A 144,179-nucleotide genomic window follows, 5' to 3' on the forward strand; every position below is an offset into this window, starting at 1 on the left:
AATCAACATTGAACTACCTTGATGTGCAAGTGTCGATTACTGATGGTAAAATCTTCACAGGGGTGTTCTGCAAACCTACAGACAAGAACACTTTGCTTCTTGCTAGTAGCCATCATCCCAAACCCCTTAAAAATGGATTACCCAAATCCCAAATGATGAGGGTAGCCCGCATCACGAGCGATTTGACCCAAACTCTCATACAAGTGAACAAAATTATTAATACATTTCTTGCGAGGGAGTATGACTTGACTTCTCTAAATAAAGCTAGAGATGAAGTTTTGAAAATGTCTAGAGACACATTACTATGTCCCGTGGTTAAAGATAAGAAAAATATTATTCCCTGGAAGATGGAGTTTCAGACCACTAGTCCCGTGGTTCAAAGAGCTACAAAAGCGTTGTGACCAATAATCAAAACAGATAAAGATCTCCCGTGCCTGAAAGATAAAGTCCCTATGGTATGCTTTACCAGGGGCCGAAGTATTCGGGACCTTGTAGTTCGCACTGATATAACTGAAATCACTCAGAAGGTGCCACCAAGATCAACATTTCTGAGCAGGACCCCTGGATATTATAAATGTCTTCACTGTACCACCTGTTCCCATATGATTATAGGAGACTCTTTCAAACATCCCCATAAAGATAAATGTTTTAACATTAATTATGTGCTTAATTGCTTGTCCACCTTCGTTATTTACATCATTATTTGTCCTTGTGGACTCTATTATGTGGGCCAAACCACACGTACAGTAAGAGAAGGTATGGCTGTTCACTGATCTTCAATCAAATCGGCACTATTAAAGAAATGTTCTGACCAGCCGGTGGCCCGACATTTTTTGCAACAGGGCCACACACTAGCTTCACTACGTCACATGGTTATTGACCACATTCCGGCCTCTTTACGTGGTGGAGACCGAGCCGGGAGACTTTTACATCTCGAGACTAGATGGATTTACCAACTTGGCACTATTTCTCCACAGGGTCTAAATTAAAAAATTAACTGGAACTCGTTATAATAATTCAAGAACCTTAGTTCTGGTATTAAGTATCGGTGTGATGTTCATATTCATCTTAATTGATTGCCATATTCACTATAGTGGATATGCTTTCTTTGTTGCATTCTTGCTTATCCAATGTCTCTGTATACTATAGTGATCTATGTGGGGTTTTGGGAAGTTTTTGATATGAAACCAATTTGTCTGCTTTCCTTATCTTATCTACTGTGCATTATGCACCGATGTAGGGTCCCAGTGTGTACTCTACTATTTTCTATTATTTGACGTGCAATAATTTTTTGACACATGTTTGGGTATTATTTTCATTGGTATTGATATTGTGATACACTGTTTAGTAAGTTTTGTGTCCTTGTTCTGCTTCTGCAGACCGGGGAGATCGTTTCTGGCAACTAGCCGGTTGCCTTGACAACCTGGCAGTGCTGTGATGATGTCATCATGGGACGACCAGGAACTCGTGACGTGTCCCCTCTTCCCGGTCTGCAGCACATCAGCGTGATTCACCACCTATTTAAGGTAAGAGTATTTGTGTACTTGTATATGCTATTTGTATGAACCTTGATAAAAAAGTCCGGAGGCTTTGAAACATCGGTTTTCCATATTCAGTTATTCTACCTACTACTTCTACTATGCTGAAGGCAACCAAGCAGTCATTTATGAAGTGCCGATCCACATTGCTAGTGTATATATATATATATATATATATACATACATACATATACTTAATCGCAGGTGTATCCACAATGCGTGCACACATATACACAATTTCTATTGTTAATATAAACACACACACAGCAAATGTTTGCGCTGTACACAACCCCTGCACGCAGCGCACCTTTTACGCTGCGTGTAGACGCATAACGCATACTTACATACTTATATTGGTACTATACTGACACCCTGTTTATTTCCAGATATTCGAGTCTATCAGCGAGGGAGTCGCATCCTGCGTTTGATGGTTATGGATCATAGGAAATTATTGGTTAGAATGTATACTCTATAGTGTCTTAAACCAACTAAAGAAAGACAATGTAAACTCAAGAGACTGAGGAGAATTGGGACATACCCCTAGTGAACTGTCCTATGAACTACAGCGTACTACAAAGACCAAGAGCAAGAACCAATGGAGTTATGTTTGTCTGTCTACATTGTTGTTATCATGATCTGTTAGGGTATATAGCCTGTGTCCCGGTCCCAGTCAACAGCCGTTCTTCTTGGATGACCACAGGCTTCTGGACTGATGACTTTATGCTGGGACCGGTGCGCACGCGTATGTATTGGGCTGTATCGTATATTCTGTATTTAATTGTCTTTGCGCTAATTGTGCTAGATCAAAGCATGTACCTTTCTTTTTTATTGCAATAAGAATTTTTGTGCTTTGGAACCACAATTATTGTCTGGACAGCGATTATTTCTCTCTAGCAATTAAGGGGTATTCATAGAAGTCCCCCGGGGGGGTGCCTAACCCTAATCTCCCCCCCGGGGTTGCCTAACCCTCCCTCCCCCTAGCCTAACCCTAACCTCCCGGGGGGGGGTGCCTAGCCCTAAGTCCCCCCCGGGAGCCCTAAACCTAACCCTCTCCCCCCCGTGGCTGTCCGTGCTCGGCATCACTTCGATCCCGGCATCAGTAAAATGACAGGCGTCTAGATCTAGACGCCTGTCATTTAACCCTCGCCGGGATAAAGCAGTCGGGAAGAGGGGGGATTAGGTTTAGGCACTTGGGGGGGAGGTTAGGGTTAGGCACCCCCTAAGGGAGGTTAGGGTTAGGGGGTTAGGTTAAGTTAGTTTTTACATACCTATGGACGATCAGGATTTCCAGCGCTGTCGGGCTTCCGCTGCCGGGAACTCTGCTTCTGTCGGCCTGCCGCTGCCGGGATTCGAACTGCCGGCAAGAGGGCCGGCGGTATTTCATACCGATCCTGGGAAATCCATAGTAAATGTTTTAGAAAAGTCGGAAAACCATAGTAAATGTATTAGAAAAGCCGGAAATTATAGTAAATGTATTAGAAAAGTCGGAAAACCATAGTAAATGTATTAGAAAAGTCGGAAATTATATTAGAAACTAACCACTATCCCCCAATACCTGGCGCTAATAATAGTAGTTCAATTATTAAAGCAACAATACATTATTAAAGCAGCTTGTGAGAGCTCACATCAACAACAATAAATGAAACAAAAAAATGGTGATGTGCTAATGAAAAGGGTAATGTTCCCAATATGGCAGAAACAGAAATTCAGGACACCATATGTTTAAATCAATACATTTTATATTATAAATACGTATACATCAATATCTAAAAACTAAACATATAAAGCTTCTCATTAAAAATATATAACACTGCTGACAGAATTTTGTAGAGTAAGAACATGATATGGACAGCCTCAAACACGGAAAGAATATTAATTACAATCAGTAACAGACCGTTTCAAAATAATATCAATTTGTTAGTGATCTCTGGCCCTGATTCAGAGCCGGACGCTCAGACAGAGCGCTCGCTCTGAATCAGGGCGTCTTTTTTTTTTTTTATGCAGCGGCCTCCTGGCCGCTCCCATTGCTGTGGGTTGCCACCCACAGCTATAGAGAGCGGCCAGGATGATGGTCGCAATGGTCAAGACCATCGCGACCATCGGGGCTTGCGACGAGACCCTTGTGGTAGGGTCTCATGGCCGCAAGCCCCAGAGAGCTTTCGGCTCAAACAGAGCCGAAAACTCTCCCACTGACATCACTTGTCAGTGGGGCTGCCCCCAGATGGTAGACGTTCTCATGGGAATGCCTCCATCTGGGCAGCCACCCCCCTGGCCCGCCCACCAAAGGGGGCATGCTGTCATTCAACATCAACAGCACGCTCCCTTTGGTGTGAGACCCAAAGCGACGGATTGCCTGTCGCTATCCGGGTCTCACGCATGCACACGATGGAGCCGCCTCCGTCGTGTGCATGCGCTCTGGGCCACCATCGACCCGGTTGAGAGCGCTAAGCACTTGCGACCGGGTCTGAATCAGGCCCTCTGTTACGGCCAGGGTTTCTCAGCATGGTAGTCACCGGGTATTACCTGTGAGGTCGTTATGGCGGGGGGTCTCTGGCAGCGGTGCTGGTGTTTGGTGAGGGGCATTGGCTGCACATGGTTCTGTGCAGGCACATTGTCACTAGGCCTGGTGAGATCTGGCGGTGTTTCCATTCCACTGGCATGGGCGCAGCCATCTTGCCTGCTGCCATGTGATTCCAGCTGTCCAATCCTGGTAGGTCATGTGCTCATTCCAGCCAGTCACAGCGTGGCACTGAGTATTTAGGAAGGTCCAGAGCCTTCCTTCCTTTGCCAGTGCAACGTGTTTCTCTGCTGCTGTTGAGAGAGAGTACCTGTGCCTTACCTGCCTGCTTGTATACGCTCCTAGCCTGAACCTTGCCTGCTCCAACCTGTTGGATTTACCCTGCACCCTCCACATACCTTTTACCTGCCTGGGTACCTGAACCTGCTGTTCCCTGCACCTTGCCTCCCTTCACTCCCAGCTGGACTTCATTACCTCAGCCTGCATTTGTTACAGCTCATCATTCCTGCATTCAGTTACAGCTCATCATTCCTGCATTCAGTTACAGCTCATCATATCTGCATTCAGTTACAGCTCATCATATCTGCATTCAGTTACAGCTCATCATATCTGCATTCTGTTACTGCTCACCATATTTGTTTACTGGACTGTTCCTGCCTGTCACTATCTGGACATTTCCCATTAACCCCCACTACAGTTATCAAGTGCACTTTAGTGCTATACCTGGACTTTTTATTTGCCATTCCCATGTCTTCCAAGTCACTTATTAAAAACTCCACTTTTTCATTTAAGTCTGCTTCTATCACCACCCTGGGTCCACAACAAATTCAGAACCTCACAATCTCACCACACAATATAACATATTACGGAGTCCCGATAATTATGTGCATGATGGATGAATAAGTCCTCCTATTACGCACATCTTGGGTTTTTACTCCTAGTTGTTTGGTGGAAGTATTTGAGCCTTCAGATAATTGGAACCTATATGGATGTTCCTGTTGTTGTATGGAGCGTCTGACATCTACAGCCCCTCAGGCCGGACGTCACTGATGATCCTCTGGGATGCTCCGGGTCTCCGCCTAGACCAAAAGCGGGACCAGCACTGATAAGTGATTACGGCTCCAATCTCCGATTGGCTTTATGATGTCACTCACCACTGGTAAAAGGAGCTTTTGGGCTCTATAACAGCTGTAACAGGAGACCAATAATGTTCTTTCAGGGCTCAATTCTCAGTATAATACAGTCTTTACTGAACAACAGCAACAGATTCCAGAAAACAAGGCAATGTCACTCTGCAGTTTATCTATTTTATAGTAATTTAATGTATTTTTTAATTTCATGTATTTATTTCTTATATTTCTTTTTTTATACTAATTATTCTAATTTCCTTGCAACTGTCCATCCATTTAAATATGTTATTACATACATACATATCAACAATCCTGTTTGATTTAGTTCAATTCAAATATGTATCCACCTTATTCAGTTCTCTATAAGCCGGGTCCCATGTGTGCAATAAGTGGGTCACAACTGTTCTTAATTAGTTAACTAGCATATCCTATTTAAAGTCCCAGACTAAAGAGAAGGGTTATACCTCTGAGGAAACAGCTGGAGATTACAGGCTGAGAAACGCGTTAGATTTTTACCCCCACACGCTGGTGCACCCGGGACCATCATCTACATCCCACTGAATCTTCAGCTGACCGCGACTCCACCATAGGATGAGACTGACAATTTCCTAGCCAGCACGCGGTATGCACTACAGCAGTCTGTGAACTCCACCGCTGCACCACGGTCGGGGTCTCTGGACACATGTCGGGCACTGAGGATTCTTTTGCTGGATGCTTTTAGGAGAGGCCTCTACCAAGATCTACACTGCAAAGCAGCAATACGGTACCAGTTTTATAGGTCACACAGAGACTGTGTTAGTCACGATTTAGTGGATTCAGCAATATATCACCAGACGTGACTTATATTAATGTTCACTCCCACTTCAAATTGATTTTAATTTAGTGGAATAAGCCCATCATTCGGTGGCTGTACACACTGATTTTATTTTTAGTCAAGTCCAACAGACTGATTCATTCCCATACAATCCTGGATAAAGAGACAAGAAGATAAAAAGAAAAAACTCACATATCTATACTAACATTTATTCATTGGGAAATATCCCCCTTTTTTATGCATGACATTTTTTTTGTCTGTTTTTCTGTGGCCACAGTGGTTCCTTTCATATTTTTAGATTTAATTTATTTTTATTTATTATTTATTTCCTTTTGTCATCTATAGATTTGATTTAAGGTCTATTTAATATGTGAATTTTATTATATGTATTTTTGTGATTTCATGACTATATCTGCATACATTAAATTTAGATACTGCTAGTGTCATTCAGCGCTCCCAGTTGTTTTTGTTTTTCTATAAGGCTTCAAAGGGGTTAGCCACTCCTCCCTGGTGAGCTGCTTCTAGATATATCTATTGCCATTTTTGATGCGCCTACCCCATCTTTCCTTCCTTTTTGGTGAAAAGTTTGCACCAAACGGCAGCTTGTCATAGCTAATTGGATATGGCCCTTAATATGATTTCTGGCTTTTTCAATACATTTACTATGGTTTCCGGCTTTTACCCACACCCTGAGTTCACTACTACAGCTGATGCATTACTCCAGCTGCTTCTCCAATTAATTATATTCTCGTTGTCCTAGCTCTGAATATTTCGGTGCCAGAAAGCTAAGCAGGTTTCTCTAATAATGTCTATTTTTTTTCTAAGGGGGATGTGGCCATGGGCGTAACAACCATAGGTGCAAGGCGTGCAGATGCTATGGGTTCCAGGGCTGAGGGAGCCCATCTTGCTTGTCAAAGTTACATGTGTTATATACATTTTTCACCATTGGGTGGCACATAGAGGCCCTTACACACTTTTCCTATGGGGACTTCAAATACCTAGTTACAACCCAGGGTGTGGCCACGCCTCCTGCAATTAGGTCACGCCCCCAAAGAGTATCAGGCCCATCTGTATACCTACCTACCCTATTTATACAGAAGGTAGTTTGTTAAAATACCTGTTCCATGAGGTCTTAGTGCTCCTGTCAGCACTGGGTTCCCGGACCGCTCCACTCCTAGTCAGTGGGGAGTTGCTGGCTTTACCATCCCCTTATCTAAGTACAGCCTAGCCGGGTTGTCCCAAACATCAGGAGAGGCAGCCCCACGCTGTAGCGATAGTGTGGAGGAGGATCCCGGTCCTCAGCTCTTCTCCTCATGCAGCTCCGGTCCCAATCACTGTTCTGATGCAGCAGGAACAGGCGGACAGACACTCAGCACATCTGTTATATCCCAGGTAGGTACCTCAGGAGTTCTCTAATGGCTCTCACTGTGCACTCTGCTATCCTCTTCCCTTGCAATGCTTGTAAATCCCACCTGCAGTGCGTGGAGCTGTACTTGTGCCAGCAAAGCTTCACATAGAAGCGGGTCCTCCAGCTGTTCGCAGCCACAAAGGGAGGAAAGAAGTTAAAAATAATAATATCCCCGGGATACCACAGCACATAGTCTGCGGCTGTCCTGCCGTAGTGCCAAACATAACTTTAAACATACCTGCAGATATGGGCATAGAGCCTGATTCAGAGATAGACAGAAAGCTGATGTATCACACAACCAGCCGATGTAATAAAACTGCGCATGCTCACCTGGGGGAACAAAGAAACAATACACATGTGCGAATGGCTGTGTATGAAAGCAAACGCGAGCCCTGCACACCTGCATGGAGACGGACAGTCCATAGCAAAAAATGGGAGTTCTTGGGCGTGCTTAGGGTGTAGTCTAATTTATTTAGCAAATATGGGGGGCAATGTGGGTGTGTTTGGAGGATGTGCAGGGCGGAATCCCCAGCTAGACTTTGAAAGATTAGGGGCCCCATTTATTAATGATCGCTCTTGCAACATGATCAGGGCATGTCAGTAACACCCATGATCACATTGCAAAATGCAATCATACTGGCCAGATGTATCATCCAGGACATGCAGGGACACGGACTCTGAAAAGAGTCTATCCCTGCGATGTCTCCGGAGAGCTGCCAGCCAGTGCAGGGGGTGCTGGATATGCGCAGTCCAGCAGCCTGAACATGCACTGCCACCATAGCCGGGGAGGGTTCCAGTGGATCCCCCCACTGGCTAATTATGCGCGGTGTAGCCCATAGCTACGATATCCGGAATGGAGGGATTACAGCAGGTATCAGAGATATCTGCTGCAGTCCCTCCTTCATACATCCGGGGGATACTTAATATTTTGGGTAAACCCCCAAAAACGGGTGTTTTCGAGGATTATAGTTCAAATATACAATGATAAATGGGTGCAGTTCCACAAGTGCCAAAGGGCAGGCATGCTGGCACCTGTAGTCCCACTGTAAAATACATTAGTTTACTTACATTTCCCCACTTTATTACTCCCGTACCCAATGCTCCAGGGGTGCGGGGAAGAGCCTGGGGTCAAGAGAGAGGGGGGATCCCTTTTTGGGGGGTCCCCACCTCTCCTGATATCCCCGGCTTGGCCTGACCAGCTTGGGCTGCTAATGCTTTGGACCCGGAGCCCCGGTAAAAGGGTCTCCGGGCTGTGGCATTACAGCCCGGTTGTTTTGGGTCTGGTGCTGGTTTTAAATATAGGGGGGATGCTATGCAATTTTTTCCCCCCTATATTTAAAATCAGGACTGGCCCTGCAGCCTAGTGTTGGTTTCTAAATTACGGGGGAACCCTATACAGTTTGTTCCCCGTAATCTTAGAAACCAGGACAGGTTGGCAAGCCTGGGGCTGGTTAAGCTTTGGGGGAGGGACCCTATTTCATTTTTTTTCTGATATTTAAATTTATTTTCTATATTTACAGGCAGAAACATACATGGATCACAGCGATCTGTGTATGTTTCTGCCAAACTCTCAGGTCACAGGCAGGTGTATTTTTTTCACGAGTTTGTACAGGAGAGTTTTCCCATCTCGTGAGAGTTTCGAAACTCTCTGCTTGGTAAATTCCAGAATCCTATCTTCACCAGTGAAAAGGTTCTCGAGTTTTGCCGATGGTGAATTGAAGAGAATTTGCTAACTCTCCAGTATTTTCCCGTAGCAAAGGAGATCTCTCTCCCGAGTATGACATAGTAAATTTGAGAGTGGGAAAAAATGGGCAAACTCTCCAGAGTTTGCAAACTCTCCCAAACTCTCAGCTTAGTAAATGTACCCCTTATTGTATAGATTTGCAAGTTCTTATTATGTTGGCACTACATGATTGTTTAATGGGAATTATAAGATCATTGCACTAACTTCAGGAGCAATACTTGGAAACACTTGTGTGCACACTTGGCTCACCTTAACAACCAATTGAATTACAACATATGGGAATAATTGTAATCACATTACTGTCAAATTTCTTTTATATAACCCCCAACACTATTTTACTTACATTCCTAATGTCCTGCACTTTACTCCAGCTTTAACTGAGGAAATTTATGGAAAACCAGCTCGTGTTATTATACTCAAGTGCATCTGATTCCTGTTACCTTATAAGTAGAGATGAGCGGACTCGAATTTTAGATATTCTGCAGATCTGAGTCGGATCCAAGCAGGCTCGGGGTTTCCCGCCTGACTCGGATCTCAAAACCGAGGCAAAACCATAGTCGGAAATCTCGCGGTTCGAGAGCTTACGTCTCTATGATTAATGTAGTATATAGGGACCACGCGGTGGATGCCATTTCACTCTGGCTGTGGAGACTGAACAGGGAAAGTGGGTAGTGTAGGGCTGGGAGAGTTGCTGGTGTTGTGCTGTCTGCTGTGTCCTGGGCTGGTGCACTGCTGATCCATTCTGGGCTGGTGCTGTCTGCTGTGTCCTGGGCTGGTGGTGCTGCTGTGCTGTCTGCTGTGTCCATCTGGGCTGTGCAGAATACATCTGGGCTCTGCTGCATCCATCTGGGCCCAAGTTCTGGACTCAAACAAAAAAAATAAAAAAAACAGTAAAAAAAAAAAAACAATAAGTGTCTTTTTGTGTAATATTTTCTGTGTGCGCGTGATTGTTAGGCTTAACCGCACAAGATCCAGCCAGCAACGCAAGTTGCAACCTAGTGCTGCCCGACTCCAGTCGTGATCAATCGGTGCTCTGGGCTCAAGTTCTGGAGCTGAAAAAAAATAAAAATCAATTGTCTTTTTTTGATCTTTTACTGTCTATGTGTGTGATGTGAGTGTTAGGCTTAACCGCACAAGATCCAGCCGGCAATGCAAGTTGCAATCTAGTGCTGCCTGACTCGTCGTGATCAATCTGTGCTCTGGGCCCAAGTTCTGGAGCTGAAAAAAATATATATATTGTCTTTTTTTGTAAAAAAATTTTGTGTGCGTGTCAGCCACACCTGGCTCTCACTGAATATTGCAATGAAAACCTTTTTTTAAGTTATTGGGTTACAAAAAGTTGTTTTTCTTTTCATCTTAAACATAGCATAAATGTTATCCTAACAGCTTATAAAGTTATATGCTCTAAAAAACAAAAGCCTATATTTATTTACAAACCTATATAGAGTAGACCTCCTAAATTCTAAAACTGTTCTATTCAAAAATGTAAACAAAACCAAAGATTATAAGTCTAGTGTGTTATAGTGTGTTATTAGAACAAGCGGAACAGAGCATTAAATGCAACATTTCATTTTAAGTTTTACGTTGTGTCTGGAGATCATTTAGAAAGCAGAAAAAGAGCTCCACCACAAGCAGCAGATGACTAAACTCACACACAAAGGTTTAACAGAAATAGATACAACACCAGATCAGATGTTTACCCTGGAGGATCTGTCTGATTCAACATGGTGCCCCCAAGACCAAGATTGTGCAAATTCTTCCAAAAGAGAGACTGACACCACGGCTAAACATAAGACTCACCTTCTGCATGTGAATTGTCTCATTTGCATGGGGAAAACCCAACCCTCATATGAGATGGATCTCAGCCAGTGGACAACATTTAAATCGCCATTAAAAAGTCACAATGGAAGACTGCAGTGTGGATAATCTTTCTTCACAGTCAGGAGAGGCCTCAGAGAACATGAAAAAAGATGCTCTAGATGCTGAACTTCAAGGGGTTTCTCCATCATGTTCTGCAGTGTGGAAAGGTTTCATTTACATGTTTTCTATAAAGCAGTTCAAAGTTATAGCCTTCAAAGTGTCTGGCTATAACACCCACCTTTGCCAGGAATTACCAAAGATTATTACAAGCAGAGGATTCATCTGTCCGGAATCTGTCTGGGAATTCATGGATCCTATTTGGCCTGAATGCACTAAGACATCCAGTGATTCTGTCACTGTGTTCTGTAGCTGACTTTATTCCTACCTGAATCGCACAATGAAATAAGGAATAGTAAGTACAGACAACATGGAGGCCTTTGTTATTCCGCTACCTGCATGCCAACCAATACCTCCCAGACTACACCCACCGGGGGGACCAGGTCTTGATAATGACCATCCCCATCTTATGCTAGGCCTTCTTCTTCCAAACCATCCATCCTGGACTTCCTGTACAAAAATGGTGAGCATGGTACAGAAATAGGAATTAGATGTCCCCAATGACATTTTTTTTCATCTATAATAGATGATGTGGATAGATCAGAGCTTCAGATGTTGGAACAGGGGCTCCCACCTATTTGGCTTCTCTCCAGAGAACAGAGCTCTGTTCCTCAGGAAGTGTCTATGCCTGAGCTGATAGGTAGTCTCTGTCTGTTGGTAAACACCCTTCAGGAGATGGCAACCCAAAATAACAACAACTATAATAATAATGTGTCCACTGATAATGATAACCAGCCTGATCCCTTAACAGCAACATACCCCATATGGCTAACTCATAACAGGACACCCAGTTTGCAGCCTCCTCTTCCTTATAACACTAATCCAGTTGCCATGGTTGATCAATCAGCCATGTGTGGTCCACCCAATTTTTGGCCTTCTACATTCTAACAAATTCACATATCTAAGAAGTGGACAGTGGGAACAATGGCAATTTGAAGGCCACTAACTAAGGTAGTCTCTGTCTGTTGGTAAACACCCTTCAGGAGATGGCAACCCAAAATAACAACAACTATAATAATAATGTGTCCACTGATAATGATAACCAGCCTGATCCCTTAACAGCAACGTACCCCATATGGCTAACTCATAACAGGACACCCAGTTTGCAGCCTCCTCTTCCTTATAACACTAATCCAGTTGCCATGGTTGATCAATCAGCCATGTGTGGTCCACCCAATTTTTGGCCTTCTACATTCTAACAAATTCACATATCTAAGAAGTGGACAGTGGGAACAATGGCAATTTGAAGGCCACTAACTAACTCTGTTTCTTTGAATGTCCCTGTACAGTTTGGGAAATTCCTTTACAGAACAGAAGGTTTGCAAAGGATTATTTAAGTCAATTGTTTATTTATTTTTGGAAAGCACACTTCCTGGTCCCCTTCTGGGATGAAAAAAATCCACTCCCAGCAAGCAGGCATGGCGCTCAAGACAGAATTTCCAAGAAAGACACAACATAAGACTTAAACCTTAAATCTGAAATGTTGTATTTAATGCTCTGTTCCGCTTGTTCACATATCTCAAATGGTTAAGTGGACAGTGGGAACAATGGCAGTTTGAAGGCCACAAACTAAATCTGTTTTTTTTAATGTCCCTGTACAGGTTGGAAAATGCCTTTACAGCACAGAAGGTTTGCAAAGGATTATTTAAGTCAATTGTTTTTGGAAGCACTCTTCATGGTCCCCTTCTGGGATGAAAATCCACTCCTAGCCACAGAAGCAGGCGCAGGATTCTCAAGAAAGACACAACGTAAGGCCTTAAATCAGGGGTAGCCAACCTCGGTCCTCGAGAGCTCACATTTTAGAGATGACCTAGCTGGTGCACAGGTGTATTCATTACTCACCAAAACATTTAGAAAGATCCACAGGTGGAGTTAATTATTATAGTTTTGATTCTGTGAGGAGACCTGGAAAACATGCACTGTTGGTAGCTCTCGAGGACCAGGGTTGGCTACCCCTACCCTTAAATCATAGATCTTACACTTGTCCACATATCTGTGCTGGTTAAGTGGCACTTTGAGGCCACTAACTATGTTTTTTTTATGTCCCTGTACAGGTTGGGAAATGCCTTTATAGAAGGTTTGCAAAACATTATTTAAGTCAATTGTTTATTGTTTTTGGAAAGCACTCTTCCTGGTCCCCTTCTGGGATGAGAAAATCAACTCCCAGCAGCAGCAGCCATGTTCAAGGATTCTTCTGTGGCAAGGACTGATGTAAATGTACTGAATCACATTTTTTTTTATAAATGCCTCCTCCCCTTCCTTTCTTTTGAATCAAAAAACTAAATAAAATTTGCTACCAATCAGCCCTAACTGTCCCTGCCCTACCTTCAACTACATACATACTCCAACTCCCTTAGGCCTCTCTTGAATAATAAAAGTGTTCCCTGATGTGCCATGTTTGAAGTTGAACTGCCATGTGTTTGTGCCGCCCAGTGCTGCTTAGCTTAGCTTAGCTTAGTCAGCCAGCTGTCTTGGTGCAAATTTTGGGCCTAAACAAGATAAACAAACCAATATTGTGAGCTGTGAGGTAGTCAAAATTGACTGGAAATGAGTGGAAATAAATGTTATTGAGGTTATTAATACTGTAGGAACAAAAAAGGCCCATTTTATGTGGTTTTAGCTGTTTTTTTTTATTTTTTTAAAGAAAAAATCCAGATCCAAAACCAAAACACGAAAACCAAACACGGAGGTGAGGTGTGGACAAAACCAATCCAGATCCAAAAACAGGGGAGATCCAGATCCAAAACCAAACCCAAAACACAGGGGTCTGCACACATCTCTACTTAAATACTGTGGGGACTAGTTCATCTATATATTTTTAAGGACCCTACTCATTAGACATTTGTCTCATAAAATTATTTGGACAATAATACCTTTATTACTACAATTTTTTGAATTGATTATTTTTTATAAGAATACAACATAAAATACCTTAATTGCTGAAAAGTAAAATCTGTTTTAAGATCATGTGTTATTCTAATATATTTCCCAACAACTCAAAAATGATTTTCATTATTTACAAAATACACTCATGGAGGCAACTGGAAAATGTTGTTATGAAAAAAAAACATAATGAGGCATATTCAATTGGGTGCAAGGTTTAGCAAGGAAATAACCTTGTGCCAAATTTTGGATTACCGCGGGTATGTGCGCTCCCTATACCCACGGTATCCGATTACAAAAAAAAGTGGTTGTGGGGTTTTCAGCTCTGAAAACCCCTCGCCGTGTAAATAAAAAAATTCAAAAATTCTTCACTTACCTGCCAGGGGTTCTCTGGTGGTCTCCGCGGCTCCCGGTGGTCTCCGCGGCTCCCAGTGGCCTCCCCTCTATTTTCTTATTGGAGAGGAGGTTGCTGGGAGTACCGGGGGCTGCTGGAAGGCTCCAGGGGCTGGTGGGAGGGGCAAAGGAGGTCTCATAGTTGATGCCGGGAATCTGGATTCAGAGCACATGCGTTTTTGTGCTTTGGAACCACAATCAAAGTCTGGAAAGCAATTATTTCTTGTTTGACTGATAACACTAAATAGCGACATTTACAGTGTTTAGATCGGTAGGAATTCATAGTTGGTGCACGTAGTGAAATCACGCTACCATTCACACGGTAACACATGGTTATCGATCTCTCAGCAAAGGGTGGAGGCACCATACGTAGGAAAGAATGAATTGTGCCTTTGAATACCTGTTACCACTTTGTTGCTGAGAGACCGCTATCCGTTATTGTGTGAGTTCAAGGAGCGCTGATTAGAATCCAGGGCAAGGAAGGAAAAAGTTTGTTTTCCTTCGTTGATAAAATTTTATGTTAAAAGGGGAAGTCGCACAATAGTGTATACGTATTTCCTGTATTGCTGCCACGTGTTTAAACTAGGGGTGTGCACCGGCCACTTTTCGTGTTTTGTGTTTTGGTTTTGGATCTGGATCTTTCTTCGTGTTTTGGATCTGGATTGGTTTTGCCAAAACCACCCTTCCGTGTTTTGGGTTCTGGGTTTTGTGTTTTGGATCTGTATTTTTTTTTTAAAAAGCATAAAAACAGCTAAAATCACAGAATTTGTTGGTTTCTCTGCTCCTATGCTATTATTAACCTCAATAACCTTAATTTCCACTCATTTCCAGTCTATTCTGAACACCTCACACCTCACAATAGTGTTTTCATGTCCAAAAGGTTGCACCGAGGTAGCTGGATGACTATGCTAAGCGACATGAGTGGGCGGCACAAACACGTGACCCATCTAGGAGTGACACTGCAGTGGCAGACAGGATGGCAGCTAGAAAAACTAGGCCCCAAACTGTACATAATGCAAAGAAAAAAAGAAGTGCAAGATGGAATTGTCCTTGGGCCCTCCCACCCACCCTTATGTTGTATAAACAGGACATGCACACTTTAACAAATCAATCATTTCAGCGCCAGGGTCTGCCACACAACTGTGGCTGAAATGATTGGTTCGTTTGGGCCCCCACAAAACAAGCTGGCAATTAATGTGTCCCTGCACAAACTGGCTCTACGGAGGCAAGATGTCATCCTCATCCTCCTCATCCACCGATTCCTCACCCTCTTCAGTGTGTACATCCTCATCCTCACAAAGTATTAACTCGTCCCCACTTGAATCCACCACCACAGGTCCCTCTGTACCTTCTGGAGGCTGGTCTCCCTGGAAGAGCTGATAATTCATTTTGATGAACATCATCTTCTCCACATTCTGTGGAAGCAACCTCCTACGCCTTTCGCTGACAAGGTTCCCGGCTGCACTAAACACTCTTTCGGAGTACACACTGGAGGGGGGGCAACTCAGGTAAAATAGAGCCAGCTTGTACAGGGGCCTCCAAATTGCCTCTTTTTCCTGCCAGTACAGGTATGGACTGTCTGACATGCCTACTTGGATGCTGTCACCGATGTAATCCTCCACCATTCTGTCAATGGTGACAGTATCATATGCAGTGACAGTAGACATGTCAGAAATTGTTGCCAGGTCCTTCAGTCCGGACCAGATGTCCAAACTTGGTCCTGCCTGCCCTGCATCACCACCAGCGGGTTGCTTAGGATACCTAAGTTTTTTCCTGGCAGCCCCAGTTGCGGGAGAAAATGAAGAAGGAGCCGTTGACGTGTCACGTTCCGCTTCAGCTGACAGTGTGTTCACCAGCAGGTCTTTGCACCTCTGCAGGCTTGTGTCGGCCGGAAAGAGAGACACCACATAGGCTTTAAACCTAGGATCAAGCACGGTGGCCAAAATGTAGTGGTCTGATTTCAACAGATTGACCACCCTGGAATCCTGGCAAAGCGAATGAAGGGCTTCATCCACAAGTCCCACATGCCGAGCGGAATCGCTCCGTCTTAGCTCCTCCTTCACTTTCTCCAGCTGCTTCTGCAAAAGCCTGATGAGGGGAATGACCTGACTCAAGCTGGCTGTGTCTGAACTGACTTCACGTGTGGCAAGTTCGAAGGGCTGGAGAACCTTGCACAACACGGAAATCATTCTCCACTGCGCTTGAGTCAGGTGCATACCCCCTCCTTTGCCTATGTCATAGGTGGATGTATAGGCTTGTATGGCCTTTTGCTGCTCCTCCATCCTCTGAAGCATATAGAGGGTTGAGTTCCACCGCGTCACAACCTCTTGCTTCAGGTGATGGCGGGGCAGGTTCAAGAGTGTTTGCTGGCGCTCCAGTCTTCGGCACGCAGTCGCTGAATGGCGAAAGTGGCCAGAAATTTTTCGGGCCACCCAAAGCGTCTCCTGCACGCCCCTGTCGCTTTTCAGAAAATTCTGCACCACCAAGTTTATTGTGTGAGCAAAACATGGGACGTGCTGGAATTTGCCCAGATGTAATGCCCGCACAATATTGGTGGCGTTGTCAGATATCACAAATCCCCAGGAGAGTCTAAGTGGGGTAAGCCACTGGGCGATGATTTCCCTCAGTTTCTCTAAGAGGTTGTCGGCGGTGTGCCTCTTACTGAAACCGGTGATACACAGCGTAGCCTGCCTTGTAACGAGCTGGCGTTTCTGAGATGCTGCTACTGGTGACGCTGCTGCTGTTGCTGCGTAAGGTGATACATCTACCCAGTGGGCTGTCACAGTCATATAGTCCTTAGTCTGCCCTGTTCCACTTGTCCACATGTCCGTGGTTAAGTGGACATTGTGTACAACGGCATTTTTCAGGACACTGAGGACACTTTTTCTGACGTTTCTGTACAGTCTCGGTATCGCCTGCCTAGTGAAGTGGAATCTAGACGGGATTTGGAACCGGGGACACACTACCTCCATCAATTGTCTAAATCCCACTGCACTAATGGCGGATACCGGACGCACGTCTAACACCAACATAGCAGTCAAGGCCTCAGTTATACGTTTTGCTTCAGGATGACTGCTGTCGTACTTCATCCTCCTCGCTAAGGACTGTTGGAGGGTCAATTGTTTAGTAAAAGTAGTGGTGTTCCTACTTCCTCTCTGGGATGATGAACGACTCCCAGCAGCAGCAACAGCAGCAGCGGCAGCAGTAGGCGTAGCAATGCAGGATCCTCCAGAGGAATCCCGGATAGGAGAGTCAGTCATGCCAGTGACATGGCCTGCAGGACTACTTCCGATCCTGACTAAGGAGGAAATTGACGAGGAGGGAGTTGACGGTGTGGTTTGCAGGCGCTTGGATACAACAGGACAACGGGATTTAGGTGTCCCTGGACTGCTTACGGTCTTAGCCAAAGTTTCTGAACTTGACAGTAACTTTTTATGAACGCGCTGCAGGTGCCGTATAAGGGAGGATGTTCCTAGGTGGTTGACGTCCCTACCCCTACTTATTTCACCTTTACATATGGTACATATGGCAAGACAGTTGTTGTCCGGATTTGGATAGAAATATTGCCAGACCAAAGAGGTGGAATGTTTGGTCTTCTGCCCAGGCATGACCGTGATGGGCTTTTTCATCCCACGGACAACAACTGTCTCCCCCGAAGCCTGATTTAAACAAACCACATCACCATCAGAATCCTCCTCGCCAACTTCCTCCTCAGCGCCAGCTACACCAGTATCCTCATCCTGTTGTACTTCAACAGTGACATCTTCAATTTGCATATCAGCAAGTGGACTGTGGGTGCTCCTTTCAGCACTTGCAGGGGGCGTGCAAATGGTGGAAAGAGCCACCTCTTCCCGTCCAGTGCTGGGAAGGTCAGGCATCGCAACCACCACCACACTTGGACTCTCCTTGGGGATTTGTGATATCTTCTTAGAAAGCACAGTTCTTCGCTGTGCTTTTGCCAGCTTAACTCTTTTGATTTTTTTAGTGGGAGGAGGGCTTCCATCGTCATGTGAAGCTGAACCACTAGTCATGAACATACTAGGGATCGACCTTAGCCATTCCTTGCCACTCCGTGTCGTAAATGGCATATTGGCAAGTTTACGTTTCTCTTCAGCTGATTTAAATGTCTTTTTCAAGGTCATTTTCCTGAACTTTGCCATTTGGGATTGTATGTGCCCTCTACTATGACATTGGGCATCGGCCTTGGCAGACGACGTTGATGGCATGTTATCGTCTATGTCATGACTAGTGGCAGCAGCTTCAGCACTAGGAGGAAGTGGTTCTTGATCTTTCTCTATTTTATTTTTATCGGAGAAAGTTTGGTCCTCCATTTATGTTATATCGATTTGATATATACGTGCGGCTAAACACAGAAAATATTTTTTTTTTTGGTTTGGACTGGAGTGTACTTTGGGGGTTACAGCACCCTTTAACGGTCAAGCCAGCCGGCCCTTATGACACAGGCGCACTCTTGGCACTACTTTGTTGATGCACGTGCGGCTACTGCGCACACAATTCACAAACACAGAAAATAATTTTTTTTTGGTTTGGACTGGAGTGTACTTTCGGGGGTTACAGCACCCTTTAACGGTCAAGCCAGCCGGCCCTTTACTTATGACACAGGCGCACGCTTGGCACTACTTTGTTGATGCACGTGCGGCTACTGCGCACACAATTCACAAACACAGAAAATAATTTTTTTTTTGGTTTGGACTGGAGTGTACTTTGGGGGTTACAGCACCCTTTAACGGTCAAGCCAGCCGGCCCTTTACTTATGACACAGGCGCACGCTTGGCACTACTTTGTTGATGCACGTGCGGCTACTGCGCACACAATTCACAAACACAGAAAATAATTTTTTTTTTGGTTTGGACTGGAGTGTACTTTCGGGGGTTACAGCACCCTTAACGGTCAAGCCAGCCGGCCCTTTACTTATGACACAGGCGCACGCTTGGCACTACTTTGTTGATGCACGTGCGGCTACTGCGCACACAATTCACAAACACAGAAAATAATTTTTTTTTTGGTTTGGACTGGAGTGTACTCTCGGGGGTTACAGCACCCTTAACGGTCAAGCCAGCCGGCCCTTTACTTATGACACAGGCGCACGCTTGGCACTACTTTGTTGATGCACGTGCGGCTACTGCGCACACAATTCACAAACACAGAAAATAATTTTTTTTTTGTTTGGACTGGAGTGTACTTTCGGGGGTTACAGCACCCTTTAACGGTCAAGCCAGCCGGCCCTTTACTTATGACACAGGCGCACGCTTGGCACTACTTTGTTGATGCACGTGCGGCTACTGCGCACACAATTCACAAACACAGAAAATATATTATTTTTTTAGCACTTGGGGGGAGCACCCCTGATGGACAGAGCACCCCCTGGACAACACTACAGCACCCCTTTAGGACTGGGACACTGCACAGGACTTTGGAGTGGACACAGCCCCTATGGAGAACTGACTGCACAACACAGTCCAGCCAGCCCCTATGGACTTTGAAGTAGTGGACACAGCCCCTATTAACAACAGCAGCACAGCACAACACAGCCAGCCCCTATGGACTTTGAAGTAGTGGACAACAGCAGCACTACACTACACTACACTACACAGCCCTAACTCCCACCCTCCCTCTTCACTGTCCACAGCCGAGTGAGAAAATGGCGCCGACGCGGGTACCTTATATAGGATCCAAAACCCGCGAGACTCGGAAGGCGGGATGATGACGTTTTGCCTCGATTTCAGATCCGAGTCAGGCGGGAAAAGTCGAGCCTGACTCGGATCGGACTCGGATCGGGGGGGCTCGGGGGGGTTCGGATTTCAGAAATCCGAACCCGCTCACCCCTAGTTTAAACAAAGCCATTGAGATTGCATTGTGATATTGATAGCATGATAGCATTGTTTTAAATATCTTAGTCGGTGCTGCCATATCTGGGAAAACGTTTATTCTTCTGCGCAGGAAAAGGTGTGTAACAGTGAACGTGTGTTGGTAGGGGTAACATGTTCCCTAGCTAGGGGTATCGTAGGACGCTTAGGGGCTAGGCGCCTGGTGTCGGCCTGGTAGTTCGGTAGTAGATACCGGAGTCTATACACACAGCAGGTTTAGTTGTTGTTGTTTGTGTTAAGTATCGGCTCTCAGTCTGATCGCGGCATCCAGTGATCAGTTAGGGTTATTGGGCATTGTGATTGAACCGCACGGTTGTGGCATATCGTGATTGTGAACTTAGGGCCTGATTCAGACCCACTCGCGAGCGGCTGTACGCTCGCAAGTGGGTCGATGGTCTGCACTGAGCATGCGCACGACGGAGGGAGCTCCGTCGTGCGCATGCGCCAGACACGACGAGCGAAGGACTTTCCTTCGCTCGTTGTGTCCGATCAAAGGGGGCGTGCTGTCAATGTTGATTGACAGCACGCCCCCTTTGGTGGGCGTGCCGGGGGCGTGCCTCCCTGACGGGGGCGTTCCCACGGGAACGCCTCCCGTCAGAAGCCGGCCCACTGACATCACTAGTGATGTCAGTGGGAGTGATTTTGGTTCTGATAGAGCCAAAATCACTCCGGAGCTTGCGGTTGAAAACCTCAACCGCAGGCTCCGGCTCGCAATTTCGATGGTCGCGATGGTCACGACCATCGCGGCCATCAAAATGCACGCTCGTATAGCCTGTGGGTGGTGACCCACAGCTATACGAGCGTCCAGGAGGATGCTCCATGAAAAAGGAGCCCAGCCCTCATGCAGAGCGTGCGCTCTGCTCAGAGCGTACGGCTCTGAATGAGGGCCTTAGTTGTGGTGGACGAAATCACTGAAAAGTGTAAGTGTTATTGCAATGCTTAAATTCTAGCAGTGCAAAGTACTCAGAAAGGGCTTAGGTGCGTGGAAGCAACCTGGTTATTCTTCCATAGGTGTGTGGACGCGGCCTGTTAAATCATCCACAGGTAAGTGAAAGTAGCCTTGACATTCTTTCACGGATTTAAATCTCTATTGAAAAGTTTAGTGTTTTTATTTTCCCCAAGATGGGAGCCAAGCAAACGGTAGAGATGTTAGATGATGTGCTGCTTTTGGAAGTGCCAATCAGTTCGGCACGGCATATAATGCATACAAAGTACGGTGCGTATGCAACTATGTACTGTGATGTATGGGTTAAAATGACGAGAATGAGTGTGAAATGTTTTCCCAAGGTTGGCAGCTTTGATAATGAGGTATTGAACAATGTCCAAGATAGCATCTGTATGGTGAACTCTCAAAAGAAAAGGATAAAGTATAACGATTGTTTAAAGTTGTGGTAGCATGAAGGGGGATACGTGGTTTAGGGGTGTGCACGCGACGCAAACCAGTGTCGCGCACATGACGAAGGGGAGTGTGCACACAGCGCTAAACAGCGTTGCGTGCACGCCGCGAAGTTGCGCGCACGCACAGCAAGGTAGCATTGCAGAAGGTAATGTCAGTAGTTCACGTGCACCACCACTGCCCTATGCGGATGGGGGTGAAGGTACAGTCGATGTAAAAACCCATAAAAATGTAACATGTAACCTGTACCCTCTCTTGAGTAATTATAAGGAACATGCTGATGATGTAGATCATGAACCTATTGTGATGTCCGCGCTCTCCCATGTAAATGTACCACCACCGCAAGCACAGGTAGCTGCCTCACTAGTACCAGAAATGGAGGTAGCCCCACCCGTACAGGAAGTATTAACCCCCACTTTAACAGTAGCGGAGATTACTAATACCATACGTAGCAGCAGTAGGCTGAACCCTCAACTAGGTAATTCGGCCAAAGGTAGCATTATGGCAGGCATCCATCACATCCGGACAATAACTGTTCCCAATGGGAATCCGGATGCGAATGGTGTGGTGCCCACAAGGAATGTAAGTGATGCATTGTCCTTGGACAAGAGCTGAGCTAAACTCCATAATGACAGACTTCCCTGACCCTAAGAAGGAGTTAGCAAAATGCCAAAGATTTGTGAAAAACTTGGGTAATGCTCACGAGCCAACCAATAAAGATTAGCGAGTGGTGTAAAGGGCGTGTCTCCCGCACAATACTGATGTGAAAAAGTTTATCACGGATTGAGTATTGGAGGGAGATGATCCCTTAACAGACGGGGATAACCAAAGTAACATTACCCGCATAATAACTCAATTGGGTGTATATTTCCCAATAGTAGTTAACTGGAGTAAAATTTTCACCATAAAACAAAAAGAGAGTGAATCTGCAGAAGATTACTGTACCCGAGCTCTGCAGGCTATCACCCAGTATACTGGGATAGAAGATATTAAAGATAGCACTCATCACAGAGAAATGGTCATCACGGTACTTATGGATGGTCTTAAAGACAATCTAAAGACCCGAGTACAGACCTCTCTGCCTGGCTGGAGGGAGTTATTGTAGACACACTCAGGGAGTCCGCTATTGAGCAATATAAAAACATCCTCAAGAAGAGAGAAATCCAGAGCGAAAAGCTAATGGCTGTTAGCATTCAAGCTCTAGAAAGAATGAATATACCATCACAGCCACCAGACACACATGCACCTGCACAGCTACACGCCCTCACCAATCCTGCAACGCCACAAACACAGCCCTACCCCACTTATCACACACAGCCACAAAACCCATACTACCCGCAGCCACCATATTACCCTCAAAATTCATACCCACACTCACAATCTTTCTCTACCGCCCAATCCACACAACAACCTTTTCCCCCACCCCACTCACGAAGGTGTTTTAACTGCAACCAAGTGGGACATGTAATTAGGAACTGTAAGGTGAAGAGGGTAGGACCCCCTAACCAAGGAGTACCTAAATATCCACATAAGGGATATATGCAGAATGCAGGGAATTTTCCACAGTCACCTGCTCCAATTGTGGCCTTAAATGCTGTATTGGAGAGTAAGAGTCAACGTTAGGGGACAGGTCATACCTGTAGTCTACAGCCAGTCAGGTTAACTGGGGATGTTAGAGAAGAACCTGTAATGTTAATTGACGTAGCTGGTACAAAACATTCTTTTCTTGTAGACACAGGGCGACCAGGTCAGTGATAAAATCTCCATCTAATTTACAGGTGACCAGCAAAACAGTACCAGCAATGGGTGTAACGGGTAAAGTGCAACATTATCCTTTAACCAAATCTGCATAGGTTACTATTGGCCCATTTCATACCAGGCACACCTTTCTCCTGGCAGCAGCTGCCCCTACTAACTTACTGGGAAGGGATTTGTTATGTAAAATGGGATGTCATTTATTGTACCCCTGATGGTATATTTCTAGATATCCCAGAGAGAGTTGCGCATGAGGTGAGGGATATATTGGACACTCCCCAAAGGTTAATGTTTCACTCTACTGTTTCAGATAAAAATCCATCTCAAGTAGAACAAATGTTATCTCAGATACTGGGGTCCCTCTGGACCAAAGATGGACAGGACATTGCATTGATGGCAAACGTAGCTCCCGTAATGGTAAATGTAAAAAGCGGTAGGCAAGCTCCAAAAATTCCCCTGTACCCATTAAAACAGGAGGTAGAGATAGGGGTTTATCCCATAATTGAGTGTTTATTACAACAGGGAATATTAGGGCCTGATTCAGAGGCGCTCGCAAAAAGCGAGCGCTCACTCTGAATCAGGAAGGGTGGAGGTTTTTTTAGTTGCGGCCTCTTAGCCACTCGCATAGCTGTGGGTTACTACCCACAGCTATTGCGAGCGGCTATGATGACCATCGCAACTATCGGGCTTGCGACGAGACCCTTGTGGTAGGGTCTCGTGGCCACAAGCCCCAGAGAGCTTCTGGCTCAAATAACTGGAAGCTCTCTCACTGACATCACTGGTGATGTCAGTGGGGCCGCCCACAAATGGCAAGCGTTTGCATGTGAACGCCTCCATTTGTGAAGCCACCCCCCGCCATGCCAACAAAATGAGGCGAGCTGTCGATCAACATTGACAGCCGCCCCTTTTTGCGCTTGCTCCGGGGCTCGCGCACGTGCAGTGCACATGCCGGGCATGCATACTGGGCCACCATCGACCTGCTTGCGAGCGCAATACGCTTGCGAGCGGGTCTGAATCAGGCCCTTAGTCCGTACAGCGGGTGTAGCTAACAGTCCCATATTTCCTGTTAAAAAAAGTGGTGGGAGGGGTTATAGGCTGGTACAGGACCTTAGAGGGGTTAATAAGGTAGTAGAAAGCCAATTCCCCATAGTGCCGAATCCAGCTGTCATTCTCATGCAGATCCCACCAAATGCAACCCATTTTACTGTCATAGACCTCTGTTCTGCATTATTCTCTGTCCCTCTTCATCCTGACTGTCAGTACCTATTTGCATTTACATACTGGGGGGTACAATTTACATGGACACGATTTCCCCAGGGCTTCATAGACAGTCCCAGTATCTTCTCCCAGGCCTTACACAACTGTTTACAATCTTTTCAACCTACCAATGCATCTGTTCTAATACAATATGTAGATGATTTATTGTTGTGTTCTGATTTATTTATGTCATGTCTAAATTACGCTATACTTTTATTGCTCCATCTCTCGCAAACAGGACACAAGGTTGCTAAGGACAAACTACAGCCATGCCAGTCCAGGGTTAAATACTTGGGACACTGCCTAACCCAGGGGTTACGACATCTGACCACTGACAGGATCCAGGCCATACAGACCATGACACTGCCACGTTACCAACAGCAAATCCATACCTTCTTGGAAATGAGTGGATACTGCAGAATGTGGATCCCAGGTTTTTCTATTTTGGCCTTGCCTTTACAGGACTTAGGCCCTCATTCAGAGGCGGTCGCATGAAGCGACCGCTCGTTCTGAATGAGGGCGACCACTTGTATTTTTAGTGCGGCCTCCTGGTCACTAGCTAAGCTGTGGGTTACCACCGACAGCTTTAGCAACCAACCAGGTTGATGGTCGCGATGGTCAAGACCATCGCAACCATCGGGGATTGTGATGAGACCCTAAGGTTGGGTCTCGGCAACCGCAAACCCCAGGGAGCTTCCTGCTCTGATCAAGCAGGAAGCTTCCCACTGACATCACTGCTGATGTCAGTGCGGCCACCCACAAAATGGCAGGCATTCTTGACGGAATGCTTCCATTTGTGTAGCCACCCCCCTGCCCCACCTACAAAATGGGGCGAGCTGTCGATTACCATCGACAGCCGCCCCTTTTGTAGTGAGCTCTGGAGCGAGAGAATTTCTCTCCCACTCCAGGGCTTGCGCACACACACTGCAGCCGCTGCACATGTGCAGGGCATAAATATCAACCCGGTTGCGAGTGCTTAGTGCTTGCGACTGGGTCTGAATGAGACTCTTAGTCTCTTCCTCAAAGCCTGATCATGTCACACACAGAAGAAACAGAGCAGGCTTTCCTTAATCTTAAGGACAGTCTGACAAGAGCACTTGTATTGGGAACACCTGATTATGAAAAACCTTTTGATTTATACTGTACGGAAGCTGATGGTTGCGCAACAGGTGTCCTCACACAAAAACATGGTGATGCCAGTAGGCCTGTAGCATACAACAGTGCACAATTGGACACTGTGGCAAGATCACCCCAATGTGTTTAAGAAGTGTAGCAGCAACTGTTCTATTGGTCAGTAGAAGTGAGGATGTTGTATTAGGCCATGATATGATTGTCTATACTCTCCATGCTGTATCTGCTTTGCTAAATTCTGCCCAAACCAGACGTGTCTCCTCAGCTAGGTTCACAAAATGGGAACTAGCCCTAATAGCACCTGTAAACATCACCATTAAGCTATGCAGTATGTTAAACCCAGCAATGTATTTACCATATGTGCCACAGGATGCACAAAGGGTGGAGAGAGGTGAGTCGCTGGCGGAAGGTGAGTTCTGCAGGTATATTGATACACATATGGAATATCTGAATCAGACCTTTACTGCAAGACCTGACATATGGGATACACCTTTAGAAAATGTAGATGTGACATTTTACATGGATAGGAGCTGTCATAGACAGACTGACACTGGAGAGTTATGTACAGGTTATGCTGTTGTAAATGATGAAGACATTATAGAAGCCAAACCTCTTGGTCCACCTCACTTGGCCCAAGTGGCGGAGCTGGTGCCACTAAGAAGAGCGTGTGAATTAGCAGAAGGCAAATCTGCTAATATCTACACTGACTCTAGGTATGCCTTTGGGGTGGTACATGATTTCGGTGCTCTATGGCATCTGAGAAATTTTATGACAGCAGTAGGCACACCAGTCACACATTCCAGACATATAAAAGGACTACTGACAGTGATCCAATTGCCTAAGGAGGTGGCCGTAATTAAGTGTAAAGCCCATACATGTGAGGACGATAACTGGGCAACTGGGCAATAACAGGGCAGACGAGGCTGCCAAATGGGCAGCAGGTTTAAAAGTGAACATGCCAATTAACCAAATGATGTTTCAAATGATTGATATGCAGAAATTAATTGAGATGCAAAATTTGTGTTCCATTCAGGAAAAGGCAGTCTGGAGGTCCAAGGAATGTGGGCAAGAGTCCTCTGGACTCTGGAGAGATGGACAAGGTAAGCCAGTGGCACCCAAGGCGTACTACCCAATACTGGCCAAGGCAGCGCACGGTCTGACTCTCTTGGGAAAGCAAGGTATGTGCAAGTTGGTGAGAGCATACTGGTGTGCACCGGGTTTTTCTTCTCAAGCGGAAAAGAGAGCATCCCACATTCCTCCGACCGATGGACCTTTTCAGGTAATACAAATTGATTTAATCCAATTACCACCCTGCAGGAATCTCAAGTATGTATTAGTATGCACTGATGTGTTTTCTAATTGGGTTGAGGCATACCCAGCTGCCACTAATACTGCTGCGTTTACTGCTAAGAAGATTGCTCAGGAGTTTGAATGCAGATATGGTATCCCTAGAATTATTGAAAGTGATAGAGGTACTCATTTCACAGGTGATGTATTCCAAAACATGTGTAAGCTGATGGGTATTAATAATAGACTTCACACCCCCTATTGACCACAAGCCAGCACCAAGGTGGAGCGGATGAACGGTACTATTAAAAATAAATTAAGTAAGATCATGGCAGAAACTGGACTGGGGTGGCCAGAAGCATTACCACTTGTCCTCCACAGTATCAGGACAACTCCTAGACCCCTTCTCAATCTGTCCCCCTTTGAATTACTGTTTGGTAGACAACCTCATTTGATTATAAGTCCGCAGGAAGATTTGAAAAGTAACAACAAGCTAACTGTAAAGTATCTTATAACAATGAGCAAACAGTTAAAGCAGCAACAGCAGAAACTGAAATTGTTGTCACATGATATGCCAGAAACAAACTGTCATGATGTTGAACCTGGAGAATTTGTTATGATCCGAAATTTCTTGCATTCAGGATGTTTGACAGGTCGGTGGGAAGGTCCGTATCAAGTGTTGCTGACGAGTACAACATCCTTGAAAGTGGCAGAGAGAGATACCTGGGTCCATTCCACTCACTGTAAGGAGGTCAACCAACCGGTGGAGAGACAAGGCGGAATCGAGACAGATAACGTAGACCTGTCAATTGCGAGTCTGTTCCGGGAGGATTAAAGGTTACAGTGAGATATCTGAGCTAAAGAAATTTGTAAATCATTTTTTGCAGCAATGGAGTGGTCTACTGTGGTTATCTTTGTGTTTTCTCACAAAGTTTTCATCAACCTGGGTTGTTTCGGGATCTCCAGTTTCTGTGACAGAGGATAGACAGAGAGGGGAGCTGATGGTGATATTGATGGAGTGGAGTTGGGAGAAAGAGCAATACAGCACAAGGGTGGTACCTGACCAAACCCAGTACAGTAATTGTTAACATATCTCTTATTCTGGAAACTCATAGACAGTGTGAAGGTCTATCATCTGAGGATTATTGTATGTGTGAGTTTTGTGGGTCTGTAGTCGATGAGAGTTGCATCCAACGGTGCCAGCCTAAGTATAACCAATATTGGGGTGGGTATCTTTAGAGGATTATCATACTATGGTGGGCAAAGTTTTAAACCAGACTGACTGTTTGGTGTGTTCTCATGTGCCTCAGGGACAGCATAATGTAAGGATAGTGCCGTTCCCATTAAATGTCTCTGAGGTCTTAGAACTGCAAAGAGGGGATGCACTGGATGGAAAATTTCTTAAATCCAAATCACCTCATTTTAAACTCCACCAGTACCAATTAGATAAATCACTTTTATGTTTGAACATCACCAACTTCAATAAACCAGGAAGTTGGGAGGTGACGGGGAATAACCAGACGATGACCTTCTCACTAAGAGCTGATAGGGAACCTATAAATCTTGAACTCTTACGCACAATTAGACTAGGTGGAAGACACTTCCGGTATAAATATAAACTAAGTACCACCAAAGAAATGGTTGGTAGGGTACCAGAAGGGTATTGTGCCAAGGTATTACAACCAGAAACTTGCATGAGTCAAATGGGAGAACCTGAAATAGGATCACTTGCTAAGGAAATGTGTGTGATGATAATGAGGTTTACTATCCCTTATGTTCTCCCCGATTATGTATATTTTATATGTGGTAGAAAAGCATATAAGTGGCTCTCTCCGAGTTCCGAAGGTTTGTGTTATTTGTGAAGAGTACTCCCAGAGGTTATGAACCTTACACATGGTGAAATGCTTGGTATTCATAAAAACACACCATCACCATATCTTTACACACAGTATGAACATAGAGACAAAAGAAATATGATACCTGGTGATGTACATAAAGTCAGACAATTGATTAGTGAAACAACTGGCTTTCAAGTTTTAGTCGCATTGGATCCCACCAGGATTGCTTGGGGTACACTAAATTTTAGATATATCCAAGATCTTGCTAAATTAATAGATAATATCACCGAAATGTTTGATGACACGTTTAGGTATACAGGTAGGGAGTTACAAGCTTATAAGAAAGAACTTGTGCAACATAGGCTAGTGTTAAATTATTTAACATCTTTCACTGGAGGGTATTGTGTAACTTTGGCCACCCAATTTGGTGTAAAGTGTTGCACATATATCACAAATGATACTAGTGACCCCAAGGAGGTGATAGACCGGAAGATGGACGAAATTCTGCAGCTGAAATGGGAATTTTGGAAGAACCATAATGCTTCAGTGGGAGAAGGTAGAAGAATGGGTTTCATGGTTGAACCCAGTGAAATGGTTCTCCGGTCTAGGAGAGTGGGTCCAGGAAATAGTAGCTAGCATAGGTAAACTGATTCTCATATTGGTTGTCATCATAGTAATTGGCTTATGTGTCAAATGTGTTCCTACTGTGTTGAAATATGGAAAATGTAAAGATAAGGTAAATCAAAGGATGGTCAGTAGTAACAGAATGAATACCAAGGTAAATGAAGAACTGCATTACAACCCTGAACTAGAATGTACCATCAGATGATGTATAAATTTAGCCATGCATAAAATGTGCTATTAAAATGTTGTTTTAAAACATTTTAAATAATGTAAGTCCCTATTCCTGTTCAAGACTTCCTTTATAGGTTAGGTGCATCCCCAAATCTTTCCCATGATCTCCCAAGATCCGCGGTGTGCCTATAAGGGTAGTTTTATGTCCCTCCCAGAGACACATTATTGATGGTTTAAGAACCATCTTGTGCCATCCCATAATATAACATTAAATAATATGTAATAGTGTAAGCCTAAATTCATTTTTAAAATCAGGCTGTGATAGCGTGTTGTTTGCTATCAAAGAGTGGACTGTCGAAGCCGGATAATAGGCTGAGACAAAATCTGTTAAAATTAAAATCTGCACAATGCCATTTTGCGAATGGCAACAAGACGCCATTTTGCGAATGGCCGCACAACGCCAATCCCACAATAACATAGCGAATCCCACAATAACAGTACATACGGCGATGCTATTATTTAGCGTCGTGCGATTTCCATACAATAGCACAATGGTAAAAGTCCTCATTATATAAATACATACATTTACTAAAACATATAATATAAACACAATCGACTTATAACGCTAAATAGCGACATTTAGGGTGTTTAGTTAGGTAGGAATTCATAGAGCGAAAAGACCATGCTGAACTTTTCGCTCCACAGCGGAGCTTTTCTGGTGATAAAGTATCGGGCGTGTGCCCGCTTTATCCCCGTATTCAATTTAAAATTAGCAAAAACGGGACCTGGCTAATTGGGATCTACGAAAAAAACGGGAATTTTCGGGAAATAATTCTAGGACCCTCCTAAAGATGTCCAGATATGTGGGATCTCTATGGGTACCCCCGTTTTTGCCTGCAGAAGTCGGGTTTTTAAATAGCTGCATGCAGGTGTTTTTTTCCCGACAAGTGATTCAGAAGAGCACTTAGGTTTTTTTTTTTTCATTTTTTTTAAGTGGTCCCATCAAATTTGGGGTACATGAAAATGGGTACTAGCATATTTTTAAGTCCCTAAAGTCATTTTTAAAAAATGGTACCACCTCCATGTTGCTCTGCAAAGTGTCTGGACACGCTATGTGAGAGATCTTTTCTCCTATGTTCTAAAAATCTCTCACGTAGACTCCTTATCATCCTACCCACATACCTAGTGTCCTTACACCCACATGTAAGTAAATATACCACATATTTGGTATTACAATTGATGACTTGTTTAATAGTGAAAGTTCTATCTACCCCTTCTATAGTGGTCATTCTTTTACTTGTGTATTGGCAGGTGATACATCTATTCATGACACATTTGGGAAAACCAGCAGGTTTTGTTGGGAGCCAATCTGATCCGGACGCTCTTGTCTTTTTCACGGGGGATTTAAGTACGCTAGGTGACAATATGTTTTTCAAAGATATATTTTTTCTATGTATAAAACAGTTGGTTTTTCTGGAAGAATTTGTTTGAGCACAGAGTCATATTTCAGCATTCAGTAGTTTTTCTTTATAATTTGATTAATTCTCCCTGAGGAGTCGTTATAGGTAGAGAAGAAAGCAAAATTCCTCTTAGTATCTCTATCATCATATTCTCTGCTCTTAGGTTGTAACAATTGTTTCCTCTCCATATTAGCCACTTCCTCAAAAGACTTTTTCAATAAGTCAGATGGATACCCCCTCTCTCTCAAAACTTTTGCATAGAGTGCTGGCCTGTTTTGAAAAGTCTGCAAACTGGGAAAAGTTGCGTCTAACGTGCATCAATTGTCCCTTAGGTATGTTTGCTTTCCAGGGACGATAATGGCAGCTTTTGAAAAGTAGATAGTTATTGGAATTAACTTCCTTACAATAATTGGTGGTGACAATTTTGTTATCAACTATTTGGAGTGTCAGATCTAGGAAAGTCACACAGTTCTTGCTATAGGTGTGTGAGAAAGGAAGATTAAAGTGATTAGAGTTAAGGGAGGAAACAAAGGTTTGTGCACTAGTAGAGTTCCCATCCCAAATAATAAAAAGGTCATCTTTGTAACTAGCATAGAAGACCAGGTTCCCCCCAAAGCTTCCCCCCCACACATGGCGGGACTCAAAGTCCCCCATGTATAGGTTCGCGAAACTAGGGGTGAACCAGGCCCCATGGCTGCCCCAAGCACCTGTAAGTACAAAGTGTCAGTAAAAATTAAATAAATGTGAGTGAGATTAAAACGAATAGCTTGAAGAATAACTTCCTGATGTTGTTCTGCAGTAATTGGTCCCTGGAATGGGCCTTCAGCAGAAGATCATCCAGATAAGGAATAATAGTGATCCCCTGTTTCCGAAGGATACTCATCATCACAGCCATGACCTTTGTTAATACCCTGGGGGCTGATGATAAGCCAAAGGGTCAGTGGCGTAACTAGGGTATTTGGAGCCCAGGGTAAATTTGTAAATGGAGCCCCCCCATGTGCGCGTGCAGCAGGCGTGCACGGTGAAAAATGGGCTTGGTCACAAGGGCATGGCCACTGAAAAATGGGGCATGTCAACATGACACACACCCCTTTCTTGTCACTGGGAACATTTCTTTCCATTTACACCTTAATGCAGTGCCCCTTATACAGTCCCCCCTATGCAGTGCCCCTAGTAGTGGTCCCCCTTATGCAGGCCCCCAGTAGTACCCCTTGTATAGTACCCCCAGTATACAAGGCTCCCAGTAGTGATCCCCATATGCAGTGCCCTTTATACAGTGCCCCCAGTAGTAGTCCCCCTTACACAGTGGCCCCTGTAGTAGTCCCCCTTATGCAGTCCACCATTAGTTCCCCTTATACAGTGCCCCCAGTAGTGATCTCCCATATGCAGCCCACCAGTAGTGATCCCCCATGTGCAGTGCCCTTTATACAGTGCCCCCAGGAGTGATCCCCCTTATGCAGGTCCCCAGTAGTTATCCCCCCTATGCAGTGCCCCCTGTAGTGGTTCTCCCTTTTCAGTGCCCCCTGTAGTGGTCCCCCCTATGCAGTGCCCCCAGTAGTAAGCCCCTTATATTGTGACCCAGTAGTAGTCCCCCCCAGTAGTGTCCCCCCAAGTAGTAGTCCCCAGTAGTGCCCCCCCCAGTAGTAGTCCACAGTAGTAGTCCCCCCTATACAGTGACCTTTATATAGTGGACCCAGTAAGAGTCCCCCTTGATGCAGTGCCCCCGTAGTTCCCAGTAGTGGTCCACCCCCCCAATGCAGTGCCCCCAGTAGTATCCCCCTCAGAAGCAGTTCCCCCAGCAGTAGTCCCCTCCTTAGTAACAGTGCCCCCCCAGCAGTTGTCCCCCCCCCCGAAGCAGTGCCTCCAGTAGTAGTCCCCTCCTTAGTAATAGTCTTCCCCCCGAAGCAGTGCCCCCAGTAGTAGTCCCCCCCCGATAAATACACACTGACATTAATCAATAAATAAAAGTAAAATACTTACCTGAATCGACGCTCCGGCTCCCGCCGCCATGCGCATGTCAATCGTCCCGGGCTGGCGCGCTCTGCATTATTGGAGAGACGTCATGATGTCTCTCCCATTACCCACTGCAGGACCCTGAAGGGAGCCAGCTCTTGTAGTGGACCGTGCGGCTGCAGCAGTCAATGAGAGTCTATCTGACTCTCATTGGCTGCTGTTTAACACACACATGGCTGCCAGTGCTGGCAGCAGCCAATGAGAGTCTGTCTGACCTCATTGGCTGCTGATTCACACACATATCACTGCTGCTCGGCTGTGATGTGTGTGCAGTAGCAGCAGCAGCCAATGAGAGTCGTCTGACTCTCATTGGCTACTGGTTAACACACACATCGCCGCCAGCGCTGGTGGTGATGTGTGTGTTAGAACAGCCTGAGTTCGCCCGCCTGCCACCCTGCTCCTGGCGCTATTGAGCAAGTGCTCAGGGGGAGGGAAGGGGCTCAGCTGTGCAGCACAGGACCGGTGCTGGGAAGCCTAGCGCCGGTCCTGTGTAAATGTGTAGCGCTGACCACACACACTGCGGTCGTCGCTACACTGGCTAACTAGGGCAGGCTGGCCCCCCCCCCGTGCCGCCAGACCCACGGCGCCCAGGGCATGTGCCCCGCTCGTCCTGCCCTAGTTATGCCACTGCAAAGTGTAAGGCCTGAAACTGGAAATGTGAGTTCCGAACTGCAAATCTGAGAAACACCTGGTGAGGGGGACAGATAGGAATGTGAAGGTAGGCATCCTTGATATCTAGAGATACCATAAATTCACCTTCCTCTAGGCCCGCAATCACCAACTGAAGGGACTCCATCGTGAACTTGAAAATCCTTAGGTAGGGATTGAGATCCTTCAAGTTCAGAATAGGTCTGACCGAACCATCTGGCTTCAGAACCACAAAGAGACTGGAGTAAAAACCTTGTCCGGTCTGATGTCCGGGAACATGGACCACCACTCTGGTGGTCAGAAACTTGTCTACAACTTGCTATAAAATGACACTCCTGTCATTGGAAACTGGCAAACCTGTGGTAAAAAACCGAGGAGGAGGTTAAAACTGAAAGTTGACCTTGTATCCCCGAGCAGGGCCGCCATCAGGGGGGGACTGCCGGGACTGGAGTCCTGGGCCTGGATGCTCCTGGGGGCCTGCCCATCTGCTCCTACCCCCTGCTGCTGCACAAGCCCAGGTAAGCCCTCTAGCTCCACCACCTAACACAGCCACGGCCGTACACTCCAGGGGCCCACCTGCTCCTAACCATGCACAAGGGAGGGATGTATGCCCTCCCGCTGCATCCTCCTTACAGAGCAGCAGCCGGACACTCGGGGGGCCCTGCCTGCTCCGCCCGCACACAATGCACATTCGCCGCTGCGCCACCGAGCAAGCTCATAGAGAGCTCGGTGGCGTGGCACAGTTCCTCCTACCTGCAGGACTGCTGCGGGTGCGATGCTGACCACGTGACATCACATCACACTCCCTGCCGAAGAGAGATGGACTACCAAGAGAGGAGCTGTCAGCTGCGTGGGAGTCCCTGACCAGCAAATGATAAGGGGGACAACAGGATGGAAAGACAAGGGGATGGAAAGGGTGCAGGTGGCTGGGAAAACAAGGGGACAGGTGGCTGGGAAAACAAGGGGACAGGTGGCTGGATATTCAAGGGAGCAGGAGGCTGGATGTACAAGGGTCAGGTGGCTTGAAAGATGGGGGCAGGAGGCTGGAAAGACAAGGGGTAAGGTGGCTTGAAAGATGGGGGCAGAAGGCTGGGAAGACAAGGGGTCAGGTGGCTTGAAAGACGGGGTCAGGAGGCTGGATATACAAGGGATCAAGAGCAATTTATATATATTTATATATATACAAGGGGGCTGGTGGTTGGAAATGTTGAAATAGCAACTATATACAAATGAGCGTCCATGTGAGAGTATGTGCGTATGCATATGAGCGTCTGTGTGTATAAGTATATATACATTTATATGTGTGTGCGTTATGTGCATCAGTGTATGTGTGTTGTTGTAAATACGCAGTTCAGCGCATCGGATTGCGCGACGCATAGTAGCGTTGTGGTTTACTCTACATCAGTCTATAGATGACCAGATCATCAGATAATAATTGTGTGCGATCATTTTCAATTATTTGACTTCGACAGCTTATGTATGTAACTAATACCTCTGAATCTCTATTATCATGTAGGATTTAAGTATTTTTTGTTGATTTTGTTGATTTTGCTGCAGTATGCTGGAGGGCAAATCCCTTTTTTTCTGTGATATTAGGATATCCCTGGCTGTGTAAACACAATCCGAAAATCGATTGGAACTCCATGCAAGTCCAGTCCTGGGGCAATGCTTGTCAGAAGTCTTGTCTGTCGATTATTAAACCTATAAGGAAAATTCAGACATCAGAAGACCTACAAATTCCTTATGCATATAGATCTTTCTCAGATGTGTTTTCTGAAAGCAAAGCTAATATCTTACCTCCACACCGTGACCGGGACTGTCCAATCCATCTGATGCCGGGCAAATCCCCTCAAGGTCGTATCTACCCCATGTCACAGTATATCCAGGAGAACCTGAGTAGGGGATTAATCCGCCCATTCACGTCTCCTGCCGGTGCTGGATTTTTCTTTGTGTCTAAGAAGGATGGGGGCCTCCGACCTTGTATTGATTATAGAGGGTTGAATGATATTACCATAAAGAATCGATACCCGTTACCACTTATCACAGAATTGTTCGACCGAGTCAAGGGTGCCGCTATTTTCTCAAAGCTTGATTGACGTGGGGCCTATAATCTCATCAGGATCTGATAAGGTGACTAATGGAAAGACGCCTTCAATACCCGAGATGGGCATTTCGAATACCTGGTGATGCCATCCGGACTCTGTAACGCCCCCGCAGTTTTCCAAAACTTTGTGAATGAGATATTCAGAGATCTGCTTTACAATTCTGTGGTGGTATATTTGGACAATATCTTAATTTTCTCATCCACTCTCCAAGAACATCAAGTCCACGTCGAAGAAGTCTTGTCATGGCTGAAGGAAAATCATCTATACTGCAAGCTTGAAAAATGTGTTTGAAGTCCCTTCCATTCCATTCTTGGGGTATATAATCTCAGGATCCAGATTGGAGATGGATCTAAAAAAGGTTCAAGCAATCCTGGATTGGTCTTGCCCCACTTCCTTAAAGGCAGTCCAAAGACTTCTCAGTTTTGCAAATTACTATAGATGATTCATTATTGGGTTCTCTTTTCTGGTGGTCCCTATCACAGCCTTGACCCATAAAGGAGCCAGTCCCTCCAAGTGGCCTCCCGAGGCAAAAACAGTCTTCCAACTGTTAAAACAGGCATTCATCTCAGCTATGGTGCTAAGGCAGCCAGACACCAACAGGCCTTTTCTTCTGGAGGTGGATGCCTCTTCTGAGGTAGTGGGAGCTGTCCTGTCACAGAGATTCAAAGACAACAGGGTCCACCCATGTGGCTTCTTTTCTAAAATATTTTCTCCAGCAGAAAAAAATTACGCCATTGGGGAACAGGAATTGCTGGCAGTTAAGTTAGCCCTTGAAGAGTGGTGTTATCTCCTCGATGGTGCCAAGTACCTTTTCACAGTATATACAGACCATAGAAACCTGTTGTTTCTAAAGAATATACAATGTATCAGTATTAGGTTGGCTTGCTGGGCCATATTCTTTGCCCACTTCAGCTTCACACTGACTTATTGTTTGTGATCCCTCAATCAAAAGGCTGATGCCCTGCCATGCTCCTTCGCTCCTGACAACAATATGGAAGTCCTCCGAGAAACACCAGTCCTCGACTCCAGAGTCTTTGCCAGCATTCAAAAGCAACCTCCCCGTGGCTCCGGAATTACGGAAACAACCACTGTCCTGGGCTCCTGAATTCTGCTTCTAAGGCCATACAGGTAACTGCAAGATGTTGGAATTTCTGCATTGCTCTTCTTGGTGGCCCGCTATGAAAACAGAGGTGGCGGAGTTCATTGCTTCTTGCACCCAGTGTGACCAACACAAGACCCCTAGACAAGCTCCAGCTGGAGACCTGGTACCTCTTCCCATTCCAACCCATCCATGGTGTTACAAGCTGCACTCACAGCTTGCCTGTTACTAAGGAGTTACATCCTGTTGACGGGCAATCAAGCAAATGAGGAAAGTCACGTGTGCCTTCCTAGTGTTAGAGGAGTGGCTGTCTCTGCTATTTGTATTCTCTGAACTTTTACCACATTGCTGATTATAGTGTCTTATCAGTGAGCTATCCAGAGGCCAGTGTGTGCTCCATGGTCTCCAGCCATTCAGGACTCTCTGCTGCTGTGTATCCTTCCGGGCTCCAGCCACTGTTACCAGTTGCATATTTGTCTGCATGCTGGTTCTGTGATTCTCCGGAGCTCCTGCGGTGTATAAGTTTCCTGGGTCCCAGTTCTGAACTCTCACCAGCACAAATGTCTGCATTCCAGTTCCGTGGTCGTCCAGTTCACCTGCAGTGTGTCAGCCTTCTGGATCCCAGCCATGAGTTCACTCCTATGTACTTGCCTGTTTTTCCTGCTCCAAGGTTGTCCAATTTCCCTGCAGTGTGTCAGTTTCCTGGGTCTCAGCTGAGAATTTAGGCCCTCCTTCAGAGCCGTACGCTCTGAGCAGAGCGCACGCTCTGAATGAGGGCCGGCCTCCATAACTATGGAGCGTCCTCCTGGACGCTCTTATAGCTGTGGGCCACCACCCACAGCCTATACGAGCATGCAGTTTGATGGCCGCGATGGTCTTGACCATCGCGACCATCGAAACTGCGAGCCGGAGCCTGCGGTTGAGGTTTTCAACCGCAAGGCCCGGAGTGATTTTGGCTCTATCAGAGCCAAAATCACTCCCACTGACATCACTAGTGATGTCAGTGGGCCGGCTTCTGACGGGAGGCGTTCCCTTAGGAACGCCCCCATCCGGGAGGCACGACCCCGGCACGCCCACCAAAGGGGGCGTGCTGTCAATCAACATCGACAGCACGCCCCCTTTGATCAGACACAACGAGCGAAGGAAAGTCCTTCGCTCGCCGCGTCTGGCGCATGCGCACGACGGAGCTCCCTCCGTCGCACGCATGCTCAGTGCAGAACATCGACCCACTTGCAAGCGGACAGCCGCTCGCGAGTGGGTCTGAATCAGGGCCTTAGTCCAGCTAAAGCAAGATATCATTACCTCATTTCAGCAAAGTGGCCAAGGCTAAACCATTCATCAAGGATTTTTCTGCTTCAATTATGGCATTCCAGCTAAAGCAAGACATCATTACTTTATTTCAGCAAAGTGGCCAAAGCCAAACCATTCATCAAGAATCTCTCTGTTTCAATTCTGGCTTTCCAGCTAAAGCAAGATGACATTGCCTCATTTCAGCAAAGTGGCCAAAGCCAAACCATTCATCAAGAATCTCTCTGTTTCAATTCTGGCTTTCCAGATAAAGCAAGATGACATTGCCTCATTTCAGCAAATTGGCCAAAGCCAAACTATTCATCAAGGATCTCTCTGCTCCATTTCTGGCAGTCAAGCTAGAGCAAGACTTTATTTCTTCATTCATATAATTGGCTACATGCCACATAGTTCACCGTTATTCAGGTGTCTCATTTTAGGCCTGCAAGACTAAAAGACTTTGGTTTCCATTTCCTTATTTGTTGTTCAGAACTGTTCTTTGAATATTGCATTTCATTTCTGCCATTATAACACAGTGTAACAGTATATTATTGACATCTTGACTGTGCTTGGGACTCATGCTACCTACTCTGTTGCTTACTCATTTGTCTGCTCATTGACAAAAACTAAATTGTTATATTTTTATTTACTTTCCGTGTTTTTGCTCCAACTCAATACCGGAGAATCATAACACATGGACACATCTGTCCAACAGAGGTGGCGGAGTTCATTGCTTCTTGCACCCAGTGTGCCCAACACAAGACCCCCAGACAAGCTCCAGCTGGAGACCTGGTACCTCTTCCCATTCCAACCCATCCATGGACACATCTGTCCATGGATTTCGTGACAGACTTTCCGGGTTCCAATGGATATACCACCATGTGGGTGGTAGTCGACCATTTTTCCAAAATGGTCCATTATATTCCACTTAATAAGCTACCTTCCGCTTCTAATTTGGCTCATCTGTTTGTACTTCACATATTCTGCCTGCACAGACTCCCCACTGAGACAGTGTCGGATCATGGGGTTCACTTTGTGGCAAAGTTTTGGAAAGCCCTCTGTTCCGTCTTGCAAGTCAAATTAAATTTTTCCACAGCCTACCATCCTCAAAGCAATGGTTCTACAGAAAGGGTGAATCAAGACCTGGAGACCTTTCTGAGAATGTACATGTCATCCTTCCAGGATAATTGGTCAGAGTCTCTCCCATGGACTGAGTTTGCACATAATTCCTCGTATCACTCATCTTCTGGTCAGTCACCAATTTATATTGTCTACGGTCTCCATCCAAGGGTTCCTTAATTTAATAACCTGCCAGTCTATGATGTCCCCGCTCTTGACTCTACCCTGCAGAAGTTCACCCAGATATGGTCACAAATTCATGCTACCCTCTCAGCGATACAAAAGGAGTGCAGATAAAAAGTGCAGAACTGTTCCCAAAATGCAAGTAGGGGATCAAGTCTGGCTGTCTACTCACAACCTGTGCCTCAGAGTTCCATCTATGAAATTTGCACCTTGATTTAACAGCCCATTCTCCATCATCAAAGTCATCAACCCAGTGGCTTACAAACTGCAGCTTCTTTCTACCTCAGGATCCCTAATTCATTCCATATTTCCCTATTGAAATCCCTTATTCTTAACAAGTTTCTCAAAGTCCTGCCATCACTTCCTAAAGTTCTTACCGAGAAGGAGGTGGAGTTGAGGTGAAACAAATACTAGACTACCCTTATGCGATATGGACACTTACAATATTTGCTGGACTGGAAGGGTTACAGCCCTGAAGAGCGATGTTGGATCAAAGCTGAAGATGTCCATGCTCCTAGTCTCATCTGCAAGTTCCATACCTCTAACCCAAAGAAGCCTTGGAAGTGTCCAGAGGTTACCCATAGAGGAGGGGGTACTGTCACAAGCAGAGCGTCCTTACCTGCTGGTTCACAGTCTCTGCCTGTACGACCACTCTGGCACGGTCCTACTGGTGGGGGTGCTAGTTCCTGGAGGTTGTCGCTGGACGTTCTGGGGGAACAGGCCATGCTGGTACAGGTAAGACTGACAGTGTCTCCATGCTGCAGATCTGTTGGGCGACGCCATCTTGGTTTTGGGCATGTGACCTGAATGGGCCAATCAGGTTGGAGCTTCTTCATGCGACTCTCAGCAGCCTATCATGCAGTTTCCCATGGTACTTAAGGGTGCTCAGCACGCCCTCTCGTTGCCAGTGCAACGTGTACACAGCCTTGCTGTGTGAGAGTTCTCTGTGCTCCCAAGCCTTGGTATATTACAGTCTCAGCAGTGTATCACTTGGTTCCAGTCAGCATTCCAGACATTTCCCAGGATTCCTGAACCTTTCAGCTATACCCCACGTCTCACCCTCCGCTTGTTACTGACCAGCCTCACACATTCAGAACCCACTGCAGTTTATAGACCTCTGATCCTAAGCACACCTCCATTGGACTTGTTTCTCTGTCAGTTCATTACCAGACACCTGCTTATCTGCCTCACATCAATTGGATTTTGCTTCATTACCAAACACCTGTTTCTCTGCTTCACATCAATTGGATTTGTTTTATTATCAGACACTTAATTCTCAGTTCCACAGCAATTGGACTTTATTTCTCTGCCAGACATTATCCTCAATTCTCCTTTGGACTTTTGTTACAATATTTATATATTTGTGTTATCCCATGAATCCAAATACTCCGATTAAACGAGCTGCATTTCAGTTTAACAAGACAAGTCCTGCCTCGACTTCTGATTCCATCCAGGGTCCAAAAAATCCCCAGGTCCTGACACTGTGGGTGCACATATGCTTTTCTTTAAAGTGCCTGGAAACGCTATGTGTCTCCAGTCCTTTCGTGATGTTAATCTGATGTTCTCTGAGCCTCTCTTTTAAAGTTCTAGTGGTGCGACCCACATATAATTTGGGGTAACTGCAATGTAAAACATGTATAACGGAGCTTATTTGACAATTTATAAATTGTTTGATGTTAAAAGTGTCTCCATTTGTAGCATATACCTTATTTTACTTGTTAATCATATGTTTGCAAGTTAGACATCTGGAATGATTGCCGAAGAAGTTTCCCCATGGTTTATTGGGAAGCCACGTATCTATTTTATCATTATTTTGTTTATTATTAAAAGTGCTGGGAGCTAGGAAGCTCTTAAGATTCTTAATCTTTTTAAAAAATATTCAGGGTTTATCTTTTATTACCTGTGACAAAATTGGATCGTGTTGCAAAATCTTATAGTTCCTAGTTACTATGGATTTAATACGCCTTGAGCAGTTGTTAAATTAAGAGACAAAGATAGGTAAAGATTTATCTCCGCACTCCTTTTCATTTCTATCATTCGTTTGCCTTACAGAAAGGATAGTGTAATTCTTATTTTCTCCACTCATTACATCCATATTATTATCATTAGACTCATTTGTTTTGTAACTATGAACCATCATAGCATGGCTCTTTGGGATTAAACCGTTTTAGAAAGTTAGCTCTTAATTTTTACGCATGCGTTTCAAAATCTTGATCTGTCGCACAGTTCCGTCTAATCATCCCCATTTGGCTCTTCGGTATATTCCCAATGCAGGGACAATGATGTCCACTATTGTAATGTAAATAGGAGCAACAGGTTTGGTATATAAAGTCAATATGATTTTATCATCCTCCATGGATAGGGTGACATCCAAAAAATCTATCAGTACATGACTAAAATGTGAAATGAAATGTAAATTCATATCGTTTTGATGTAAATAATTAGTGAATTGTATAGCAGAAGAGTGATTCCCATCCCAAATAAAAATCAAATCATCTATATAACGGCCATAGTATACCAGGCCCGCCCCGTCACGTCCATTCCAAACATGGTTCTCTTCAAAGAAACAGATGTATAGATTAGCGTAGCTTGGGGCGAACCTGGTACCCGTGCACTTGTAAATAATGGGTGGAGTCAAACAAAAAATAATTGTGTGCAAGAATAAAATTAATAGCCTTCAATAAAAAGTTACGTTGTCCATCAGAGAGACCTTCATCCGCTAATACCTTTTGGATGACTACTAGTCCCATATCATGTGGAATATTAGTATATAGAGCCTGGACATCTAGAGTAAGAAAACCGTAACCAGGACACCATGTTATCTCCTTAAGTTTTTATAATAGATGTGTGGTATCACGTATATGGGATCTCTGACGGACAACGTAACCCTGCAAAAAGTGATAAACATAAAAGATAAACTAGAAGTGAGTAAACAAAATCCCAGAAATAATAGGTCTACCTGGTGGCGTGTGAAGTGTCTTGTGTATTTTGGGTAAATAATAAAAAACAGGTGTAATAGGGTGAAGTGGAAATAAAAAGTGATATTCATCCTTAGTAATCACCCCATCCGCGGAGGCCGACTCCAGCAAGACTTTCAGTTCTTTTTGAAAGTTCACAATGGAATTTTTTGATAAAGCACAATAGAAATGTGGATCTCATAATTTTCTCAATGCCTCCTGAATATAATAATTTTTCTATAGGATGACAACCCCACCCCCCTTATCGGATGGCTTAATGATAATGGAGTCGTCATCCTAGAGGTTTTTTGGAGCCTTGCTTTCTTCTCTTGTTAGATTTAATCTCCCTAACTCTCTCCCATGTTGGCTCTTCCAGAGATTTTGGAATTAAAACAATTGTATTGAGGGGTTCTTGTGTGAGAAAGGAAAGAAGTTAGATTTCTTTTAAATAAACTATTACTAGTTTGTGCATTAATATCAAAAAGCCTTATTTCCTCCTTACCAACACTTTCACTCTCTTCCTACAAAGGATTCTAGCATCAGTAGTCCCTCTATATCATCACTATCCAGTATTATGGGGTTAATTGATTCATCCATTCTAATCTTCCTTTCATTTTTGTTAAAAAAAATACCTCTGTCTACATAGAGAGCGGACAAATCTGTTTAATTCTGTAAATAGTTAAAACAAATTAGGATTCTCACTGGGGACAAAATTTAGACCTTTAGATAACAATTGAGATTTGGCATCAATCAGTATTTTGTTAGATAAATTAAATATACCACTAGTATTTATCTGAACCTGGGTCTTCTATGTTCTGGCTCCTCCCATCCCTCTCTTTCCCCTTGTTCTATTAGTCATTTTGGTGTTCTGTCCTGTAACACCTCGTATTGATTTTGGTGTATTGGTATCCTCCAATCTTTTTCTCTTACCTGAAAATCCTTATGTTACTGTGTATATGTAATTTTTGGTTTTGGTTTTGCACCCATGTTAATTTTGGGGGAATTAGGTCTCCTTTGTATTAGATTAGCGTTAGGGGATCTTGGATAATCTCTATTATCTAAACTTGTGTCATACTTTTTATTCCTCATATTTTCAGTATTATTACCAAGGCGGATATTATCTCTATATCCTTTGGGATCTCTCGATTGATTAATGTTTTTCTTAGATTTTGTCTGTCCGTCTCTAAAGAAATTCCTTTTTTGATAGTAGGAATTTCTTCAAATAAATCCTCCTGTCTCATCCCTCATTTGCTTTTTCTTTTTATTTAAAACCAGCTCCTTCTCATACGCTGCAATTTTATTAATCACTAATTCCCTATATTTCATAACTTGCGGATGCAAGATGCAATCTCCTTGCCGATAGAACCGGAGATCTGCGAATAAACAGGGATTTAGAATGGTACCGAACATGACATGTCTACTATGTTTCTGTACCTTAAATATCATATACATTACATGTCACAACATAAGCATTTGCTAATAAAACCTCTAATATTAAGCTTAATATGAGGGAACCTTTTTATAAGTGTGTGCATGTGTGAGTGTGAGAATATTGTGTACTTTCGCTAATATGCATTGTGCATATATGTGTTTTGTGCTTATCTGTAGGCTTTGATGTACAGCGCAAATGTACGTTGTGCATCTTGTATATTTTATATGTATTATCTAATGTGCGTATAGGTTTTGATTGGACTTTCAACAATATGCAGTAGCAAAACAGACTCACGACGCTAATAACCAAGTATAGCGTCATACACAATGGTATCGTGCTAATGACGCAAAATGGCGTCGCCAGATATTAATTAAAAAGATTTGGTCTCAGCCAATCATCCGGCTTTGACAGTCCACTCTTTGATAGCAACCAAAGCGCTATCACACTTTATAATTATGGGAAAAGGGAATGGGGAAAAGGACTTCTGCACCAGTTGAATTATGCTTGGGTATATTATGTGTAAAACCCCATATTAGAAAATTCAACAATTATGTTTACTGATGTGGTAGTAGGGGGTGCTGCCAGGGACAAAGGTAAATTACTGTTAGGCAGGGGAGAAAGAAAAGAATGTCCTCTTTTGTTGGCGCACTGATGGATATGAATAAAATATAACTTTTATTATCGATTTTAAGATCACAAAAAACTTACATGAAGTGAAATATAAAGACAACATTGAAAATGTGAATTAAAATTAAATTAAATTAAATAACTAGCATCTCGTGTCTCTCTTCTTGTCTTAGTATTATATATATATATATATCGGTAGATCATAAAACATCCACCCAAATAGAGGACAACTAGTAAATCCTGTATAGTTATGGTATATTCTAATAGGATTGGTATATATAACACTGTTGTCTTGGAGGTAACAAGTAAGTTAAATGGCACTTACTAGAAGCTACAGAAGTATCTATTTAATAACAGTTCATCCGTATGTGAACAATGTAGCAGATTGGATTGGATATTGTGATGGGGTGTCTTTATGAATACCCAGCATTTCAACATGTGTAAGGGTCATAACCTCTGGAAGTACCCTTCCCAGATAACATAAACCTTCAGAACTCGGAGAGATCCACTTGTACGCTTTCCTTCCACATATAAAATACACATCGTCTGGGAGTACATAAGTAATAGAATGCATCATTACCATTAAACACATTTTTCTGGCAAAGGATCCTATTCGAGGTTCATGTCTCCGGTTGTATAATATCTGCACAGTACCCTACTGGTACTCTGCCAACCATTTCCTAGATGGGACTACGAGTCTACCTATACCGGAAATATCTCCCACTGGTAGTAATGTTGCGTACAAGTTTACCATCTAGTGGTTCATTATCTGCTCTGTGTGAAAAGGTAATTGTCTGGTTGTTCCCGGTCACCTCCCAACTTCCTGGTTTGTTAAAATTGGTGATGTTTAAACATAAAAGAGTTCTATCTACTTGATATGGATGGAGCTTAAATTTTGGAGGTTTGGACATACTGAATTTCCCATCCAGCATTTTCCCTTTTTGTAATCCAAGAATCTCAGAGACATTTAACGGGAATGGTAGTAATCTTACATTATGTTGTCCCTGAGGCACATGAGTGCAAACCCAACATTCAGTCTGGTTTAAGACCTTACCCACTAGGGAATGGTAATCCTCTAAAGGATGCTCGCCCAAGTACAGATTATTCTTGGACTGGCACCATTGGATGCACTTTTCATCAGTTATGGATCCACAGGTCGCACACATACAGTGTTCCTCAGACAATAACCCTTCACACTGACTCCGAGTTTCTAGGATAACAGATCTCTTAACAATTGCTGTACTGAGTTTTACCATATACCACCCTGATTGTTTTATCACTCCTTCTCCTGACCCCATCCATCGATATCACCATCAGCTTCCCTCTCCGTCATCTGTCTTCCGTCACAGAAACAGAAAATCCCGAAATAAAAGTGATGATGACAACCCTGGAAGGAATCAGAAACACACCCCCAGCCCGCCACTCCATTGCTGGAATAGTGGTCTGCAAATTTCCCTAGCTCAGGTGTTCCACTGCAGTCTCTAGCTCTCCCGGAACAGGCTCGCAGATGACAGGTCCATTTTATCTGTCTCGACTCCGCCTTGTATCTCCTCCGGGTGGTTGACCTTTCTGCAGTGAGTGGAATGGACCCAGGTATCTCTCTCTGCTACTTTCAACGATGTCGTACTTGTCAGTAACACTTGATATGGACCTTCCCACCAATCTGTCAAACAACCTGAACGTAAGAAATTCGAATCATAACAAATTCTCCAGGTTCAACATCATGGCAGTTTGTTTCTGGCATATCAGGTAATAACATTTTCAATTTCTGTTGCTGCTGGTTCAGCTGTTTACTCATTGTTATAAGATATTTCACAGTAACCTCGTTATTACTCTTCAGATAATCCTGTGGACTTATAATCAAATGAGGTTGACTTCTAAACTGTATCTCAAAGGGGGACAGATTAAGAGGAGGTCTAGGATTGGTCCTGATGCTATGGAGGACAAGCGGTAAGGTTTCTGGCCATCCTCCTAACCCAGTTTCAGCCATGATCTTACTCAGTTTATTCTTAATAGTACCGTTTACCCTCTCCACCTTGGCACTGGCTTGCGGTCGGTAGGGGGTGTGAAGCCTACTATTGATACCCATGAGCTTACACATGTTTTAGAAGATGTCACCAGCGAAATGAGTACCCCTGTCACTTTCTATGATTCTAGGGATACCGTATCTGCATACAAATTCCTGAACAATCTTTTCAGCAGTAAAAACAGCAGTATTAGTGGCAGCTGGATATGCCTCAACCCAATTAGAAAATACATGAGTACAAACTAATACATATTTGAGATTCCTGCAGGGTGGTAATTGAATGAAATCAATTTGTATTACCTGGAAAGGTCCGTCTGTTGGAGGGATATGGGATAGTTGGGTAGGGATTGTCTTCCCGACATTTTTCCTCAAGCAAGTCAAACAGGACATAGCCCTCTTTTCAGCTTGAGAAGAAAATCCAGGTGCACACCAGTATGCTCTGACTAACTTGCACATACCTCCTTTTCCTAGGTGAGTCAAACCATGCGCTGCCTCGGCCAGGGTTGGGTAATATGCCTTGGGAGCAACCAGCCTACCTTGTCCATCTCTCCAGAGTCCAGAGGACTCCTGACCACATCCCTTCGATTTCCAGACCGCCTTCTCCTGTAGGGAACACAAATTTTGCATCTAAATTAATTTATGGGTGTCAATCATTTGGAAAACTATCATTTTATCAATTTGCATGTTAACTTTTAACCCTGCTGCCAATTTGGCAGCTTAGTCTGCTTTGTTATTGCCCAGTGACACCGGGTCTTCTTCACATTTGTGGGCTTTACATTTGATGACAGCTACTGGCTTTGGTAGCTGGATCGCTATCAAGAGTCCTTTTATGTGGTGTAAGTGCGACTGGTGTACCTGCTGCTGTTATAAAATTTCTCGGACGCCAATGAGCCCCAAAATCATGTACTACCCCGAAGTCGTACCTAGAGTCAGTGTAGATATTAGCTGACTTACCTTCTGCCAGCTCACATGCTCTCCTTAGTGCCACCAGTTCAGACACTTGTGCTGAGTGAGGTGGACCAAGTGGTCGGCTTCTACAACATCTCCATCATTTACAACAGCATAACCCGTGCATAGTTCTCCTGTATCAGTTTGTCTATGACAACTCCAATCCGTGTAAAACATCAAATCTGCATTTTCTAGTGGTGTGTCATGTATATCTGGTCTAGCAGTAAAGGTCTGATTCAAATACTCCATACAATCATGTGTGTCAGTATACCTGCAAAACTCACCTTCAACCAGCAACTCACCTCTCTCCACCCTTTGTGCATCTCTAGGCACATATGGTAAGTACGTTGCTGGATTTAACGTATTGCACCGTTTAATGGTAATATTTGCAGGTGCTATTAGAGCTATTTCCCATTTCGTGAACCTAGCTGAAGAAACATGTTGGGTTTGGGCAGAATTCAGCAAACTAGACACAGCATGTGGTGTATAAACAATCATATCATGACCTAATACTACATCCTCACTCTTATTGACCAGAAGAGTGGTTGCTGCTACACTTCTTAAACACGTTGGGAGTGATCTTGCCACAGTGTCCAATTGGGCACTGTAGTATGCTACAGGTCTGCTAGCGTCACCATGTTTTTGTGTGAGGACACCTGCTGCGCAGCCATCAGCCTCCGTACAATATAACTCAAAAGGTTTTTCATAATCTGGTATTCCTAGGGCAGGTGCTCTTGTCAGACTATCCTTAAGGTTAAGGAAAGCCTGCTCTGTTTCCTCACTGTGTGTGACACAGTCGGGTTTTGAGGATGACACCAATTCCTGCAATGGTAATGCCAAAATAGAAAAACCTGGGAACCACGTTCTGCAGTATCCACACATGCCCAAGAAGGTACGGATTTGCTGCTGGTTTTGCGGCAGTGTTACGGTCTGTATGGCCTGTATTCTGTCAGTTGCCAGACTGTGTCCCAAGTATTTAACCTTAGCCTGGCATGGCTATAATTTGTCCTTTGCAACCTTGTGCCCTGTTTGTGAGAGATAAAGTAACAACAGTTTAGTATCATTTAAACATGACATAAATGAATCAGAGCACAACAACAAATCTTCTACATTTTGAATTAGAACAGATCCATTGGCTGGCTGAAAAGATTGCAAACAGTTATGTAAGGCTTGAGAGAAAATACTGGGGCTATCTATGAAACCCTGGGGCAATCGTGTACATGTATATTGTACCCCTCTGTAGGTGAATGCAAAGAGATATTGACAGTCAGGGTGCAGAGGGACAGAGAAGAAGGCAGAACATAGATCAATGACAGTGAAGTGGGTTGCAGATGGTGGGATCTGCATGAGGATGACAGCTGGATTGGGCACTATGGGGAATTGGCTCTCAACTACTTTGTTTACACCCCTAAGGTCCTGTACTAATCTATAGACCCTCCCCCCAGTCTTCTTCACTGAAAAAATGGGACTATTGGCTGGGCTAGCTATACGAATTAAAATCCCCTGTTGTAACAACCTCTCAATTATGGGATAAACCCCTATCTCTACCTCTGGTTTTAACGGCTACTGAGGGACTTTTAGAGCTTGCCTACCACTTTTTAAATTTACCATTACAGGAGATACATTTGCCATCAATCCAATGTTCTGTCCATCCTTGGTCCAAAGTGAGCCCGGTATTTGAGATAACATCTCTTTTACTTGGGATGGGCTTTGTTCTAAAATGGTAGAGTGAAGCATTAACTTTGTGTAGTGTCTAATATATCCCTTACCTCATGTGCAACCTTCTCTGGGATATCTAGAAATATACCATCAGGGGTACAGTAAATGACACATCCCATTTTACACAACAAATCCCTTCCCAGCAGGTTAGTAGGAGCCGCCGCTGCCAGGAGAAAGGAATGCTTGGTTTGCAGCGGCCCGATAGCAACCTCTGCAGATTTGGTTAGAGGATAATGCTGCACTCTCCCGTTACTCCCATTGCTGGTACTGTCTTGTTAGTTATCTGTAAATTAGATGGAGAATTTAACACAGATCTGGTCACCCCTGTGTCTACAAGAAAAGTATGTTTAGTACCAGATATATCAACTGTCATTGTAGGTTCTTCTCTAGTATTCTCAGATAACCTGACTGGCTGTAGACTACAGGTATGACCTGACCGCTAGCATTGACTGTCACTCTCTAGCAGAGCATTCACTGCCACTATGTGAGCAGGTGATTGTTGGATGTTTCCTGAATTATGTGGGTGTCCTCTGTGTGTCATTTGGTGTTCCTTTCCTAGGTGGCCCCTACTTTTCACTTTACAGAACCTGCTTATGTGTCCTGTTTTATCACAATTATAACACCTTCGTGGTTGGTATGTGTTTTGTGGCTGTGCAGGTTGATATGTGTTGAGATCTTGTAATTGTGCAGGGAAATATGTGTTTTGCGGCTGTGTATATGAACCCTCTAAAGCCTGAATGCTCACAGCCATTAACCTTTCGCTTTGTGTCTCTTTTTTCCTAAGTATGTTCTTATCATGGTCTATTGCTGACTCTCTAAGAACATCTACAGTAATTCCTCTCCAGTTAGGCTGAGAGGTTTGCACCCTGGTTTTTAGAGTGTCTTTGAGCCCATCCATGAGTACCGTTATAGATACCTCCCTGTGGTGTATATCATCCTTTATATTTTCTATCCAAGTGTACTGAGATATCGTCTGCAGCACCCTGGTGAAATAGTCTGCTGCAGATTCACTATCTTTTTGTTTGATAGTGGAGATCTTGCTCCAGTTAACTATCACTGGAAAGTATACTGCCAATTGTGTTACTATACGTTGAATGTTAGCCTGATTATCCTCGTCAGTTAAGGGTACATCTTCATCCAATACACAAGCCGTGATAAACTTTTTCACGTCGGTATTGGGAGGAAGACATGCCCTTAACACCACTCGCCAATCTTTATTTGTTGGCTCATGAGCATTACCTAAGTCCTTAACAAATTTCTGATACTTAGCTAACTCTTTCCTAGGATCGGGAAAGTCTGACATTATGGAATGTAACTCTGCTCTCATCCAGGGGCAATGCATTGTTACATCCCTAATGGGAACTACACCCTCTCTATCCGGTTTCCCATGGGGAATAGTTATTGTACGGACCGGATGTATACCTGCTACATTGCTATGTTCAGGGTTAACTATGGGGCTTATGGTTTCAGTACTCTGGAGGTTCAGTCTCTTACTGCAATACACTCCACTACCCTCGGCAATCTCCTCTTCTGCTACAACTGGGGGGTCACTTCCTTTACTTGTTTCTGTGGTGCCTCTAACATATTAACAGTATGTGAAATGGCTGATATTACTGTGGGTTCATCATCTTCTACATACACATTTTCTTTATAGTTGCTTAGTACAGGGTACAAATTACTTGTCACATTTTTATTATTTCTGGCATCGGCTGTACCTTCACCGTCAACCGCATAGGGCAGTGGAGGTGCGCATGCGCCATCCCCTTTACCTTGGGAAGCACTACCTTGCGGTGTGTGCGCGCTCCCATGTGGCACATACACAACGCTGTTTTGCATCACATGCGTGCTCCCTTGTGTCACATGCGTGACGCTATTTTGCGTCATGCACACGCTCCCTATCGTAGCGTGCACGGCGCTGTTTTGCATCCCATTTACACCACTCAAACACGTGTTCCCCTTGTGCTGCCACAACTTTAAACAGTCATTGTATTTTACTCATTTCTTCAGTGATTTGACTAAACATATGCTATGTCTTACATTATCTAGTACCTCCAAATCAAAACTGCCAATGTTAGGGAAAGATTTTACAAATCCTTTGGTCATCTTGACCCATTCATCACAGTACACAGTAGCATACACACCATACTTCATATACATTATGTACCTGGCCGACCCTGTCGGCCCTTCCATGAGCAGCACATCATCGACCATTACTAGCGTTTGCTTAGCCCCCATTCCGGAAAATGCTTAGCAACTTCTCACTAGAGGATTTCGACTGGTGAACGATTTCAAAGAGCTACGTTCACGCACTCCTTCCCGTTATGTACAGCCGGCCCGCTAAGCGTTTCAGTCAGCTTACACAATGAGGAACAGAATAATGCCTATTGCAATCTACCCTGCTTGCGGCAAATTTATCCAAGCTTCGTCCACTCACTTCCTACTTTGAGCTACTCTCGCCTGGTAGAATTTAAGTGTTCCAATAACACTTACCCTTGCCAGTGATTTCCTCCCCACAACTACCCAAGTCACAATCACAGTTTACACAACTGTGTGGTCTGATCGCATTACCCCAGAGAACCTAACTGATCAATGGACTTTGCGATTACTATTGGGTGTTGGACCGAAAAACTACCGCTGGTTTTCTGTACCACAATATAGCTGCTTTGTATACTGGCCCTGTAGCAGTTTGCCTCATCAGACACCTACCGAGTTTCTCTTGGTTTAACATACAGTAACCTTTTCACATCACAAACACACGTTCACTTTCATATACCTTTGTTTTCTGCGCAGAAAAACTTTTTCCAACTCTAGCAGTGCAATTCAGAGGTTTTATCAAGTAATCGCTATGCATATAACAAGATTGTCTATCAAAACAATTGTTTAAACATGTGGCAGCAGTACAGGAAATACGTATACGCTATTGTGCGAATCGCATTTTAGTGCCAAAAATGACAATAAAAGAAACAAACTTTCCTCTCTTGTCCCCAGGTCCCTAATCAGCACTCCTTAAAATCACACAATAACGGACATCGGTTTCACAACACTGAATGGTAACAGGCTTTGAACACAGGGCCTGATTCAGAGCCGGACCCTCTTTGAGAGCGCATGCTCTGAATCAGGGCGTCCCTTTTTTTTTTTTTAAAGACGGCCTCCTGGCCGCTCGCATAGCTGTGGGTGACCACCCACAGCTTATGCGAGTGGCCAGCTGATGGTCGCGATGGTCAAGACCATCGCGACCATCGGTCTTGCGACGAGACCCTTTTTCAGTGCATTGTAAAAGCTGCTATTAGTACATGGTGCTCTGTATCTTTTTAGTGTTTGATATTAATGTTGCTTTTGATTGAAATCCCTATGTTATGTATCTTATGTATCGGTGTTTTAAATATATATTGTTGAAAGTGTAACGCTTTTTATGTATGTTTAATTTTTAATTTTTGTTAGGATTAATATATACCTTAATTGATCTCTGTATCCCAGCGCAGAATTTGTACATTCAAACTTTCAATGCCAACATTGATCTCCCAGTCTGAACCCTTTACCATCTAATACCCAAAGTATTTAAAACTTGACCACTGGGTGGACCACTCTGAAAGGAGGTCCAGATGCTAATAGGAGAGAGGAAATTACACCTATGTGTGAATTATTGTGTCCCAAGATAATTCTGACCACTTTTAGCATATAACTTTCCTAGGATATTTATTAGGGATGTAGTGTATATCCCACCACCAGACAAAATGCTGCGCCCCTATCCCCCTTACGATCAGGATACCAGCATCGGAAGTTAGGGTTAGGCACCACAGGACCACAGGGGGAGGTTAGGGTCAGGCAACGCCCTGGAAGGGTTAGGTTTAGGGTGCGGGAAAGGGGGTTAAGCACCCCCGGTGGGACTTAGGGTTAGGCACCACCTCGGGAGTTTTAGGGTTAGGCACCACTAAGGGAGTGTTAGGGGGAGGGAGAGCGGAGGGTTAGCCTACTTACCAGCCGGCATCGGGATTCTGATGAGTCGAGCTTCCAGAGTCGGGATTTCAGCTGGCGGTATTTCATACCCAACCCATTTATTAGAAGCTTAATTGCAACACCAGTATATCGGTTATAGCCTCACGCACAGTTTGATATAACACATGACAGTTTTATGGCATTTATATTCTTCCCAACAGAAGATACATGATTAGCATATGTTCTCTATGCATCAGTTTATCCTTATTCCACTTATTACATATTTCTTGTATTCAAACCTAAATTGGCAACCACAGTTCCCCAATACTGACATATGACATATTTTTTAAGACTCATAGGGCCATATCCAATTAGCCGTGGTAAATTACCGCGGCTAATTACTTCACCTGGGGCTATCCAATTAGACCCGGAGCTGTTACTTATCGGGGATTTGGTTTCACCTGCCTCGAGCAGGCGAAACCAAATCCCGAAAAGTGTTTTTCTCCCGATCACGGCACAAAAAATACATAGGTCCGGGACTTTTCGCGCATCCTATATATTTTCAGGAGAAAAACATAATTTTTGTGGCGTAATAAACGGGATTTAATTGGATAGCTCGACAAAAACATTGCCGAAAAATACCCGAACATTGGGGAAAAAAAAAACGTTTTTTTACGCCCTAAAATTTATTGGATCTAATTAGTGTCTTTGATACATACTTGTTTTCGGTACTATTGTTACCAACCAGCTAAACTAATTACTTTTAATATCGGTGTCTGACAGGGTGACAATTGGAGGAACAGACTGGATAACATTTGGTTAGTAATGTGACAGTCAGATGTTAATCTGATTTCCAACTCCTTGGTCACACTATGGGCTTCATTCAGAGGTGGCCGTACGGTCTACGACCGCACGGCCGCCTCGGTGTTTGTCCAGTGCGCATGCGCACAAGGGAGCTGGCTCCTTCGTGTGCATATGTGAGACCCGCTGTGGGTGTAATAAACCCACAGCCTAACGACCGAAACAGAGGCGGCCGGTCAGGATGCAAGCGGCTGCCCAGTTTCTGAGTGACCGCTTGCATCCTCCGACCGCCTCTGAATGAGGGCCCAAATTAATATGTGTCTCCTAAATGTGAAAAGAGGCTCATTCAGGAACATACAGAGTTAGGTACCATTTACTTGTCAAATGGTTAGAATGGCACTAGTCCTGTTTGTTATCCTTTCAGTAACCCACAGTCATTGTGCTGGAAAGTCGTTACACGGACGTTGAGGTGGGTCATTCTGACTGTTGTATATTTTATGCCTAATTTTGAAATTTTAAGGATGATTTTAGAAGATTATTAGTATATTTGTTCATCTTTTTTCCAGGATTTCTTCCCAACGGCTGCCTACAGCTATTTTTTAAGCTTTGGTGTAGCTTATTGTTATGGTTTTGAATCTGGAGCACTTTTTAGGCACCAGTGTCAAGCCTGCAATGTTTCAGGCGCTTATGACCTCCTGTAGCCATCTTTCGGTGCGATTACCAGGGAGTGCATGACAGTTTCTTTCGCTATTCTCCCTTCACCCTTACAGACTAATCTGCTACTTACTTACTTTTTGTTTGTATACATTTTTCTTTTTTTTACCTTATTTGTGTGATACATAGTGATCATTGCCTATGCTTATGATTACATTATGAGTGTAAATAAATTGAATTGTACAATTTACACGCGTCCATCTCCCTCATATCCATATGCAATAAACCCTTGGGGGGATCTATGGATGAGATCTTTTCATCCTGAAAATACTGGAAAGTCCAAAGAAACCCTGATGAGCCATGAAACATTACTTCACAAGTAAGTAATGGTACGCATTCGCTCTTCAACATCATATTACAATATTGTTATATAGAGAGGTTGGAAGATTTGCTGTTGACAGGGAAGACCAAAGATACCCTGATACATTTATCCCTACTTACAGACTTGTAAGTTGGGTACGTTATCGCTTTAAAGGGAAAGGCGTTATTGTAGACAACTTGAAAAACTATCATCCATATTATATTCTAACCACTAAAACTGTTTATGAATTTCGTGTATTTTTCTATGTACAGTATGTATGGAAAACACCAATGTGATTTAAAGGTGTACACCGAGACATCCAACCAATACATCTTGAGATTGTCAACCCACAAAAGGATTGAGTATTATAAAAAAAAAATCTCTTTTATAAGTCACATTGTTTAGTTGATATCCAGCGCCATTTTCACACCCAGAAATTCTTCTGTCATTTAAAGTCCTGGCCTACACGCTAACTGAGCATTTGGTGCAAAGCCTGGCATGGAAGCTGCAATGGGCGCATAGGTCACTTTCCCTGTGACTGCCTATCATCCCTGCTGTACTGTAGCTTGGTCTCATCCCCCGGGTGTGTTGCCGCTGACTTCCTGCCTGACCAACCTGAGGAGAGCTTCCCCTGTGGCCATCCCCGGAGAGCCAGCTCCCTTAATTAAATGAGTCTAGATACTACTGGGACTATCGCCCCAGTGGTGGGGTGACACTTACCAGTGCAGCCTTCTGCTACTACCGGCCGGAAGATTGCGGACAACGCCGGACCTCCTGCATGTGTGCCTCTGGTCCTCTCCTCCAGACCTTCTGCGTCAGTCCCACGTGTCCTCTTGTTGACTGGCTCCTTGTCTGCTGTTCAGGGGTGAGCATCTCTGTTGCTGGCTCTGACCTGCCACTTCATGGGCTGTGTGTCTCCTCGGGAGCTGCTTATTTTCCTCCATGGAGTCGTCTGCCTGGAGTTGCCGGTGGATCTGCTACTCCTGCTTTGCCAGCGGGGACCTGCTACTGTCTGAAGAGGTGAACAGTGCTCACCGAGAGTGAAGTCTCTGGAGTATGCCGCATCCCCCTGCATTGTGAGGTCTTGGTGGTGGCCTTCAGACACCTACTCTGATACTTATATTGTTTGTTACCCCTCTCTGTACTAACATATCCTCATATTCTCCTTTTCCTCCTCTCACTTGGCTCCCTGTCTTCCTAGTGTCCCTGCTCTCCCAGTTCCTTCTCTCCATTCTCCAACCCTTGCATCCTAGAGTCCTTCCCCTAGGGTGGTAAAGCTCAGCACCACCTGAACTGCATGTTGTGAGACTTCCTACTGCTCAAGGACTGACCATTCAGTGATGTATTGGGTGGTAACACATTTCCTGTGCTTTGGATTAGCCATATTGTTTTGCACTAGTAGCTAAATTTGACCAGTTACATATTTATTGTTACCATTTTTGATACTCTCTCTCATATTCAGTGTTTACTAGATTGGCTGCATTAACACAGATTTCTGCTAGAGTGTATTTCAATGCCTATCTTCTGGATATTGGACCTCATTCAGAGTCTCTCGCTAGCGCTGTGCGCTCGCAAGCGGCCCGATGGTTTGCGTACGCACATGCTTCATTCTGCGTGTGTGCAAACTACTCTGTGCGATTGCAGGCCACTCGCTCGCCCAGCAAAGACAGCCCAGTGAAATGAGTGACAGGAGAGGTCGTTTGTGGGTGGTAACAGGGGCAGGACACTAATAACTGGGGAGTGGAGGTGCGAACGCAGGCGTGCCTGAGTGTTTCTACGCCATTTTAGAGGCGTGCATAATTAACCCGCAGCGTCATAGTACACGTCACATGCCTGTTTTCTATACTGAAGTCCTCGCAGTGCTTGCGGTAGGGTAAGGCAACCACAAGCACTGCGATCGCTTCCGATTGTCCTCGATGTACCAATGTTTTAATACACTTCCTGGAGATGTGTGCTAGAGGCGGCTCTGCCTGTGCGATTGGGCGTATGCTGGCCGCTCGCTAAGACATGGTGGGCGTGCTTATGCCTTGGCGAGCGATCGTTTCCCGTGGCGTCACTTTAACAAATTTGCATTCGCTGGGTGCGAGTGACTCTGAATGAGGACCATAGACCGGTGGCATTTAGGGCCTAATGCAGACCCGCTCACGAGTGCTGAGCGCTCGCAAGTGGGTCGATGTTAGGCTGCTCTGTCGTGCGCATGCGCGAGACCCGGATAGCGACGGGGAAGCTGTCGCTCCAGGTCTCGCACCAAAGGGGGCGTGCTGTCGATGGTGAGTGACAGCACGCCCCCTTTGGTGGGCATGCCAGGGGCGTGGCTGGTCAGACAGAGGCGTTCCCATGGGAACGCCTACCGTCTGGGTCCGGCTCCACCGACATCACTAGTGATGTCAGTGGGAGTGTTTTTGGCTCTGATAGAGCCAAAAGCACTCCGGGCTTGCGGCAGATGAGACCCTACCACAAGGGTCTCGTCGCAAGCCCGATGGTCGCGATGGTCTTGACCAGCACGACCATCTTTTTGGATGCTTGCATAAGCTGTGGGTGGTCACCCACAGCTGTGCGAGCGGTCAGGAGGCCACTCCAATTTCAGCTAGGACGGCCCTGATTCAGAGCAAGCGCTCTTGTCAGAGCGTCCGGCTCTGAATCAGGCCCTTAGTCCGCCGGTCTATTAACTACATCCTGACCCCAGTAGGTAGGGTGATCAGATCATTTCTACTCAACACATTTCTATTCAGTAGTCCAAGATCCTTTTTCCCACATTTGGTGAGGTTGATAATCTCCACTACCAACAGAATCAGAGCTCTTTTTACCCCATAAAGATCCTGGGATCCCCTGTAGAGTCAGTATTGCCTCAGATGTTGGGAGTGGATTTAGCTAGTGCACCGGATGCAGTAGCTGGTGGACGAGCTCTACAATTTGAAAGTGTAATATGCATAAGCTTCGATGGCTCGGGAGCTGTAGATACTCCTGGGCAACTAATTTTTTGATCAATATTAGCTCTTTGACTCTGGTGTCCCATGCCATTTTTGTCCTTGAAGGTACCAGCACTGTATATGCTCCATCTTTAGACCAGGGACCCTCAGATGCTGTTACGTGCATAAACTATTCTCTGCTTATACGCTATTGCCCAGCTTACATTAGATATACGTTTAGTATTTTGACTACCGAGACACCATTATTTGAATACGGAGTTGTTTCTTTATATATAAGCCACCTAGTTTAGGAAGCTTACTAAGTATTATTCTCCAATTAACATGTCATGTGCTCACAATCTATTGTACATTTACTATTGAAAGTTCAACTCTTTCTATTGGCTGATCATTATTGTCTTTAGAATTACAGGGAGTATATCTCCTTTATTTTAAGATGTGTTACGAGTTGTTATCTAGATGAGGTAATGTTAATGTGTACCATATTATTTTTCTTTTACAATATTTTTTTTTCTTATGGACATTTTTGTTTATTTGCACCCATTCTCGGTTTTTACTACCCTATATACTTTGACCCTATCCACTCAGTTCATCTGCTTCCCCCCCTCACCCCCCCACAACCAATACTCTGATTCTGACTATAATCCACTAAGAGGACTTTCAAATGTTTAATAGTCTTCCACTTATATTAGCTAACTGACACTTTCATATCCCTATTTTTGTGCATCGTATGTGCTGTTTTAATTAACCAAGGGCTCCAATGTCATCTGTTATGTTGGGTTACTTAAGTGGGCTGATAATTAAAGGAAGAATTTATCAGTATATTTGTCCATCCCTGTTTTATACACTTTTACAACTTTCTCTTTCTGGTATTTGGGGCCATTATCTCTGAGTTGATATCGCTTAGTACACTTTTTAGTATACGGTATAGTGAATTGTATAAGTTTTGGGGAGTAGTTTACGGTGAAAACTGTGGCTCCCCCTTATTTTCTTGGTTGGGAAAATTAGAAAATGTTAGTGGAGGAAGATTAGCATCACATTACGCATTATATTGCATATTATTATGATTTTACTGTGGTTTTCCATTACATATTATATGCAATCACATCGGGCTCGATACAGTATGTTTTACATAGCATTACAATTTCATTGCAGACTTCCATTATATGTCATATGCAATATCTTTTATTGTTTCTTGATATCACCGTTTCACTCTGACTATTGTACTCATCTCATTATGTCTTGTGTGATGTTTTTATTAATTGAGCTGTTGGATTGTGATGCTTGTGCTTCAATAGAAATCAGTTAAAAAAATAGGTATTTTGATTAAATAAAAAGTCATAGAGAATAGAGAAGGAACTTTTTAAAAATTTTACAAAGGCTTAAAAAAAATCAACAAAATTGACACCTGTGTTATTGCTAATATCTTTACAAAAAATCTAAAATTAAACTTTGTTGACTTAAGTACATTCTTGCCAACTCTCCCTGACATAGTAGCAATCTCCCTCTCTCCCTGAAGAGTCCAGCAATCTCCATGAATGCACCTTACCCCCATTATGTAGCTGTTATATTAAAAAACAACAGAGATATTTACATCCAAATGGGATCATTAGTATCATCTCCCTACATTGGTATAAGGCACAATGGCCCTCATTCAGAGCCGTATGCTCTGAGCAGAGTGCACGCTCTGAATGAGGGCCGCCCTCCATAATTATGGAGCGTCCTCCTGGACGCTCGTATAGCTGTGGGTCACCACCCACAGCCTATACGAGCGTGCAGTTTGATGGCCGCGATGGTCTTGACCATCGCGACCATCGCCACTGCGAGCCGGAGCCTGCGGTTGAGTTTTTCAACCGCAAGGCCCGGAGTGATTTTGGCTCTATCAGAGCCAAAATCACTCCCACTGACATCACTAGTGATGTCAGTGGGCCGGCTTCTGACGGTAGGCGTTCCCTTGGGAACGCCCCCGTCAGGGAGGCACGCCCCCGGCACGCCCACCAAAGGGGGTGTGCTGTCAATCAACATCGACAGCACGCCCCCTTTGATCAGACACAACGAGCGAAGGAAAGTCCTTCGCTCGTCGCGTCTGGCGCATGCGCACGACGGAGCTCCCTCCATCGTCCGCATGCGCAGTGCACAACATCGACCCACTTGCGAGCGGACAGCCGCTTGCGAGTGGGTCTGAATCAGGCCCAATGATCCCTATGGCTACAGTACATGCATTTTTTGAAAAGTATCAGTGTGTTTTCATCAACTCGTAGATCTTACTAACTGCTTTGGGGCTTGTTTACATTTGGATGTAAGTAACGTTTATGACACGCCTCTCACATGTAGCAGTACACGCCCATCACATGTATGACACACCTGTCAGATGTATCAGTACACGCCCATCACACGTATGACACGCCTCTCACATGTAGCAGTACACGCCCATCACATGTATGACACACCTGTCAGATGTATCAGTACACGCCCATCACACATATGACACGCCTCTCACATGTAGCAGTACACGCCCATCACACGTATGACACGCCTCTCAGATGTATCAGTACACGCCCATCACACGTATGACACGCCTCTCACATGTAGCAGTACACGCCCATCACACGTATGACACGCCTCTCAGATGTATCAGTACACGCCCATCACACGTATGACACGCCTCTCAGATGTTGCAGTACACGCCCATCACATGTATGACACGCCTCTCAGATGTATCAGTACACGCCCATCACACGTATGACACGCCTCTCACATGTAGCAGTACACGCCCATCACACGTATGACACGCCTCTCAGATGTATCAGTACACGCCCATCACACGTATGACACGCCTCTCAGATGTATCAGTACACGCCCATCACACGTATGACACGCCTCTCAGATGTTGCAGTACACGCCCATCACATGTATGACACGCCTCTCAGATGTATCAGTACACGCCCATCACACGTATGACACGCCTCTCACATGTAGCAGTACATGCCCATCACACGTATGACACGCCTCTCAGATGTATCAGTACACACCCATCACACGTATGACACGCCTCTCACATGTAGCAGTACACGCCCATCACACGTATGACACGCCTCTCACATGTAGCAGTACACGCCCATCACACGTATGACACGCCTCTCAGATGTATCAGTACACGCCCATCACACGTATGACACGCCTCTCAGATGTTGCAGTACACGCCCATCACATGTATGACACGCCTCTCAGATGTATCAGTACACGCCCATCACACGTATGACACGCCTCTCACATGTAGCAGTACACGCCCATCACACGTATGACACGCCTCTCAGATGTATCAGTACACGCCCATCACACGTATGACACGCCTCTCACATGTATCAGTACATGCCCATCACACGTATGACACGCCTCTCAGATGTTGCAGTACACGCCCATCACATGTATGACACGCCTCTCAGATGTATCAGTACACGCCCATCACACGTATGACACGCCTCTCACATGTAGCAGTACATGCCCATCACACGTATGACACGCCTCTCAGATGTTGCAGTACACGCCCATCACATGTATGACACGCCTCTCAGATGTATCAGTACACGCCCATCACACGTATGACACGCCTCTCACATGTAGCAGTACACGCCCATCACACGTATGACACGCCTCTCACATGTAGCAGTACACGCCCATCACACGTATGACACGCCTCTCAGATGTATCAGTACACGCCCATCACACGTATGACACGCCTCTCAGATGTTGCAGTACACGCCCATCACATGTATGACACGCCTCTCAGATGTATCAGTACACGCCCATCACACGTATGACACGCCTCTCACATGTAGCAGTACACGCCCATCACACGTATGACACGCCTCTCAGATGTATCAGTACACGCCCATCACACGTATGACACGCCTCTCACATGTATCAGTACATGCCCATCACACGTATGACACGCCTCTCAGATGTTGCAGTACACGCCCATCACATGTATGACACGCCTCTCAGATGTATCAGTACACGCCCATCACACGTATGACACGCCTCTCACATGTAGCAGTACATGCCCATCACACGTATGACACGCCTCTCAGATGTTGCAGTACACGCCCATCACATGTATGACACGCCTCTCAGATGTATCAGTACACGCCCATCACACGTATGACACGCCTCTCACATGTAGCAGTACACGCCCATCACACGCATGACGCGCCTCTCAGATGTATCAGTACACGCCCATCACACGTATGACACGCCTCTCAGATGTATCAGTACACGCCCATCACACGTATGACACGCCTCTCACATGTAGCAGTACACGCCCATCACACGTATGACACGCCTCTCACATGTAGCAGTACACGCCCATCACACGTATGACACGCCTCTCAGATGTATCAGTACACGCCCATCACACGTATGACACGCCTCTCAGATGTTGCAGTACACGCCCATCACATGTATGACACGCCTCTCAGATGTATCAGTACACGCCCATCACACGTATGACACGCCTCTCACATGTAGCAGTACACGCCCATCACACGTATGACACGCCTCTCAGATGTATCAGTACACGCCCATCACACGTATGACACGCCTCTCACATGTATCAGTACATGCCCATCACACGTATGACACGCCTCTCAGATGTTGCAGTACACGCCCATCACATGTATGACACGCCTCTCAGATGTATCAGTACACGCCCATCACACGTATGACACGCCTCTCACATGTAGCAGTACATGCCCATCACACGTATGACACGCCTCTCAGATGTATCAGTACACGCCCATCACATGTATGACACGCCTCTCAGATGTATCAGTACACGCCCATCACACGTATGACACGCCTCTCACATGTAGCAGTACACGCCCATCACACGTATGACACGCCTCTCACATGTATCAGTACATGCCCATCACACGTATGACACGCCTCTCAGATGTTGCAGTACACGCCCATCACATGTATGACACGCCTCTCAGATGTATCAGTACACGCCCATCACACGTATGACACGCCTCTCACATGTAGCAGTACATGCCCATCACACATATGACACGCCTCTCAGATGTTGCAGTACACGCCCATCACATGTATGACACGCCTCTCAGATGTATCAGTACACGCCCATCACACGTATGACACGCCTCTCACATGTAGCAGTACACGCCCATCACACGTATGACACGCCTCTCACATGTAGCAGTACACGCCCATCACACGTATGACACGCCTCTCAGATGTATCAGTACACGCCCATCACACGTATGACACGCCTCTCAGATGTTGCAGTACACGCCCATCACATGTATGACACGCCTCTCAGATGTATCAGTACACGCCCATCACACGTATGACACGCCTCTCACATGTAGCAGTACACGCCCATCACACGTATGACACGCCTCTCAGATGTATCAGTACACGCCCATCACACGTATGACACGCCTCTCAGATGTATCAGTACACGCCCATCACACGTATGACACGCCTCTCAGATGTTGCAGTACACGCCCATCACATGTATGACACGCCTCTCAGATGTATCAGTACACGCCCATCACACGTATGACACGCCTCTCACATGTATCAGTACATGCCCATCACACGTATGACACGCCTCTCAGATGTTGCAGTACACGCCCATCACATGTATGACACGCCTCTCAGATGTATCAGTACACGCCCATCACACGTATGACACGCCTCTCACATGTAGCAGTACATGCCCATCACACGTATGACACGCCTCTCAGATGTTGCAGTACACGCCCATCACATGTATGACACGCCTCTCAGATGTATCAGTACACGCCCATCACACGTATGACACGCCTCTCACATGTAGCAGTACACGCCCATCACACGTATGACGCGCCTCTCAGATGTATCAGTACACGCCCATCACACGTATGACCCGCCTCTCAGATGTATCAGTACACGCCCATCACACGTATGACACGCCTCTCACATGTAGCAGTACACGCCCATCACACGTATGACACGCCTCTCACATGTAGCAGTACACGCCCATCACACGTATGACACGCCTCTCAGATGTTGCAGTACACGCCCATCACACGTATGACACGCCTCTCAGATGTTGCAGTACACGCCCATCACATGTATGACACGCCTCTCAGATGTATCAGTACACGCCCATCACACGTATGACACGCCTCTCACATGTAGCAGTACACGCCCATCACACGTATGACACGCCTCTCAGATGTATCAGTACACGCCCATCACACGTATGACACGCCTCTCACATGTATCAGTACATGCCCATCACACGTATGACACGCCTCTCAGATGTTGCAGTACACGCCCATCACATGTATGACACGCCTCTCAGATGTATCAGTACACGCCCATCACACGTATGACACGCCTCTCACATGTAGCAGTACATGCCCATCACACGTATGACACGCCTCTCAGATGTATCAGTACACGCCCATCACATGTATGACACGCCTCTCAGATGTATCAGTACACGCCCATCACACGTATGACACGCCTCTCACATGTAGCAGTACACGCCCATCACACGTATGACACGCCTCTCAGATGTATCAGTACACGCCCATCACACGTATGACACGCCTCTCAGATGTTGCAGTACACGCCCACTGATAGGTGTTACTTTCACAATCTCCCTGAAATGCTTTTTCAAAAGTAGGCGAGTATGAGATCTTTGAAATTAAAACAATACAAAAACAAAATCAGACTTTAAAACTAATGTTACAAGGACATTGAGGCTTGAGCTCGTCTAGTTCTCTGCACTGACGTCGGCTGACTAAATGGTAGTGGGAAATGAGTAGGGAGGGGTCTTAACTCCAACTACTGAGAGGTTTGGCAATGTCACATAACTAAATGAAAAGATACACAGAATTTAAAACGCCCCAGGTCACAATGAAGCCGGGTTAAGAAACCGCCTATTCCACATATCATAACCTGTAATAAGTCACAGGATACATGACCTAATAAGGGCAATCAGATTGCCTGCCCTCACAATTAGTGTTACATGAATACTATTACCTGCCCTCTGTATAAGGCAGTTAACAGTACAGCAACAAGGAAACATAATTTTCCATATTTAATATCTATATTTCTCCACATAGAAACTATAAATTTGTAGTGGAAATCGGATGTTCACTGGATCGTTCAGCTGTCAGGAAAAACAAATTGAGGTTCCTGTTATTTCTCAGGTGTGAACTTTACTTTCTGTTTTGTGTTGGGTCCTCCCAGATCTCAGAAATTAAAGTGAAAGGACAAAGAGACAGATTGCAGAGAGTGACAGAGATACAGCCTGATAGCAGAGACAGACATCCTGACAGGGGCAAGGGACTGGGAAAGAGACACACCAACCAAATTGGTAAGAGGGGAGCAGACGACAGACCATCCACCCCGAAAAATTTCAAACTAAAGGCTGAAATACATTTTGGATCCAAACAAACATCAGAAGGAGGAGAATGCAAGGTGATTGCCCTGGACCAAGAGACGTATTGTGTGGTCTTTGAGGATAAAGACGGTGAGTGCCGCATTGTACTGGTCTGTTACATTGGGAGTGGGCGAGAGTGTTAACGTGCCCACACACATAGTGATATTTTACACGATTTGCCCGATTTCGATGAATCGTGACGACAAATCATGTAAAGTATGCCCAAATCATGTGTCCATTCACTATCACGATGCCCGCTGGTCGCACATCGCATCTTCAGATCTGCCGTGCTGTAGGGCAGATTTGCCAATCTGGGACACAATGCAATGGATGCACGATAGATCTTAAGTCAGATTGGACATTTTTAACTCCAAATTGTGTGTAGGGGCTGCCGGGGGGAGAGTGCAGGGGAAATCGCACACATCGTGAGTTCGTGTGCAGATCGCTAAGTGTGTGGGCACCTTTACTGAATGAGCAGGTAAATGGCTGATTACTGAGCAATAATTAGTATATTACAGTCATTTAATAGTAAGGGGAGCTGAAGAAACATGATAGGGGATAAGGTGTAGTATGTGCAGTTCAAAAAGGTCGGGTTCTAAATCTAAGATAGTACTCAAAGCAGCTGCATAGAGCGCTGCATTGCGTGTGTGCGTGTGCGCGTCTGTGTGTGTGGGGGGGGTTGTATGTTAGTGCAGAGACTATTTAGTAATATTAAATATTTTCCTGGCCTGCATGTCTCTTTCACACTTGGCAGCAGATATGTCTGTGGCTGTCACCCAGCATGATTAGCTTTCTTTCCTGGCTCCCTACCATACTTGCCGACATTCAGCTCCCTCCTTCCGGGAGGGGGCTGAATGTCAGCTTACAGCGGGGGGTGTGGCCGCACGATAACGCCGTTGCGGGGGCGTGGCCAGTGCAGCCCGGGGGTGTGGCCGCGAGATCGCATCATCGCGGCTCCGCCCCATCATCACAATGCCGGAGTAAACGGCATTGTAAAGCGGGGGGCGGGGCCATGATGATGCGAATCGCGTCACCGGGCCTCCCCGCTGCGGGGGTTTCCCTAGTAACTCTGCATGGGGGTAGGGAGGGATGGCGGCTTGCGGGAGGTTTGCCTGCCTTCCCAGGGGGCCGGGAGCGGCACCCGAAAATCGGGAGGCTCCCGGCCAAATCAGGAGGGTAGGCAAGCCTGCTCCCTACCCAGGCTGAACTCGGGCATCACTGACTTCCTCCTCCTCTACTTGCTGCCCTCCACACAAGGTAGGAGATAGTAGGGGTGCAGCATCTGATATGGGCACATTTCTGTGATAAAGGGGGCACTTTATACCACCATCTCCAGGTATAAGTAACTGAGATATAAAACACTGCTGTTGATGTGCACACCTGTGTCTGTGGTACCATCACATGTTTTTTGGGAAATTATTCAGACTAGTCCAGTGATTCCCAACCTCGGTCCTCAGGGGTCTATTTACTAAGCAGTGTTAGGAGAAGTGAAAAGTGAAGAGTGAAAAGTGATAAGGTGCCAGCCAATCAGCTCCCAACTGTCATTTTTCAAACACAGCCTGTGAGATGGCAGTTGGGAGCTGATTGGCTGGCACTTTATCACTTTTCCTAACACTGCTTAGTAAATAGACTCCTTCAGTCCAGGTTTTGAGAATAACCATAATTGAACACAGATTACTTAATTAGAACATCGGTTATTTTGATTAAACTATCTGTGCTCAAGCTTGGCTATCACTAAAACCTGGACTGTTAGTGTGCTTTGAGGACCAAGGTTGGAAACACTGGAGTAGATAGTGCCAGATAGATTAATGTCCACATGGGCTTGGAGTATAAATTTATGACGGGGCCTATTGTGTATCGCTGCAGGGGGGGTGGCAACAGCTGTGACAGTGTGACTAGTGATGTGGGGATGTGACCAATGATGTTTGTGTGTGGTCTACCCAGGGGGTGAGGCTGTCTCCATAGAGGGCACAGCCAGCGCCTACCTTCTCCCACTTTATAGTGGAGCTACTGTATAACAAGAAAGATTTTTTGTTTTATTTGTGAAAGGGTGTGAACTTTATTGTCTGCCTCTCCTTGAGAACTAGAATGGTTTAGATTAATAAAAAAGAGGACAAAATAAAAAAAAGTTCACTGATTGTTGGCATATTTCTATAAGTGTTCATCCCACATTTCTAGCCGTTGCATTAAAGTAATGAGTAATCTGCCTGTAGCCTTTAAAAGAAAATAAAAAAAAAAGCTGCAATGGCAATACTGTGTCCAACTTGCTGCTTAACAGATTTGCATGTCTAAGCTGGGTTGGGCTTTTAGTTTTACTGGTTAATTTAAAAAAAACATACAAAGAAAGCTTAAAATAAAAACTATTCAAAAATAAAAAATATTCTCAAAATATCAATTTTTTTATAAAAAAAAAATATACTGTATATATATTTTTTTTTTTTTCTGTTAATACTATCCTGAGATAGTGCTAATAGAACAGGTAATGTGGCAGTGCAATTACTGCTACTTTATTAGTTAAATAGGCTTCCCGATGCAAGCACTTTGGGAAGCCTCCACCAGATCGTCTTTGCCAGTGGTAACTTTAATGTTTATAGAAAAAGGTCACTGACTAGGATTTTTATGTATGTATATTATTATTATTATTATTATTATTATTATTATTATTATTATTATATTATTATGTCAAAGCACCAGTATGCTTTTAAAAAAATCATTCCTTAATCAAATCGCACTCTCTGGAAACGTTCTTAATTTTCATCCTTTGTATGATCAAATCCTTTGCCCTGACCGAAGCTTAAAGTGTCATATGGACTACTCCATCACAGATTGTTTTCAGAGTAGTCCTCTGTCATGGCCTATTAAAGGCATTTCTGGATGACTGGATGAGCACTAATTCATTTGTTTCTCCCCAAACATTATAACATGGAATCAATTAAAAAAAAAGGAAACCATGTTTGATTTTGTGATCTAAAACTTTATCAACCTGTTTGCATGCAATTACTTAATCGATTATTTAATGAACATTAAAATTAATTAAGGTAAATTCATTAATATGCAGAAAGTTAGTTACAACACTGATGGATTGGTCAAATACAGTTACATAGCTATAGAACACATAACCACATATGATGATGGTCTGCTGAAATGGCCAAATACATAATATGCAGCACAGAGAGAGGAAACCTAGAAGTCAGTGGGCAGGATGTAGCAATGTGAGGAATGTGGTCAAACCCCTGAAAATGCTGTTTTTGGTGGTTTGGCCGCATTGCTCATATGCACCGAGCCCCAGAATGCATCTATTGGATGCAGTGGGTAATACCATCTTAGATGTGTAGAATGATGCCAGAGGGATTTCTGGGTCAAAGACCTGGAAGTCCTTCATTTGCAAAGGAGAGCTCTTACCGAGAGATCTGTCCTTGTGATTTTCTTAATGTATATCAGCGTAATTAATGCCAGCATGTATGTGAAGATTGGTGGGATGCATCGCAGCAGCAGCTCCTCCCATAAGGTTTTGCGGAGCTCGTCAGTCACAACTGACAGCTCCGCCGCCAGGTCTGCCTACCCCTCCGTCTGACAAGCAGTAACAGCTGCCAGCCTCCAGGGCAGCTGCCTATAGCTATTAGAGATAAATATATATATATATATTTATATATATATATATATATATATATCTCTATTGTGACGTTTAGTCGGGTTAAGGGTCCCTCTCCTGGGGTAGATGGACTCCTTCCTTACACACACAGCAGCCGGGAAACAGCACACCAGTCTGGATGCGAGTACAAGCTGGTCGGCGCCAGAAATCAGAACTTACATAAAGAAAACATAAACATAAATCCTAGCCCTGTCTGGGCTCTAACTTTACAAGTGATTTCCCTCACTACAAGAACCTGGCAGGGCCTAATGCCCTCACCAGCAACAAAAGCACAGCACAGTCCTCACTGCTAGGTTTCCAAGTGTCTCTGAGCAAACTGGTGAGACACTCAGCCCCAAACAAACCAAGCATATCTTGGCCACTCTCAGCTGGAAGCTCTAATGAGCCTGTTACCAGGCTGAAAGGCCTAAAACCTGGAGTGGCCATGGGTGGAGCCCTCCCTCTCCTCTCACCCACACCCCCAGGTCCCAAACCGGCTTTTCAAAAAGCCGAAACTCAAGCCTGCTACACTGCAGACTTTCTCCTGGGGGTTTTAAAACACATAGGTCAGAAACCTAGGGCAAACATATCTATCACTGATCACTGTACCAGTGATCCTATCACACTATGTATAGTTATATATACACACCATACTTGCCTACCCTCCCAATTCGTCCGTGAGCCTGAAGAAAATCAGGTGCTGCTCCCAGCTCCACGAAAAGGCAGGCAAACCTCTCGGTGGCCGCCGCCGACTCCCGCGGCCACAAGACAAACCCCCACAGCAGGGTGTCACGCTTGCCACTGAGAAATTGGAGTCAGAGGTCCTAGTTTGGGGAAGGAATTGGAGGCAAGGAGCCTGAATGTATGAACTCCTCATCCACAGGGTTTGGACGTTGACGAAACCTTATCAATGGTGCGGAGTCTAACCTGCCGGGAGGTCTTCACCAGTGACCCCTACCAATCGGGATATGGGTATTTAGCTGCACCCAGCAGGCAGGTCGTGGTCCTTTGATCTGGTGTCCAAACCCCGTGGGAATAGAGAGTCAGACAGATGGTGGCTCAAGGAATATGGCTTCCAGAATTGCGCTGAATGAGGGCGCCTTGGTATAGAACACAGGCAGAGGTGGTATAAAGCACTGTAGCTCCGGAGGGGGAGGCTAAGTAATACACAGGCTGAGTTGTTATGACACTCAGTTGCTCCGGAAGGAGACGCTAAGTAATACACAGGCGAAGTTGTAATAACGCACTGCTGTGCTAAAGGTAGCACAGGATTTGCACACAGGCTGAGATGTTTGTGATGCACTGTTGCACTTAAAGGTAGCACGGAGTTAGCTCACTGGCAGAGATGACAATACCGAGTGGCACACAGGCTGAGATGGAAATGACGCACTGTTGCACTGGAGGTAGCACAGGGTAGCACTCCGGCAGAGATGGTCAAACGCACTGGAGAAGACACGGAGGAAATCTCAGGTGAACCTGGAACGAGGAGCAAATGAGTATACACTAGGAATGACAAATGTTGTTCAGGCAGAACTTCCTGGAGTTCTGGGGCTGGATATATACCCATAGGTAGCAGTTGATAGGTGAACAGCGTCAGCTGACCAAGACCATGCTACCGTTGGTGGAGATACTGTCACATGAGAAGGACTGTCATGGCGGCGCCCATGACAGAAACCACAATCTCCATGACACAAGACCACACATGGAAATCCTTTAGCACCTAAGGAAGAATCCTCAGTGCGTCACCCGCCGCCACACCCGACGTCTAACCGCACGAGCAGTCAGGGGAAGCCGGTGCAGAGGTGAGTAACGACCGATCCTAGGCTGAACCCTGACACAGGGGGGGCAGTTACACAATTCATGCTGAAACGCATAATTTTGCCCCGCCCCCTGCTTTACAATTCTGGGAATCTCGGCATTGTGTAGCAGGGGCAGAGCCAAAATGACGTGATCACGTGACCACACCCAGCATATCTCGGCCGGGTTTCTATGTGATAAAATCACATGGAAAAATCCCTCCCAAAAGATGTAAATGCAATGTAATGGCCAGAGGGAAAGGTGGGCTCTAGTGTCTATAAAACAGCACCTGCTTGGCACCCACAGCCCGATGATCGCAGCAGCACCAACCTGCTTGGCACCCACAGCCCGATGATCGCAGCAGCACCAACCTTGCAGTGCTTAGTTGTGTGTGTGTGTGTATATATATATACAGTGTGTGTGTGTGTGTATATATATATATATATATATATACATATATACAAATATATATATATATATATACGGTCCCTGGGAGAGTTTATTTATAATTATTGCCCAATGGTGATCCCCACTTATGTATAGACAGTTATCTCTCCTTTCATAACGTGTAGGTTTCTGGGTAAGTGGGATGATTAGGTCTTCTTCTGAAATAGAACCCTCGCACCAAGATCACCAAACAATCAGCCTTTCAGTGTTGCGTAAAACCAATAAAATTTATTTATAAAAAAATAGAACTCTGTTCTTACATTAATAGTAATACAGCTTTCAGCGGAAAATCACATCTATTTTCAAACTACCGAACAAGTTTCATCAATATTTTGACTTCATCAGGGGTCTTTAGAAAAGGGTGCTGAATTGGTTATGGTTAACGAGGGTTCCTTACAAATCCAATATCCGTTAGCATATATTCACAGTGGTAGCCAATATGTGTTTCCAAAGAAATTCACTCATTTATAATGGTCGTAATTTATACTATATACCAAGAATTCCTTCACAGTAAATGGATTTTGATAAAGTAGTCAGAAAAAACTTAATATAGCAATTTATCATTAACAATATTATCTATCCAAGATGGGTTTGTTATAAACAATACATGTACACATACATACACACTTACTTATGTATTTTATTATTTTTTTTATTTTATAATTATTCGTTTTTTTGTCTTCCATAATCACCAATTCAATGAAACTTACATATCGCAGATCCGCATAAATTATTTTCTTTGAAGGATCCAATAACATGGCATGTTTCAGATATCCTCCATGAAATGGCACAGTAGATTCTAAATGTAATAATGTTTAATTAAAAATTAATATATTGTCATGCAGTTTAAGTAGAATTAAAGCAGCCAATATTAACTAACTTGCAGCAATTCCTTTGTGTCTGATTATGTATCCTGGACCCTGCCTAAGTAGTGAATGAATTTTGCCTAGCCAATTCTCCCTTCTTATACCTCTGTGCTTGATGGCAATTGTCTGTTTAAGTGTAATTAGTCATTAAGTTAACCACCAGTTTTTCTTCCACTTCTCTATAGTTAAATGTTACCAATTTAGCTACATATTATAAAGGGCTTTAATCCATTTTGACACTCTTTTAGGAATAGAATATATATTTATTAACCTTCTGTAAATAGGTGTAATTATTAAATTGTGTTCCACAATGAGTTCACTTCCTGGTGTATTTCAAGCCTCTGTTTGAATTCTCCTACACTGTTCTGTTTCCTGGTATAATCCAAGCCTCTGTTTGGATCCTCCTATGCTACCTTTGCTATTATTATCTTACTTAACCCTATACTGTGTAGCTCAATTGACTAACATATTTCTATAGGAATAAGCTATTCTTATTCTGTTTACATACGTTCTAGCTCATTCTATAGGTGTGCATTATTCAATGTAGGAATTTAAGTGTTATGCAATACCTTTGTGTTAATTAAATACTATTTACTTCATTCTATCCATGTGCATTAGTGCATAATATTTTAAGTGTAATGTGTTAACTATGTGTAGTATGAATAGTTAAACTAATTATAAATATATATTATTTATTTTTATGTATTATTATTATTTTTTTTATCTCTTTTTTATTATTTATTTTACTATAATTTTTTTTTATGTGATTTTTATTTATTCCATTAATGTATACTTTTGTTCACAACTAATGGCCCCTATCCTATAAGCGCCCCCATACAGATATGTCTAAACTTTTAGTTGTACCCATACACAGAGGCCACAGTTCCAATCCTTCATTAACACACTTCTTTCAATCTGTTTTACCTTCAGCTTGGTTAATGTTTTACAATTCCAAACAACAGTGATTAAAAAAAAAAATTTTAATCAATAAATACATCCAATAATAGAAATAAGAACTTCTAAACATAAAACACAAGATAACCGCGATACACCATATGTTTTTGACATACTGATGCTACAGCTTAAATACAGGTATTTTATGAGAAAAACATATATATTTTTCACAAATAACACATATACATATAGTCCACCAACATATATTGCTGGTTTACAAAAAGGAAGCAATATCTATACTTTCTTTTAGACCCAGAGGAGACAAGTAGTTCAATGTATAGATCTAATACCATTCTTTTTTGGATAAATTCCTTCCTCTACTGCCACCTCTAGGGTCTTCTCTAATATAATCTAACACGGAGAAACTCAGGCTTTGTACCTCTGAGTTATGGCACATTAAAAAGTGTCTGGATAAATTAGTCTTATTTTATTTTTTATGTTTCTTAGATGCTCTTGTATGCGTACTTTTAAAGATCTTTGTCTTTCCAACAGAGAAGAGGCCGCAACCACATCTAATTCTGTATATGACAAAATTTGTATTGCAGTTTACCGCATCTTTTAGAGTGTATCCTTGTTTGTTTTCACCTTTCCATATAAAAGAGGTTCTTTCCATATGTTTGCAACATATACATTTGTTGCACGGGAAGCACCCAGATTTTTTTTTAGGGAAGATAGAGTTCTCCTCTGGTAGGTGTTGACCAATTGACCTTAAACTGCTGGGGGCTATTATGCTTTTTAGATTTTTGACCTTTCTATAAATCAGCTTAGGTTTCTTTGGAAGATGAGGTCCCAATATTGGGACCCTTAGTAATATGTTCAAGTGTTTCCTAATTTTTTTTTCAGTTTTCTTGATTCTTTATTAAAATTAGTAATAAATGGTCTTCCATTAGGCTCTGCACCTTTATTATGCTCTATTTTTTTTTTGTCTTTATTAAAGGCCCGTAAACGATCTACCTCTATTTTTACTGATAGTAGCCTCTTTCTACGAACTGATTTGTTAATAGTTGTGATTGATCCCAGTATTGATCTTCACTACTACAGTTCTTTTTTACAGAAACTGGGGGTACCGCACATTGTTCGTCCAGATCAGCAAATGGCAGGCAACTGTTGTATAGGATGCAACTGTTTACATCCATGTCTTTGAAAAATTTACTAGTCTTGATACTTTCCAAGTTATCCCTTTCCAGTTTTAGATCTAGATAGTCTATGCTCTTTTCATGATATTGGTAGGTGAATCTCAAGTTCTGGTCATTTTGATTGACGTGTTTTATAAAGTCATCAATTGTATTGGTCTCTCCTTCCCATATTAAAATAAGGTCATCAATTTACCTCCGATAATACCTAATATTTTCCATTTGAAATCCTGTGTCATAGATGTAGTTCTTCTCCCAGTCCCCCATAAATATGTTGATATATTGTGGTGCAAATTTTGTGTCCATAGAGGTTCCTTGCTTTTGAACAAAAAACTCTCCTCAAATCTAAAGAAGTTGTGTTCTAAAATATATTTAACACTGTCTAGTGTGAATTTTCTTTCTTTAGCTGATTTTTCTTCATCGTCCATTAGTATCAGTATTTTCTCTACTGCTTCAAGTCCTTTATTATGGAAGAATACAAGGCCTGGACATCTATAGTTATCCATTTAGATGATATACTCCATTTTTGGTCTTGAACCTCTTTCACTAGGCTAGTCAAGTCTCTTATATATGACGGTAATTTCTTGACAAAAAAGAAAAAGAATGAGTTCTTCTGGTGCACTCTAGGATATTTTCCACCATAGCAGTGTCCCAATAATAAAACCTATATTGTTTAAAATTTAACTTTTATTATTTATATGATAAGAAATGTCTCAAATGTAAATGGAAAAATATTAAAAATAAAGATATTGATTAGAGAGTGAAAAAGAAGTTTATAGAAAAGTGAATTAAAAAATTATTAAACAGTAATATTCTTTATTCACCACGTGTGTGTATTTATTATATTGTATAAATGCCTTTTATTGGTCGTATATATTCCAACGAGAGGAGCCTAAAGTGTATGTATTATTATACACCAGTGTGTTACTTGAATCAATCTGTTGTTTGTCAAGTGTCAGTTTTGTTTCAGACAGTATTAGTTGTATCAGTTTTTAAAGATACTGTAAATACTTAATATGTTGTCCCAAAGGCAGCAGATCAGATCAGTGTGTAGTATATTTATCTGAAAATAGTTTTTATCTTATAGATATATTGTGGTCACATTGATAATGTTCCCTACTTGGTGCCTGTTTAGAAGTGATGATATCTCAAACAATTCAGCTGGAGGTGTATGTATTGGGTTCCTTATAGGGATCTGTGTTTTTTATATTGGCACTTATTGAAGGGCTTATTGCTGCCCAATAGCTATAAATGATATCCCTTTATGTACCCACACATTATACAGGGGACATGATTTATCAGTTTATATGGATGATATTGATCTGTGCCCTATATGGATCCCCCTATGTCTACACTTGGTTTCACTCTGTATTAGTGACGTTCCGTTATACTCATGTATAGAGAATGTATGGCTCACACCATAGATGTTTTATTGTTAGCCTATTAGGACTAATTCTATATGTTTCCAGATAAACACGCTGTCCAATAATCCAATATAGATGTTAAACACTTCGTTATATCGCCACTGTTGTATTGTGGCTATATTTTGTACAGGTATTTTGACAGCGGATATTGCGGGTGTATAATTCCTTATGATTAGATACTTCTATCGGCCTCCCGTGAGATACGCTGTCTACTAGTGCAGCGCTAATATTATTGCAGCTGTATTACATGCAGATATTTTCCAGCGGGTATCACAGGTATATTATGCCTGACGGTTGGATAGTTCTATCGGCCTCCCACGAGCCACGCTGTCTTATGGTACAGCGCTTAGTATAGATATTCTATTAGATCACCGCTAAGAGGTAGCGCCTATGTTCTTTTCCGGCATTTATGACAATACATTAATAACACATTGACACATAAGGCTGTTTCATTGGCTTTCGCACACACATGGCAGATTAAATCCCAATGCGCATTTCGCCCTTTGGCTTCATCAAGCTGGGGGGGGCTGGAGTGGCCCAGAAGAGGGGGGAGGGCTGGAGTAGCACAAGGGGTTCTGCTGTTGTGACCCACTAGGGTCTGCTGGAGTGACACATGAGAGGCTGTTGAAGTGACACATGGGGGTTGCTTAAGTGACACATGGATGGGCTGCTGGGGTGACACATGGAGGGGCTGCTGGGGTGATACATGGAGGGAGACTGGATTGTATTATGTGAATCTGTTTTTTTTTTTTTCAATTTTTTTTGTGGATGTGGCTTTTTCAGTGTATTTTATGTGAATCAGGCTTGTTTTAGTGTATTTTATATGGATCTGTTTTTTTTTTCAATGTTTTTTATATTGTTCTGGCTTTTTCTTTCCCTTTAATAGTTACCTCCATGGTGATTGTGTGCATGCGCTTTTACATGCTCCTACAAACATCATAACAGGCGCGTGGCCTAGCTGACCATGCCCCTTTTTGCACATGCGCCTTCAGCGTGTGCATGATCTTGGCTCTTTGACATACCTACATATATTTTTGCCTCTGATTGGTTGGCCATCCCTGCCCTAGAGGATTAAGGATATCAAAAGCACCAACTATAGGTTGGGATAATGATGAATTTATGGCAAATTGGAACACTATATTAAGTGATTGTTCAGCTAAATTAATTAGCCTGATAGTAACAGAAAGTAAAAAAGACCTAATCAAAGTAGAGGAAGACCTTAATATGTGTGAAGCAAGCCTATCCAAGTTAAACAATCATGAGGGTTTTAAAAGAGAATTAGAGATTGTACAGCACAAATTAGATGGGATTGAGAATGACATAATTGTACGAAAACAAAGGAAATATATTAGGGATAAAAAGGATTATAACAATAATAGGAACCAAAATTGGTCCCAGAATACTACGAGGAGCCATTAAGAATCCAAATATGGGAGATTTAGGCTAAGGAGTAATAGAGAAAATGTTAAAGATAACTATGACATAGACCTTTTAAACATTTTCATAACCAGGTAGATGATTATTATGATGACCATGACTGGCATGTTGTTAAATACAACCAAAGGAAATATTCTACAAATTGGTTACCATGTCAGCCGAGATCCCATCAAAGAAACCAATATCATAATAGATGAACCTCCACAACAGGAAATAGATTAGAGTCATTGAGGTCACCATCTTCTAACACTGTACAGAAACAGCGTTTTTAGGGAAAGGAAGGAGACAACTCTTCCACATGTAAAAAGGAAAGAGGAATTGTATCACAAACTAGACTTGCCACAAGGTTCCATACAGGAGATAAGGAAAGAGGGGCAGTGGAAGGTTCCCCCCAAAAAAGATCACAATTCAACCTACAAGAGAATGTAAGACAGGAATATTTAATGCCTCAGAGAAGCAACTTTCAAACCCACAAACCCAGGTTTTAGAAAAAGGTGTAACATTTGCTCTTGATAGTCATGTGAACAAACAAATTTGATCTATTCATAGATTTAAATACATTTGTTAGAAATCTAAAATTACAATCTTACAAAGGCATTTTCTGAAAAATCCAATGCCTAAACTACAGTAGCATATGAACCCAAACAAAAAACACTAGTCTTCCTTCCTTTTAAATTTTATTCATTTGAATCAAGGGAGAGTCTTGTTGACATATTCTTTTTTTAAATTCTTTATTTAGAAAGCTCACAGAAAAAAAAAATGGAAAAAAACACAAGTATAGTAAACATTACAAATGAGCCCTTTTTTTGAATGATATAATTAGCAATAAGCATATGAGGGGGGGGGGTAGGTATAGTGGGTGGGAGGGTGTTGGGGGGGGACAGGACTACCAAGGGAAGGAAAATACCATAAAGAATACCAGATGTTAGACAAGAAGCATTATAAGGAAGAAAAACGTGTCAATTGGAGAACAGCAGAGAAAAGTATCTGGTTAATTAGGGGGGTTTGTCAAAGAGGAGTCGGATTGGGGGGTGCAGACTCAGCCACCGTGCATGGATCACATATGGGTAGTGAGCGTGGGGAGCAGAGGTGCCGAAGTGCTAACCTGAGAAAACATATGGACTCTATCATGCAGATAGTAGGTAATATTTTCCGTTTCCGCTATATGCCGGATTTGTGATTTTAGGGCAGAGAGGGTTGTTGACATATTCTATGACTCAGTGAGAGATTTTAGAAAATTAAAAATAGAAAATAACCATTTTACTAGTAATATGAGTTTTGGAGAAAGACAGGCAATGCATATCTGAAAGAGGCATACAAGATCGTAAAAAATTCCTTTACAAATGAAAAATTACCAGGTAATCCCACTAATACATCGCACCCCCCCCCCCTGCTGACCAATCAGTTAACCTGTCTCACTTCATAGACCTTAAACTCCGGCGTTCTGTCCTTCTGTCAAGAAATTACGGTCTTACTTAAAATACTCGACTAGCCTATTAAAAGAAGTTCAAGACCAAAAATGGAGTACATCATCTAAATGGATAAATATAGATGTCCATGACTTGTCTTCTTCCATTCTTCATAATAAAGGACTTGTAGCGGCAGAGAAAATACTAATGGACGATGAAGAAAAATCAGCTGAAGAAAGAAAACTAATGCTAGTCAGTATTAAATATATTTTAGAACACAACTTCTTTAGATTTGTGGGAGAGTTTTTAGTTCAAAAGCAGGGACCCAATATTTGGACCTCATCTTCCAAAGAAACCTAAGCTGATTTATAGAAAGGCAAAAAAATCTAAAAAGCATAATAGCCCCCAGCAGTTTAAGGTCAATTGGTCAACAACTACCAGAGGAGAACTCCATCATCCCTAAGAAAAAACCTGGGTGCTTCCCGTGCAACAAATGTATATGTTGCAAACATATGGAAGAACCCCTTTTATATAGAGAGGTGAAAACAAACAAGGATGCACTCTAAAAGATGTGGTGAACTGCAATACGAATTTTGTCATATACTGTGGCTTTGGCCTATTTTATGTTGGAAAGACAGAGACCTTTAAAAGTACCCATACAAGAACATACCCAGACACTTTTTAGAGTGCCATAACTCAGAGGTACAAAGCCTGAGTTTCACTGTGTTAGAGTATATTAGAGAATACCTTAGAAGTGGCAGTAGAGAAGGGAATTTATTCAAGAAAGAATGGTATTGGCTCTATACATTGAACTGCTTGTCTCCTCTGGGTCTAAACGAAAGTATAGATATTGCTTCCTTTTTGTGAACCAGCAATATATGTTGGTGGCCTACAGTATATGTCTTATCGGTGAAAAATATATATGTTTGTGGCCTCTGTGTATGGGTACAACTAGAGAGTTTAAACATATCTCTATGGTGGCGCTTATAGGATAGGGGTCATTAGTTGTGAACAAAAGTATATATTAAAGGAATAAATTAAAATCACCAAAAAATTATTAATAATAATAAAATAAATATAATAGTTTTTTTCATAATAATACATAATAATAAATAAAATATATATATTTATAATAATTAGTTTAACTATACATCGTACACATAGTTAACACTATATTATGCAGTAATGCACACATATAGAATGAAGTAAATAGTATTTAACTAACACAAAGTTATTGCATAACACTAAAATTCTTACATTGAATAATGCACACCTATAGAATGAGGTAGTACGTATGTATGTAAACAGAATAACAATAGCTTAATTCCGTAGAAATATGCATGGCCGTAACTAGGGTGGTGTGGCTGGTGCGCTCGCACAGAGCGCACACACCTTGTCGGCGGAACTGTGTAACTGCCGGGCGCACTGCTAGTCCACTACTAATACACACTACAGCAAGCAGCGCTACAGCTGCCTCCCCTCTGAGCCCTGCCCCCTCCCCCATCTTCTGTAGTGTCTTCAAGGACTGGGAGAGATGTTATGACATCTCTCCCAGTCCAGTCCCACAGTGCCCTGAGCCGAGGAGCCGTTCCCAGTCAGCGGCACAGGCAGGGATGGAGACTGCGGCTTTAGGAAAAAATGGTTGTGCGTTGGAGGTTCTAAAAAAAACAAAAACACTCAAAAACTAAAAAACCCAGCACCAAATTGAATAGCAAAAACCCCACAACTGCATGAAAAACCCAGCAGGTGCGGGAATTTTGCTATTCTCGCACCTAATTGAATACCCCCCCAATGTGCATCAGTAAACACAGCTTACCGTTGTTTATAGCAAAATCCTTGCGCCATCCAGCATACTATATGCAGCTGAAATCAGCCTTGTTGGGGAAGAAAAGCAGTGAAGTTGAATTGCTTCCTACTTTCTCTCCATCTGTGTGTGTGCTGGTATGTGTGTTGTCATTACAATAGTCAATTAATGTGCATATATTTGTGGTACCTCCATAGTTATGGGGTTACCCCTTTAGCTAGTTAGGAGATATAGATACCCTGCAAACCCGTGTCAGTTTTTTTTTTGTATTAAGTCTATACAACACCATTGGCCCCAAAGGCAGGTATAGTGAACTGTTACTGACCCTGCTCTCCATGGACCCTACTGAGCATGTGCAAATAGGGGGGAAGAAAATGTCCCTTGGTCAGTAACCCATTTTTGTGGGAAAATCCTGCCCCACTCATTGGTAGCCTGGGTGTCCAGGCAGAGAACCTTGTAGGCGGCCTGTTGCTGGGGGTCCCCTGTCCACTCATAGAAGCCACACCGACAGGGAGGAGAGAAAGGGAGAGCTTATATAATGCCAATCCCAAGAGCTGGAAGAGTCTGTCTGTGATGATTTTCTGTGGAGCGCCCTTGGATCTGTGGAATATGGTGAGGGTGTGTTGCCCTGGATTACAATTACTGTACTCTGTAGCAGAGAGGAGTACCCCACTGGAGTGTTATACCAAACCCTTACAAGTGCCTTATCGTGGATTATAATTACCGTGCTCTGTAGCAGAGAGGAGTACCCCACTGAAGTGTTATACCAAGTCCCTACATGTTCCTGAGGTGTAATTACACCCACCCTGAAGGCTAAAGAATCCAGATGAGCCTACCCCTGTTGCTTCTCCCTATTGTAATCATCACTTGTACCTGGCAGCTCCCTGCAAGACCCTGGAGGAGAGAGGCCCCATTCGGCTGCCAGCTGCCCAGAGAAGTGCCTGCATCCTGGAGGCTCCCTGTGGCTGAATTATACTGGCTCCTGGAGAGAAGAGGAGCTGTCCAGGAGTAGGACCTGACACCCTCATCATCGTGGGAGGTTCAGGCGGAGGAAAAGATCCAGTGAGTGACGAACAGGACCATCAGCCCACGTGGGCAGAAGAGAGGACAGCCCCTTAGGAAATTTGCAAGGACCCCTCAGCTGCAGCAGCTGCTGCCAGATGGAGCCCCGAGGGAGGGAACTTATCCCTGAAGTGCCCTCAGATAGTGTCTGCCGGGAGCAGTGATGCGGAGCTCTGGTGCGGTGCTTTGCATCCCGGAGCTCCGCTGGATGTCGTGAGGAGGCTGAATAGCCACAGCAAAGGGGGTGAGATAAAACCAAATCCTCCCTGTAGTTGCTCCTTCCCCTGCCTTGGGCCCAGAGGTAGTTTGGGGTCCTGCTTCACTAGTTACACTAGCCCTAGTTAGATTGGGGATTAGGAAGTTGTTTTGGGGGTCAGGACAGGTCCCTAGTCTGTTTTAGTCTGCTGGTTTGAAACAGGGGGAAGTAAGGGATAGGATGCCCCCTCCCTCTGTACAGATTTGTTGCTTGTTGTGTATTATTTTTCTGGTGAACCTGCAGCTCATGCTGGGAGGGGACGTGATTTGGTTGATTGCGTCAGCTCATGTCTGACACAATTGCGATTAATGTAAATGCTGTATTCTGGTCATGAAATGTATATGTATTCACTGGTAGGTGTGTAAATGCAAATGCCTTTTATGCACTGCCTGTTGCCGCATCAGAGTCAGTATTCTTATGTAATGTATGTTCACCCTTGCTGGTTTCTAATGTGTATGCTGACATTTCTCAAAGCACTGCACATTTCTGTTGTTAAACATTGTAAATGTTGGTTCTGTAATGCAATGTGCATTCATGTTTGCTGGTGTTTTACTACAATGATGATGAATTTATGCTTGTTTAACCTTGTGTAACCCCGGCTGGCAATTCAGGTGGTAATAATTGGTGGCATAGGCATTTAGGTAGATTGTCCCTATTTTTCTCAGCAAAGGCTCAAAGACTGTTTAAATTATTACCAGTTGCCGGTGAAATACTGCTTCCAGCATAGCCTATGTGTTTATCTATTTTCCCAGCATAGGCTCAAGTATTAGCAAGGACTGTGGGTCTGATTCAGAGGCGCTCGCAAAAAGCGAGCGCTCGCTCTGAATCAGGGCGGCCACTTTTTTTTTCTTGTCCAGCCTCCTGGCCACTCGTTAAGCTGTGGGTGATCACCCACAGCTTTAGCGGGTGGCCAGGTGATGGTCGCGACCATCGGGCTTGCGACGAGACCCTTGTGGTATGGTCTCGTACCCGCAAGCCCCAGTGAACTTCCTGCTGACATCACACCTCCGTTTGGCCAGCCACCCCCCCTACAAAATGGGGAGAGCTGTCGATCAACATCGACAGCCGTCCCGTTTGTAGCGAGCCCCGGAGTGAGAGAATTTCTCTCTCGCTATGGGGCTTGCGCACGCACAGTGCGCACGCGGCTCATGCGCACTGCTCGGCCATCGACCCGCTTGCGAGCGCATATCGCTCGTGAGCGGGTCTGAATCAGGCCCAGTGTTTTTAATTGCTACATTCTGCTGGTGAACTGCTAGGTCAAGCATAGTTTATTTTTTCCCAGGATTCCTCGCTTCTTCAAAAAGTTTTGTAACAACTGTGTTTCCTGCAAGTGACCTTTACTTGCCAGCTGGGGTCACCGGTAGAGGACAGGGAGGTTTTAAGTGATTACATTGGAATTGAAAGCTATAAGTTTGTATTCTTTCTATGGTTTACATTTTTATACTGCTGTTGTTTATTAATTTGTAATAATAAAATAGCGTTGTACCTTCCTTCCTGAGTGGTCACTGTGTCTGCAAAAAGGGATATCATAAGGCTTCCCTCTCTGTCACGGTGTGCCCTATCCTAGCTACGGGAAGATCGGCCACCGAAGCTTACCGAATACACCTGGTGCTAGTGGTGCAACATTATAGAAACTTACAGAGCATCACATATTTATTAACATGAATGATTACAGTTGTTAATTGACCTAAATGCTCACTACCCCATGTCCTCCTTCTACTGACCTGTCAATCCCCATTTCCATTGCACATGTACAGTGGATCGGAAACACGGGCATACAAGCCTGAGAAAGTATCGTTTGCTTTCAGGATTGAAATATCGGTTTGTGAAGGTCCCTATTCAACCACCCATTTGAGAGTACACAAATCTCACCATTTTATCACATCACAATGTGATTTGTGATTTTTCACTACTGACAGAACATATCTTTTTAAATAGACCCATAACTGAGAACTGTTCAACACAAATTATGATGTTGGGTAGAATCCTGTGCATATGTTTTCATAAAGTTTCTCTCCCATATGATTGTATGAGCCGTCTCTAATGCTCGTCTTTCTGTTGTACCTACAGCTCGGCAGAGAGTCCTGGAGAGGAAAGATCCCGTGATTGAGTCTTTTTGCGCGGAAGTGATTGCAGATGAAGAGACTGTACTGAGGTACAAACGCCACCATATCGGCACACCTTCCGATGACGGCGCAAAGCCGAGGACTCTGAATATTTATACCAGTGACGGGAAAGGAAGAGCTAATGAGCCATCCGCGATGAATGTTGGCAGAGGAGGGGAGGAAGAATATGGCAGAACTCCGAAATCCCAATTTGCAGAACACGATACATTTTCCCTCTCAGGCATGGCAGAGCCCAAAACCCATTCTCCAGCCAGCACTAGCGGAGCCGGGGAACGTTCTCTGCAGCTTCCCCTAGAGGTAAATATGTAATAACTATAAATACAGCTTTAACTCATGTTTTTATTCTGTGCTTGAAAACTGCAGTTAGAACAGATGAAACCCTCCTGGTCCCAGCGCTGCCGGGGGGCACAGAGCGCTGATCCTGTCTGTGAGCATAGAAATATAGGAGCAATGTAGATTGTGACTGGGCAGCATTTGCAGACTCTGACACCAGCAATTCCGACACCTGACACAGCACCTAAGTGTTATGATTTCATGACTGAATCAAAGTAGAGTGTGCAAGGATGATGATTGATTTAAGATAAGGTCACTGACTAAAGAAGAAATTGATTATTAATAAATGATGCAGCCACTGGCTGAAGTAGAATTGATAGTTGATAAGAAATAGTAATAAATTCAGAGCTCCGATTAGGTTCAAGTCCTGTAACAGCCTGGAGGGCTGGAACTCTTGGCAAGTTGCCGCCGTTACTGCCATGAGGGCTGAAAAGCCTTGGTGAGTTGAGCCCTTTGGGTCGTGAAACGTAATGTGGCCTTTGAGCCGTGTAATAGCCTTGAGGGCTGAGAACCTTGGCGAGTTGTGGCCTTTGGGTCGTGAAGCAGAATGTGGCCTTTGAGCCGTGTAGCAGCCTTGAGGGCTGAGAACCTTGGCGAGTTGTGGCCTTTGGGTCGTGAAGCAGCCTTGAGGGCTGAGAACTTTTGCAAGTTGTCGCTGTAGTGCAACTTGCACCGTAGAGTTGACACAAGCAGCAGTTCACTTGAATGAGCACTTTTGATGCGGATGAGCGGCTTGTGCCGCCAGGTTGACACAAACAGCAGTACACTAACTTGCTTACGCTGGATGCTGATGTGTGGCCTGTGCCGCCGGTTTGACACAAGCAGCAGTACGCTGGATACAAAACACTGGATGCCGAGGTGTGGCTTGTGTCGCTTGGATGTAACAAACGGCAGGATACTGAAGTGCGGACCATGCCGCCTGGATGACACAAAACGGCAGGAACAAAACAACACAGACTGGTGAACTGGATACTCGACTGGAATAGGAGACTCACAGCAGAACCGGAAACAACTGTGAACACTATCACCGGCATCCGAGCAACGCACCAGAAGGGTAGAAAAAGGAGGACGCACCAATCCTGTCCCAGCAGAGATTATGTCAGCCAGATGGGAGGACTTTACAAGTTGACAGCGTGGCGTCTTTGTCTCCCAGCAACTGGCCTGCGAGAATCATCATCCAACAGGACGTGACTGCAGCTTGTGACACTAAGATTTTCAGACCCTCCAACATGACCCGTTACATCTGTATAAAATGCTCTGTTCCTGGACTTCCCTCTTAATTTATAATTGCCAGTGCTATTTTTCAGCAGGAACTTGGTTCCTGAATCTCTCAACTGTCCTAGGCCAAAATTTATTTTTCACAAGATTAGTTTTATTTTCAAGGCCATTTTAAGTGCCTTCTTTTCTAAGATATATATATATATATATATATATATATATATAAAATAGTTTTTCTATAGCTCCATCCACAATAGCTCCACCCACAATTCCTATTTTTTCCAGAAACATAGCCCTGATAATTACCATCACCTGTGCTGAACTAAATTGATAAGAAAAGTGTTTCACCACAGGTGGCTGCAGTCCTAAATTAAGACTGAGGTACCGGAGCTGAGCATTTTGTACCTGATGGAAGGGATCATGTTGTAGGGTCTTGACTATTTGTAGCATCTGTGCCTGTCCTGTTACTTCATCTCCATACAGTGATGTGCAGTGAGGTCAATGTGAAGGCACACATGAGTCCTGGGAGCCTGTCTCACCCCCTACTCACTGTAACTCTCCCCTCACTACACAAAGCTTCAGTGTCGATTCACTGTCTTCTCTTGCTGCTGCTGACTGAGCTCCAAACTCTAAACACTGCAGTGCACTTCCTGGTCACATGACACATCCAAGGTGTCCATCAGTGCTCAGGGCATGCCCCCATACCCAGAGGCATGTCTCTATTAGCTCTTTTTCTGTGCAGCTTACTGTCCATGGTGTGGCCCCACCCCCAGCTCTGCAAGCAGTTTCTGACTATAGAGAAGCAAAGCTGAGCTGTTGCTGCCTCATCTCTCATCTCCCTGCAGTCCCAGGGAGCCCAATAAAGCTGGTGAGTGTTAACTATAAAATTGATTACAATAAACAAAGAAGATGTTTATCAGTTATAAATATCTTCTTTGTATTATTCTAATCATTTTTATATCAAATCTCAGGAGAATGACAGGAGAGGCTCCTCCGCCCCTGACTGCACATCCCTGGCTCCATGGTGGCCGCAGATCAGCTAATGTGTGCATGTACAAAGCCCTACCCTCCAACATGACCTATTCCATTGGGTACAAAACACTCTGCTCCTGGACTTCCCACCTAATATATGATTGCAGTCACCTGTGTTGAGCTAGGTATTGTATGTGTGAGCCTGACCTTTCACAGAAGCCGCTTTCCACAGTTTCTGTTCCCTCTGTATTTGCTGATGATATAGAAATTGAGGATGCCAAAGTGGAATTGCAACAGAATGAGGGGGATATTTCTGTAGCTGATGCTGGCACTAATGAGGATATTGAGAATGAGGATGTTGTTTGTGTAAGTCAGGCACCGGTGGAAGCAGCTCTTGGCCATGATAAGAAGAAGGCCATTGTCATGTCTGCGCATAGGACCAACAAATCCACCTCTTATGTCTGGAATTATTTTTACCCAAATCCTGTCAAGCCATATGTAGCATTTTATAACATCAGAAAATGGTGCTAAAAAAATAACAACACGCATTCCAACATTAGATAGCTCTCTTTTCTATACTAGATCCCAGTATCTGCAATCTCCACTGCCAACACCTTTATCCTCAATATCCTCAGTATTGATCAGAGGTAGTCCAGCATACAATTTACTAGGTGACTCATCCCCTTTCTAGGACTCCTCACAAGAATCTTTGAGTGCTAAGTCTGCTGCTGCTGCTGCTGGGGGTGGATCTTCATCCCCGAAGTGGACCAAGAAGACTACGAGTAGTAGTTTAACAGAACAATTAACTGTTAAACAATTCTTTGCAAGGGGAAGCAAGTATGACAGCTCTCACCCAGTCTCACAGCGGATCACTGACACCATGACAGCTATGTTAGTATTAGATCTGCATCCAATACCCACAATTAATGCAGTGGGTTTTATACAGTTATTTGAGGTCCTGTGTCACCAGTACCAAATTCCATTTGTTTCATTTTACCCGAAAAGCCATTCCTTGGCTGTACCAGGACATTAAAAAGAACCTAATTAATGCAAAATGCCATTGTAACAACTGTCCACTTAACCACAGATATGTGGACAAGCGGTAGTGGACAAACTAAAGATTACATGACTGTGACGGTCCACTGGGTGAGTGACTTGTCTTCAGCAGAAGCAGTATGTAACAAACAACACCAGCTCAATCAGAGGCAGGCGATTCTGTATCACCGGATTCAATAAGAGGCATACTGCGGACAACCTCTTAGAAAAACTAAGAGATGTCATAGAAACATGGCTTACCCCACTTGGACTCTCCTCAGTATTTGTGATTTCTGACAATGCCACAAATATAGTGAAAGCATTACAGCTGGGTGAATTCCAACACATCCCCTGTTTTGCTCACACAATAAACTTGGAGGGGTATTCAATATGAAACGTTAAGCTCGCCGTTGAAAATTTCGCCGCACATCGGAGCTTTTGTCGGCGGAAAAGTATCGCGTGCGCCCCCACTTATCCCCGTATTCAATATGAAATTGTCGAAAACGGGACCCGGCAATACTTGGATTGGCGAAAACAAATGGGAATTTTTTGGAAAATAATTTTAGGACCCCCTAAAGATGTCCAGACCTCGGGGTTCACTATGGGTACCCCCGTTTTTGTCTGCAGAAGAAAGTCTGGGTTTTTAAATAGCCGCAGCAGGTTTTTTTTTCCCGACTTTGAAGAAGTGATGCAGAAGAGCATTTAGCTTTTTTTTTTCATTTTTAAAAGTGGTCCCATCAAATTTGGGGTACATGAAAATGGGTACTAGCATATTTTTAAGTCCCTAAAGTTATTTTTTTAAAATTCTGCAAAAATGCACCTGCCGCTACTTTGCGCAATGAAAAACACCTGCCACATAGTTGGGGACCCCACCAGAATTAATTTCGTTAGTTTGGCATTTTTTTTTCCTTTTTTTATATTTTCACAACAAATTGTTTTTTTGTTTTGTTTTTAGGGTGTCCCGCTTTTTTCTTTAAAACAATTTTTTTTGAACATTTCCTTTTAAAGGGACATTCCCAAAAGTACAGGCTATTTTTTATAAGCCTGCACCCCCAAACCCCAATTCTGCACTTTTTTTCACTTGCTGTAGTGATTTGAAAAATTATCCCTGTTTTTTTTAAATGACCCTTGACCCTTGACCCCATTAAGGAATAAAAACAGAAATTTTCGGGAAATATGCCTGGGACCCCCCTAAAGATGTCCAGACATGGGGGATCACTATGGGTACCCCTGTTTTTGCCTGCAAAATAAAGTCGGGTTTTTAAATAGCTTTGCCAGGTCTTTTTCCCTGCCGCGACTATTAGAAACCCCGACTTCCTTCAGGAGATAAAAATGGGGGTACCCATAGTGATCCCCCATGTCTACACATCTTTAGGGGGGTCCCTAGAATATTTCCTAAAAATTCCCGTTGTTGTTGAACCTGTAAAAAAAAGTAGCAAAAATGTACAAAAAAAAATGACATAAGGTCCCCCCCCCAAAAGCCAAACCAGCTCCAGGCTTGCCAGCCAGTGGTGGTTTCTAAAAATACGGGGAACAAAATGAGGAGGGTTCCACCGTATTTTAGAAACCAACACCAGGCTGCAGGGACTAGTGCTGGTTTTAAATATAGGGGGCAAAAAAGACATGGGGTACCCCCTATATTTAAGACCAGCACCAGACCCAACCGACCGGGGTGTATTGCCACAGCCCGGAGACCCAATCACCAGGGCTCCAGGTCCAAAGAATTACACCCCAAGTCGGTCAGCGCAACCCGGTGATCTTGGGGGAGTTGGGGACCCCCCAAAAAAGGGTCCCCCCTCTCCCGAGCACCACAGGCTTATGCTGAAGCCTGGGACTCATCCCCATACCCCTGGAGCGGTGGGTATGGGGGTAATAGGGGGGCCAAATAATGTCACACTATTGTACTTTACAGTGGAACTACAAGTGCCAGCATGCCTGCCATTTTGCACTTGTGGAACTACAAGTGCCAGCAGACATTCGGCACCTGTAATTTCACTGTAAAATAAATAGTTAAAAAAAGACAAAACACACACACCGTGTCCAGTATAAGTTTATTACACACACCTTCCCATTAACACATACTTACCTATACCAGATGAATCTGTCCTCTTCTCCAGTAGGATTTCCCAAAAATATGGCTCTGCAAGAAAGATTTCATACTCACCTACATCCAGTGCTGGTCTCCGCAGTAATCCATGGGTGTTTAAAAGCAAAAAAACTAGTTACCCGATCCACGGAACACAGCTATCTGTATGTGTGTTGCCACACATATAGATAGCTCCCAATTGTCAGCTATCGGCACTTTACGGGGCATTGCAGTCCTGTGAGCCAATCAGCGGCAGTGCTCACTGTAGAGCGCCCGCTGATTGGCTCCAGCAACTGACAGTTCCCACGTGGTGTGACTCACCCTCGTGGGAACTGTCAGTTGCTGGAGGCAATCAGCAGACGCTCTACAGTCAGCGCTGCCGCTGATTGGCTCTCTGGACTGCAATGCCCCGTGAAGTGCCGATAGCTGACATTCGGGAGCTATCTGTATGTGTGACAACACACATACAGATAGCTGTGTTCCGTGGATCGGGTAACTCATCTTTGTTTTTTTAAACACCCATGGATTACTGCGGAGACCAGCGCTGGATGTAGGTGAGTATGAAATCTTTATTGCAGGGCCACTCATCATGGATTTCTACTTGACAAGGGGACCGAACATCTGGTATAGGTAAGTATGTGTGAATGGGAAGGTGTGTGTAATAAACTTATTCTGGACATGGTGTGTGTGTTCTGTCTTTTTTTAACTATTTATTTTACAGTGAAGTTACAGGTGCCGCATGTCTGCTGGCACTTATAGTTCCACTGTAAAGTACAATAGTGTTACATTATTTGGCCCCCCTATTACCCCCATGCCCACCAAGCAAGGGGTATGGGGATGAGCCCCAGGCTTCAGCGTACGCCTGTGGTGCTCGGGAGAGGGGGGACCCTTTTTTGGGGGGTCCCCGACTCCCCCGAGATCACCGGCTTGCGCTTACCAACTTGGGGTGTAATTCTTTGGACCTGGAGCCCTGGTGATTGTGTCTCCGAGCTGTGGCATTACACCCCGGTTGGTTGGGTCTGGTGCTGGTCTTAAATATAGGGGGTACCTCATGTCTTTTTTGCCCCCTATATTTAAAACCAGCACTAGTCCCTGCAGCCTGGTGTTGGTTTCTAAAATACTGTGGAACCCTACACATTATGTTCCCCATATTTTTAGAAACCACCACTGGCTGGCAAACCTGGGGCTGGTTTGGCTTTTGGGGGGGGACCTTATGTCATTTTTTTTGTAAATTTTTACAACTTTTTTTTACAGGTTCAACTAAAACGGGAATTTTTGGGAAATATTCTAGGGACCCCCTAAAGATGTGTAGACATGGGGGATCACTATGGGTACCCCCATTTTTAACTACTGAAGGAAGTCGGGGTTTCTAATAGCCGCGGCAAGTGCATAAATGCAACTTTGAAGAAAATGATGCAGAAGAGCATTTAGAATTTTTTTTGGGGAAAAATAACTATGCCCAGCAATTTGGGGTACTTGAAAATGGGGGTCAGCATATTTTAAAGTTGCTAAAGTGACTTGAAAAAATCATGAAAAACCCACCTGCCGCAAGCAGCTGCAATGAAAAAAACACCTGGGGCATAATTTGGGACCCCCCAGAGTCAAGTTTGCTATTTTTTAACTTTGTCCCCCAACATTTTTTTTTTTGGCCCCCAAATTCAAAGTGCTTTTTTTGGGGTGTCCCGATTTTTTTTTTTTTGACACAGATCATTTCAAGGGGTCATTCTGAAGGGTGCAGGCTATTTTTTTTAAGCCTGCACCCCTAAACCCCAATTATGCACTTTTTTTCGCCACCTATTCAGTGGTGAAAAGTTATCCCCGTTTTTTTTCAAAGACTTTTCGAACCTGCGAAAAGTCTTTAAAATTGAATACGGTGTAAAACCAAAACCTCCGAAAATTACGTCATCGGTGCGAAAACATTGCAAAAACTGAGTTTTTGCTCCATATAGAACATCCCTATTAGTTGTGCAGGGTTTTTTACAAAACGACAGGGGCGTGCAGTAGATGCTGTCTGTGGCCCGAAAAATTTCGGGACATTTTTGGCATTCAGCAACAGCATGCAGGAGATTGCAGCACCTGCAAGAACACTTTTATTTGCCCTGCCTGTATTTTCCTTATTAGCCATATATCTATCCTGACAATCAGGTAAATGATTACTAGTAATGTCAATCCTTTAACTATTAACATGAAAATACCTGAAAACTATTCATCTATTCCCTTGAACCAATTTGACAGATTCAACCGTGTAAACCATCCATTACTATCAATATTATACTCTGGATCATTATGCATCTTCCTAAACTGATCTTTCAATTTCTTAACTTTCTCCAACATATACATATATACATGTACATATATAGGGTCAGAGAAATTATCAGCTATATAATTACAGCAAACAGGTCTCACTATTTTACACATACTTCCCTGTGTAGCTGTGAGATAATCAAGGATCACCCTAAACTGTCCCAAAACCTTCACCTGGAATTTCAATTCATTCGTAATTATTTCAAACACATCAAATATTTCATCTATAACAGTATTAAATAGTCTGGCTAAAGCTTCTATAATGTGACCATTCTTTACACTAGGTCTGGGTATTGATAAAACTAGAAACAAAACTATAACAAGAATGAATCATAGTATACAGTACATCCTCACAAGCCTTTGTCTGGCTTAGGGCCTAGCAATATATATCAATTCATAACTTCAAATTACTCCAACTCCCCTTATATAAAGATCTTGCAGTGTGAGGCGAATCCAAATTTTCTTTTCTGCTGCCTTTACTGCCATTGGAGTAGTTAGGAGAACTTGATAAAGACCTTGTATCTGGGTCCTAAGACTTTTCCTTATATGCTTCTTTATCACGACCCAATCACCTGGTTGCAGTTTGTAGGTGCTGCAATCTGAATTGGGATCTAGAACACAAGAGAACACCTGGTGGTGGACTTTAGTTAGTTTCTATTATATATGCATCACATATTAACTCAAGTCACCATGCTCATATTGTAACTGTTGTAGGAAGTCACATCTATACTAAATAGTATTCCATAAGCTATCATCCTACGTTTCACACTGGGAATGTTCTTGACTATCAATCATATTAAAAATAAACATTCTAACACACTATTTATTGTTCAATATGACTGTATAATTCAGTCTTTACACTGTATCATTGCTTTGGGGCCTATTTATTCTCAGATTCTCCAAGATACATTTTAATAATGTTTTCAATAAAATGTGTACCTTTGTCACTCTCTATTACCTCAAGTACTTCACATGTACGAATTACTTCTGTCATTTATTTCCCTTTTTCCTATTGTTCCTATTGTTTCTATAGTGTTTGCTACCTTGCAAAACCATAGTCAATTTGACAACAGGTCTGAGCACAGAACATACCTAACACTTAACTAACTATATAACATCAATCTTTAGTTTCTGGAAGGAATAACATCTGTGAGGTACTCCCAGGGTTGGACTGGCCCACAGGGGTATAGGGGAAATCCCTGGTGGGCCCCACTGCCTGTGGGCCCACCCCCTCCTCTAGGTGTCAGGTTTCAGACCCCAAATTATAAATTGTTACACTATTAGACAGTCAGTTACTTGGTGGAGCAGGACCACTGATTAACAAGGGGGCTTGGTTCACTTCTATAGAATCTACAGCAAGATTTGCCTAATGGTTAGCCAACCATCTGTGGTGGCAGGCCACACCCCCTCTGGTGGATGACCACTCCCCTTAAGCATGGGCCCTTACCACTGATTATCCCGGTGGGCCCCTCATGCTCCAGTCCAACACTGGGTACTCCTTTCTTTCTTCTTCTATTACCTCGGTCACTTTTCCTGGGTTGTGCAACAATTAGGGGTAGGCTTATGCAGCCTAACTGAAGCCTGGGGCCATCCAGTGCTTCTTGGCTATTTTTACCATAGCATCTCTAAACTGATGAGTGCTTCCAAGAAGTATTTGGGCTCAGACTGGGAACAGTGCACGTGGCAGACAGAGGTGGTGCTCAACCATCCATCCATCACCCAAAGTCATGCACCTATACATCTTTCTCTGTGGAACTGCAACTTTCTAACGAAATCAGGTTCAACGATTCTGGCATTTCTGGTCGCCAATATCAGGTAGGTATATTACTGTAGCCTATTTGGCCAACTTGGTTTGCTGGAGCAGTTCCTTTTCTATGGTATTTTCTCTGATATGTGCTTTTGACCTTACTTATAACTAAATTTGTGGCATTTGAAATGCAGCCAACAAAAAGTCTAATACAATCTACGTAATCTGTATAATTTATAATTTACAATAACATGACCTATCAAAAAAGATTTCATTAATTCAAAATAATCATTATCATTAAAGAAGGATGAAAAATAAAAAAAGTAATCATAATTTTCATCTTCCTGTGTCTCACTAGTCTCCTGTGGTTGTTAGCTGAGTTACATACAGTATTAGGGATGTGCAGGCTCGGACCCTCCCAATTTGCATATGCTGTGCTGCTAGAGTTTCTATTCAGCTCTTATATGCCAGCATCATCCCCTTCTTCCTCCCTCCTCTTGAATACATGAGAAACGAAGTGACATCTGGATTCAATCTTAGCTAACTGCTGTAATGTGGAAGAACTAACGCTGGATCTGAAATGTTGCTTTTAAATTCCTGTTGTTCTGTGAATATCAATGATCCCTGCTGTCTATCACCTTAAGTACATCAATATGCAACAAGACCTAAAAATCCTTTCAATTGTTTAAATGTTTTTAGTACAGACACTTTTTGTATGACTTGTTTCCTTTCCCCACTTGGGGTCCAGACACACCCTTGTGATTAGGTTGGGTTGGGACTTTGGACCAAAAATTGTTTCTGTTTATCTTACTTATTCCTAATATTCTTTATTATTGATATGAGTATCTTAATCAAATCAGTCAGAAGCATACAAAATACGGCATGTTTTAAGTAGTGACAGTGTAATTCTAGTTGCATGCCTGTGTGTCTTTTCTATAGCGGGCATTGTACCACATTCCCTTACACTCCAGAGCTTGGAACATCTCTAGTGGATTATTGGATTTTTTCCTTGAAACACAATCGGCCTATATTCTTAGATTTGTAAGATCATGTTCTACTGGTTCGTCTAAAACAATTAACATCTTAATTTATAAGCATGCATCATTCAACAGTTTAAAGAAATCAGAAACTGAGCTGATAAAACATTTTGTTAGGGAAAGTGTACATCACTTTTACTATTATTAATCCCTTCTGAAGCAATCAAATATAATTACTCTTGTTTTGTTTTTTTTTAGCATTACAATTTGTCTTTGCATTCTCTTGATCTCACAAGGTACAATATCGGTTTTCCTAGAAAATATCAAACAAAGCATTTTGTTATTAATGCATTCAAAATCAATCCTTTTTCCAATCTTGCAATAAAAATTTTTATTTATGGGCATCCCCATGAAAAAATGTCACTCACTCGCACTAACACAATTAACCCTTTCAATTCCTGCACAACGTCTCCACACACAATCATTCACATATGTCACATCTGATCAACACAATTGATCCAACCAACTCTACTTTCTCATAAGTTCATTCAACTCTCCTTTATCACATACACATGGGGCCATTTCATTCACAAGCAAACATTCAATTTTAGCACAGCAGCCATTTTCTGTGACATCTTGCATTGCATTGTCATCAGCAAAGCAACTCTATCACAGCACGCCTTCACAATACAAATGAAATATACATTTTGAGAAGAAAAGAGAAACAAAACAAACAAAACACTAGTTATATAAAACGCAACATTCCTCTGCAGTGATAATTAAGTAAGTGGGCATCTGGGGGTCAGTTTTATATTCTTATTCTAGTTTATTACATTTCTCAATCAAACCTTTCAGTGTGTCATCTAGGTTATATTTATTACATAACTCACATTTCATTTTGTGATGTTTAAACCAGTCAGTCTCTGGATGTCAGCCTGTTTTTAAACACTTTCATCAAATATCCTGCTTTATGATTTCCATAAAGCTTCTTTATTACCGGAGTGTCATAACTCTCAGGCACCGGCTTACTATCGACGTTTTCCAATGCTATAACAGTCCCTTGTATAGCTGAGTCAAAATTCCTTATGACTCAAGTATCAGGCCAAATAACCCTCCACTTTTAGAGCTTATTATTCCCATGCACAGGAATAATATCAAATGTTTATCTAAAGGTTGACAGCCACACACTGACTTTTTCCTGCTTCAATTATTAACACTACTGATTGGATGTAACTCTGCAAGGGTCTCCCTTTCTGTTCTTTCAGACACTAATAAATGAAAACACATTTCTGTAATGTATCAAATCCTTCTCTGATGTACTTTGTGCTAAATCTAATGGAATTTCATGACATTATTCTATTTCATAAACAAATCACTGTGTGGGACCTTCTTCTAAAGTTAAATTAGTTAAATTATCAAAGTTACTCTGAAAACACAATTAGGACACGTTTGTTACATAACAAACAGACAAATAAGACTTTAAACATTTACCTATCATTCACTGAACATATAACAGTAGATTATAAAATTTTTAAATAACAACACCTTGAGGATGACCAAAAAATACCCAAGGATTGACTCCAGCAGGACAGAACATCAGCTGCAATGGGGATACAGCTACCAGGAGAGCAAAACATTTGTTGTTACTCACCTGGGAAATTGTCCTGGCAACTCTGTCCCAGAACATGATCTCATGTCTGTCCAATGGTAGTCAATACTGCTGGGCATCTCAGTGGGAACTTCCATGTTGTCGAATCTAATCACTAACTATGATTAATGACTTGAGTTCTTTCTTGGTCACCCTCCAGGTTTTGTTTGCTAAAGGCCACATATGATCATATGGGAAAAAAGACACTGGACACGACCCATATGTAACCACAAGCACTGGCATCATAAGGGGGGTGCGGGCCACAACGGGTGACACCATGCGATGGGTGACACCAAAATAGCAGAGCTGCTCTGCTATTTTGGTGTCACCCCCTCAGACGGTGTCACTGAGCAGCCGCACTCGTGAGGCAGGGGAGAGCAGCTGTTTCCTGTACAGCAGCTGTAGCTGAGCTGAGCCGGGCTTGCTCAGCGGAGCAGCACAGCAACCCCTAGCCGCTCCCCTGCCCATTGACAGCAGAGGACGGGGCTGTGATGCATCCACAAGTTTGTAAAGCATAAGTGGGCGTGGCTTCATGGGACAAAGCCACACACCCTTTTGCCCGCACGCGCACGCCTTCAGCGCACGAGAATATGGCCCCGGACCGAGCACCGCAATGGGTGCACTAAAGGTAAGTGACGCCACTGACCACGAGCATCTCCTCCTCTCTCCTTTATTTAACAGACAGACTCACATTATAGGCTCTGAGTAACACATCTGTTGTTAATTATCTGCAGTGAAACTGATGAGCTGGCAGTGTCAAGAGTTCCTAAGATTTGAATAACATTCCCATATATGTACATATGCTTTTCTGTGTATGTGACAGGCTCTGTAAAATGAATTAACGCTCCTGTCCTGTACATTTACTTTCAATGTATACGTGGCAAGATGGCTTCTTACAAAATGGCTTCTATACTTCCACATACTGTAACTCCTTCTGATATGATCGCGATCCAAAGAAAGGTGGAGGATTATTTTCATGACGCCGTAAAAATATACATGTCACAGAGTCCCTTTGAGTACTTGAAGGAAAAAAAAGGCAATTTGGAGGCCCTTGTATGAACTGGCTTTGCATTACTTAAGCTGCCCACCCTCCATTGTACACTTGGAGAGTTATCAGCACAGCTGGGAATCTTGTGAGCAAACGGCGTAGGAGCCTACTTCCTCAAAATGTGGAAAAGATGATTTTCATCAAAATGAGCTGGAAATTCCATGAAGTAGACCATTCATGGCAATTACGTGACAGTACAGAGTCTTCTGTAATGGTGGATTCCAGCGAGGATGAATTAATATTGTGTGAGGATGATGTACACACTGATGAGGGGGAGGATGACAATGACATCTTGCCACTGTAGAGCTGTTGCCATAAGCCGATTGGTAGCTTGTTTTGTGGGGGCCCAAACAAACCAAGTATTTTAACCCTAAAGTGGCAGTCCCTGTCACTGAAGTGCTTGGTTTGTTAAAGTGTGCATGTCCTTTTTAATATCTAAGGGTGCGTGGGAGGGCCCACAGACAATTCCATCTTGCACTACCTTTCATTTTTGCCACTGCTGTGTGGCAATGTTTCATAGATGTACTTTAAACTGTGGTGTCTATGCCGCTTAGTAACCAGTCAGCTCACTCTAACCTTTGGCCAATAATGGTGAAAACAATATTATAAGCTGTGAGGTGGTCTAAATTGACTGGAAATGTTATTGAGGTTTATAATACTCTAGGATAAAAAAAGCCCAAATTACGTGATTTTAGCTTTTTTTTTTAATTTTTGTAAAAAATCTAAATCCAAACCCAAAGCTAGTCACGGCAAGTTTGGCAAATCCAAAGCTGGACGACTAATCAGAGCCAAATCCAGCAAAAATGGTCTGGTGCACATCCCTAGGTTTAATACAGGATGGACTATGTGCTAAGTGTTATACCCCACCAGGCCCATAAGACTCCCCATCCCCGGCTCAGGAACCCCCCTGGGCTTCCTTTTCTCAGGTGCTGGCCACTATTACAGACCGTATAGCAGTCCTGGCTGTAATTCCCCTATGGGGTTGCCACAACAGGTACAAGCAATACAGGTACCTCCTATGCCTCCTCCATGGGTAGACATACTCTCTAACTCAGTACAAAGTCTGGCAGCTTCCTCTACAGCCTTTCAAAATATGTTGCAAGGTGAGAAGCCCCTACCCAGTAAGACTACTAAGCATCCTGTGTTATCTTCACAGTCCATGCAGCTCTCAGATTCTGAGGTGTTATCTGAGGAGGCAGAAGATGACACTGTCGGGGGAAAAAGCAGAGATTCAGTCTAAAATTAATATACTGTACCTGCTTTGATCCAAGAGGTTAGATCTATCTTACATATAGAAGTTGATGAGCCCGCCCCCAAATCAAAGCACCCACTATTTAAACGCCAAAAAGTGGCTTCAGCAGAGTTTCTCGGATCAACTAGTTGAGCACATGGCAGAGGCTTGGCAGATGCCTAGTAAGAGGATTCAGCCTCAAAAATGCGTGATCTCTTGTTATCATTTAAATGCAGCTCATTGTGCAAGATGGGAGACTACCCCAGCAGTGGATTCCCATGCTACTTGTTTCATTAAAAGTGCTACATTACCTATCCCTACAGTTTCCTCACTAAAGGACCCTACAGATAGAAAGATTGAAACTGGCCTTAAATTTGTGTACTCTCCTTCAGGCGCCATTGCTCACCCGACCATGGCTATGGGTCGCTAGAGAGCTGGGCAGATGCCCTTGAAGAATCTTTTCCCTCAGACACCTCGGGATCAGATGTCTTATGTAGCTTTCATAAGAGATGCAGCTTCATATATTGGAGAAGCGTCCTTGGATGCCAGTCTCCTAGCTTCCAGAGCTTCTGCTACGGTGGTGTCTGCCTGCCACTTTCTGTGGCTGCGGTCATGGAAGGTGGATGCAGGTTCTAAGAAAGCCTTAGAAACATTACCTTCAAATGGGGAGATCTTGTTTGGCCCAGACTTAGACAAGATTGTAGCCACATTAGCAGCATCAAAGACTGCCTTTCTGCCTTCAGCATCTACCTCAAAATCTAGGACAACATCCTTTAGGTCCTTTCATCCCCAAGGAAAGCCTAAGGGTCAGTCCTTTCCTAGGCAGGTGGCTTCCACTAGGGCCGCTAAGTCCAGGACCAAGCAGACCTGGACCACCAGATGTCCTGCTTCAAAATCCGAGGACAAGCCTTCACCCTGACGGGACAGGCCTTCCCCCTGGGGGACCCCAGAGTACGAGGCCAACTTCTTCAGTTTGCTCAGTGCTGACTTCAAACCACCACAGATGCTTGGATAAGAGAAGTGGTCTCGCCCCGAGATGCACTCTCATTTATAAGATGGCCACCCCGCCAATGTTTCTACACAGGCCCTCCAACTCTCTCTTATGGTTCAGAAGCCATATGGGTCTCATCGGCCTATCCTCAACCTCAGATCCCTGAACAAGTTCATCAGGGTACCCAAGTTTAGGATGGAAACACTACACTCTATTGTCCTAGCTATGGAGCCTGGGGACTTTATGGTATCTCTGGATATTCAGGATGTTTACCTACATGTACCTATAGTGCCCTGTCATCAGCAATATCTCAGGCTTGCTATACTACAGCAACACTTCCAATTTAAGGCTCTACCATTTGGACTGTCTACAGCTCCACGAGTGTTTACCAAGTTTATGGCTACCATGGCAGCCCACCTGCATGGTCAGAGGTTCCAGTTGCTACCATAACTGGACAAGCTCTTGCTCTTAGCAAATGCCCCAGAGGTGCATTAACACCATTAACCATTGCCTTCCTACAAAAGCACAGCTGGTTAATAAACTGGAAGAAATCCTCCCTAAATTCTTCACAAAGGATGGTTCATGAGGGAGCTATTTTGGATTCTCAGGATCAGAGATCTCCACACTGCAAATATGTGTGTGCAGATTCCTATGCAGTTGCCGAGTGTCAGTCCACTCAGCAATGCAAGTTCTAGGATCCATGGTATCCACCTTTGACATGGTGGGGTATGCTCAGTTCCACTCCAGGCCCCTGCAACAGGTAATCCTGTCCAGGTGGAATGGGTTGTCCCATCGGATTAAGGCTCAAATGATGGTTCTCTCTCCAGAGGTTCGTCTGTCCCTCTCCTGGTGGCTACAGACATCCCATTTAACCAAAGGTCGCCCCATTTGGATCGCGGATTGGGTACTCCATGCAAAGGATACCAGTCTCTGGGTCGCAATGATCGATCAACACTCCTTCCAGGGGCGTTGGACATCAGCCGAGTTGACCTTGCCAATCAATGTATTGGAACTCCAAGCCATCTACAAAGCCCTCAGTCTAGCTCAGGACATTCTTCAGGGCACACCAGTATAAGTGCAGTCCAACAATGTCACAGCAGTGGCCTACATCAATCACCAAGGAGGCACTCAAAGTCAGTCAGCAATGATAGAAGTGTCAAGCATTCTACATGGGCCAAAGGTCACCTCATGGCCATCTCTGCAGTTTTCATTCCAGGAGTTGGGAAGCAGACTTCCTCAGCTATCATTACATACATGCCGGGGAATGGTCTCTCTACCCAGAAGTCTTTCAACACCTAGTGGACAAATGGGGCCTTCCAGAGGTGGACCTCATGGCCTCCAGACATATTCACAAACTGCCAGTGTATGGGTCCAGAACAAGGGACACCAAGGCAGCCTTCATAAATGCTATGAATACCTAATAACCATTATACCCAAATATCGCTATTTAGCATTGCAAGTCTCACCAGAAATAATTGCTTTCCAGACTTTGAGTGTGGTTCCAAAGCACAAAAAGATATTATTCACATAGAAAAGTAATACGCGCTTTGATCTAGACAATGATTATTACATTCAAAGGTACAGTTGATACATACGCAAGCTCTCTGGATCCAGATTTCCCAGCATCAAACATGAAGCCTCCGTCAAAAGAAAGAATATGATGACTGACTACTGGATATAGAGCGCTTGAATATATACCCTTACAGAGAGTTGTCAATACAATAGAAACAAGTTGGCATAATCCCATTGGTTCTTGCTCTTGGTTCTTCTGTTACGATACAGTTCATAGGTCAGTTTGTACAGTGGTAGTTCAGCCCTCCAACGGCTCTTTGTGTGTGCTTTCCCGCCGAATAACTAATCAATAGACACTACATACAAAGTACATTCTATCACCTAATTCTCTATAATTCATAACTTGCAGACACATGTTGCGATCTCCTTGCCGATGGAACCGTAGATCTGCAAATAAACAGTGGTTTAGAATGGCACCAAACATGGTCTGCTTATTATGTACTAAACCTTAGATATCAAATACATTCATTTCACAACATAATTGATAAAGAGCAAAACCTCTAATATTAACCTTAATGCTAGGGAACCTTTCAGTATAAGTATGCAATGTGTAAGTGTGGGGATATTAAGTAAAGATGCTGGTATGCATTGTGTGTCTACGTGTTTTTGGAGTACACCATTGTACGTGCTTTGTGGGATTGTTCATATTATATTGTTCATATTATATGTATTAATAAATGTACGTATTGTCTTGTAAGGACTTTTAACATTGTGCAGGGGCAGACGCACGATGCTAATAATCATAACATAGCGTCGTACACGAAGGCATCATGTAGACGCAAGATGGCATCTTGCAGACAACGCAAAATGGCGTCGTGCAGGTATTAATGTTACAAATTAGGTCTTAGCCAACCATCCGGCTATGACAAAGTCTTATCAGTGAAGTGGACCTTCCATCTGGTGTACCTATTCCCTCCAGTCTCCCTTCTTCCTAAAGTTCTTTGGAAGTTCAAACAAGACGGAGGCACTGTCCTTCTAGTGGCCCCAGCATGGCTCAGACAGTATTGGTACTCAGATCTTCGGAGCCTCTCCATAGATGCACTGTTCCTGCTACCTCAGCGGCCAGACCTGTTGTCTCAGGTTCCCTGTCTTCACCCTGACCTGCATCATCTGTCTTTGATGGCGTGGCTCTAGAGACATCCCTCTTGAGGTCTAAAGGGTTTTCTCGCTCTGTGGTTCAGACTATGTTCAGAGCGCGTAAGCCTGCCTCTGCCAGGATTTGCCATAGAGTGTGGCATGCCAGAAGCTATGACCCTCCTGTGTTTTGAGCCTCTACAGTCCTGGCCTTCCTCCAAGCTGGATTGGATCTCGGAATCCGCCTTACTTTGCTGAAGGTACACGTCTCTGCTCTGTCCATTTGGTTCCAGTGTAGAATTGCTTCACTGTCAGATGTCCACACCTTCCTGCAAGGTGTACTCCGCATACAACCTCCCTTTGTCCCTCCTGTGGCTCCGTGGGATTTGACAGTGGTTCATCAGGCCTTAAAGGGCACTCCATTTGAATTTTTGGAATAAGTGGGTCTCTAGTGGCTGACAGCGAAGATTATTTTTCTTCTTGCTTTGGCGTCTGCACTAAGAGTATCCGATTTAGTGGTGTTCTCATGTCGCTCTACATTTCTAATCTTCCAGGAGGACAGGGCTGTTCTTTGGACTCACCCTGGTTTCCTTCCCAAAGTGGTTACTCATTTCCATATTAATGAGGAAATCATAGTCCCGGCCCTCCGATCACCAGACCTTTCGGTAGGTGAGGCCTCCTTGGATGTGGTCCGTACTCTCAGGATCTACTTGGACCCTACCAGTTCTCTGAAGAAAACAGACTCCCTCTTTGTGCTCTATGAAGCGTTGGCCAGCCAATAAACAGACATTGGCTAGATGGCTTCCCATGACTATCTCACAGGCTTACACGCAGGCAGGCCTTCCTGTTCTGGTTAATGTCACTGCTCATTCCACTCGCTCTGTGGGTTCTCTCGTGGTGCCTCAGCTGACCAGCTTTGTAAGGTGGCCACGTGGTCTTCTGTCCACACCTTTCTTAAGTTCTGTGCCTTTGATTCATTTGCCTCTCATGATGTTTCCTTCGGGCGCTGGAGTCTCCTCTCAGCTCAGGAGAATCCCCACCCTTGAATAACTGCTTTGGGACATCCCCAAAGTCTCCCTGTGGAGTCCTATGGACCCTGAAAAAGAAAATGAGAGTTATGGTAAAACTTACCTTTGTTAACTCTTTCTTCAAAGTCCATAGGGTCCATCAGGCCCTGACACACCTGGCTTTTATGGGCTAAGTTTCCTGGTCACCTGTTTCCCATCTCTTTCTGTGTGAGAATGTGAGTGTGTACCAGTCTTCCTTCTCTCCTCTCCTCCTCCAGCCTTAGGCCTGTCACGAACTGAGGTGTCTCTGGCTCGGGGGCGGGGTATAGGGGAATAGGACTGTTGCATCCTGGGAGCAATGCTTTAACTGTTTAGTGCCCGGCCCTCAACCACCACCTACACACCAAGATCGCTCTGTGGACCCTTTGGACTTTGAAGAAAGAGAGTTAACTAAGGTAAGTTTTACCATAACTCTCATTTTTTGGGGGGTTTACCTCAAATATTAAGTATCCCCTTGATGTATTAAGCAGGGACCGCAGCAGGTATCTCCAATACCTGCTGTGATCCCTCCATTACTGCTGACAGCTGCCTGCCCCATAGGTTTCTATGGTGGATGCAATGCTGCTAAATTTACCAATATCCGGAATGCGATTTATTCCAAATATTGCCTCCCTCAGCTAACACCATCTGAAGATGACTTTAGCCGCTGTAGCCTATGGGCTACACTGCGCATTTTTAGTCAGAGGAACCCTCCCTGGCTATGGAGGCTGTGCATGTGAACTCCGCGAGACTGCGCATATGCAGCACCCCCTGAACCGGCCAGCAGCTCTCTGGAGACATTGCAGGGAGGGGCTCCTTTCGGATACATCTGGCCATTATGATGGCATTTTGCAATGCGATAATGGGCGTTACTGGCATGCCCTTAATGCATTGCAAAAGTGATCATTGATAAATGGGGGCCTTAGTGAGACTGAAAAGCAGAAGCAGCATCTATAAGAATGTGATGCTGGTATTAATTTGCCATCTCACAATAACATCTTATTGCATTAATGTAACCCAATTATAAGAAATATTCTGATTATTTTTAGGGGAAAAACGTCTTGTGTGTAACTATAATCCCTGTCCTATCAGTCATGGTTGGTTAGATTTGCAAGCAGAGAGTACAGTATCTCCCCTTCAGGAACCTCAGAATATGTAGGCCACACCGCATGCTCCTGGTCCTCACACTCTGATCAGGAATAGCAGTGCATAGTAGCAGGGCCGTTGAGACGGGATGTAGTTAGCATCCCGGTGCCAAAATCCTGACAGGTCAGGATCCCAGCACCAGTATCCCAACTGTTGGCATCCCGAAGGGTAATAAGGGTAAGAATCGGGGTGTAGGGGGAGGTTAGCATTTGGAAGCAGGGTTAGGTTTAGGCATTAGGAGGGGATGTTAGGTTTAGGCATTAGGGGAAGGGTTTGGGTTAGGCACCGGAGAGGGAGAGTTATGATTAGGGTGCGGGGAGGGGGAGGTTAGGTTTAGGCACCGGGGAGGGGGTCTTAGGTTTAAGGTGTGGAGAGGGAGGGGAGGTTAGGTTTAGGCACTGGGAAGGTGAGGTTAGGTTTAGGCACTGGCGAGGGAGGGTTAGGGTAGGGGTTAGGGTAGGGGGAAAATACATACCATGCATTCCTATGGGTGTCGGGATTCTGGCTGTTGAGATGCTGCTGTTGGTATTCTGAACAGCAGCATTCCCGGCAGCTGGGATATATACCCAACCCATTGAGACAGCTACAGGCCCTGGGTACTGAAGTGCTATACACTGCAAAGGGGAACATTCTCAATGGTGCCATGCCAGCCGTGCTGTGCAAGGCAGGCACATCTGCCCTCCCGGTCTGCTCCGCCTCCAGCTCTCCTCATGGACTGATACATTCTAGAAAAAGCCTGTGCCTGGATAATTAGTAACTGCTCCCCCCTTGGTGCCCCTGTATGTTACTGATTTAAAACTAGCAGTGGGCATAAGGTGCAGGGGTGAGGGCTGGACCTATCACCTATTTATCTATACTGTACATTGGCAATATTTATGTCTGGCCTTCTCCAGTTTATAAAACCCCAGTAATGTTAATAATAAGAACATCATTAATTTTCATCTCACTTTGGTTCTTTTTCTAGATCTTCCCGGATGTCTCAGCAAAGTTAAATAAAGACATGATCGGCAAGGTGAGCCTACAGGAAATACATGACACATTTCCTTATCTGGGAAAGAAGGAGACCGATGAAGGCATCGAAGTGAGCAGAACATTTAGTGACATAAAGAAACTGAACCTCCAGGAGCAATTAGGAGACAGGAGAAGGAATTCATCAGAAACCAGGAGAGAGGAGACCCTCCAGGAGGGACAGGCGGACTGTTTGTGTGTTCCGGTAGCTTTATATCAGTATTTTCTGGAGATCTACCCAGAGGAAGTGAAAAACATAGAGACTCAATGCAAAGTGTACATCACCAATACAGACACATCAGAGGGAAGCTCATATATAAGATTCAGTGCGCTGGGATCAGATTCCTCCATTGACCAAGCCAAGCAAATGTTTACCATCAAGATCCAAACAATTACCAATGACTGGACACAGAAAGAAGTGGCCTTATCCGGCGTTACAGCTCTCTCACAAGACATGAAACAGTATATCAAAGGATATTGCACAAAAACATTACTGATAGTAGAGAGAGATAAAATAATTCTCCGTGGACCTGAATCCGAATTGTCCAAGGCTGTAGAGCTGTTAGAAAAGGGTGAACCTCACGGGCCTGTGACCATCTCATCCAGAGACGACACTGAGGTCTTAGTAGAAGTGAAACACATGAATATCCTATGTAAACTAAAGCACAGGGAAATTAAAGGCATTGAGCAGAAGTACAATGTGAAGATGGAAGAGAAGACCAAAGGCAGAAGCGTAGGCGTCACATTCAGAGCTTTAAATGGGTCCCCTGACCTCGGCCCTTATGCCAGTCACAGTTTCATCAGCCTTCTGCAGAAGACTCTCAGTAACATTGAGAAAAAGACAATCAGCGTTGGGACAAAACCTCAGGAAGGAATCCTTCGTTCATGTCACAAAGAGCTGCAGGCAAGAGGCATATATGTTCTTCTAGAATATTCCAAGGGTTCAGTGGTCCTAATCGGTTCTCCAATCCTTGTAGCCTTCGCTGCAGAGAAACTCGGCGAGTTTTTCAAACTGCAGGTAGCCCAGGCAGCCATACCCTCTGGAGGTGGCACTCACCAGGCAGCCGCAGCCTCTGTAGGTAGCACTCACGAGGCAGCCGCACCCTCTGGAGGTGGCACTCACCAGGCAGCCGCACCCTCTGGAGGTGGAACTCACCAGGCAGCCGCACCCTCTGGAGGTGGCACTCACCAGGCAGCCGCACCCTCTGGAGGTGGCACTCACCAGGCAGCCGCACCCTCTGGAGGTGGCACTCACCAGGCAGCCGCACCCTCTGGAGGTGGCACTCACCAGGCAGCCGCACCCTCTGGAGGTGGCACTCACCAGGCAGCCGCACCCTCTGGAGGTGGCACTCACCAGGCAGCCGCACCCTCTGGAGGTGGCACTCACCAGGCAGCCGCACCCTCTGGAGGTGGCACTCACCAGGCAGCCGCACCCTCTGGAGGTGGCACTCACCAGGCAGCCTCAGTCTCTGGAAACCAGCCTGAAGGAATTATAACAGACAGAGCATCCTGGGAGTCTCTGCTGGGAATTCTGGGATGTGGAACTATAGAAATTCACAACAGCATCGCAAGCAGGATTGAGAAGGTCAGTGCGGAGGTGCAAAGCTCACTTGTACTCAGATGTACTAAGCAGTGATATAGGGGCATATTTATAAATTATCAGGGTTTAGACCGGATAAATTTAAATTACTTATAGCTGCTATTTGTGACAGTAAGAAATTGAAATTTTCACAGATGTATTAATATGAGTGAAGGGCTCACATCAGCTGTCACTTCCCTCCTCTATCGGGACCCGCGCAGCGCTACTGTACATGCATGGTCTGATGACCACATATGTGCAGTGGCCAGAATCCCGAGCCCAAACCGACAATACTGTACACTCAGTACTAGCGCATAATGGCAGGTTATTACCATCACTCATAAGAATGAATGGGTAAACGCTGATTGGCTGAGAGCTGCGATCCTACATTTTTAGCCAATCAGTGCTTTACCCTTTCATTCTTATGAGAGTGACGGCAGTGTTCCATTATACATATGATACTGAAAGGACTACTTTAAGTGACTGTTCAATCTTTAATACTGATTGGTGCGTTCTTATAAGCGGGATGTACATAAATTACCGGCGGCCGGGATGTCGTAGTTAGAATCCCGACCCGGGACAAAAGATAGGTGTCGAAATACCGATGCCTATGTTTAGCGCCGACGATGAAATCCCAACAGCTGGCCATCGCCACCCCCTCCCCATCCCCAAATGGCAGCAGACTGTTAATCACTGACAGTCTGCTGCCAGTCTACGTGTGGGATCGCAGACCTGTTCTGCAAATGAGCAGAACGGGTCAGGCATCTATGCAGATTCCCGATCATCAGGAATCTGCGTTCAGCAGTGGACTGAATGAGGGCCTTTGGCCAGCCCTATTGCAGGAGCATTTTCTCAGTCTGACCACGGCCTCCAAGGCCTGCGGCTGTGCATCTGAGAATGCATCCACTAGCATTGACACTCCCGCAACACTCCCGTCACAGTTCTGCTGAATGCCTGATTTTTGCGTTAATATCTAGCCACCGCCCAGTAACGCCCATCACTTTTACTCAACCTTTCTGATATTGTCTATCCCGATCACAACAGCACCTGTGTGCGTACGCTCTGTGTAACGCATGTACCCTCTGTATTTTCAGAAATGTTTGCACATGTGCAGTTGAATAATCGATAAACTACATAAACATCAGCACAGAATCAGACCCATAGTCCCAGAAATGTACTGGACGGTAAATGGGAGGTGGCTAAGTGGACGCACAGAGAAGCACCGTTTTATGGGCATGTTGTGGGCGCTTATGGGTGTGATATGGAAGTGTCGGGGTGCGTCATATAACTTGCTGTGAACTCAGACGCTTAATCGCTCACATTGGAGGCCGTGTTCTGAGAGAGATCCTGCACATTGCTTGGTTCTGGTACAGGTTTCGATGGTGCGTCTGATGGTAGTATTTAAAGTACAAAGTACAAATGTAGTAACCCAATCTGGGTTCAGTATAATTAAGCAGGTTAGGTTAGGGGTGATGTAATGTGTAAGGCTTGTTTGCTCACCATATGTGGTTCCTGTTCGGCTGGGAATCCTCCAAATTATTCAAGTCAGATATTGGAAATAAGTTGAACAATGATGTGAATTTATTTGCACATTACAATTTCACAAAAGAGCAAAGTGGTGTAATACAAAGTTGAATCAACCATTCACAATACAGCAAATATATACATGCATGGGACTACAGTAAAAAACACTCAGGTCCCTGGGTAATTTTATTTAACTGGAACACTTTGTTCTTGTGCTGCAAGGTAAAGGGTTAGCAATACACTACTTCACCCACACAGCATATAATTACACCATTAACCGTTTGTGCATAACATTATTTGTAACCTGGTGGCCGTTTAGACCCCGAATGTCTGGCCAAAACCCCTGGCATTGGTGCACTTTCTAATAAACGGATGCCTTCACACTATGGGGTAAATTTAGTAAAGGTCGATTTGGCATTTTGAGTGATTTAAGGTGCGATTTTCATTCGATTTGGATTTGATTTTGGTTTTGTGTATTTACTAAAGGCCAAATTGCCTGTAAAATCGGACTTCAAATCGACTTTGGACTCAAATCGCCCTCAAATCGACCATCGGAAAACATTGGTACTTTTACATAGGCCAACACACAAAACCCTTATTTACTATCATTCGATTTGAAATCGTCCTCAAAATCAGACTTCAAATCACTCTTCAAATCCCCAGTACAATAGACCTGCTTCATGCTTTCGATTTGAGCATGAGCAGGTCGGATTCACACAGATACATGCAGACATCAGTGAGATGCCTGCATGTATCTGCCTGTAAAAAGCAATTAAAGCAATTAAAAATTGATGTGAGGTCACCCCCCAAAATACAACCAGCCCCGGGCTTTGCCAACCCTGTTCTGGTTGTTTAAGTACAGGGAAAAAATTATGTAGGGTGTCCCTGTACTTAGCTCAACCAGCACAGGGCTATGGGAAGCAGAGCTGGTTCTGGATTTACAGGGAAAAATTTGCGTAGGGATCCCCTGTAAGATCCAGAACCAGCCCTGGACCCTTTCTAACGGGGGGCTGCCACAGCCAGGGGAGCCCTATCACCGGGCCCCCCAGCAGCAGCATCAGCCCTGACCATTAGTCAGCCCAGGCCAGGGATCCCTGGGGAGTTGGACACCCCTTCAAAAAAAGGGGTCTCCCTCTCCAGGGCACCCCTAGCCTGGGCTGATAGCCCAGGGCTATCCCCGCCACCCCTTGTTGGTGGGTGGCGGGTTGATTGTGAAAGTGTGGTGTAAAATTAGAATTGATAAAACATTGTCTTTCCAGTAGAACTGCAGGTCCCAGCAAGCCTCCCCCCCCCATGCTGGTACTTGGAGAACCACAACTACCAGCATGTGGGGTATTAAGGGCCCACTGGGACTTGTAGTTCACCTGTAAAGAAAGGTTGCAATAAACACACACACACCTTACAAAGTATTACTTTAATAAATACACACATGCAAACACTCACACAATACACACCTATATTACCTCCAGTGGTCCCCTTCTCCAGTAGGCATCCATGGGTTAAAATAAAAAAATGAGAAAGCCGACTCTTGCACTAAAGGATGAAGCCGCGTCTGTGCGCATCATTCGGGTAGGAATAATCATTCTGTATAAAATTATTATTACTTAGTGCAAGGGTCGGCTTTCTCGTTTTTTATTATAACCCATGGATGCCTACTGGAGAAGGGGACCACTGGAGGTAATATAGGTGAGTATTGTGTGAGTGCGGGTATAGCCCCGTGCAATCAGCCTTGGCTAGGGGTGCCCTGGAGAGGGAGACCCCTTTTTTTGAAGGGGTCTCCAACTCCCCAGGGATCCCTGACCTGGGCTGACTAACGGTCAGGGCTGATGCTGCGGCTGGGGGGCCCGGTGATAGGGCTCCCCTGGCTGTGGCATCAGCCTCCCCATTAGAAAGGGTCCAGGGCTGGTTCTGGATCTTACAGGGGATCCCTACGCAAGTTTTTCCCTGTAAACCTAAAAACCAGCTCTGCTTCCCATAGCCCTGTGCTGGTTGAGCTAAGTACAGGGAGACCCTATGTCATTTTTTCCCTGTACTTAGTCAACCAGCACAGTGTTGGCAAAGCCCGGGGCTGGTTGTGTTTTGGGGGGTGACCTCACGTCAATTTTTTTCTAAAATTAACTCTTTAATTGTTTTTACAGGCAGATACACGCAGGCATCTCACTGATGTCTGCATGTGTCTGTGTGACAACGAACTGCTCATGCTGAAAGTGAAAGCATGAAGCAGTTCGTGGTGTCAGGGATTTGAAGGATGATTTGCCGTTCGATTTGGACATGAACATGTCAAGTTGAACTGCAAATCACACGTCAAAACCGAATCAAATCGAATTTTTTTTGCCAAATCTACCTTCAAATCGAATGTTAGTAAATTTGGCAAAATCACTGGTTTTCAAAGATTCGATTTGAGTCAATTTGACAAGTGCTAAATCACTCTTCAAATCGACCTGCAAATCGAACAATAGTAAATTTACCCCATGTCACTTGCATACCTAAAGATAGCTGTGGATGCTACACTGTAACTGATGCTAATACTGTTGCTGGCACTTGAATGCTGCAAGCCCAGGCTTGGAAACTCCCTAAGATAGCCTGTAGCTGTCCCTGAAGAATGCTGCCTTTGCTTACAATGAGTATACTCCAGTGGTTCTATTCACGGGTCTTAGCAGAGGAAGTTTAACCCCGTGTAATACAACATAGGTTAAGTTTAGTTGGTATGGTTGAAACAACACAGTACCTTATTAACTGTTAATTAGAGCAAAGAGTTCACTTTTATTAACATCTCATAGGTGGTTATGAACTAGTGGGGTAGATGTATTATAGCGGCACGTACCTCTTTACCGAGGCGGAGCAGGAAGCACTACCGATGAGATGTATAAACATCTCATCGGCCGGAGAAGGGGAGCGTTAACTCCCCCCTCCGGCGCTACCCGTTAGAGACAGCAACGCATCAGCCTAGTGCTGATGCGCTGTGTCTCAGTCCCAGCCGGCTCCATTGAGCATGTGCAGGATCTCGCAAGTATCGCAAGATCCCCACGTGGAGCCCTGGAGCCGGCAGCTGCCGCAGCAGGGACAGCGCTGTCCCTGCTGTGGGGATAGGCTAGCACCAGGCTGTAGCTGTCGATAACAACAGCTACAGCCGGCCGAACGGTCAGACGATCTGACCGTTCGTACATAGCCCAGGCTATCGGCGCTGCTGTCTTGTAGATAGCAGCGCCGATAATGACAGGGGCGCATAGCGCCCCTGTCAATTACCGCCCAGACCCCCAATCATACATCGGGGAGAAGCGGTATCAGCGCACATAACGTGCGCTGATACCGTTTCAGGGCTTCATACATCTTCCCCAATATGCTGTTGTTTCTGGAGTAGGCAGTTCTGGCTATCCTGATGTGTTTCACTGTCCTCACTTAGTAATGTAGAATTTTGTGTTAACTTAATGCAGTGTCTTTTAGTGCTGAGGGTTTGTGCTTAGCCTATACTCCCTTTTGAAGTTACCAATGCTGACAGGCTAGAATAAAATTAAGTCGCCTCACAGTCTCATATAATATGTCAGCTGTCTTTATTATTCCCTTGCTAACACCAGTTTAAGGTGGTGCAAATGCTCCTTCACTGTGTGCTTCAGGCTGCTCTGTGCTCTGACTGCCAATGGTGGTGTGAAGGTGTGTGTAATAGACAGCTCACAGATCTGCTTCTCGGTTTTCAGCTTACAGCACCCAGGACAGCGCTCCCCTCCCCGGTCAAGCCCCAGCTGTCAGTCACTCACGAAAGGGGAGGTTTGGAGGCGGCCTTCACTGACGCTGCTTCCTCCTACAGCTCCTCTCAGCTTCCTGGCAGCTCCAGTCCCGTCACACCACTCACAATGCCCGCGTCTCCTCACAGGCACACTCCGGTAAGTGTACTCCATCTCCTCACAGGCAGCCTCTCCCTCTGTCAAGTGCAGCACTCCTCTACTGGCCGCTACATCAGGACTCCCCAATGGTCAGCTGGGCAGTGCCTCTTATCAGCTCCATCCGGGTCTTACCACACGCACCAGCTGTACTTTCCACCGGAGGCATGTGCCATGCACAGCTCTCGGCTCGCAGACAAGCAGGACCTCCCCTTTAAATTTAGTGGGGGAATCCTCACCTCGCGCCCTGCCATAGCAGGAGTCCATACCAGGGAGGATCAGACCAGAATTCCGGGGGGGGGGGGGGGAATGGAGACATTCTGGCAAATAACATAAGGCATATAAATGCCTGCATTAACCCTTTGTGCCAGGGAACACAGTTTAACAATATCATAAACACGTGTATATATGTATAAATATGGGGTTCTACATTTTGAAGACATCCATCTGTTGTACTCCCAAGACTGGGGGTATCACATCCTTCCCCACTGAATCATGCATGTCCTCACACGGTTCACACAAGTTTAAGCAAAGTGTATTTACAATTACAACCTTTAGATACACTATGACAAGTGTAGCAAGAACAACTTTATTACAACTGTTATCAACAACAATTATACAAATAACATTCTGCAGGAGGGAGCAGCATGGTAGCAGGGTGTCAGGCACAATCCTTTGGTCATTTTAACTCAGGTACTCTTCTTCGGGTGGGTCGTGACCTGGTCCGGTGGCACATTCAGATTTCTGCAATGCTTTCAGCAACAGACACTGCCTAACATCACGTACGGATCAGTGTCCCCCACCTCTCCCTTATTTTCTATCTGAGTTATTCCTGATCCCTCTCTCATCCAGGTGTCCACTCATAGAAGACCCTGGACAGCAGAGGGGACCAGGTACTTGTACTCCATACTTACTATTTAAATTTCTTTGGGGTTATGTGACACAACACGATATTATCTACCTATAGTATTTTATACTATTTAAGTATGTCATCCGGGATTGCTATCCTGATATAAATCAGTATCAGGTCAACTGGGATATTATTTACGCCTACAGGGAGGTCTTTGCTCTCCCCTTTTTTCAGAGTACTTTGCTAGCATTTCATGAGTATATTTATATATTTTTGGTTACATTGCGGAAGTATCCAAACCAGCAATAGGATTAAATAATTTGCTGCAAGCAGGGGATCATTTGCATATGTCTTTGTGTTTGGCCATACATGGTATATAAATTTGGGATGATACTCAGCAGACACGCTATTATCACACTAGATGTATAGATTTATCTCAAATGACCGAGTGGTTATCATTACATACAGTTCTAATTTATGAGTTATTTCCAATTATTATTTACAATGTTTATATGTCATATGAACTGTACCTGACCCTGTTATTATAATATATTCTGTACCCATCAGGAGCTATATGAGCATATGAATTCAAACAAGCATAGTCACCACATACTTTATGCTAATTCTTATAATAGATATATTTTTAGAATTTCATGAGATTAATTGCTAAGGGAGCTTGATTAGATATTTTATAAATGAGCACAACAAATCCCTATTCTTTTATTGGAAATATATTAAAAGCTAATTTTTAATTATACTAACAAATCATTTATATACAAAAGTGTCCCATGAAGGAATCACTATACTGATGATTGGTTTTTCCAATTATTGTTACTTTTTGAGTTCTAGTTACTCGAATCCGGGGAGCACCTCCAACATATAAAATATATCTTATGATAAAATTATGATATAAGATATGATATATATGGTACCTATTGCTGGTTTTACTTTTAGATGTGAAATATAGCAGTGGTTATTATTCCTGTGCGGGATATTCTGGTTTCTTTGGGATAACTCCTTAAGATAGCCTGTAGCTGTCCCTGAAGAATGCTGCCTTTGCTTACAATAAGTATACTCTGGTGGTTCTATTCACGGGTCTTAGCAGAGGAAGTTTAACCCTGTGTAATACAACATAGGTTAAGTTTAGTTGGTATGGGTGAAACAACACAGTTCCTTATTAACTGTTAATTAGATCAAAGGCCCTCATTCAGAGCCGTACGCTCTGAGCAGAGCGCACGCTCTGAATGAGGGCCGCCCTCCATAAAAGTGGAGCGTCCTCCTGGACGCTCGTATAGCTGTGGGTCACCACCCACAGCCTATATGAGTGTGCAGTTTGATGGCCGCGATGGTCGTGACCATCGCGACCATCGAAACTGCGAGCCGGAGCCTGCGGTTGAGGTTTTCAACCGCAAGGCCCGGAGTGATTTTGGCTCTATCAGAGCCAAAATCACTCCCACTGACATCACTAGTGATTTCAGTGGGCCGGCTTCTGACGGTAGGCGTTTCCTTAGGAACGCCCCCGTCAGGGAGGCACGCCCACCAAAGGGGGCGTGCTGTCAGTCAACATCGACAGCACGCCCCCTTTGATAAGACACAACGAGCGAAGGACTTTCCTTCGCTCGTCGCGTCTGGCGCATGCGCACGACGGAGCTCCCTCCGTCGTGCGCATGCTCAGTGCAGAACATCGACCCACTTGCGAGCGGACAGCCGCTTGCGAGTGGGTCTGAATCAGGCCCAAAGAGTTCACTTTTTATTAACTTCTTACAGGCAGTTATGAACTAATATGCTGTTGTTTCTGGAGTAGGCAGTTCTGGCTATCCTGATGTGTTTCACTGTCCTCACTTAGTAATGTAGAATTCTGTGTTAACTTCTGATGTAGCTGAGATTTTGATAACTAATGCAGGCTCTTTTAGTACTGAGGGTTTGTGCTTAGGGACTGAATCAGAGCCGAACGCTCTGACCAGAGCGCTCGCTCTGAATCAGGGCCCTCCTCCCTAAAAATGGAGCGGCCTCTTGGACGCTCGCATAGCTGTGGGTTACCACCCACAGCTATAGTGAGCGTCCATGATGATGGTCGCGATGGTCAAGACCATCGCGACCATCGGGCTTGCGACGAGACCCTGCGGTAGGGTCTCACTGCCGCAAGCCCTGGAGTGATTTTGGCTCTATCAGTGGGGCCGGACTCAGATGGTAGGCGTTCCCATGGGAACGCCTCTGTCTGGCAGCCACGCCCCTGGCACGCCCACCAAAGGGGGCATGCTGTCACTCACCAGCGACAGCATGCCCCCTTTGGTGCGAGACCCCGAGCGACGGATTCCTCGTCGCTCGCTGGGTCTCGTGCATGCGCACGACGGAGCTCCCTCTGTCCTGCGCATGCGCATTTGGGCACCATCGACCCACTTGCGAGCGTCCTTCGCTCGCGAGCGGGTCTGAATTAGGCCCTTAGTCTATACTCCCTTATTGAAGTTACCAATGCTGACAGGCTAGAATAAAATTAAGTCGCCTCACAGTCTCAGATAATATGTCAGCTGAATTTACTATTCCCTTGCTAACACTAGTTTAAGCTGGGCAAATGCTCCTTCACTGTGTGCTTCAGGCTGCTCTGACTGCCAATGGTGGTGTGAAGGAGTAATAGACAGCTCACAGATCTGCTTCTCATTTTTCAGCTTACAGCACCCAGGACAGTGCTCTACTCCCCGGTCCAGCCCCGGCTGTCAGTCACTCTGGAAAAGGGAAGTTTGGAGGCGGCCCTCACTGACGCTGCTTCCTCCTACAGCTCCTCTCAGCTTCCTGGCAGCTCCAGTCCCGTCACACTACTCACAATGCCCGCGTCTCCTCACAGGCACGCTCCGGTAAGTGTACTCCATCTCCTCACAGGCAGCCTCTCCCTCTGCCAAGTGCAGCACCCCTCTACTGACCGCTACCTCAGGACTTCCCAATGGTCAGCTGGGCAGTGCCTCTTATCAGCTCCATCCGGGTCTTACCACACGCACCTGTACAGCTCTCGGCTCGCAGACAAGCAGGGCCTCCCCTCTAAATTCTGTGGGGGAATCCCTGCCTCGCGCAGGAGTCCATACCAGGGAGGAACAGTCCAGAATCCCTGGGGGGGGGAAATGGAGACATTTTGGCACATAACATAAGGCATATAAACAGTGGCGTCACAAGGGGGGTGCGTGGGGTACGGGCTGCACCCGGGTGTCACCCGACGACCAGGTGTCACCGTGAGGAGGGACGCCACTGCATATAAATGCCTGTATTAAACCTTTGTGCCAGGAAATACAGTTTAAGAATATCATAAACACATGTGTGTGTGTGTATATATATATATATATATATATATATATATATATATATATATATATATGGGGTTCTACATTTTGAAGACATCCATCAGTTGTACTCCCAAGACTGGGGTTATCACATCTAACCACGCTGAATCATGCGTGTCCTCATGCATGTTTCACACAAGTTTAAGCAAAGTGTATTTATAGTTATCACCTTTAGATACACTATGACAAGTGTAGCAAGAACAACTTTGTTACAACTGTTATCAACAACAATTATACAAATAACATTCTAGTTTGATACTTTTAGGCAATCACAACAGCTACTAGACACTCCATTGCTTATAACTAATGAGTAGAGTTCCTTTTGCATCTCTTCCCTGTTACATGCTTGTTTCAGAATTGCGACTATCTCTTTAGAGTTTATCGTGATGTACTCGCAGTCCGGGCGATGCCACTCTGGGAAGAGGTCCGTCACTGCTTCCTTATCTGTACCAGGAGTGTCATTAGGGATGTCAGGTTCAAACTTCAAGTTAGCGGAATCTCGACAATTGGTTTCAGGACGTTGCGATTCCTTCACCGTGGCCCATATGGTTCAAACTTTCAGGATCCATTTCTTGCTCAACGAAATAAAAATTTTCCGGATTGTGATAATGTACTTTAGAATTATAGATGTGCGCCGAACCCCGTGTTTTGGTTTTGGTTTTGGATCTGGATCTACCCTGATTTTGGATCTGGATTGGTTTTGCCAAAACCTCACCTCCGTGTTTTGTTTTCGTGTTTTGGTTTGGGATCTGGATTTTTTCTTTAAAAATCATAAAAACAGCTAAAATCACATAAAGTGGGCCTGTTTTTGTTCCTACATTAACCTCAATAACATTTATTTCCAGTAATTTCCAATCAATTTTGACCAATATTATTAGCTTCGTCTAGTTAAGGCCAAAAGGTTGCATCCAGCTAGCTGGCTGACTAAGCTAAGTGACACAGTGGGCGGCACTAACATGTGGCAGTTCAGTTTCTAATTTCCAACACGGATACAGTGTGGGTTGGATACACCAATAGTGCACTTACTGTGACAGCAGTGTCGGCAGAGCAGGGTTGCTGATGGTGTCCTCTTCAGTACATGGAATGGCAATGTTGCGGTGCTGGAAGTGTCCTCAGTGAAGGGTACCGGTGATGTCGGCAGTGCGGGGATGCCAGCAGTCTTTAGTGCAGGTTTGCTGGCTGTGTCAGCAGTGCGGGGGTGCCAGCGGTGTCTTAGTGCAGGTTTGCTGGCTGCGTTGGCAGTGCGGGGGTGCCAGCGGTGTCTTTAGTGCAGGTTTGCTGGCTGTGTCGGCAGTGCGGGGGTGCCAGCTGTGTCTTTAGTGCAGGTTGGCTGGCTGTGTCGGCAGTGCGGGGGTGCCAGCTGTGTCTTAGTGCAGGTTTGCTGGCTGTGTCAGCAGTGCGGGGTTGCCAGCGGTGTCTTAGTGCAGGTTTGCTGGCTGTGTCGGCAGTGCGAGGGTGCCACCGGTGTCTTAGAGCAGGTTTGCTGGCTGTGTCGGCAGTGCGGGGGTGCCAGCTGTGTCTTAGTGCAGGTTTGCTGGCTGTGTCAGCAGTGCGGGTTGCCAGCGGTGTCTTAGTGCAGGTTTGCTGGCTGTGTCGGCAGTGCGGGGGTGCCAGCTGTGTCTTAGTGCAGGTTTGCTGGCTGTTTCAGCAGTGCGGGGTTGCCAGCGGTGTCTTAGTGCAGGTTTGCTGGCTGTGTCGGCAGTGCGAGGGTGCCAGCGGTGTCTTAGTGCAGGTTTGCTGGCTGTGTCAGCAGTGCGGGGGTGCCAGGGGTGTCTTAGAGCAGGTTTGCTGGCTGTCTCGGCAGTGCGGGGGTGTCAGCGGTGTCTTTAGTTCAGGTTTGCTGGCTGTGTCGGCAGTGCGGGGGTGCCAGCTGTGTCTTTAGTGCAGGTTTTCTGGCTGTGTCGGCAGTGCGGGGGTGCCAGCGGTGTCTTAGTGCAGGTTTGCTGGCTGTGTCGGCAGTACGGGGGTGCCAGTGGTGTCCTCATTGCAGGTTTGCTGACTGCGTCAGCAGTGCAGGGGTGTTCTCAATGCAGGGTGTCGGCGGTGTCGGCAGAGTGGGGGAGCCAGCGGTGTCCTCAGTGCAGGTTTTCTGACTGTGTTGGCAGTGCAGGGGTGTTCTCAATGCAGGGTGCCGGCAGTGTTGGCAGAGTGGGGGTGCCAGCGGTGTCCTCAGTGCAGGTTTGCTGACTGTGTTGGCAGTGCAGGGGTGTTCTCAATGCAGGGTGCCGGCAGTGTTGGCAGAGTGGGGGTGCCAGCGGTGTCCTCAGTGCAGGTTTGCTGACTGTGTCGGCAGTGCAGGGGTGCTGGTGGTGTCCTCAGTGTGGGAGTGTCAGCAGTGTTGGCAGTGTGGGGGTCGCTGACGGTATCCTCAGTACATTGGGCAGCAGTGCAGGAGTGTCAGCAGTGGTGGCGTCGGCAGCGGGGGATGCTGCCAGTGGAGTTGCCGGCGATGTTGGCAGCGGGGGATGATGGGCGCCATCTTTTCTTCTTTTGTGCTGTTTTCAATCGGTTTAACGCTGATTGGCTGAGAGCCGTGACAGACGGCTCTCTCAGCCAATCAGCGTTAAGCCCGCTGAAAACAAAACCTTGCGACTCGACAGAGGGGTCGTGAGGTTTTGCCTCGGGTCAGGGATCCAGAGCAGGCAGGGAGATCCGAGCTGCATTTGGATCGCACCGGATCCCCCAAATTCGGGTGGGTTCGGATCTCTTAGATTCGAACCCGCTCATCTCTATTTAGAATAGAGGTCTTCCACTCTAGATTCGCTCTCGGGCTCTGGTTTGGGAGAAGGTTGTGACCCAATTACGTTCTGTGGAATCTGCAGCACTGTCACTTTGTTTGTCCACGATGGATTCATTCATTTCGGCTGATAGTTTGTTCTCCACCTTGTCCTCGAGATCTCTCTGGTAATTGCGTGGAAAACTTCTGCGATGTAAATGGTGCCAATAATGCTTACGAACTGCAGCATTTCTGCTGTCTTGTACTGGAAGACCACCAGGGCCAGTGACATTTGCTGCTTGCAGACCTTGCACTCCTTGGACCACATCAAACTCTACATTCTCTCCATCTCCAAAGCTGCGGAGGTACTTCCTGGGATTGTTCTTTTTGATGGCTGTATATTGGATGAACACGTCTTCTTTGGTGTCATCCTGGTTGATGAATCAATACCCATGTCTCACATGGAACCAGACGACTTTTCCCGAAACCTTCCCATTATGGACGAGAGGGTCAACATCTATGATGGCGGTCAATTCATCCTCACTGGTATGACATGGTTTGCCATAGCGGAGGCTCCATTCTCCTTTGGTAGGTCTTACTCTTGTTCTCCCCGAGGCTTGGTCTCAATCCTTGGGGCCTGGGAGTTTAAATTCTCCGCACAACTGCAGTTTTTCTCGATATGTCCAGGTCTTTGACACTGTCGGCAAATTGGTTGACCTTGAGGGTTGAATTGCTAAGTTTGTCTTCTTCCACTCCTTGGTGGTGGTTGCCACCACTCATTATCGGTTCTTTGCCTCTCTCCTCGCCACCCCTGCCCCGATGTACCGGAAGCTGGAGGTTTATTTAAATTACGGACTTCATTACATACTTTGGCTAGGCCTTCAGCCAATTCTTTCATCTGGCCTTGAATATTTTTCAAAGACTCCATAGTAGAAGTTTGGTTGCTCTGAATGATTGGTTCTTTAAGGGCTGAGACATTCCCTATCCCTAGACATGGATCCAGAAGTGGACTCGGTGATTCCTGGAATCCTGGCATTTCCGGGAAATTAAGCTCTCGGTTCAGGGTAGGGCCCACTACTTGGATGGCGGTTTCCTTACAGTCCAAAAAAGAATGATCTGGCAACGGAATTCTCAACATGCGCAACTGGGATCTTACTCCTTCTGAACTAGAGCCTTCAATAAATTGAGACACTAGGGTTTCATCTGTATCCCTAATCTCTTCTGCATCCCTTGCTTGAATGGCATGCAAGGGTTCCTGCAGACTTAATGCAAAGTCGCGGAGAGTTTCTCCCGGCAATTGTTTTCTAGAGTAGAATCGAGTATTTAGTTCCGACAGTGTTCGTATTTCCAAGGTAGTGGCGAGTCAAAGTTAGATTCGATCCACTCTTCTTTTTTCCTCCACATGCCATGAAGTGACCTCTCGGAGAGCCAACCCTTTTAATTGTCCAATCAACACTTCCACTTAATGTTGGTCACTTAGAGGATAAAGTCGGAACATTGCTTTGATTTTATTCTTGAATTCGGTGAAAGTAGTCCCATCGGTTCCATGAATATCCCCGGTATAAATTGGCAACCACGGGGCACCAAAGTCATAAGGTAGTGTTATGGGACTGAGGACCTCATTCATAGTTGGTCGAAGCGGCCGCATGGACGTACACCACCCTTGTTCGCTAAACTGCGCATGCGTAAAGTTCGCAATGCGCGTGCGCAAACTAGCCACTACGATCAGAAATTTCTCTCTCCTTGAACACTGGGCCTGATTCAGAGCCGGACGCTCTGAACAGAGCGCTCGCTCTGAATCAGGGCCCTCCTATCTAAAAATGGAGCGGCCTCTTGGACGCTCACATAGCTGTGGGTTACCACCCACAGCTTATGCGAGCGTCCATGATGATGGTCGTGATGGTCAAGACCATCGCGACCATCGGGCTTGCGACGAGACCCTGCGGTAGGGTCTCATGGCCGCAAGCCCTGGAGTGATTTTGGCTCTATTAGAGCCAGAATCACTCCCACTGACATCACAAGTGATGTCAGTGGGGCCGGACCCAGACGGTAGGCGTTCCCATGGGAACGCCTCCGTCTGGCAGCCATGCCCCCGGCATGCCTACCAAAGGGGGCGTGCTGTCACTCACCATCGACAGCACGCCCCCTTTGGAGCGAGACCCCAAGCGATGGTTCCTCGTCACTCTGCAGGTCTCGCGCATGCGCACGACGGAGCTCCCTCCATCGTGCGCATGCGCATTAGGGCATCATCGACCCGCTTGCGAGCATCCTTCGCTCGCGAGCGGGTCTGAATTAGGCCCACAGCCAGGTCGGTAGTTTGAGTGACAGATTGAAGCGTTTGTGGGTGGTAAGAGGGGAAGGTGCTTGAAAACGGGGGAGTGGAGATCTGAACGCAGGCATGCCTAATTATGCGAACGGCGTTTAATGGGAGTGCATAATTAACAAAGTAGTGTCATGGCACACGTGACATGGGAGGTTTGTACACTGACATGATTGTAGAGCTTAAGAGAGGGTATGGTCAACCTTAAGCTCTACGTCCAGTTCTGATGGTTCCCGATGGTCTCGATTAATCCTTATATGCCCGGAGATGACGTGTAATGCATACGGGAAGGGGGTGTTTTTTTTGTCTTATGGCCGCATCCTCCCCTTGGTCGGCCAACTAACGATCCGATCTTAGGGACGCAACATGCGAGTGCATCATTTGCATATCCGGCCCCTTTTCCCGTACGACCGTGCGGCCGCAACGACCGACTCTGACTGAGGTCCTGAATGCTCCTGTTGCTCCTGCTCCAGAGGCATCACCTGTTGCTTGTTGTGCTCACAACATTTTGTATTCTATTTGGCTTTGGACTCCCACCAAATCCTGTTCTTGTGACGCCAAATTGTAGTAACCCAATCTGGGTTCAGTATAATTAAGCAGGTTAGGTTAGGGGTGATGTAAACTCTAATGCTTGTTTGCTTACCATATGTGGTTCCTGTTCAGCTGGGAATCCTCCAAATTATTTATTTGCACATTACAATTTCACAAAAGAGCAAAGTGGTGTAATACAAAGTTGAATCAACCATTCACAATACAGCAAATATATTCCTGCATAGGACTACAGTAAAAAACACTCTGGTCCCTGGGTAATTTTATTTAACTGGAACACTTCGTTCTTGTGCTGCAAGGTAAAGGGGTTAGCAATATACTACTTCACCCACACAGCATATAAATACACCATTAACCGTTTGTGCATAACAGTATTTGTAACCTGGTGGATGTTTAGTCCTCGAATGTCTGGCCAAAACCCCTGGCGTTGGTGCACTTTGTAATAAACGGATGTCATGAGGCTATGTCACTTGCATACCTAAAGATAGCTGTGGATGCTACACTGTAACTGATGCTAATACTGTTGCTGGCACTTGAATGCTGCAAGCCCAGGCTTGGAAACTCCTTAAGATAGCCTGTAGCTGTCCCTGAAGAATGCTGCCTTTGCTTACAATGAGTATACTTCGGTGGTTCTATTCACGGGTCTTAGCAGAGGAAGTTTAACCCTGTGTAATACAACATAGGTTAAGATTAGTTGGTATGGGTGAAACAACACAGTTCATTATTAACTGTTAATTAGAGCAAAGAGTTCACTTTTATTAACTTCTCATAGGTGGTTATGAACGAATATGCTGTTGTTTCTGGAGTAGGCAGTTCTGGCTATCCTGATGTGTTTCACTGTCCTCACTTAGTAATGTAGAATTTTTTGTTAACTTCTGAGATTTTGATAACTAATGCAGGCTCTTTTAGTACTGAGGGTTTGTGCTTAGCCTATACTCCTTTTTTGAAGTTACCAATGCTGACAGGCTAGAATAAAATGAAGTCGCCTCACAGCCTTAGATAATATGTCAGCTGAATTTATTATTCCCTTGCTAACACCAGTTTAAGGTGGTGCAAATGCTCCTTCACTGTGTGCTTCAGGCTGCTCTGACTACCAATGGTGGTGTGAAGGTGTGTGTAATAGACAGCTCACAGACCTGCTTCTCATTTTTCAGCTTACAGCACCCAGAATAGCGCTATACTCCCCGGTCCAGCCTCGGCTGCCAGTCACTCTGGAAAAGGGAAGTTTGGAGGCGGCCCTCGCTGACGCTGCTTCCTCCTACAGCTCCTTTCAGCTTCCTGGCAGCTCCAGTCCCGTTACATTACTCACAATGCCCGCGGCTCCTCACAGACATGCTCCGGTAAGTGTACTCCATCTCCTCACAGGCAGCCTCTCCCTCTGCCAAGTGCTGCACCCCTCTACTGGCCGCTACATCAGGACTCCCCAATGGTCAGCTGGGTAGTCCCTCTTATCAGCTCCATCCGGGTCTTACCACACGCGCCAGCCGTACTTTTCACCGGAGGCATGTGCCATGCACAGCTCTCGGCTCATGGATAAGCAGGGCCTCCCCTCTAAAGTCTGTGGGGGAATCCTTGCCTCGCACCCTGCCATAGCAGGAGTCCATACCAGGGAGGATCAGTCCAGAATCCCAGGGGGGGGGAAGGAGACATTTTGGCACATAACATAAGGCATATAAATGTCTGCATCAAACCTTTGTGCCAGGAAACACAGTTTAAGAATATCATAAACACATGTGTATACAGTATATATATATATATATATATATATATATATATAAATATATACTGTATATATAAATATGGGGTTCTACATTTTGAAGACATCCATCAGTTGTACTCCCAAGCCTGGGGTTATCACATCCTTCCACGCTGAATCATGCGTGTCCTCATGCATGTTTCACGCAAGTTTAAGCAAAGTGTATTTACAGTTATCACCTTTAGATACACTATGACAAGTGTAGCAAGAACAACTTTGTTACAACTGTTATCAACAACAATTATACAAATAACATTCTAGTTTGATACTTTTAGGCAATCACAACAGCTACTAGACACTCCATTGCTTGTAACTAATGAGTAGAGTTCCTTTTGCATCTCTTCCCTGGCCTGTTACATGCTTGTTTCAGAATTGCGGCTATCTCTTTAGAGCTTATCGTGATGTACTCGCAGTCTGGGCGATGCTACTCTGGGAAGACATCCATCACTGCTTCCTTATCTGTACCAGGAGTGTCATTAGGGATGTCAGATTCAAACTTCAAGTTAGCGGAATCTGAACAATTGGTTTCAGGAGGTTCCGATTCCTTCGCCGTGGCCATATGGTTCAACCTTTCAGGATCCATTTCTTGCTCAACGAAATTTTAATTTTCCGGATTATGAAAATGTGCTTTAGGATAGAGGTCTTCCACTCTAGATTCACTCTCGGGCTCTGGTTTGGGAGAAGGTTGTGGAATAATTACATTCTGTGGACTCTGTAGCTCTGTCTCTCTTTGTTTGTCCATGACAGATTCGTTCATATTGGCTGATAGTTTGTTCTCCACCTGGTCCTCGAGGTCTCTCTGGTAATTGTGTGGAAAACTTTTGCGATGTAAATTGTGCCAGTAAAGCTTACGAACTGCAGCATTTCTGCTGCCTTGTACTGGAAGACCACCAGGGCCAGTGACATTTGCTGCTTGCAGACCTTGCACTCCTTGGACCACATCAAACTCTACATTCTCTCCATCTCCCAAGCTGTGGAGGTACTTCCTGGGATTGTTCTTTTTGATGGCTGTATAGTGGACGAACACGTCTTCTTTGGTGTCATCCTGGTTGATGAATCCATACCCACGTCTCACATGGAACCAGATGACTTTTCCCAAAACCTTCCCATTATGGACCAGAGGGTCAACATCTATGATGGCGGTCCATACATCCTCACTGGTATGACATGGTTTGCCATAGCGGAGGCACCATTCTCCATTGGTAGGTCTTACTCTTGTTCTCCCCGAGGCTCGGTCTCCATCCTTGGGGCCTGGGAGTTTAAATTCTCCGTCCAACCTTCTCGATATGTCCAGGTCTTTGACACCGTCGGCAAATTGGATGACCTTGAGGGTTGAATTGATCAGTTTGTCTTCTTCCACTCCTTGGTGGTGGTTGCCACCACTCATTATCGGTTCTTCACCTCTCTCCTCGCCACCGCTGCCCCGATGTACCGGAAGCTGGAGGTTTATTTAAATTACGGATTTCATTACATACTTTGGCTAGGCCTTTGGCCAATTCTTTCATCTGGCCTTGAATATTTTTCAAAGACTCTGTAGTAGAAGATTGGATGCTCTGAATGATTGGTTCTTTAAGGGCTGAGACATTCCCTATCCCTAGACATGGATCCAGAACTGGACTCTGTGATTCCTGGAATCCCGGCATTTCCAGGAAATTAAGCTCTCGGTTTAGGGTAGGGCCCACTACTTGGATGGCTGTTTCCTTACAGTCCAAAAAGGAATGATCTGGTAACTTCATTCTCAACATGCGCAACTGGGATCTTACTCCTTCTGAACTAGAGCCTTCAATAAATTGAGACACCAGGGTTTCATCTGTATTCCTAATCTCTTCTGCATCCCTTGCTTGAATGGCATGCAAGGCTTCCTGCAGACTTAATGCAAAGTCGCGGAGAGTTTCTCCCACCAATTGTTTTCTAGAGTAGAATCGAGTTTTTAGTTCCGACAGTTTTCGTATTTCCAAGGTGGTGGCGAGTCAAGGTAAGATTCAATCCACTCTTCTTTTTTCCTCCACAGGCCATGTAGTAACCTCTCAGAGAGCCGACCCTTTTAATTGTCCAATCAACACTTCCACTTGTTGTTGGTTACTTAGAGGATAAAGTCGGAATATTGCTTTGATTTTATTCTTGAATTCGGTGAAGGTAGTCCCATTGGTTCCATGAATATCCCTGGTATAGGTTGGCAACCACGGGGCACCAAAGTCATAAGGTAGTGTTATGGGATTGAATGCTCCTGCTCCAGAGGCATCTCCCATTGCTTGACATTCTCGCGACATTTTGTATTCTGTTTGGCTTTGGACTCCCACCAAATCCTGTTCTTGTGACACCAAATTGTAGTAACCCAATCTGGGTTCAGAATAATTAAGCAGGTTAGGTTAGGAGTGATGTAATGTGTAAGGCTTGTTTGCTTACCATATGTGGTTCCTGTTCAGCTGGGAATCCTCCAAATTATTTAAGTTAGATATTGGAAATAAGTTGAACAATGATGTGAATTTATTTGCACATTACAATTTCACAAAAGAGCAAAGTGGTGCAATACAAAGTTGAATCAATCATTCACAATACAGCAAATATATTCCTGCATAGGACTACAGTAAAAAACACTCGGGTCCCTGGGTAATTTTATTTAACTGGAACACTTCGTTCTTGTGCTGCAAGGTAAAGGGGTTAGCAATACACTACTTAACCCACACAGCATATAAATACACCATTAACCATTTGTGCATTACACCATTAACAGTATTTGTAACCTGGTGGCCGTTTAGTCGCCGAATGTCTGGCCAAAACCCCTGGCGTTGGTGCACTTTGTAATAAACGGATGCCATGAGGCTATGTCACTTGCATACCTAAAGATAGCTGTAGATGCTACACTGTAACTGATGCTAATACTGTTGCTGGCACTTTAATGCTGCAAGCCCAGGCTTGGAAACTCCTTAAGGTAGCCTGTAGCTGTCCCTGAAGAATGCTGCCTTTGTTTCCAATGAGTATACTCCGGTGGTTCTATTCACGGGTCTTAGCATAGAAAGTTTAACCCCGCGTAATCAGTGGCGTAACTATGGTTTTTGGAGCCCAGGGCAAGTTTAAGAATGGCGCCCCCCCCACACACACACACACATACTGTAGAAGCACAAAAAAAAGTGTAGCGTAGGCGCCCTGCTAAAAATGGGCGTGGTCACATGCTGAAGGGGCATGGTCACATACCGAATGGGCGTGGTCACATACCGAATGTGGTGTGCCGACATGACACACCACCCATTTCTAGTCACTCTGGGAACATTCCTTTCCATTCCATATGCACCTTACCTATGCGGTGGTTTCTCACAATGTGGTACCTCTGAAGATGTATTCTCCCTGGGACGACGGCATCTTCAGTCGGTATTCAATATTCATGTACTGTAGGTCACATCGTCTGAAAGATGCCTGTTTGTGTAAGAATATTAACAAGGTCATCATCATACGACAGCGGTTCAATGAGACTTCTTCCCCCTGCGTCTCCCAGCCACACAATCTCCCCCTTGTGTTGTCTCTCAGCCACACCATCACCTCCCTCCCTGTGTCATCTCTCAGCACACCATCGCCTCCCCACCTGCATCATCTCTCAGCACGCCATCACCTCCCCCTGCGTCGTCTCTCAGCAACACCACCTCCTACCCCCCAGCGTCATCTCTCAGCACACCATCTCCCCCCCTGCGTCGTCTCACAGCCACACCATCACCCCCTCCCTCTGTCGTCTCTCAGCCACACCATCGCCTCCCCTCCATGTCGTCTCTCAGCACATCATCACAGATACACACACCGACAGACACACACTGACACAGATACACATACACACTGACACAGACACACACTCTGACACAGACACAGATACTCAGTGACACACACACTGACACACATACACTGACAGATACACACACACTGATACAGATACACATACAGTGACACGCACACTGACACACATACACACACACTGACACAGATACACGCACAGTGACACACACACTGAGACAGATACACACACAGTGACATGCACACTGAGACAGATACACACAGTGACACGCACACTGACACACATACACACACTGACTCCGATACACACACAGTGACATGCACACTGACACACATACACACACAGATACTGACACGCATACACACACACTGACACAGACACACAGTGACACGCACACTGACACACATACACACACACTGACACAGATACACACAGTGACACACAAACATACACACTGACACACTGATACTGATACACACACACAGTGACACACACACTGACACACATACACTGACACAGTGACACACACAGTGACACAGATACACACACAGACAGGGCTGCCATCAGGGGGGGACTGCCGAGACTGGAGTCCCGGGCCCGCACACTCAGACAGTGAGGAAGGGCCCACCGCCCGCTCCTATACCTTCCCTCTGTGCCGGGCCCCTCAGTTGTCTGCCATGCTGCAACAGACACAGGCTGTCTCTCACTGCCTGCTCCGATACACACAGGCTGTCTCTCACTGCCTGGTCCCATACACACAGGCTGTCTCTCACTGCCTGGTCCCATACACACAGGCTGTCTCTCACTGCCTGGTCCCATACACACAGGCTGTCTCTCACTGCCTGGTCCCATACACACAGGCTGTCTCTCACTGCCTGGTCCCATACACACAGGCTGTCTCTCACTGCCTGGTCCCATACACACAGGCTGTCTCTCACTGCCTGGTCCCATACACACAGGCTGTCTCTCACTGCCTGGTCCCATACACACAGGCTGTCTCTCACTGCCTGCTCCGATACACACAGGCTGTCTCTCACTGCCTGTTCCGATACACACAGGCTGTCTCTCACTGCCTGGTCCCATACACACAGGCTGTCTCTCACTGCCTGCTCCGATACAAACATGCTCCGTTTGGGCAGTGTTTAGCCAATTTGAGCATCTGCGCATGTGCATAAGCAGGGCTGTAGCGAGGATGCTCCAGCCCAGCTTCTCTGCCCAACCAACTGCCTTCAGGTGCCGGGCGACTTACAAATATACGACTGGCTGCCGGCACCTGGCTGTCCCTGCTGGCCTCCTTCCTCCGGCGATGATGACAGCACCACACCACCTTGGGACCCCAAGAAGACAATGGGCCAGAAGTAGGCTGGCTGCTGGAGCTCAGCTGCCCAAGCAGGAATGTTGGGGCCTGGGAGGACTGAGCAGAAACCAGACCACCCATTAGCGTAGGTGCTATAAATCATTATATATATTATTTAAGGAGTGGGGTGAGGGGGGAGAAACTAATGCAATATATTTTACAATGGGAGGGGGTGAGGGGGAGAGAAACATTATACCTATAAGCGGTGGGGGTGAAGTGTTGTTCGGACAGGGAAAAGGATATATATATATATATGTGTGTGTGTGTGTGTGTGTGTGTGTGTGTGTGTGTGTGTGTGTGTGTGTGTGTGTGTGTGTGTATGTGTGTGTGTGTGTGTGTGTGTATATATATATATATATGTGTGTGTGTATATATATATAAATATATATATATATATATATATATATATATATATATATATATTGTGACACAGTTAGGTTAGGGGGTCCCTCTCCTGGGTAGAGGACTCCTTCCTTTCACACACAGCAGCTGGGAAGCAGCACACCAGGCTGGATGCAAGTACAAGCTGGTCGGTGCCAGTCTTTATTGTACAATATCAGAAACAACATAAAGAAAACATAAACATAAATCCTAGCCCAGTTGGGGCACTAACTTCACAGGTAGTTCCCTCACTACCAGAACCTGGCAGGGCCTAATGCCCTCACCAGCAACAAAAGCACAGCACAACACTCACGGATAGGTTTTCAAGTGTCTCTGAGCAAACTCCCTCTCTGCTCTCCCAGGTGAGACAATCAGCCCTAAACACACTAGGCTTATATTGGCCACTCTCAGGTGGAAACCCTAACAAGCCTGTTACCAGGCTAAGAGAACCAAAACCTGGAGTGGCCGTGGGTGGAGCCCTCCCTCTCCTCTCACCCACAACCCCCAGGTCCCAAACCGGCTTTTCAAAAAGCCGAAACTCAAGCCTGCTACACTGCAGACTTTCTCCTGGGGGTTTAAAACACATAAGACAGGAATCTGGGACAAATGTACCTGCCACATACCACTTTACCAATGATCCTATCACATATCCCCCCCCTTTGTTTCGACCTGTGGGGTGGAACAACTGAAGCCCCCAAACAATGAACGCGTGACAACGCGTCAGCATTGGCCAGCTGGCTTCCTGGCCTGTGTTCCACTGAAAATTTAAAAGTTTGTAACGCCAAGAACCATCTCGTAATTCTCGCATTACTGTCCTTATTTTCGGACATCCACTTCAAAGGGGCATGGTCAGTGATCAATTTGAACTTTCTTCCAACCAAGTAGTACCTGAGAACCTCTAATGCCAACTTTATGGCCAACGCCTCCTTCTCCACTGTGGCATAGTTTCTCTCATGTACATTCAACTTTCTACTTAGATAGAAAATAGGGTGTTCCTCACCCTCCTTGTTCTGGGACAGGACCGCTCCTATACCTACTTCTGATGCATCGGTTTGTACTATGAATTCCCTTTCAAAATTAGGAGTAATCAGGACTGGTTGGGAACACAACGCTACTTTCAACTCCTGAAAAGCTTTCTCTGCCTCAGGACTCCATTCTACCATGACTTTTTGTTTGCCTTTGGTCAGGTCAGTCAGTGAGACTGCCATGGTGGCAAAGTTGGGTATAAACCTCCTGTAGTACCCCGTAATTCCCAAGAAGGCTCTCACCTGCTTCTTATTCAGAGGCCGTGGCCAGTTTTGTATGGCATCAACTTTATTGAGCTGAGGCTTTATCAGGCCTCTGCCAATGGTGTATCCCAGATATTTTACTTCCTCCATGCCTAGACAACACTTTTTTGGGTTGGCTGTCAAACCTGCCTTATAGATGGAGTCCAACACTGCTTGTACCCTGGGTAAGTGAGACTGCCAATCAGGACTATGAATGACCACGTCATCCAGATAAGCAGCCGCATACCATCTATGGGGCCTTAGAATCCTGTCCATCATTCTTTGGAAGGTAGCAGGTGCCCCATGTAGCCCGAAGGGCAACATCTTGTACTGAAACAAGCCCACTGGCGCTGAAAAAGCTGTCTTTTGTTTGGCGCTCTTGGTTAACGGTACTTGCCAATACCCTTTGGTTAGGTCAAGAGTGGTTAAATACCTTGCCGTCCCTAGTCTCTCAATCAGTTCATCCACTCTTGGCATCGGGTAGGTATCGAATTTTGAAACACTGTTCAACTTTCGGAAGTCATTGCAGAAACGCACACTCCCGTCAGGCTTTGGGACTTGACCATTCACTATGTGATTCTTCAATAACCCCTAACTCTAGCATATTTTTAATTTCTTTCGACACCGATTCTCTTTGTGCTTCTGGTAACCTATAGGGCTTTAGATTAACTTTAACCCCTGGGTCGGTGATGATGTCATGTTTGATGACGAGGTTTTCCCAGGTACGTCAGAGAACAGCACCCTATTTCTGATCAGAAACTCCTTGACCTCTTGTTGTTGAATTGCCAACAGGGTTTTTGCCACTGTCACTTCAGGAACTAAGGGCCCTGGATTTACTGGAGGGGCTCGGACGGCCGACAGTACCGTTCTATCTTTCCAGGGCTTTAACAGATTTATATGGTATATCTGTTCCGGCTTTCTTTTCCCCGGCAGGTAAACTTTGTAATTGACCTGCCCCACTCTTTCTAAGATTTCAAAGGGCCCTTGCCACTTAGCCAAAAGTTTATTTTCCACAGTGGGAACCAATACTAACACTCTGTCCCCAGGAGCAAAGCTGCGTAACCGAGCATTGCGGTTGTATACCCTCTGCTGTGCCTGTTGAGCCTGTTCCAGGTGCTCTCTCACTATCGGCACTACCGCAGCAATTCTCTCCTGCATTTGAGAAACATACTCAATCACCGTTTTGTAAGGACTAGACTGCCCCTCCCATGTCTCTTTGGCAATGTCTAGTAACCCCCTTGGGTGTCTCCCATACAACAAGTCGAAGGGTGAAAACCTGGTGGAGGACTGGGGAACTTCTCTTATGGCCAACAATAAATACGGCAATAAGTAATCCCAATCCCTACCATCTTTGTCGACCACTTTCCTAAGCATGTGTTTTAACGTCTTGTTAAACCTCTCGACCAGCCCATCGGTTTGGGGGTGATAAACCGAAGTTCTTAACTGTTCGATTTTGAACAGGCGGCATAACTCTTTCATGACTTTTGACATAAACAGTGTACCCTGGTCAGTTAGGATCTCCTTGGGTATACCCAGCCTGCTAAAGACATGAACTAGCGCTCTGGCAATGGTCTTGGTTGACGTATTGCGCAACGGGATCGCTTCCGGGTACCTGGTAGCGTAATCCATTATGACCAGAATATACTGGTGTCCCCTGGCAGACTTCATTAAGGGTCCAACCAAATCCATCGCTATTCTTTCAAACGGCACCTCTATAATAGGCAATGGAACTAGTGGACCCTTAAAATGTGGCCTGGGAGCATGATACTGACACTCAGGGCAGGATGCGCAAAAGTCAGACACCTCTTTATGAAGCCCAGGCCAGAAAAACGTCTGCATTATTCGCTCAGTGGTTTTCTCTACCCCTAGATGGCCTGCCGTTATAGACCATGGGCCAGATCCAACACTGTTCTTCTGTAGGCTTTGGGAACTATTAGTTGTTCCACAATATCTTCCCCCTTCTTAGTCACCCGATATAACAAATCCTGACACATTGCCATGTGGGGATAGGACAAAGGACTATCAGGGTCTACGGGTTTACCATCAACTACTTTTACATTCTCCCTGGCTCATCAGTTGGCGTGCCACCGTCACGTTCCGCATTCTCTAGTTCGCCAACCATAGTAGAAAAAGGGAATAACTCTGACTCAGAAGAAACTCCCTCCTCCACTACATCGACAACCTTCTCAAATGGACCGGGGTTGTTCACCTCTGGAACAAAACGACTTTCCCACAACTTCCAGAAGTGAGCAAAGTCTCTCCCCAATATTGCATCGTACACCAGACCATGCACCAGACCCACAGAAACTATAGCAGAGCCACATGGTGTCTCGATGTTCACCTCGGCCGTAACATAATATCGAGTATCCCCATGTATGCAGGTTACACCAACAGTTTTCCCTGTATGCCTCAAGGGGTTCACCAGCTCAGCTTTTATAAGTGTCACCAAGCTACCAGAGTCTAACAGTGCCTCTACTCGGTTGCCATCTACAGTGAGTACACACATGTGCTTATCAGTCTCAGCCTGCCGGTCAGCCGTACAGGCTGTCTGTGCAAAGAAAGACCCCCTGCGGTAGACATGAGCAGTATCACATTGCATAGGTTCAGTTGTAAGTGAACAATTAGCGGCAATATGGCCGAAACCACCACATCGGAAACACTGAGTCATATTAATGTCTAGTCGTTTACGGGGCAAGAACCTTCCTGGCCTGGCAGGCCTGTCTCCAGGTTCTACACCCTCAGTCTTAGGTACATTCCACCGCCCAGCACCCTTCACCCCTGGAACAGTCTTACCAGTGTCTGTGGGAGTTCGCCGGTGCGCCATCGGGGCTCGGTGGGGCATACTCATCAGCTCCTCAGCCGCCACGTACCTCTCCACCAGCTCGACCAACTGGTCCGCGGACTTAGGGTCTGCATGGCTCACCCACTTGCACAAACAAAGGTGGTGACTCCCAAGCGAGTTAGGATCTCCTGTTTTAGTTTTTTATAGTCCTTGTCATCAGCCAGGCATAAGTCGAAATATGCTTTTTGTGGCTCCCCAGACAAAAAAGGTGCCACCAGACTTGCCCACTGCTCCTTGGGCCAACTCTCCCTTTCGGCCATTCTTTCAAATGCGGCGAGATAGGCCTCCACATCATTGCCCGAAGTCATCTTTTGAAGGAAGTGACTGGCTCGTACGGAGTGAGTGGGGGTGGGAGGACCAGTAGCAACATCTCTGGGCCGGGCGACCAGGTGCTGTACCACCTCTTTTATGGCCTGGCAGGTTTCCTCGATGGCGACCTGTTGTTGCCTCTGGGCTGTCTCCAAGGCCAACAGTTGCACCCTGGTGGATTCCTGCTGAGCCCAGGTAGATTCCTGCTGAAGTTTGTTCGTCTCCTGCTGAGCTCTGGTAGATTCCTGCTGAGCTCTGGTAGATTTCTGCTGAGCTGCTGTAGCTTGGAGCAAGGCCTTAATCATGTCCTCCATTTTGTCCTGGGGTGTAGGTTGGAAGCTGAACCTTGCCTCTCTGAGCATTGGCTGACGCCTCCTCTATGGGACTCCAAGGACACAGTGTTATTTCCACACTCACAATTTGGGTGTCTGTCCCTTTAATTTTTAAAAGGAAAGTTTTCCTCTTGCTGTAACTTCAGTGTGTGTGGGTGCCCGCATTCTCCACCATATTGTGACACAGTTAGGTTAGGGGGTCCCTCTCCTGGGTAGAGGACTCCTTCCTTTCACACACAGCAGCTGGGAAACAGTACGCCAGACTGGATGCAAGTACAAGCTGGTCGGCGCCAGTCTTTATTGTACAATATCAGAAACAACATAAAGAAAACATAAACATAAATCCTAGCCCAGTCGGGGCACTAACTTCACAGGTAGTTCCCTCACTACCAGAACCTGGCAGGGCCTAATGCCCTCACCAGCAACAAAAGCACAGCACAACACTCACGGATAGATTTTCAAGTGTCTCTGAGCAAACTCCCTGTCTGCTCTCCCAGGTGAGACAATCAGCCCTAAACACACTAGGCTTATATTGGCCACTCTCAGGTGGAAACCCTAACAAGCCTGTTACCAGGCTAAGAGAACCAAAACCTGGAGTGGCCGTGGGTGGAGCCCTCCCTCTCCTCTCACCCACAACCCCCAGGTCCCAAACCGGCTTTTCAAAAAGCCGAAACTCAAGCCTGCTACACTGCAGACTTTCTCCTGGGGGTTTAAAACACATAAGACAGGAATCTGGGACAAATGTACCTGCCACAGACCACTTTACCAATGATCCTATCACAATATATATATATACACAAAGAGAGAGAGAGAACCATATTGACTGGCACCCACAGGAACATACGCCCAGGTGTTAAACACCTTAGGCCTGACATCTAGTTTTAATCCAAAGCTTTATCTGTGTTGTTGGAGCCACTTACTGCGTGATTTATTGACGTAAATAAGTTCCAAGATTGCCACCTGTCCTGATATAGATATACTGTATGTATATATATATATATACATATATATATATATATATATATATATATATATGACAGGATTAACCACACTGCGGTTGCCAGGCTCAATTAGGGAGTTTCCCTTCCCCTCCTCAGATACCGCCCCTCAACACACCCACCCCCATATTAGGGCTACTTTCTGAAATTTCCCCCGGGGAGGGGGGGGCACTGCCTATTACATCAGTCCCAGGCCCCCACACTTTCTGATGGCAGCCCTGCACACAGATACACACATACAGTGACACAGATACAAACACACAGTGACACACATACACACACACACACTGACACAGTGACACACACATGCTGACACACATGGTGACACACATACACTGACACAGTGACACACACACACATGCTGACACACTGACACTGATACACACACACAGTGACACACATACACACAGTGACACACATACACATACACATATACTGACACAGTGACACACACACACATGCTGACACACTGACACTGATACACACACACAGTGACACACATACACACACACTGACACAGTGACACACACATTCTGACACACATAGTGACACACATACACTGACACAGTGACACACACACACATGCTGACACACTGACACTGATACACACACACAGTGACACACATACACACAGTGACACACATACACATACACTGACACAGTGACACACACACATGCTGACACACTGATACACACACACAGTGACACACATACACACAGTGACACACATACACATACACTGACACAGTGACACACACACATGCTGACACACTGACACTGATACACACACACAGTGACACAAACACACAGCAGGCTTGCCTACCCTCCCGATTTGGCCGGGAGTCTCCCGATTTTTGGGTGCCGCTCCCGGCCCCCCGGAAAGGCAGGCAAGCCTCCCGGAAACTTGCGACCCTCCCCACCTGCCCCCTGAAAAACAACGGAAACCCCCGCAGCGGGGGGCCCGGTGACGCGATTCGCGCAGAATCGCGTCATCATGGCCCCGCCCCCTGCTTCACAATGCTGAAAAAAACAGCATTGTGAAGAGGGGGCGGAGTCACAATGACGCAATCGTGCGTCCCCGTCCCCGCCCCCAGTGTGCCACCAAATGGCCGCCCCCACCCCCGGCTCCGCCCCCAATGGCCGGCCCCGCCCCCTGCTATTAGCCGACAATCAGCTCCCTCCCGGAAGGCTGGAGCTGATTGTCGGCAAGTATGACACACAGTGACGCACATACACAAACACACACACTGACACAGTGACACACACATGCTGACACACATAGTGACACACATACACTGACACAGTGACACACACACACATGCTGACACACATAGTGACACACATACACTGACACAGTGACACACACACACACATGCTGACACACATAGTGACACACATACACTGACACAGTGACACACACACACACATGCTGACACACTGACACTGATGCACACACACACAATGACACACACACACCTTTCACACAGATGCAACCAGCCAAGTAAAAACAAGGCTGACATCAATTGAAAGTAACCCCTCGCCCCACTGGCAGCCCGACCCCCACCAGCAAAAAAATAATAATACTTACTTACCTGGCTGCAGTGGCTGGTCCGGAGCAGAGACAGCGCTGGGGAAGGAGATTCATCCTGGCCTCCGGCGTCATCTCTGAATGGCAACACTGCCTGGGAGGGGCTGTGCACTTCTGCTGCAGCTCCCCCTACAGTCCCCAGCAGCACCAGCAGGCAGTGGCACACTTGCCTGCTCTTCACAGTAATAAAGTCGTCCGGAAACCTGGTGCAATGGTGGCGGGGGGACGGTGCGGGTACGATGTCCTGCCCGGTGGCACCCCCCTCTGCTGGGCCTGCCATGTCGCCATGTCGCCCAGGGCATGTACCCCGCACGCCCTGCCCTAGTTACGCCACTGCGTGTAATACAACATAGGTTAAGTTTAGTTGGTATGGGTGAAAGAAAACAGTTCCTTATTAACTGTTAATTAGAGCAAAGAGTTCACGTTTATTGACTTCTCATAGGCGGTTATGAACTAATATGCTGTTGTTTCTTTAGTAGGCAGTTCTGGCTATCCTGATGTGTTTCCCTGTCCTCACTTAGTAATGTAGAATTTTGTGTTAACTTCTGAGATTTTGATAACTAATGCAGTGTCTTTTAGTACTGAGGGTTTGTGCTTAGACTCAGGGCCATAGCTAGGGTAGTGCGGCCGGTGCCATCGCACAGGGTACCACAGGTCAGGGGGCGCTGTTTGGGCCTGTCAAATTTCTGTTTATTATCATTCTTGCTTGTAGCTTCCTCTTATTTCATCCCCAGCATCTCCTGGCCTCTCCTATCTCTTCCCTGGCCCTTCCCCATGAAGCCATGGCCCTTTTTTGGGTCCATTACATCCCTTGGAAAAATGAGGGGGGCGCCAATGCTCTTTCTGGCACAGGGCACAAAAAAGTCTAGTTACGGCTCTGCTTAGTCTATACTCCTTTTTTAAAGTTACCAATGCTGACAGGCTAGAATAAAATTAAGTCGCCTCACAGTCTCAGATAATATGTCAGCTGAATTTACTATTCCCTTGCTAACACCAGTTTAAGCTGGTGCAAATGCTCCTTCACTGTGTGCTTCAGGCTGCTCTGACTGCCAATGGTGGTGTGAAGTTGTAATAGACAGCTCACAGACCTGCTTCTTGTTTTTCAGCTTACAGCACCCAGGACAGTGCTCTCCTCCCCGGTCCAACCCCGGCTGCCAGTCACTTTGGAAAAGGGAAGTTTGGAGGTGGCCCTGGCTGACGCTGCTTCCTCTTACAGCTCCTCTCAGCTTCCTGGCAGCTCCAGTCCCGTGACACCACTCACAATGCCCGCGGCTCCTTACACTCCGGTAAGTGTACTACATCTCCTCACAGGCATCCTCTCCCTCTGTCAAGTGCAGCACTCCTCTACTGGCTGCTACCTCAGGACTCCCCAATGGTCAACTGGGTAGTCCCTCTTATCAGCTCCATCCGGGACTTACCACAAGCGCCGGCTGTACTTTCCACCGGAATTGTGTGCCATGCACAGCTCTCGACTCGTGGATAAGCAGGGCCTCCCCTCTAAAGTCTGTAGGGGAATCCTTGCCTCGCGCCCTGCCATAGCAGGAGTCCATACCAGGGAGGATCAGTCCAGAATCCCAGGGGGGGGGGGGAGGAGACATTTTGGCACATAACATAAGGCATATAAATGCCTGCATTAAACCTTGTGCCAGGAAACACAGTTTAAGAATATCATAAACACATGTATATATAATATATATATAGATATATATATATATATATATAAATATGGGGTTCTGCATTTTGAAGACATCCATCAGTTGTACTCCCAAGTCTGGGGTTATTACATCCTTCCACGCTGAATCTTGCGTGTCCTCACGCATGTTTCACACAAGTTTAAGCAAAGTGTATTTACAGTTATCACCTTTAGATACACTATGACAAGTGTAGCAAGAACAACTTTGTTACAACTGTTATCAACAACAATTATACAAATAACATTCTAGTTTGATCTTTTTAGGCAATCACAACAGCTACTAGACACTCCATTGCTTGTAACTAATGAGTAGAGTTCCTTTTACATCTCTTCCCTGGCCTGTTACCTGCTTGTTTCAGAATTGCGGCTATCTCTTTAGAGCTTATCGTGATGTACTCGCAGTCTGGGCGATGCCACTCTGCGAAGATATCCATCACTGCTTCCTTATCTGTACCAGGAGTGTCATTAGGGATGTCGGGTTCAAACTTCAAGTTAGCGGAATCTGGACAATTGGTTTCAGGAGGTTTCGATTCAAGAGGGGAGGGGGACGGAGACAACGTTTTGGCACATAACATAAGGCATATAAATTTCTGTATTACACCTTTTTGCCAAGAAACACAGTTTAAGAATATCATAAATACATGTTTTTATATATATATAAATATGGGGTTCTACATGTTGAAGACATCCATCAGTGGTACTACCAGCCCCTGTATCTTTCCCTGACCTCACAAATTACCTCCATGTTTGCCTGACGTGCTCCTTGTGGGTTTTCTTGGCCTGATGCCCTGTCTGTATATTTCTGTACAGCAATGCACTGTCTGAGTGATTTTGGGGCCCAATGTGCTTCTTTCATGCTTGCTTGGCCTCCCACACTACCTCCATCTTTCCTTGGACTCTTACACTGCCTTCATCTTTCCTTAGCCTCACACACTGCCTCCATCTTTCCTTAACATAACGCACTGCCTCCTACTTTCCTTGGCGTAACACACTGCCTCCATCTTTCTTTGGCCTAATACACTGTCTTCATCTTTCCTTGGCCTCACACACTGAATCCATCATTCCTCGGCCTCACACACTGCCTCCATCTTTCCTTGGCCTCACACACTGCCTCCATCTTTCCTTAACATAACGCACTGCCTCCAACTTTCCTTGGTGTAACACACTGCCTCCATCTTTCCTTGGCCTCATGCACTGCCTCCATCTTTCCCTGGCCTCACGCACTGCCTCTATCTTTCCTTGGCCTCACACACTGCCTCCATTTTTCCTTGGCCTCACACACTGCCTCCAGTTTTCCTCGCCTTCATGCACTGCCTCCATCTTTCCTTATCTTAACGCACTGCCTCCATCTTTCCTTATCTTAACGCACTGCCTCCAACTTTCCTTGGTGTAACACACTGCCTCCATCTTTCCTTGGCCTCCCACATTGCCTCCATCTTTCCTTGGCCTCTCACACTGCCTCTATCTTTCCTTAGCCTTACACACTGCCTCCATCTTTCCTTCACCTAACGCACTGCCTCCAACTTTCCTTCGTGTAACACACTGCTCCATCTTTCCTTAGCCTTACACACTGCCTCCATCTTTCCTTCACCTAACACACTGCCTCCAACTTTCCTTCGTGTAACACACTGCCTCCATCTTTCCTTGGCCTGACGCACTGCCTCCATCTTTCCTTGGCCTAATGCACTGCCTCCATCTTTCCTTGGCCTCTCACATTGCCTCCATCTTTCTTTGGCCTCTCACACTACCTCCATCTTCCTTGGCTTCACACACTGCCTCCATTTTTCCTTGACCTAAAACACTGCCACCATCTTTCCTTGGCGTAACACACTGCCTCCATCTTTCCTTGGCCTAACACACTGCCACCATCTTTCCTTGGTGTAACACACTGCCTCCATCTTTCCTTGGCCTAACACACTGCCACCATCTTTCCTTAGCCTCACACACTGCCTCCATCTTTCCTTAACCCAATGCACTGCCTCCAACTTTCCTTGGCATAACACACTGCCTCCATCTTTCCTTGGGCTAATGCACTGCCTCCATTTTTCCTTGGCCTCACACACTGCCTCCATCTTTCCTTAGCCTCACATACTGCCTCCATCTTTCCTTGGCCTAACACACTGCCACCATCTTTCCTTAGCCTCACACACTGCCTCCATCTTTCCTTAACCCAACACACTGCCTCCAACTTTCCTTGGCGTAACACACTGCCTCCATTTTTCCTTGGCCTAACACACTGCCACCATCTTTCCTTGGCGTAACACACTGCCTCCATCTTTCCTTGGCCTAACACACTGCCACCATCTTTCCTTGGTGTAACACACTGCCTCCATCTTTCCTTGGCCTAACACACTGCCACCATCTTTCCTTAGCCTCACACACTGCCTCCATCTTTCCTTAACCCAATGCACTGCCTCCAACTTTCCTTGGCATAACACACTGCCTCCATCTTTCCTTGGGCTAATGCACTGCCTCCATTTTTCCTTGGCCTCACACACTGCCTCCATCTTTCCTTGGCCTCACACACTGCCTCCATCTTTCCTTGGCCTCACACACTGCCTCCATCTTCCTTGGCCTCACACACTGCCTCCATCTTTCCTTGGCATGACATACTCTTTGTGGGCATTCTTGGTTCTAAGAGCTACCTGTCTGCAGGTTTTCTTGGTTTGATGCATTTCCTGTGTAATTCGTCGCGCAACCCACTTCTGCTGGGTTTACAATGTTCAGTGTTCTTTTGTATATTTTTACACTTCTATACTGTATAATGTTTCAGTATTCATAAAACCATCTCTGCTGAGACTTTTTTCAGTCTGAATTTGCGATTTTGCGGGCTGCATACGTGTGACATTTCAGAAACTGCATTTTTGTTCCCATCAACCATGACTTGAGATTCTCTGCGACTACTGGGCTGGAATGGGTGGGAATGTGACTGCAGTAGGCATGCCATCACAACAAAAGTACAGTGAGGGTCATGTTCTGGGCATATAGTCTTAAGTTAAGACCAACATGGCCACCGAAAAGTCACATACATGGTCTATCTAATTACTGTCTATCTCTTATACCACACCCATGCTGTCACTGTGCTCTGGTAGTGCTGTTGTCCAAAACAGGGGTGTGCTGTCCCTGTGCTCTGTCCAGGGGGCTGTTAAACAGGGGTGTGTTGTGCTGTGCCTGGGAGGGGCTAATCAATCATGGGCTGTGTGTTCAATCCAGGGGTGTACTGTCACTGTGCTCTGGCAGCTTTTTTGTCCAAAACAGGGGTGTTCTGTCCATCCACGGGCTGTAAAAAAAAAGAAAAGTAATTAAAAGTGTACCCCAGTGTATCCAAATAAACTTTGTGATGCTGTATGCCTTACTTCCCCCTCCTCCCCAGTGTATCCATATATAAGCACTGTGACGCTGCTGGCTATACCGCAGTGTAATATTCATAAAAAGATTGTGATGCTGCCATCCGTACCACATTTTAAAACTCATACAAGTATTGAGACGTTGTAGGTTCATCATAACACAGTGTAATATTCATACAAGTATTGTGAGTAATGCTGTAGGTTCATCATACTGCAGTGTAAAATTCATAAAGCATTGTGACGCTGTCCACCAGTAATACCGCAGTGTAATATTCATAATAAAATTGTGACACTGCCATCCATACCGCAGTGTAATATATTAATAAAAATATTGTGACGCTGTGCTTAATTCACACTGTAGTGTAATATATTCATAAAAATATTGTGACGCTGTAGGTCATTCTCATACCACAGTGTAAAGTATTGTGATGCTGTTGGTCAGTAATACCGCAGTGTAATATTCATAAAAATATTGTGATGCTGGTATCTGTACCACAGAGTAATATTAAAAAAAAATTGTGACGCTGCCATCTGTATCACAATGTAATATATTCATAAAAATATTGTGATGCTGTTAGTCATTCAGTGTAATATTCATAAAAGTATTGTATATTTGTGATGCTGTAGATTCTACCCTACATAAGCGGTGTAACTGCGCAGTGTCGTTTGTGAACAAATTTTAAAATAAAGTAAAAAATTTAACATTTTGGTACAAATGGACATGTGTGCTGTACCCCACTTCATTCATGTTTGTTTATATGGAGAATGATCAGTTGAGAGGAGAGCAGGAATCACATACTAGTGCTGGAGCTGCTGCCACCAGTCATGACGATACTAGTCCATCAATGTCATCTACTAAAACCGATGCCCAAGGGCAAGGAGGGCTTAAGTTAGGGCATCTAAAAGAACCAATCTTTACAGTGGTAAAGAAAAAAACATCAATGGGAAAGCTAGCTGGTAGAAAGACATAAAATTTACAATATGCCTTTCACCACACAAAATGTCAAGGAAAGGCTAAGGCCTTTATTTATGACTGGTGGTTCTGCCTCTTATGATGATGTAAGCCCTTCTCCCTGTAGACATTTAAAAAAATTAAAATCATTAGGGCACAGGAACCAACTGTGTGCTCAGAAATGTCACAAATCCCAGGCAGTGTCCAAGTGGAGTAAGCCATTTTGCAATGACTTACCTGAGTTTTTCTAAAAGGTTGTCAGTGGTATGCCTCTTAGTGAAACCGGTGATACACAGAGTAGCCTGCCTCTGTATGACCTGCTGTTTCTTAGATGCTGTTACTTAGATGCTGTTGGTGGCGCTGTTACAGTCTTGTGTTTGCTCTGTTCCGCTTGTCCACATATCTCTGGTTAAGTGGACAGTGGGTACAAAGGCATTTTAGAGGACTCTAAGTATTTTTAATGTCCCTGTACAGGCTGGTAATTGCTTTTCTAGTGAAGTCAGTGCCAGATTAAAGTCCTCATGGGCCTGGAGCTGTACTTTCTGAAGAGCCTACTGTGTGCTAATGCAGGGAGTGTGACCAGTGCCACAGGAGTGTGACTAGTGATATGGGCATGTGACTAGTAATGCGGGTGTGTGGTCTCCATAACGGTGTTGGTAAATTTTGCAGCATCACATCCCCCATAGCAACCTATGAGGGATGCAGCTGCCAGCGGAAAAGGAGGGAGAGAATGGAGAGATTGCAGAAGGTATCAGAGATATCTGCTGCGGTCCCTACTTCATATATCTAGGAAAGTGGTGTCAAACTCGGGTCGTCCAGCTGCAGTGGAATTACCAGGCACAGCGACAGGGGGAGACTAGGGGCACAGCTGTAACAGGCCCTGAGATTCTACGGACACACCAGCAACCTTTGTTGTAAATGCTGCTGCAGTGATGCAGGGTGCACTGCAGAGTCCATCACAGGCTCATTGTCGGGACATCCAGCTGCACCAGCTGGTGCATTGCACTGGGGCCCGCAGTACTGAAGGTGCCTTTACAGCAGTACTAATAATGGCATTTACAGCAGTACTAATAATGAGCCAGACTGATTCATTATACACATGCCATGGGCTGAAACAAATGAGGAGGCGGCCAACCCCCCTCATCCCCTCCCTCATGTTTCCTCCCCTCTTTTTCCCCTCATGGCTCCTCCCCTCCTCTTTCCTTCTCCTCTCTCTGACACTGCAGTTGCCGGGGGACTGACGTCACGTCCCTGGCGCAAAAAGCAGATGAGAGAAGTCTGGCATGGATCTAGCTCTCTCCATCTGGGGCATGTGTTCCAGTCAGCCGTGCAGGTCCTGGTCATCACCGCTACTCATTGCCCTGCAGTGTCAGCCAGGGGAAGATACCATCTCTGCAACTGGGTGAAAGGTCAGTTCCTCACAGTATGCTACTGATTTGTCTCTCTCTCTCTCTCTCTCTCTCTCTCATACTTTCTCTTCATGTCCCAGTAAACCCTTCTAACCCAATTAACCCCCTCTACACCATCCTACAGAC

The 144,179-nt window shown here is 45.1% G+C and overlaps 1 protein-coding gene and 1 pseudogene across 1 annotated transcript; one reads left to right on the forward strand and one right to left on the reverse strand.

Annotated features, from left to right (window-relative positions):
* Positions 1–49,814: 49,814 nt before the first annotated feature.
* LOC148475081 (uncharacterized) lies at positions 49,815–51,259 on the reverse strand (annotated as a pseudogene).
* Positions 51,260–56,069: 4,810 nt separating this feature from the next.
* Positions 56,070–106,931, forward strand: LOC148475082 (uncharacterized). The gene is made up of 4 exons (XM_088457732.1): positions 56,070–56,147; positions 65,321–65,603; positions 83,804–84,156; positions 105,252–106,931. Exons 1-4 carry the CDS (start codon positions 56,070–56,072, stop codon positions 106,929–106,931), a joined length of 2,394 nt encoding a protein of 797 aa, XP_088313858.1.
* Positions 106,932–144,179: the final 37,248 nt, after the last annotated feature.

This window comes from Taudactylus pleione, unplaced genomic scaffold (genome assembly GCF_031769625.1).
Source record: "Taudactylus pleione unplaced genomic scaffold, aTauple2 ptg000781l, whole genome shotgun sequence".
NCBI lineage: Eukaryota > Metazoa > Chordata > Amphibia > Anura > Myobatrachidae > Taudactylus > Taudactylus pleione.

Coding starts and splice junctions, on each gene's coding strand:
- LOC148475082 (XM_088457732.1), top strand. CDS start 56,070: ATGGAGTCGTCTGCCTGGAGTTGCCGGTGGATCTGCTACTCCTGCTTT. Junction 56,148..65,320: donor ACCTGCTACTGTCTGAAGAG/GTGAACAGTGCT, acceptor GGGTCCTCCCAG/ATCTCAGAAATTAAAGTGAA. Junction 84,157..105,251: donor CTCTGCAGCTTCCCCTAGAG/GTAAATATGTAA, acceptor TTCTTTTTCTAG/ATCTTCCCGGATGTCTCAGC.